Below are 144,179 nucleotides of genomic sequence, written 5' to 3' on the forward strand. Positions count from 1 at the left end.
CCTCTTTTGTGTATGGTTTTATGCTCATTGCTGTTTTCTGCTAACCTCAACCCATGCTTCTCTCAGCACCAGACCTAACTATCCAAATACCTATTTTGAATTTCCTTTTAGAAATCTGAAAGTCATTTTTTAGGGGAAGAATTAATTGCTTACTCCTGATATTTCCTTATAAGTGCATAGAGATCTAATAGTATGTGTGTGTGTGTGTGGGGGGGGCACTCTAACCTCATTCCATATTTTATGCAATCACAAACAAAATTCATTTGATTGGAAAACTGGGAGTGGTTATGTATAGGCTTGATCCAGCTTTCTTCCCGTTGGAACCAAAGTGTCATCAAGGGATATATTTTTCACTCTGCCCATGCCTAGTCCTTCACCGTGTTCTCTTTTCATTGCCACACACTAATACAAGGAGTTAAATTTAAAATTCTCACGTATCAGTAGACTAGAAAAGGTTTTTTAGACTACAATTTGCTTTAAGATCCGAGCAACCATAGAGAACAAAACAAGTGTTGCATAAAGAGTAAACACATTTTTAAATCCTGCAAACCTTAGCAGTCAACGTGATTTAACAAACATTACAGAATGACACATTCAGCCTTCAAAAGGTTAATGCCTGAGGCTATCAAATAGGCATGAATTGATTAAATGAGGATAAAGTAGGATAAATTAAAATTTCACCCTTAGCCATGATATTAAATCTTCTCAACCTCAACTATTCATCTCCCATTTCTGCAAATTACTCTCTCAAAAATAGAGAACATGTACTCCGAGTTAGCTCTAACAATAAGGGTTAGAATACTGTTCTGAAGATTTTAAAACAATAAGGATACAAAAGTATTTCAAGGGCATAACACTCCCCACAGGAGATCTAATTAGTTGCTTGTGGTCATTCTGAGCATTCTACTGAATACATCTGCCTCCTAGATGTCCAATATCTCTCCATCTGCTTTGTCAGCTGTATTCTTAAGGGCACAACATGAAATATTGAAATCAGCAAATTAAATGCTTGGGTCTTAAATAGAAAATTCAGAGAACCAAATGAAACAGATAGAAATAATGAGAAAGAGTTCTAATCAATGAGGTGTTAAAGAGAACACTAACCGTCAGATGTACAGAAATGATTATATTCAGAAAGCTACAAAACAATAACATGTTTAATATGTTCAAGGTAGAAACTTCATAAAGCACCAAAAGGTGGGAAGAATGGCTGGGCTGTAAAGTTTTATGTTTTAAAAAACAAAACACTAATGCAATGGATTTGATGACAAGAGCTCTAGTCTTACATTTTAATTCTACTAGGAGTCTAGTTCTCATCCAATGGTATATTTTGTTAGTCATACAAAAAAAAAAAAAAAAGAAAGAAAAATATTGTGCCAAATTCTGGTACAGTGTATAAAATCTCTTTTCTAATACAGTTCATGCTGCCAACAAAACACTCAGTCCAAATCAATAAGTAAATAACTCGAGGAAAATATAGTTGGAAATGAATTGAAACAGAGGTACAGTGTAGAGGAGGAAAATAAATCCTTTCACAGTGCTGAGAGATTTCTGCATTATGTTAGTTACATGCACCTGCATATAACTAACTTAAAGTTGGGCATTTGTGAATTATATATATTTCACATGTGTAAAACATTGGTAAAAATGGACATAATTTATTTTATTTAATTCTCTTTTTAAGAGTTCTTTTAAAAATAAATTGGAAGAGGCTGAATGTTTTCTTATTAAAAAATCAATCAGCAAACAAGTTTACATGTTAAGAAGTAGAGGTGAGTTCTTTATATATTGGATACTAACTCCTTATGGAGCTGTTGTTTGCAAGTATATTTTCCCATTATTTTGGTTGCCTTTTTGTTTCATTGGCAGTTTCTTTTTGCTGTGCAAAAGCTTTTTAGTTTGATATAGCCCCATTCATTCAATAATCCAATTAAAAAATGAGCAGGGTTCCTAAGTAGACAATTCTCCCAAAAAGACATACAAATGGACAAGAGACATATGAAAAGATACTCAGCTTCACGAGCTATTAGGAAAATGCAAATCGAAACTCCAGGATACACCTCACAACTGTTAGCATGGATATTATCAATAATTAAAGTAATAAAAAGTGTTTGAAAGGCTATGGAGAAAAAAAGACACCTCATCCACTGTTAGTGGGAATATAAACTGGTATTGCCACTATGGGAAACAGTATGGAGGTTTCTCAAAAAAATTAAGAATAGAGTTAGCACCCTGGGCAGGTGGTTCAGTTGGTTGCAGCATCATCACCTACACCAAAAGGTTTCTGGTTTGATTCCTGGTCAGGGCACATATCTGAGTTGCTGGTTTTATCCCCAGCTTGGGAGGCAACCAATTGATGCTGCACATCTCTCTTGCTCTCTCTCATTCTCTCTCTCTCTCTCCCTTTTTCTCTCTGATCCTTTTTTAAAACATATCCTTGGGCGAGGATTAAATAAAAAGAAGAGAGTTACCATATGACCCAAAAAATGTGAAAACATTTATTTACAAATATATATGCACCCCTATATTTTCATTGCAGCATTATTCACGCTGGCCAAGACATGAAAACATGATTGGATACTGAAGATCTGGTACATATGCACAATGCAGTTCTACTAAATCCTTAGAAAAGATGAAACACTGCCATAGCAACAACATGGATGAACCTTGAGAATATCATGCTAAGCAAAATAAGTCAGACAGAAAAAAATTAAGAACCACATGATCTCACTCATATGCAGGATATAAAACTGAAAGCAAGAAAGGAACAAACAAAGCTCATAGACACAGACAGCAGTATGGTGGTTACCAGGGGGAAGGGAGTGAGGAGGTAATAAAGGGCAAAGGGGCTCAAATATAAGGTGCTGGAAGATGATTTTACTTTAGGTGGTCAACACACAATGCAATATACAAATCATGTAACATAGAAATGTACACTTGAAGTCTACATAAGCATCTTAATCAATGTCACCTCAACAAATTCAATAATAAAAAAGAAAGTAGCAAGAACATGTGGCTTTCCAGGTGTTTTGTAGAACTTCTTAAAAAAATAAACTTTTTTTTCTAAGTATAACATTTTAATTATAATTACAAAAGATGTTAAAAACAGCTCATAAAAGCCAATTACTTCTTTAATATAGCAGATATTTGACATAATAACTCACATCAATTTTAATAACTCTCATATAAAGCATGGTGAAAAGAAATTTTGTTTCATAATTAGAAAACTTATACTAAAACTTGCTGCAAAAAATCCAACAGTTTGAGAATATGATCTATGCCCCAGTAGTATAAAATGAAGCCAGACGTCTTCAAAACTAAAACATTTTTCTTCCTGATATTTTCTCTCACTCTATCTCTTTTTATGTGTTCTGAAATTGTTGAGACTCAAATTCAAGCGATGCTGAGCTGTTCTGATTTGGCTCCTTTGGTACCTGTGTTTTTTTTGTTTTTTTTTCACCACTATTATCCTTGGATTTATCTTCTTCCTTAACATCTGCTTTTTCAACTTGTTTCCTTCTTATCTTTCTTCATACTAGTTTTCTTGCCCCTTTCTTATGATCAGCCATATTTCTATGATCTCCTTCTTCTTCTTTCTAAGAATCAGAATTCTTCATCACAGACTATTTGTCTTATGCTCAAATAGAAATTCTCTAGTCTGCATCTTCTCCTTCTTCATCTCCACTGTCTTTATGAAAAGCATCTTCTGGAATAGCTTGCATTTGGACCAGGTGCATGAGGGAACACTTGTAAATTTTCAAATAAATACCTTTTCCATATATTCCAGAGTGTTTTGTTTTGTCATGGTTGAAAGACTAACACACAGTTTTAAGCCTGGTCCAAAATCTCAAAGTAATCATTATATGGCAATTCATGGATAATCTCACAAACACACGAGACTGTAATCTCATACGTTGAACATTGAACAACAATATAAATTGTGTATCTACATTCTCAAGGCGTCAGAAATGATAAATTGAAAGATCTTATAAGTTCTACATGCTTGAGCATCAGATTGAAATAATCAAGTTTATTGCCAGATAGTGAGCCTGCCCCAAACTCTAACTAGGTTGATACATCTCCATCACTTTCAGATAATGACTCATCATCCATCTCAATTCTCATTAGAAAATTGATAGCATAGTTCTTGCCTTTCCCTGTACCATTATCCCTCAAGTCTCCTTCTAGGAATGATGCAGTTGCTACATGATCTGTTGTATAAAAAGTTACTTCAACCCCATCACCACGATGGATATCGATCTATAATAATAAAATGTAATATGCTAATTAGACCAGACATCCTTCTGGACGAAGCCACTCCGGGGGAGGGCAGTTGGGGGCAATTGGGCTGTCAGGGGAGCAGTTATGCATTGATCAAGCTGGCAGGCAGAAGTGGTCAGGGACAATCAGGCAGGCAGGCAGGTGAGCAGTTAGGAGCCAGCAGTCCCAGATTGTGAGAGGGATGTCTGAATGCCGGTTTAGGCCCGATCCTGTGGCATTCGGACATCCCTCAAGGGGTCCAAGATTGGAGAGGGTGCAGGCTGGGTAGAGGGATACCCACCCCCTCCTCCATGTACAAATTTTGTGCACTGGGCCTCTAGTTGTAGGTATAACTTCACAGTGCCAGCAATTGAGCCACCAGTTGAGAGCTGACAAACAGAGTCCATCAAACATGGAATAATGTTCTCCAACATCAAATCTCTGCATATACTTACTATACTCAGACTTGTTATCTGGTCTTATTGAATATAGCAAAGATTTTTTTCATAAATAACAAGAAGCATTTGTTGAGCATTTTGTATGTAACAACATTTTAGATAAATATTTTTAAAATGCATTTATTGTTGGAGGTATTACAGATATCTCCCATTTTTCCACCATTGATGCCCTCCACCTTAACCTCCCAACTTTTCATCACACTGTTGTCTCTATCCATGGGTTAATCATAAGGGCATATAAATTCTTGGGTTAATCTCTTCCCACCTCCCCCCTTCCCTCTGAGACTCCTCAGTCTGTTCCATGCTTTCATGTTCTGGATCTATATTGTTCATCAGTTTATTTTGTTCACTAGATGCCGTATATAAGTGAGAACATGTGATATTTGTCTTTCTCTTACTGTCTTATTTCCCTTACAATGAAACTCTCTAGGTCCTGTAATTCTGTCTCAAAGAGTAAGAGGTCTATTTTTTTTTTTTTTACAGCTGCAAAGTATTCCATGGTGTAATGTACCACAGGTTTTTTTTATCCATTCATCTACTGATAAGCACTTGAGCTATTCCCAGATCTTAGCTATTATAAATAGCACTGTTATGAACATTGGGGTACATATTTTCTTTCTGATTGCTGTTTCAGAATTTTTATATTCCTAGAAGTGGGATCACTGGATCAAATGGCAGTTCCATATTTAATTTTTTGAGGAAATGTCATACTGTTTTGCATAGTGGCTGCACCAGTCTGAATTCCCAACAGTGTACTAGGGTTCCCTTTTCTCCACATCTTTGCTATGTTTGTTGATTTGTTGATGGAAGCCACTCTGCCAAGTGTGAGGTGATATTTTATTGTCATTTTAATTTGCATATATCTGACAATTAGTGACTGAGCATTTTTTCATATGTCTCCTCACAATCTGTATGTCCCCTTTTGAAAAGTGTATATTTAGGTCCTTTGCCCATTTTTTAAAATGTTTTTATTGATTTTAGAGGGAGAGGAAGAGAGATGGAGAGAGAGATAGAAACATCAATGATGAGAGAGAATCATTGATTGCTGCCTCCTGCATGTCCCCTACTGGGGATGAAGACCACAACCTGGGCATGTGCCCTGACTGGGAATCAAACCTGGATGATTCATGGGTCAAGACTCAACCACTGAACAACACTGGGTGAGCATCTTTGCCCATTTTTTAATTGGATTTTCTCCTTTTTATTAAGTTGATGAGTTCTTTATCTATTTTGGAAATTACCCCTTATCAGATGTATCATTGGCATGTATGTTCTCCCATAAAATGGAATCCATTTTCATTTTGTTGATGGTTTCTTTTGCTGTGCAGAAGCCTTTTATTTTGATGTAGTCCCATTTGTTTATTTTTTCCTTGGTTTCTCTCCCTAGGCTATATATTGGTGAAAATTCTGCAATGTGAGATGTATGAGATTTTTCTGCTTATGGACCTGATTGTACAGTGTTTAGTACTTTGTGTGGTGAATGTAGAATTTTGATGTACTAATCACAGTGTTATTTTGTTATTTCTTTAACAGTGGCTCTATGGGGACTGTGTATTTCCATTTTTCTGTATAATTCATAACCTAGCATCAAGTTATGAGTCATGTGATTCTATGAGATGCCATAAGATGGCCCTGTCCATAATAATAATTTCAAATATCACAACTGTCTTAGTAGCCCTTTATGTTTGCCACCTCCCTGACAGCACACCATGGGCTTCAAGGCCACACCAGCTCCGGGCTCTGGCTCCTCCTCCTGCTTCCATGGCTGGGCAAGAAGAGGAACAAAACTTTTTGAAAGGATCATATGAAACTCACTTGAAAATTTATTCAATGACTTACAGCTAGATAAAGAATTGATGTATTCATATGATTAATGAAGAGCCCACACATTTTAGGGAGAGAGGAATAAGAAGGGAGAAAGTGAAATTTTATTTAATAAATAAAGATATCAAAAAGTTTTTCATACGTAAGAAAAACTGGCTTTAGTAGTAGAGGTTTTTATAAACCAATTGAGAAACACTAGAATGAATTGTAGAAACTACAAAGAAGATACATGAGTTGAAGTACATATTATATAAAATTTTGAATATATATATAGTTTAGTATAGAATTATGTTACTAAAAATGAAGTATGTATCAACACAGTATGATAATAAATTACAATCTAGATCACTAGCCAGATAACCTAAATAAGATTGGCAAATTAGGCTAAATTGTAATAGATAGATGGGAGTTTTTTATCCTAACCTGTTTTTAATAAGACATGATTGCTTCCAATAAGTTAAGTCAAAATTGATGACATTAACTAGGAAAAATAAATAATTCTAAAAACAACATAGGAAGCCTAGAGAACTATATTATATCATTTCATATTATAAATGTGCTACACTTTTTTTAATATAAGCATCTAAGAAATTCTTAATAATTAAGATTATGTATGTAGTGTCTCAGGGACATCAGAGCAATGGAGGTGTTAGAGAAACCCTTGATCTCTCTCCTCAAAGTTTCAACAATTTCAACACTAATTCGACAAAGGAGTCCTTGCTCCAAGCACAAACACAGCTGAGAGATCCGCATACTGAAACACTTACAAGTGGGAAAGTGGGAGTGAACCAGAGAGGGAGAAGGAAGAAGAGCTCTAAAAAGGCTCAGATGCAGCCCTGCAGCCTGGAGCTCACTGAGGGGTGAAGCTTGGAAAGGGAAGGAATCAGGTTGTGGGCAGCATGCCCTTCATCCCGAGCACCAAAGAGCTGTGTGAGCGTTCTGCAGGAGTGGGCAGTGTGAGCTGAGGCTGAGCCCAATGCCATGGCAGGAATGGAGCAAAGAGGTGCAGCCACGGTTGTCTGGCAATGGACATTCCAGACAGGGGTCCTCAAACTACGGCCCGCGGGCCACATGCAAATACAAATATTGTATTTGTTCCCGTTCTGTTTTTTTTACTTCAAAATAAGATATGTGCAGTGCACATAGGAATTTGTTCATAGTGTTTTTTTAAACTATAGTCCGGCCCTCCAACGGTCTGAGGGACAGTGAGCTGGTCCCCTGTTTAAAAAGTTTGAGGGCCCCTGTTCCAGACAGAAACAAAGCCACAGAGCCAGGCCACCTTCCAGTCGGTCCTTGAACTCCTCTCCCCTCATGCTCTTGTTGGGAAGCAGAGCACGTTATCTTCAAGCCCAAGAATTGGTACTGCAGGAATACTTTTTCCCTGAGTGGAAGACACACTATGCGACTATGGCAAGGTCAAGTGGAGGCACTGGAAGGACACTGCAGAAGTCTGCTGGTCGCCATCACTGGGAAGGCAAAGCAACAAAGGAGACAGATTGGGTTTCCCCAGCTCTCTCCACACAGACACATTGAGACTGCACTTATGGCGGTCATTTGGCTTCAGGGAACAACACTGAGATTGCAGAAATTTAGAACCCCATCACCCACTGAATTGCCCTGCGGGGTTGGTCCCCTGGGACCTGAGCCATTGATCACTGGTTCCCAAGGAACAAAGGTCATCTGCATCACCCAAGGGAGATATGTAAAGCCAGAAAAGTACAAGAATGCTAAAAATCTTGTGATTCTGCACTATCTACTCAAAATAATAGGAAGACTTCTTATGAATTTACGAGAAAAGAGCTACTTATACCAGTACATAAATGCCTAGACAGAGAATAAATGTATTAAATACTGTGAACAACCAAGGTATTGAGGTAACTCAGAAAGAAATGAAAATCTTCAGAAAATAAATTTAAAGACATGGAAATATGTGATTTAAATGATAGAGAATTTAAGATTGCAGTTATGGAAGAACTCAACAAAACACAATAAAACATGATAAGTAGTTTAATGAATTCAGAAACCAAATCAATGGGGGGAAAAAAGGAGTACTATGCCAAAGACATTGAAACTTAAGAAAATAAACAAATAGAAATTCTGGAGATGAAGAACTCAATAAAAGAGATTAAGAACGAACTAAGGGGCTAGAAAATAGAACTGACCAGATGAAGGAAAGGCTTATCGAAGATAAAAATCTAGGAATTATAGAGAGGAAAGAACTTGAGCAATTAAAAACAAACAAACAAAAGCAAAAAACAGCCTGGCTCAGTGGTTAAGTGTTGACTCATGAACCAAGAGGTTGCAAGTTCGATTCCAGGTCAGAACACATGCCCAGGTTGCAAGCTCGATCTCCAATGCGGGGTGCTCAGAAGGCAGCCAGTCAATGTTTCTCTCTCATTGACATTTCTATTTTTCTACCCCTCTCCCTTCCCTTCTCTCTAAATGAATAAAAACATATTTTTTTTTAAAAAAAAAGGAAACAACAAATGAACAAAAAAAACCTCTATAAGAACTATCTGGCTCTATCAGAAAGAGTAATATAAGAATAATAGGCATGCCAGCAGAAGAAGAGATGGGACACAGACCCTATTCAAAGAGTTGATGAGAACTTCCCAAATCTATGGAAAGAGCTAGATCCTCAAATTTAAGCAGCAAACAGAATACCTAGTTACCTCAATCCTAAGAGATCTTCTCTAAGGCACATTGTATTAAGACTGTAAAAAATTAATGACAAAGAATGCTCAAAACAACCAAGAATTTAAAAAGTAACTTTAAAGCAGTGATTTTCAACCTTTTCATCTCATAGCACACATAAACTAATTACTAAAATTCTGTGACAAACCAAAATATATGTTTTTTTGCCAGTCTGACAAAAAGTAAGTATAATTTTGATTTATTCATACCCGACAGGTATTATTGTGTTGGCTGCTGTCATTTTTAATTCTACAATCTAAGGGAAAAGAGGTCAGTGCCCCTGACTAAATAGTCAAGTATTGCATGCTTTAAAACATGCTTGCGGCATGCTACTGTGCCCTGGCACACTGTTTGAAAATCGATGCTATAAAGGAAAGCTCATTAGGTTATCATTGGACTTCTTAGCAGAACAAGTCAAAAGAGAGTGGAACCAAATATTACAACTGATAGGGGCAGAAATAGAATTATGGGGACCAGCTATAATTGTAAGAAATATTAATCATGCTCTGTGAACAGTGATTGTTTTGTTCTGATTAAATAAGGCACATTCTAACCTGGCTGGTTATTGCTCAAGGGACCTGGGAGCTCACCTAGAAATGCGGCCCATCCTCTCCATCTGGGAGTTGCCTAATTATCATGGAAAGATTAATAACTTTGTTGCAGAAACCAGAGCCACCAGCCCTTTGAAGACACCCAGCCCTTTGCATATCAGCAGGCCTTTACAAATCTCCAGCCTGCATTATTTATAAACTGCCCATTTGGCATATACCCTTCCCCATATTATCTTTGTCCTTTTACCCAATAGAAACAACTAGCTTATGGAAAGAGGCAGAGCAGATGGGTGACGTGCTACGCTCCTATACTGCCAGCAGTATTGGAATAAGCGCTCCTATAAGATTCAACCTTGTCTCCCCTTAATTGCCTCAAGTAGTATCAGCCCAGACCCACTGATTGTATGGCCACACAACTACTGAAAGAGAAATACAGGAGCAGAGGGAATTTCTCTCCAGAAGGCCCCCCATTGCAAGAAATACTCAAGAGAGTTATTCTACCTGTAACAAAGCACAACAATCACAAAAGTGTGAGTAAAATCAACAAACTTACAGCATAAACAGAAATAACTTACGAAAACAAAAACATAAAAGGGAGGGGGTGAAAGTCTGAATTTCCATCCTGTACTCTCCATGCTGTCTGAACAGAGAATTTAGTATATCCATTTTCATGTGTATATATGTATGTGAGTGTGTGTATGTGTGGTGTGTGTGTGTGTGTGTGTTGAGAGCTACACTTTAGAATTTGCTTGAGGGCATTAGTTTGAATAAATATTTATTAAGGGTAAACTACTTCAAGTGGTACTTGTTTGCATAAGTTGTCCTTAGATGTTAGGTGCTTAAAGTCTCCTTTGGGGATATTGCTTTGCATAAGCTGTTTGCATTTAGAGTCCCTTTAGGAGATGTTAATTGCTTTAGCTGTCATTAAATTGTGAAGATTTAGATCCTGGTAAAGTAATAACCTGGAGTGTGACTGAGAGGAACTGCTGAGGTAAATTAGAATATGTTTTAATCCTAAAGATTTGCTCTAGGATGGATAAACCAGGAAGTGAACTGTGCCACCTGACCACTAGAAGGTAAGTCCTGTGCAAGCAAACATTTTGTCTCATTATTGATTTATATCAACATAGCTACTTATGGAAGACACAATTATATAGTAGATGATTGAATGGGTTAGATGATGGATTTTTGCTTAGAAGTTTGTATCTCATGATCACTATCCATTTCTGAAATCAAAAGTTCTTAATAACGGATTTTTTTTTTTTTACTTGACATATTCTTTGTATTCTGAAGGGCATGTTACATCCACTTCTGGTGCCTCCATCTGGTGCATACTCATCTTTTCCCCCACCTCCATATACCTTGCTGTGATGTTTAATATTATGTATCAACGGGACTGGGCTATAGTACCAGATTTTGGTCAAACATCAGTCTAGATATTCTGTAAATTATTTTTTATTCTTTTAGTTATGATTAACATTTGAATCAGGAAACTTTAATAAATACAGTTTATGATCCACAATGAGGGCAGCCCTCATTCAATTATTTAAAGTCCTTAAGAGAAAAGACCATAATCTCTTTAAGAGAAGAAATTATGTCTCTGTACTGACTTTGAACTCAACACTACAACATCAACTCTTGCCAGCCTACCTTGGTAATTTCAGACTTGCCAACCTCCACAATCAATTAAGCCTATTCCTTAACAATCTTCCTCATACCCCCTGATTATTGGTTCTGTTTTACTGAAGAATCTGGACAAATACACTTACCCTAAGTGATTTTGTTGTTGGCAATAAGATTTCTCTACATAGGAAGGGTTAGCATATGAAATGTTTTGTCTCTATTAATATTATTAAAATAATCTAATTTGTATTGTAGTATTAAATTAGACAAGGCATAGGAATGTGATAAAAAATATTTCTATTTAACCAGGACAATTTTGTCTAATCTTCCTATTCCCAATTAATAAGATAGAGTATAAAAACCATGATGAAATCTTAGGCTAGATCAATGCTAGGTGATTTTATCTCTACCACCTACTTCAATAATTAAGCCATGTTTCTTCTTAATTAGTCACATAGTAATTTTGTAATACATTGGAATAAAATATAGTAAAATTTTAAAATTGTGAAATCTACATATATAAAAGACTAATATGCTAAGTGTCCCTCTGCTCATCTGACCAGTTACTATGATGTGCACTGACCATGATGGGGGGAAGATGCTCAATACAGGAGCTGCTGTGACAGAGAAATGGCAGCGCAGACCTGGCACCAACAAAGCAAAGGCTTCCCCCAAGTGGGACACAAGCCCTGCCACCACCCTGGAGCGACAGCCTGCCAAATTGCAGCCGGCACTGCCGAGACCCCCATGGCCAGCCCAGAAACAGTCACTGTGGGCACTGGGTAGAGACATCACGTAGCAATGCCTGGCTTCCTTTCCCTAGAGACCAGCCTCCTTGCACTTTTTTTTCAGCCCAGAAACAGGACTTGCTTTATAGCCAGGTGCAAACATTTTACACTGTAGCCAAATGTCTGTGAAATGTTTTCCTGTGCCTCATCTCATTTGATCCTCAGAGAAGTCCTGGAGTAGGTAGGTAGGAGACTCGGTGGAATCCTATTTTCTTTTCTTTAGCCAGAAAACGGAAATTTAGAAAGCTTAGGAACTTGACCCAACTGAAAAGAAGTAAGAAATGGTGGACCTTGAAAATGACTTCAGGTTTTCTCACTGCACAGAATATAGTCAAACACTACTGCAGTTAAATACTTTACCCTTTGTTCTCCCTGCATGATCTACAATAATAATCTGCTTCATGTTGCTGACAATTACCTGAAAGAGAAGTTGGGGTGCTTCACTGGGCTGGAAAAAGTTTAGCTACATTAGAAAGCAGGTCTAATTAAGTTTATTCTATATATATAAAAGGCTAAGTTGATTCACCCATGCTCAATACATATAAAGCCCTCACTGGCACCAATCACATGCATGTGTTTTGAACTGTCATTGTCAATTGTGAATTTGGTTGACACTTCTATTATAAAGAAAGGGCGAATAGTGATATTAAAATATTTCTTCTAATTAATTTCCTTTCAATGTGCACAAATTCATGCACTGGGCCATTAGAATTTTATATAAAAATGATAACTAGTAAATTGAATAATGCTCCTCCCCCAATGAGATCTATGTTCTAATTCCTGCAACATGTGAATATGTTATCTTACATGGAAAGTAGAATTAAGTTTGCATATAAAATTCAGCTTTCTTACCCCGTATGACCCAGATCTTAAGAGAAGGTAATTATCCCAAATTATCCCTGTGAGCTGAAAGTAATCACAGGGGTCCTTAAAAGAATAAGAGGGATGCAGAAGTGCAAGTTGGAAGAATTTAATTCACCATTGCACCTTTGAAAATGGAAGAAGTCACAAGGCAAGGAATAAAATCTATAGAAATGTAAGATAAATTTTTATTGTTTTGATTCACTAAATTTAAGGTAATTAATTACAGGAGCAATAGAAAACTAATACAATAACAATATTGTGATCTAAAAAAAATAACTATAATAAAATAAATATCTAGCATAATATGTAACTATATACTATATGCTAAGCATACTTTAATATTATTTGAGGGGCACCCTATTTTTGCATACCCAGTTTTTCCCCCATTCATCTCATAAAATTAAGTAATTTGATACATGCCTCAATTGTGAGAACCTGTTTGTTACTTCTTTTACTAGTAAACAGCATCCTATTGGTCATAACGTTACCTTTGGGGAGAGGACCTCATCTCCACCAGTTGCTTGTGGGAGTGGATTTCTTGTGATATCCTGAGAAAAAGAATTTTCTGAGACTTGCAAAGGAGAACAAGTGATTTTTATTTGCATGGAATTAATTCCCTGAGTTTCCAAGGCCCCATTTCCCTTACGCCAGTTATAGAAGTGAAGCTGTGGCCTCAGCAGAGCTAAAATCAGAGCCAGTGTCCAGAGTTTCCTTTCCATGTTGGAGCTGAGTCCAGTCCAGCATCAGGCTGGCTTAGCTTGTGTTTCCCGCTGCAGCCCATCAGTTCATTGTCTGTGGGGTCCATATGGCCATGAGCTATACAGGCGAATGCAAGAGAGCCAAGAGACAAAAGAGCCAAGCACAGCAAGAGCAGTCACTCCTTCATTTGTGGGTTTTATATTGTAAAGTTTTCATGGGCTTCCACTGGCTCCACCCATTCTGGCCAATTCAGGTGTCCCCAGGCTTGACTGATCAGCAAGTACCTTCTCTAGTCACCCTGACTTCACTGAACAAGCATCTATCTCCCCTTTGTTGGGACCTTTCCCCCAGTGATTCTTCAGGCCAGTGGTTCTCTGAAGAGTGTAAAACTACAGCTTTTTGTTGAAGCTGTCCAAATGACATGTCTATACTGTCTGGCCTCTCTTTTGCTTTTTCCTATTATTAATAACTAGAGGCCTGGTGCACAAAAATTTGTGCACTCGGGGGGAAGGGGATCCCTCAGCCCGGCCTGTGCCTACTCGCAGTCTGGGACCCCTTGGGAGATAACGACCTGCTGGCTTAGGCCTGCTCCCGGGTGGCAGAGGGCAGGCCCAATCCCTAGGTGCAGCCCCTGGTCGGGCTCAGAGCAGGGCCGATTGGAGAGTTGGGGTGCCGCCCCCTGTCATGCACAGAGCAGGGCCAATCAGGGGGTTGGAGCACTGCCCCCTGTCACTCACAGAGTAGGGCCCGTCAGGGGGTTGGGGCGCTGCCCCCTGTCACGCACAGAGTAGGGGCAATAGGGGAGTTGGGGCACCGCCCCCTGTCACACACAGAGCAGGGCCCATCAGGGGGTTGGGGTGCCTCCACTCTCACACTCAGGGCAGGGCCGATGGGGAGGTTATGGCTCTACCCCATCACACACAGAGCAGGGCCCGTGGGGGGGGGGGTTGGGGAGCTCCCCCCTATCAGGCACAGAGCAGGGCTGCTCAGGGGGTTGGGGCGCCTTCCCCTGTCACGAACAGAGCAGGGCGGATAGGGAGGTTGTGGCCCCACCCCCTATCACACACAGAGCCGCAGGGCGATCAGGGGGTTTGGGCGCTGTCCCCTGTCATGCTGATCCCAGTGCCGGGAGGCCTCATGGCTCCACTGATCCTGGTGCTAGGAGGCATATTATCCTTTTACTATATAGGATAGAGGCCTGGTGCATGGTTGGGGGCTGGCTGGTTTGCCCTGAAGGGTGTCCTGGATCAGGGTGGGGGTCCCCACTGGGGTGCCTGGCCAACCTGGGTGAGGGGATGATGGCTGTTTTCAGGCTGGGAGTGACTGAAGTTCCCAACCACTCCTTTTTTTCTTTTCTTTTTTTTTTTTTTATTCTGGGCCAGCTTTAGCTTGAGGCTTGGCTCCAGCTCTTAGGCCTCTGCTGAAAGTAGGTTTCTGGCCTTTGCATACAATGTTGCAAATCTGCTGGCTGAAGTCCCACGGTATCTGTTACAATGTTTGAAACTGCCCGCTCAGAGGCCTGCAGCCGCAGGCGGGGAACATTGGAGTCCTCTGTCACTGAGGCAAGCAAGCCTCATGTTAGTTTCAAGCTGCCTGGCTGCCGGCTGCCATCTTGGCTGACAGTTAATTTGCATATCGCCCTTATTAGCCAATGGGAAGGGTAGCGGTCGTACGCCAATTACCATGTTTCTCTTTTATTAGTCTAGACTAGTTAATTATAATGGTATCAATAGCAGTGTCTTAGAATTTACTAATGCCTGAAATATCCCAGAAGATGTAAGATTCTATTACTTTTGATAATATAATTTTCTCATATATTGCTTATTTGAGGTAGAGATTAGAAGTAGAAGATTGAGATTACATGATTTACCATATCCTAACAAACATTGTTTCACTACACCTGTACCCATCTTTAGGTTTAAGACTTCTAGTTATTCTCTCTAGCATTCTCCAATCTGAAATTAATTTTGGATTTTTTTCCTTCCTTCCTTCCTTCCTTCTTTCCTTCCTTCCTTCCTTCCTTCCTTCCTTCCTTCCTTCCTTCCTTCCTTCCTTCCTTTCTTTTTGGTTCTTCCTTTCTATCTGTCCATCCCTCCATTCATTATTTCAACTGTCTAGAGCTTTGTCAATTTTATGTTTAGTTTACTGTTGTTTTCTTTATTCATCCATTTACTTATCCATTCAACATATATTAATTGAGAATTTGTTACAATTCAGAAATATTCCAATTGTTAAAGATAGAGCAGTGCACAGAACAATCAATGTCTCCATACTCAAAAGATTAATATTTTCATAAGAGAAAGAAATACCAAACAAATAAATAAAGAATTTAGGTTACTTTAGGTAGTGATTATTACTATGAAGAAAATAAAAATGTGTAATGAATAAAAATAGATAGACTATAAACAATTTAAAAAATGATGAGCATATGAAGTAAAATATAGTTTGTCTTCTTTTTAAAAAAAATATATTTTTATTGATTTCAGAGAGGAAGGGAGAGGGAGAGAGAAAAACATAATTTATGAGAGAGAATCATTGATCAGCTGCATCCTGTATGCCCCCTACTGGGGATTTAGCCTGCATCTTGGCATGTGCCCTAAATGGGAATTGAACCATGACCTCCTGGTTCATAGGTCAATGCTCAACCATTGAGCCATACTGGCCTAACTGATTTGTCTTCTTTAAGATTTTGAATCTAGTTGTTCTCAACAAAATTTTTAATTATACTTAAAGGATTCATTTTGCTATTATCATAGAGAGTCTCCAGAATTGCCTGTCCACTCTGTTACAAAGAATCTACAAGGCAATTATACTGGGACTTGCCAATTATTCTTATAGTATTTGAATCTCTTTATCCTTAGATATTAAGCATGCATAGATAATCAATATAATTATTGACCTTCCTATTCTTAAAGAATTCTGTACTAGGCACTCTTATTTGCTCTACCTGCTACCTTTTATTCTTCCTAATTTTCCCCCAGTTTTCTTTGAGGTGTCTAGCCTGCTCTGAAATAGCCTGTATGCATCAGTGTGAACTTATATATCATGCCCTTGGAGATTGTCTTTGTTCATCTAAGAATAATTTCATTTTCATTGTACATGATTCATTCTAGAATGTAGACCTAAGGCATACAGACCACAGGCATACTTGATATTGTTCTTGAAGTAATAAGACTGCTGATTTTCAAACAAAATCCACTATTTTATTTCTTCCTTGACACAAGGCTGAACTACATTTCTAAGCTTCTCTTATAGTTGTGTTCATGGGATTAAACTTTTGCCAATGATATATAAGCAGAAAGGGAGGGTGCAATTCTAACTTCTCATATTTAAACTATTTTTATGGACTTGAATTTTTGCTTTTCTCCTCCTTGCTACATGTTGTAATTTGAGTAATAGAGTGCAGTTAGGGTAATCTTAAAGTCACCTGTTAAAGTTACTTTTATCTTTGGTCTCTGAATATAGCTTGTGGAGAAGAGAGAATTGCCAGTCTCACATGTTCGCTGTAAATTTGCTAAATAAGAAATGAAATAATGAAATAATCGCCATAGTTCAAATCCACTTTAAACCACTGGACTGCTATTGGTATTTATCCCAATGAACAGAGCATACAGCACTGATGAGGTTAATAAGATCTGACAGGAAGTGTTCCAGCAGCTTCTTGGAGGAGGGTGGGAAATTTCCCTTTAAAGAGAAATCCACTGAAAACACAATTTGTTCTTTAGGGGATATTGTTATATTTGGATGAAGGCCTAAAAGTATAGTCATTTTTCCACTTGATCTTAAATTAAGGCAATACATAGCTGACTTAAAATTAAGGCAATACATAGCTGTATCAGTTTGCCAGAACTGCCATGATAAACCAAATAGATGGCTTACATGCAGAAATGTACTTTCTCATAGTTCTGGAGGATAGATGGATGAGATGAAAGTTTTGGCAAAGTTCATCCCTTCTGAGACTTCTGTCCTTGGCTCATAGATGGCTATCATATCCCTGTTTCTTCACATGACCTTCTCTCTTTATATACCTATATCTGAATTCTCTCCTCTTATAGGACAACATTCATAATGGAAAGAACCCACCTTAATGACCACATTACAGCTAATCATATTTCTGTCTAAAGAATTTTCAGTGATATTAACTATATTGACTAATGAATCCCTTTATTTTTATGAAGTCTGTTTGAGTGTGCTGTTGTTGTTTTTTACTTAAAATAGTTATTTCCAACATTTAGAAGCATTATAACCAACTAGGGATCTAAAAGGAAGAATGGTGCCTAGGTTGTATTCTGTATCAATTAAATCATAGGGTCTGGAGTGGAGGCACATATCAGTGTTTTTAGAGTGTCAATAAGCAACTAAGTTTGGGAATTTTGTCTTGAAGGCTAATACATCTTAATCTATACAATCTCTTTAGCTAGTTTAATTTTCTTAATATGACACATTTTATGTTCAATAATCTAATATATTTTGTTCAAGTTTATTAAGAAATAATTGACAAATAACATTGAAATATAGTTAAAGTGTACAACATGATGATTTGCTATGTGTATAAAGTTTGAAAGGATTTTCCCCATTAACTTAATTAATGCATCCATCACCTCACATATTTACCTTTTAAAAATATTTTTGGTGAGAATATTCAAGTGTTACACTCTAAGCAAATTTTAATTATAAATACAGTATCATTAATAATGTTACACATTAGATTCTTAGACCATATTCATCTCTGAACTGAAAGTTTGTACCATTTTACTAACCTCTTCTTATTTCCCACACCCCTCTCAAAAATCTGGTATCTGATAGATTGGTGTAATTTACATAATAATATTAATAAATTAGAATTTTTAAACCTATAGAGAACATTTACAAGAGTAAAGAAAGTATATATTTTGATTATCAATGTTATACAGTTTTATATTTTTAAATTTTTATTTTAAAATATTTTCTAATTCTTCAATAAGACATTTTGGGAGTGTTCCAGTCTCCAATATATGGAAATATATTTTTTAAAATTGTACTGAAAGATAGTCAGTCAATTATTAAATCTTTCATTAAACATGAATATATGAGCTATGATGCCCAGTGCATGAACAGCCATCCTAGATTATGAATTAAATGCCATGTGTTAGAGAGGGCAAAACAATCAGACCAAAAGAACCTTTGTCTATGATGATTATAAAGGTGCCTTACCAGCTCTGCACTTGTTTTTTTATAAAACTGGATTCATGTCATGCATAAGCAACTTTTGATGGAAGATTCTTCATCTTGCCACCAAACAGGCTTCTGTATCACACACTTTGAAAGGACACCATTGGGCAGATGGAGAGAATATATTGAAGTCCATGGAAGTGCCAGCCCAGTTTGATGGTGGATACATTCATATAGACTCTGGTGGGAAGATGTTCCCTGGAGTTGTGCATTGCAGAAGTCCTATTGCCAAATCAAATTTTAAAACAATTAAATTATTATAATTCATTCTTACTTTATTATGCACTGACATATTGGATATTTGACAAAATTTATTAGACTCTAAGGGTCCATCAATCCTATAAAGTTTTAGTGGTTGGATTCCATGATAAAAATGTCTTTGAGCTCAATGGTTGAGTGTGTACCCATGCATCAAGAGGTCACCGGTTCTATTCTAGGTCAGGGCATATGCCCAGGTTGTGGACTTAATCCCCCATGTAGAGGGTGTGCAGGAGGCAACTGATGGATGTTTCTCTCCCATCCATGATTCGATCTCTATCTCCCTCTCCATTCCTCTCTTTAAAAAATCAATTAAAAAATTTTTTAAATGCCTTTGAAAATTTTTATGTTATGCTCTGTATTTCACTGTCATTACTGACTTGTAACTCTTATTTAGATACAATTTTCTTTTTCTCCACACCCTCACCAGCACTTGTCATTTGTGGATTTGTTGATAATAGCCATTCTGTCAGGTGTGAGATGGTATCTCACTGTCATTTTGATTTTCATCTCTTGGATAATTAGTGACTTTGAGCATGTTTTCATATGTCTCTTGGCCTTCTGTATGTCCACTTTCAAAAAGTCCTTTCAAAAGTCTATTTAAGTCCTTTGCCCATTTTTTATTAGATTGCTTATCTTCCTTTTGTTAAGACGTATGAGTTCGCTATAGATTTTGGAGATTAGGCCCTTATTGGAGATAACATTGGCAAATATCTTCTCCCATGCAGTGGGCTTTCTCATTGTTTTGTTGATGGCTTCTTTTGCTGTACAGCAGCTTTTTATTTTGATGTAGTACCATTTGTTTATTTTCTCCTCAGTTTCCATTGCCCTAGGAGCTGTATTGGTAAAGATATTGCTATGACAAATGTTGGACATTTTGCTGCCTATGGATTCTTCTAATATTTTTATGGTTTTCCATCTTAAGTTTAAGTCCTTTATCCATTTTGAGTTTATTTTTGTTTATGGTGTAAGTTGGTGGGCTAGTTTCATTTCTTTGGATGTGTCTGTCCAATTTTCCCAACACCATTTATTGAAGAGGCTGTCTTGACTCCATTGTACGCTCTTGCCCCCTTTTTCACATATTAATTGAGCATAATGGCTTGGGTCGATTTCTGAGCTCTCTGTTCTGTTCCATTGCTCTATACTAGTATATCTGTTCTTGTGCCAATTACAGGCAGTTTTGAGGACAGTGAGCCCTTGTGCACTGCTGGTGGGTATGCAGATTGGTACAGTCACTGTGGTAAACAGTATGGAATTTCCTCAAAAAATTAAAAAGAACTCCCATTTGATCCAGTGATCCCACTTGTAGGAGTATATCCCAATAAATCAGAAACACCAATTAGAAAGGATATATATACCCCTATGTTCATAGCAGCACAATTTACAATAGCTAAGATTTGGAAATAGCCTAAGTGCCCATCAGTAGATGAGTGGATTAGAAAACAGTGGTACATCTACACAATGGAATACCATGCTGCTGTAAAAAGGAAGAAGTCTTACCATTCGCAGCAGCATGGATGGACCTGGAGAGCATTATGTTAAGCGAAATAAGTCAGTCGGAGAAAGATAAATATCACATGATCTCACTCATTTGTGGAATATAATGAACAACATAAACTGATGAACAAAAATAGATCCAGAGACAGAGAAGCATCAAACAGACCGTCAAACTTCAGAGGGAAGGTAGGGGTGGGTGGGGGTAAGGGGGAGAGATCAACCAAAGGAATTATATGCACGCTTATAAGCATGACCAATGGACACGGACACTCTGGGGGTGAGGGCATGTGGGGGAAGTTGGGGGTGGCTGGAGAGAGGTCAACGGGGGGAAAAGGAGATGTATGTAATACAATCTGTAATACTTTAATCAATAAAGAATTTTTTTAAAGATGCAATTTTCTCTTCTTCAACTACAATAGGACCTAAACTAGCCATTGGTGAATCCTTCAGCACTGATATCCATCCCATTATTGATCTGCTGTTGGCAGGTTCACTTTATGAACAGGACATATCATGAGGGTTTTGTGTTATGTCCATCATAAGGAAAAGCACTAACACTTTGCACACATATTTCTTTGACAGAAACTGTTTTTCAGTATATTGATGGCATGGCTGCCAATGATAATTTGATGACTTGTTTTATGTACTCCACTGGTATGAATGTTACTGAAGTACAATCATTTTTAAACCAAAAAAAAAAAATCTAAAACTTCCTCACACCCCCATGTATATAAAATTATCCCCACATTGTTCACTGAAAATGTAGAGGTTATTCAAGTATACACTTATTTTATAATTTTTATCTGTAATTTCTGATCATGGTGATTTTAATTCCATGCAATTACTGGTTATTATAAAATTATATTTCAATAATGTGATCCTTGCCCATTTATTTTTACGCAGACACTGTTTTTAACAAAGATTAGATAGGAAAAAAATAATAGAGCGTATGAGATACCAATACTTTGCTCTTTTAGACTATAAAATAATTGTTTAGAACTTGATAGCTTGGGAAATTTTCTTCTGAATCTGTCTTTAATTTTTAAGTCACTGGTATCAGAAAAAAAGATACTCTCTTCAATTCAGTTCTGTCCTTTCAGAAAGATTTTTCTCATACCCTACAATATCTCCGCATTTTTGTGACCTCTAACATATTATTCTCTAAGGAAACTAGAGAAGCAAATCATTCCACAAAAACAATACTTTATACTAATAGGGTGCCCATTATTTCCCAAGTTTTAAATTTACCACTTTTCACTACTTACATGGATTATCTTTTAAAAAGTATGATGTGGCACGTATTTTTATTATCATCACTGAACAGATGAAGAGAATCACAGCATAAATACATGAATACAAGCCTGAGGTCATACTTTTGATTAAACTATAGTGCTGGGATTTAAACCCAGACTGTTGATCTCCAGGCCCTTCTTATAAACCACTCACCAAGAAACAAGTGCAGCATGGAAACTCAGCAAAACGATTAACAAAAAATGCATTACTTTTTAATTTATTTAAATCACTTAGTGGTTTTGTTGACTAGACAAGTAACGGTATGTTTAATAAATATATCACCACAGAGAATTAATTAATATATATCAGTGATTAGCAAAATCTGGCCCCAGGGAAAAATCTGGCCTCTTGCCTGTTTTTATAAATAAAATTTTAGTGGAACAAAGCACATTTATTAATTTAACTGTTGTCTATGGCTATGTTTGCACCACATGGGCAGAATTTAGTAGTTGTAGCTGAGACCGTATGGACTACTAAGTCTATAATATTTGCTATCTAGCTCTTTACAGAAAATGTTTGCAAACATCTGATATAGATTTATTTTATGTCATATAAGACTATACAGAAACTATTTAGCTTTATGATAAGTTATATTATAAAACTGAAGACACCTTTATAAACTACCAATAATTTTAAAATACTGAATAATCATATTTAAAGAGTGAATTATCTTTCATATCTTTCTGTAGAAAGTGACATTATGAATTTTTGTTATATTAAGAGATAAAAGAGAATGTGGTCAGAATGTAAGAAGTATATTATACAGGTAGATCCAGAAGTCTAATTTTTAAATATTATGTCAATTTCAAAATTTATTTTTATTTGTTTATAGTATGATTTTTCCAGTCAGTTGGAAGATATGCTCTATAAAAGCCAGTTTTTTGTTCTTATTTTCCACTTCTCTTATATTTACCACTATTTTAATGAATACTTAGTGCATCATAGATACTAATTAACATTTTCAATGAACAAATATATTATTTAAATGCATTGTCTTTCACTTTATATGTGGAACAAACAAAATTCAGAAAGGATTAGAAACACACTATTTACTTACTAAAAAAAAAAGAGCATAAGAGTATTCTAAATTAGTGAAATAATCAAGAAAATTAGTTTCTAGTATGATATACAATGGAAACAACATAAATAAAAATGATTCTCTGTGACAGGGCTTGTTTGAGGTAACAGATTAAATAAAGATAAATATAAGAGTAAATCATAGCTGACAGAACAACAAAATAAGATAAAGCCATTGAAGGATGAGAATTTTGTATTGAAATCCCAGAACAAAGTCATATATTCATTTGTCATATAAAATGTAAAGACTGAACTGTTAGGAGTACACAGAGTTATCTCAAATAATTAAGTTATTTTACCTTTATAAAAATAAAAATATTTTTTTCTTTAATAATAAATTGTAAAGGCAAGATAAGGAAACTTCTATAATGTCAGCCCTCACAGAACAATTATAAAAGTCTTTATCTGACTTAACTTAAATAAAAAATATGAACATGTATATGCACACTTGCATAGAGAAATAAATTAATTTAAAAATTAGAAGTTGTTTTACCTGAACTTCAGATTAACATATATATAAACTTGTTTTTAGAGAAAGTTTAGGGAAATATGGCCATATAACTGCCTCCATTTTCTACTACTTCTCATTTCTGTGATAGTCCAGACTATTTTCAAATAATTAATTTAGGAATGATTGAAAAAAACCCACAGAAACAACAAAAAACACTGAGTGTTACTTCAGCTGTAAGTTGGCCACTCATCTAAAACTTTAACTAAAAAGAGTTAAAATGTAACTATCATGCTTATGAGATACCATCAGATCCTAGCCAATTGTGAACAGGTGAGAAAATCAGATGAAACATTTCAAAGGGTGACTTTTTCTTTAAGGAAAAAGAAAAAAGAAGAGACATACATTTTTAAAAACACATATTTTATGGCTTTATTTTAAATCCATGTCACCAAAGACCAATTCCTCCACTGCACTGAATAATAGCAGCCTAAGCTTAAAAGAAAATGCAACCATTTCTTTGAGAAGCTAGTAAAAATCCCAGGATAATTACAGTTTGTTATAAATTGCTTTCTATGTGTATTAAATACTGACTTCATTTTCTGGTACTGAAACATTTCCTGTTGAACTCCTAAATCTCATCTCATAAAGGTATCAACATTCTGCATCTTATGTATGCATTTCCACCACAAATAATGTGAATTGATCCTATTTATAAGCAACATGAGCCTCTGCAATTATAAAGCCTGATTCAAACGGTAATACTTGCATATTTTTTCCTGAAGAGTTGAGAGAAACATTATAGATACAGCTTTTAAACCAGAAAAATTATTAAGATAAAATCTCAAAATTATGTAGAACTTGGTTGTATGTGTAAAATTTTCTCAGAATTTATTTAAAAACCAAGCTTCGTTCTCCTTCTAATATAATGTTAATATTTTTAGTTGCAATTTCAAAACCGTATCAACTAGTGTAAACTAATTCAGGACATAGAACATATATTTTATTAAAGTATTATCTATGTATTGCCTACTATTTTAAATTTTGAGTTTTGCTTAAAATTATAGATTTTATTTCTTTTCCTAGAAACCAAGCAAAGTCCTTCATCTCAAGTTAAAACAAACAACAAAACAAACAAACAAACATAAGCTATTTAGGGATGTTATGAAGGGGTTATTTGTAAGTAATAGATAAAATGAAATAATTTTCATTACATTTGAAATATATGATAAACAATATATACCAAAGTTCACTGATTTTGGATAAAGAAACTATTTGCATATTTGTTTTTTTATAATGGTTAATAATTTATAATATATCTTTATGTCTATTTTAATTTTTTACAAAAAATGTGACAAATATAGGGAAAAAGTAACTTGGAAGAAAATTATTATATTTAGAATTTATTTTAAAAACATATCATTCTGATTTATATAGGGTGTCCCAAAATTCACGCAAGATTTGCAATGAACAAATCTTGCGTGAATTTTGGGACACCGTATACAAAGTTTACTACAATTTCTTTGCCTTCTTAAATAACTCATCATATCTATCACAAACATTAGTATATACATTTAGGGAAAGCTCATTTTTATAATCCTTTACTTATTTTCACCAACATATGTATACATGAATTTTCATGTGTATTTTGTGCATATGTATATACTAGAGGCCCAATCCATGAAATTCATGCATGAGTAGGGTCCCTAGGCCTGGCTGGTGATCAGGGCCAATCTATGGGGCGATCGGGGTTGGGGGGGAGGGCCCGCTGGCACCCGCCTTGGCTGGCTTGTGCCACCCACTCACCGGCCCCGCCCCCTGCTCTCCCCTCTACCACAGGTTGCCTCCATCTGTGGGAGGCGACCAGCAGGACGATGGGGGCGCGGGGGCACTGGCACCCGCCTTGGCTGGCCTGGGGCCTGTGGGCTGGGGGAAGCTCCTGCATTGAGCATCTGCCCCCTGGTGGTCAGTGCGCATCATAGCGACTGGCCATTCAGTCAATTTGCACTTTAGGCTTTTATTATATAGGACTAGAGGCCTGGTGCACAAAAATTTGTGCACTCGGGGAAGTGGGGGGTCCCTCAGCCAGGCCTGTGCCCTCTCGCAGTCTGGGACCCCTCAGAGGATGACCACCTGCTGTCTTAGGCCTGCTCCCCGGGGGATTGGGCCTAATATGGCAATCAGACATCCCTCTGGCAGCCCGGCAGCCCTTGGGGGATGTCCACTTGCCAGCAGGGAACAGGCCTAAACTGCAGTCAGATATCCTTACCGCTGCTGAGGAGGCAGGAGAGGCTCCCACTACCACCGCTGTACTGGCAGCCATCAGCCTGGCTTCTGGCTGAGCAGAGCTCCTCCCATGTGAGAGGGCCCTGACCACCAGAGGGCAGCTCCTGCATTGAGCGTCTTCCCCCTGGTGGTCAGTGTGTGCCATAGTGACCAGTCATTCCCAGTCTTTCTGCTTTTAGGGTCAGTTTGCATATGACCCTTTTACTATATAGGATAGAGGCCTGGTGCACGGGTGGGGGCCAGATGGTTTGCCCTGAAAGGTGTCCTGGATCAGGGTGGGGGTCCCGCTTGGGTGCCTGGCCAGCCTGGATGAGGGGCTGAGGGCCGTTTTCAGGCTGGCGGGTGACTGAAGCTCCCAACCTCTCCTTTTTTTCTTTTTTTTCTTTAAACTGAGAGCCGGCTTTAGCTCTGAGGCTTGGCTCCAGCTCTGAGACCTTGGCTGCTGAAAGCAGGTATCTGGATTTGTTTGGCTTCTATAATTGAAACACTGTTGCAACTCCAGCTCTAAGGCGTGGCTGGCTGAAAGCAGGTTTCTGGGGATTGTTTAGCTTCTATAATTGCAACATTGTTTCTTAGAGTGCAGCTCAGAGGCTGGCAGCGGCAGGCGGGGAACCTTGGCTTCCTCCATCACTGGAGCAAGCAAGCCTCCTGTTTGCTTCAGCTGCTAGCTGCCAGCCGCCATCTTGGTTGGCAGTTAATTTGCATATTGCCCTGATCAGCCAATGGGAAGTGTGTCAGAGGTACGGTTAATTACCATGTTTTTCTATTATTAGATAGGATTACATTGCTTTGGCTTAAAATATTTGTTCTATTCTATACATTCACATCTTTATAAGGAAGACTTTCACATAGTATATTTCATATTCTTACTATGAATACATGTTTAATACTTATCAAGTAATACACAAGTCTCAGACAATATCCTAAGGGCTTTACTTCTCTACAATTTGTCAATGATTACACTCTGGCTACTTTATGAGGCATTGCCATTACATTATCCTGTTGACTTTATGCTAATTATCTCAGATATGAAAAAGGAAAGGGAAATAACTCTAGTTTCTTGTGAATCATACAAAAATGCCAAGCTTTCCCATTACATTGAATTTCTTTGGGGGTTTCAGGTTTATTTCTATGCAGTTAAGACCAAGTTGCTGCTCCCTAAACCTCTATTATAAACAAGAAGCGATTGTAGAGAGTGAACACACTTACAGACTTTGAAGTTAGACTTTCTTAAGTCAGATTCTAGGTTATGCCACTGGTTAATTTGGATATATAGTAGATAACAATTTTGAACTTCACATTCCTTATCTAGTGAACCAAATTAACATAATCCTAATATATAAAGAGCCAGGGTCTGTCACCACCTAAGTGACCAGATGGATGACTGAACACCAGACTAGGGTCCCGGCTGGAGTGGCAGGAGTCAACCCTGGGTCATGGCTGCCCACAGTGGGAGTCAGTCCTTGGTCCCTGACATCCACAGAACAGCAGTGGGAGGGAGCTGTGGGAACAGAGCCATGCTGCCATCAGACCTGCTGGGAGTCAAAGTTTTACTTACCAACTCTATAACTGGCTGAATTGCCTACTGCTGTACTCAACTTTTTCTTCTGCAATAAATGACCCCTAAATCTCAATGGCTCACTTACACAGATCTTCGTTCTACAAGTTGACTTGGGCTATGATTCTGTCTGCTCAGTGGGGTTCAACTCCAGCACCTGCATTGTGTGCAGATGCCCCTTTTTATTTGTAATATGTTTTTATTGATTTCAGAGAGGAAGGGAGAGGTAGAGAGAGATGGAAACATCAATGATGAGAGAGACTCATTGATGGGCTGCCTCCTGCATGCCCCACACAGGGAATCAAACCCACAACCAGGCATGTGCCCCTACCTGGAATCGAACTTAAACCTCCTGGTTCATAGGTCAATGCTCAACCACTGAGCCATGCCTGCCAGGCAGGTCTTCTTTGTATATATTCCTTTCAGGAATTCAGACTGAGTCCATAATTCTTGTTTTTTATTTTTGAGGACATTTTGTTTTCACATTCTTCATCAAAGTTGTAAGAGGACAAAAATAGCATCTCCTAGAGTTTCACTTTCCCAAGAGAAATACTTCCTTGAAACTCTTTGTTTTTTCTTCAGTTATATTCTATGGTTGCATTTGTTCTCATTAACAGTGAAATGACAATTTTTTCTAAGTGCTCTTCTGAAGAGGGGATGTAGTTAAACTTCCCTCCACCGTACATTCTGCATGCATTTGGGCATTGTTGCATTTGTAATCTATCTATATTAATAAAAGGGTAATAAGCTAATAAGACTGGATAGACCGGACAGCTTCTGGACATCTTTCCGGATGTCCTTCCAGAAAAAGCCATGGTGGCAGGGGCCAAAGCAGAGGCGTTTAGGGGTGATCAGGCAGGCAGGCAGAGGCAGTTAGGGGAGATCAGGCAGGCAGGCAGGCAGGCAGGCAAAGTGGTTAGGGGCAATCAGGCAGGCAGGTAGGTGAGTGGTTAGGAGCCAGTGGTCCCGAATTGTGAGAGGGATGTCTGAGGGGTCCTGGATTGGAGAGGGTGCAGGCTGGGCTGAGCCCCCCAACCCCCGTGCATGAATTTCATGGGAGGTGAAATTCTATATATATAAAAGCCTCTAGTCTCTCTATATAAAAAGCCTCTAGTCTATATATATAAAAGCCTAAGTGACTGAATGACTGAATTACTGGTCAACCAGTTGCTATGATGGGCACTGACAACCAGGGGGCAGACACTCAATGTAGGAGCTTCCCCCTGGTGGTCAGTGAACTCCCACAGTCAACCTCCTGTGCAGGTCAACCTCCATGGTCCCCCTCCCCAGCCGGCTGGTGCTCCCTCCATCCCCCAAATCCGCCCCTATTGTCAGCCAGGCCAAGGAACCCCACCCATTCACGAATTCATGCACCAGGCCTCTAGTAATAAAAATTTTTAAAAAGACCCTTAAGATAAAGAAGAGCTTTTATCTAGATTGCTCAGTTTCCAATTGAATGGGGCAGAAGGAGGGAGGGAAGTTTTATTCATAAAGAAGTTTTGAATGTCAATCCACAATATGAGGTAGCAAAAAATGTCGAATTATTATTTTTTTCTCTGACTCAACATAATTTGACATCTAATGAAAAATAAGATATTATTTTTTCCCTTTAAGTTTCCAGTTTTAAGTCTGAACTCTACCCTCCAGTGCTATATTGAGTCCAGTGGTTTTTCCTGAGCAGGACGCTAGGGTGGATTCTTTCCAGGGTCCTATTCCAGGTGGATTTGAAGAATAAAGCCACAAAAAAAAGGTGGTAAATGAAAAAGGGTGGAAATTTATTGGAAACAAGTACAAACTCCCACATAGGGAGTGGTCCCAAGGGGATGATCCACTAAGCTCTTTTTGCTAAGGTTTATAAAGGCTGCAGTTCTTTGCCCTTGATATTCCCTTCTGATTGGTCACTATATCAGCTTCAAAGCTCAAACCCCACATAGGACCCCCATTTTTCTCTTCCCTCTCAGTGGTAGAATTCTCTGTCTCCTGTGAAAATCTGTTTTCCTCTTTCTCCCCATACCTTGTGGCTTTTTCTTATCCTCTGTGAAGAATGTCTTCCTCTCCCCTTATCCTGTGGCACCTCTTTTTTTTCTTCTTCTTCTTTTCTCTCTGTGAATATATATCTTTTGGCTTAGAAAAAATGGTAAGTTCACTATATATATAATGATATCCAGCATACTTGCTTTCAAAAAAAAATCTAGCATTCCGTTTCTTTGAGTTCTTTATGTGTCCTTATCTCCCCATTGCCCTCTCCCCCCCTCCCCCCACACACACTCATGCCCTCACCCTCCCGGTGTCTGTGCCCATTGGTTAGGCTGATATGCACACATACAAGTCCTTTGGTTGATCTCTCCCCTTTACCCCCACCCTCCCTTGCCTACCCTCTGAGGTTTGACAATCTGATCGATGCTTCTCTGTCCCTGGATCTGTTTTTGTTCATCATTTTATGTTGTTCATTATATTCCACAAATGAGTGACATTATGTGTGATATTTACCTTTCTCTGACTGACTTATTTTGCTTAGCACAATGTTCTCCAGTTCCATCCATGATGTTGCAAATGGTTGGAATTCCTTCTTTTTTACCCCAATGTAGTATTCCACATCCTCGCCAGCTCCCCAGTAACTTTATTTGTATCCATAATAACAGTTAATTAAATACAAATGATTTGAAATTAATATTCCCATCCAGACCCTTCCAGTGTACCTATCTCCTTACTTGACCAACCTCCTTAAATGCTTTTAGGCACTTCAAATTTAGCATGACCATGTGAAGAAATTTTGATTTTTTTTTCCTAAGCTATTTCTCATTCAGCATTCCCCATCAGAGTAAAAGATACCACCTTACACCTAATGGCAAAAACAAGCACCTGTGAATTCTCTGTGATTGCTTATATACATTCACATCTACCTGATGCATCGTTAGAAGTACATAATGTGGAATGTGGTTATAAGCTAAACTGTTAAGCCCCCACTTCTTATACAACTGAAGTATATAAAAAGTGTTCACTTGTCTCTTCTTAACTGGCATTTCACTAACTCAAACTATATTGCCTTTAATTTTAAACCACTATATCATCTTATCCCTGTTCTTTTTTCCTATTATTTCTTCTCTTTATTGAGTAGCTAAAGGATGTATTAAAACATAAAATTGATATTGTGGCCTTCATGTTTAAATAGATTCCAACTGATCTGAAAAAAAAAAAAAAACCACGACATTTTGCAAGTTTGCAACATCTTCCTTGATCTGGACCAGCCGTGGGCAAACTACGGCCTGCGGGCCGGATCCGGTCCGTTTGAAATGAATAAAACTAAAAAAAAAAAAAAAAAAGACCGTACCCTTTTATGTAATGTTTACTTTGAATTTATATTAGTTCACACAAACACTCCATCCATGCTTTTGTTCCGGCCCTCCGGTCCAGTTTAAGAACCCACTGTGGCCCTCGAGTCAAAAAGTTTGCCCACCCTTGAGACTGTGAGCTCATGTTAAATTTATCTCGTGCTTCCCTTAGTGAGTGTGCTGAGCTCAGGTACATTGTTTTCCCAGCAGTTCCTAAAAGACGGAGTCTTTTGGCGAGTGGGCTTCCGTGCACTTGAACTTGTTTTTCCATATGCCTGTAATCTTCTGCCTTCTATTCTCTACATGGCAGATTCTTCATTTTACAAATTCCAGGTAAATATTTCCTCCATGGGGATCTTTCTCTGCCAAATCGGTTCAAAAATAAGCTTCCCATTATTATTTCTAGGAAATGGCATGCTTACTTCTTAGCACATCAAAAGCTATACATTTTTAATTTGATTTTCTTTATTGTCTACAGCTAAATATAGTGTCAACTCTATTTTAGCCAGGCCATGCCTTTCAAATTCCCAGTAGAATCACAGCACCTAACTTTATGCTTGGTGTTAAGCCATAGATTATTAACAGTTGATAGATAAAATAATAAAAACATTTTTACAATAATGTTTTATAATAATGATAGTTTAGAAACCATTTTATAGTTTCGGCCAAGGTAATTTATATTTATGAACCATTTAACAATCCTAGACAGTAAACCTGTTTAGCCATATTTTTCATAACAGAACTAGTGCTCAGAGAAATTCAGTTAATGACATCTAGGGAGAAAATGATTGAGGCATGGTATGAATTCAAAGATTTATGGTATAGTGTATGATTATAAGCTTAAATTTCAAGCAGCCACCTCTACAAAAGTCAATATTATTGAAAGAATTTTACCCTTCACCCCACTTCACATCTTTATTCTTTCTTTTTTATATTCATGGTAAATGAGAGTACCTTTATGCCTTGACACTCATTGGTATGTGAAGATTGTTATAAATATTTAAAAATGCTAAATTGGGACTTTGAAAAACATTCCATGGCAAAAACTTACTTCTTATATCAAATTACGGTTATTGCTCGATTATCCATCATGTTAGATGAAACTGAGATGGTAGTTAATCAAATGTTCTGTCTAAATTAAAGTTTATTCATGTTGCTTTAAATTGTTCTGTTAGCCAAAACCGGTTTGGCTCAGTGGATAGAGCGTCAGCCTGCGGACTGAAGGGTCCCGGGTTCGATTCCGGTCAGGGGCATGTACCTGGGTTGCGGGCACTTCCCCAGTGGGGGATGTGCAGGAGGCAGCTGATCAATGTTTCTCTCTCATCGATGTTTCTAACTCTCTATCTCTCTCCCTTCCTCTCTGTAAAAAATCAATAAAATATATTTAAAAAAAAAATTGTTCTGTTAACCATTGTTCTAAAATCTTTAATATAAAAAAAAAACCTACTTGGAAAAATGCTAATCAATTTTCTTCATACAGTACTAAAGTCTTTGCAACATACATTTATAAAACTTTTCAACATATATGAATGCACAAGAAAGGGTCCTTAAATACAGATATCTGTAGTTCTCTCTAAAAAATTATTTTTCTCTCTTTTGATATGGTTCACAATCACCAGTACATTTTAAAGTGAAGATCTGTATGTCATAAATTCTAGAAAAGTTTCTATAAAATTAGAGACATCATGAAATGGAAGGGATCTCAAGATTTTTGGTTTATCTCTATACCCAGTGAAGGATCTATTTCTGAAATAAACTTTATAAGGGACTATTCAATTTCTATTTTCATTCTTTCAGTGAATAGATATTTAAAATTAAAAGACATAAAATGGTAGCTTTCATTTAGCACTAAGTTTTGCTAGATAAACTATCAGGTAATTATAATATCTATTACATAATTAATTTTCATAATACTCTAACAAGATAAATCTGATTAACTATACTTTGCATATTAAAGAGTTGATTTCTCAAGATCTTCCTTTTTGTTTTTATTTGAAAGTTAGCATTCATGCTTTGTGTTTTTAAAAATATGCTCAGGTAAATCAAATACTCTATTAAAAGTGAATATAATAAAAGTTTCTTAGATACAAAATAATTGGATAGTGATCAATTATGTTATTAATGAATACAGACGTCTGAGCGATATTATTGATGTGTTTTCTGATTTTATTAATATAAATCTAGAGAAGTAATGAGATGATACTGGTGTTGTCTGCTATAAGATTGAAAAACTGAACATTTATATTATTTCTCACTCTTAACAGCTCATAGCAAAAACAAAAATGCAAGCACTGAAAAAATGGGAGGTATTGGCATTATGACATCACTAGATAAATTTCAGCAACTGTTGAGAATAAGTGACTAATGAAACAGGAGCAGAATGAGGAAGCCTAAACCATAGGCAAAAGGACAAGGCCAGAAAGAGAAGCGTATTACTCCTGTAGAATACCATATTAGGTCAGATGTTAGAAACTGTGGGCATATAGAAGCAGTGTGGGAAATGGAGAAGAATAAAAGATTCACTGACAACACCCACTCCCGCACACACATGCATACACACACATTCCCACATGCAATATACCATCTCCAATTCATTCATCACCCCAAAAGGGTGTGCTGATAAAAGAGAGTTAGATTCTAAAAATTAAAAAAAATATATTAGAAAAAGCTTAGTGGTCAGTGTCCCATAAGAAGAACATTCTATTAAGGCATTCCAATGTTTAACTGTGGATTCTCCACTGCTTTTGCATCTTAATGGATAAAGCCTGCAGTTGAAAAGCCTAATCACATGACTTTGGCTCCCAATCAGCTTTCTAAGTATCTTATCCCTATATATAAATGAATAAGCTATACTCACCACATATTGCATAAGCCCAAATATAAGAACATGAAAACCCAGCTAAAAATTATGACCAGTAATAAAAAAAATTAAGGGTAAATATAATTAAAAAATGACAAACAAAAAACTCTGACAGAATACTACATCAATAATATAAGAATAGAAAGCTAGGAGAACCAAGATGGCGGCATAGGTAAACACCGGAGAATGCTGCCTCGCACAACCACTTCAAAAATACAACTAAAAGACGGAATGGACACCACCCAGAACCATGGGAAAGCTGGCTGAGGGGAAATTCTTCAACTAGAAGGAAAGAGAACAGACTCAGAGGAGGCACAGTGCAGAAAATACAAAGGTGCGGAGATGCGCACAGATCGGGCTGGTGGCTGAGGGCGCGGTTGTCGTTTTCAATTGGGAGGGAGTCTCAGGCCCTGAGCTCCAGTTCTGGGCGAGTCTCTAGGGATCCAGACTCAAATGGGAGAAGCAGGACTGTCTGGCATTGGTCGGAACACAAGGGCAGCTTTCTCTCCGAGGTTTGCAGCGGTTGCTGGGACTCTGAGAGGCAGAGCCTTTGGGGACAGAACTGAGAGCAGCCATAACTGCTCCCTCCACACGCCCTGTTGATCCCCTGCGACCCGCCCCGCCCAAGCCCTGCACAGAGCCATTTGCTGGATAACCTCAGGCAAAGGCTAGATTAGTACCTCCCCAGAGGACAGAAGTTTTCCCACTGCAGACACAGCTGACTATCACAGCCAGTTGGCCTGGAGGTCAAATCCCCCCCCCCCCCAGTATTAACTACAACAATCAAGGCTTAACTACAACAAGACTGCGCACAAGGACCACTAGGGGGTGCACCAAGAAAGCATAAAAAAATGCGGAGACAAAGAAACAGGACAAAATTGTCAATGGAAGATATAGAGTTCAGAACCACACTTTTAAGGTCTCTCAAGAACTGTCTAGAAGCCGCCGATAAACTTAATGAGATCAACAAGAAATCTAATGAGACCCTCGATGTTATGATAAAGAACCAACTAGAAATTAAGCATACACTGACTGAAATAAAGAATACTATACAGACTCCCAACAGCAGACCAGAGGAGCGCAAGAATCAAGTCAAAGATTTGAAATACAAAGAAGCAAAAAACACCCAACCGAAAAAGCAAAATGAAAAAAGAATCCGAAAATATGAAGATAGTGTAAGAAGCCTCTGGGACAGCTTCAAGCGTACCAACATCAGAATTATAAGGGCGCCAGAAGATGAGAGAGAGCAAGATATTGAAAACCTATTTGAAGAAATAATGACAGAAAATTTCCCCTACCGGGTGAAAGAAATAGACTTACAACTCCAGGAAGTGCAGAGAACCCCAAACAAAAGGAATCCAAAGAGGACCACACCAAGACACATCATCATTAAAATGCCAAGAGCAAAAGACAAAGAGAGAATCTTAAAAGCAGCAAGAGAAAGAAACTCAGTTACCTACAAGGGAATACCCGTACGACTGTCAGCTGATTTCTCAACAGAAACTTTGCAGGCCAGAAGGGAGTGGCAAGAAATATTCAAAGTGATGAATGCCAAGAACCTACAACCAAGATTACTTTATCCAGCAAAGCTATCATTCAGAATTGAAGGTCAGATAAAGAGCTTCACAGATAAGGAAAAGCTAAAGGAGTTCATCACCACCAAACCAGTATTATATGAAATGTTGAAAGGTATCCTTTAAGAAGAGGAAGAAGAAGAAAAAGGTAAAGATACAAATTATGAACAACAAATATGCATCTATCGACAAGTGAATCTAAGAATCAAGTGAATAAATAATCTGATGAACAGAATGAACTGTTGATTATAATAGAATCAGGGACATAGAAAGGGAATGGACTGACTATTCCTGGGGGGGAAAGGGGTGTGGGAGATGCGGGAAGAGACTGGACAAAAATCGTGCACCTATGGATGAGGACAGTGGGTGGGGAGTGAGGGCGGAGGGCAGGGTGGGAACTGGAAGGAGGGGAGTTATGGGGGGGAAAAAAGAGGAACAAATGTAATAATCTGAACAATAAAGATTTAATAAAAAAAAAGAATAGAAATAAAAGAGAAATATTTAAGGATAGCTGTAGGCTTCTTTAATTACAAACATCAGTAGAATGATTTAAAGAAAATTATCTCAAAATGAAAAAAATAATATAAAAAAATGTGAGATAGAAACTATAAATGTAGAGGACTAATTCATAATAACAAAACATGCATGATAATAAATTATAAGATAATTTATAAAATAAGCATTAAAAGATTTACTCAGCACATATATCAGGGGGGGAAAATTCCACATTAAGATATATCATTTTGAAATTAAAAGAAAGCAAATAAAATTTCTCTCAAATCCCAAAACAATACATCCTCCCCTTGATGATAATAGCAAGAATAACTATAACAATTTATTATAAAATAATTAAAACCAGGCTGATCATTTTTCTAATGAGCTTTGCTGTGAGCTAGAAACCAATGTTCTTCTTAACAAGTTACTTTGGACATGTTCCAGTAAAATAAGAAAATAAACTTAACACAGAAATTGTCAAAACACAGAGAGTAGCTAAGAATCTGTTCAGTAGGCCAAAAGTAATCAATGAAGATGAGAGTAACAAGATGGAGTTGACTGAATCAAGATTTTGAAGACAAAGAGTAATTCTAGAGATCTGGCTAGGCCTTTGGGTAAACTCTAGGAATAACATCAACAAAAAATGGTATAAGGAAATGAATTATAGTGCACTAATTGGCTTTTAAATAAAAATATATACCTGATAGCAAAAGTGAGAGACTGAAAAATGTCTCCCCAAACATGCCACTTTGGCATGAAAATTATTTTGAGCTAAAGGCACTTGAAAAACATCAGGTATAAGAAGGGTACTTGACTTTCTTCCCTACCCCACCCCCACAGTTTTTCTTTCCTTGAAAGCAGGAGATAAAACCCCCCAAAAGAAGATGTCCTTATACCAGAGGGAAAGTAAATTCTTATCATGACAGACTAAAAGTTAAAACTGAGAGAATTCTGTGCAAACACATCTTGTTAAAATTATTCTCACCTTCCTTTAGGCTCCCCACATATTTAGTCACTTCTACACAATTGCCTTTATTTGTCCACCCTCCTGTAAAACCATTTGGTCTTACCACTTCTTTACATTTTCATCTCATTAGGAGGGCTCCTGTGCTATGTCAAATTTACATTAAATACATTTGTATGCCTTTCCCCTGTTTATTTCTCTTATATAATAAGTTAATTCGCAGGCTCATCCAAAACCTGTAAGAGTGTACAGGTAAAATTTTGCCTCCCCTACATTACTATGCAGTGTCTTTATTTTCAACTTCTGGAATAACACAATATATCTATGGCTTTCAACCTGTTGCTAAGTAAAAGATTCAGTAGAAATTATAAATCTCAGTCATTAGTGATATAAACATTGGAAATGTCCAATCTGTACAGAATTTTTATGACTTTAGTTGAGCCAAACTGATGTCAATTGCCAGGAAGCAAAATTTAATGGATTGAGAAAATGCTCTGGAGAATGACAGGTTTACAGCTTATTTTATACGTTAGATAAAATAGGAGGAGACATACAGGTGTTACATAAAACCCATTGGTGGTCCATTAGGGAGGTGGGAGAAAGCAAAGCAGGAAAATTTCTGAGCCTGGATAAAAGTAAAATGCTGAAGCACGTACTTCTTTTACATTGATGGGTATAGAATACTTAACAATTGGCATTTACAGCACTCAACAATGGTATTCCAGAAACAAGATTGTTGGGGAGCACCAGAGCCTTGATTGGAAAGTTGTAAGGAGGACATTTTGATGAAAGGGAAGTGTGCGGAAGGCCGCCTGCCCTGTTTATCGGAATTCCGACTTAGGGGAGACTTAGGGGAGTGAGGAAGGTGACGTCCCTAATTATTCCTTGACCTTTCCAAACAAGTCTGTGCATATGCAGACCCCCGGGTGTTTACTGGAATCCTTATGCTTAATTCCTGGATGCCCTAGCCTAGAGGACAATGCAAACACATGTGTCCTCCCAAGATTACTCACCCTACTGATTGTATCTAAAGATAAAAATTCCAATAAAGGCCTAACCAGGCAGGCAATAGAGACTGCCCTGGCTACTAAAGCCGAGCCCCTTAGCCCTCTCTTTCATAGTCAAACTGTGCCAGAGCAATCTGTTCATCTGTTGTTCAGGGGCTGCTGGTCAACCCTGGCAAAGATAACAATGAAGGCTTCTAGCATCTCCTGCTTTGGGGCCAAGGTTGTACTCTGAGGGATCCAGAAAAAGGGTAGTACTCAGACATTCCAAGGATATGGTATCTTAGATGTAAAAACACAATAGACAGGCTTACTTAAGGTAAAGATGGATCTTTGTCAAGAAAGCTACAGGCCTGGGATGTGACTATCTGCCATCACTTCCTAATAGCTAGGAATGGTGATGTTCAGACCATCTTATGTTTTTACTTTCAGTTGCTGAGTTTGTAGGGCCTGCCATGCAAGACTCCCCTGAGCTTGTGAGATTTAGTATGTGGCCCCTTTTTTGTCCACAGTATATTCAAAATTTTAATTATTGAAATATTTCACATAAAGCATGTTTCCAAATAGAAAGAAAGTCAGAAGCTATGGACTTATATTTCTATATATAAAAAATAGAAGGCAGGAACTTATTGTACTTCATTTTAGATGAAATTTGCTTTTTCCAATTTTTCATTTTTTCCCATTAATATTATGCTTAGTTTTAGAGTATACATAAAACAGTTAAAAATGAATTCTTGCCTTGTCAGTGAGGCTCAGTGGTTGAGCATTGACCCATGAACCATGAGGTCACAGTTCGATTCCTGGTTAGGGCACATGCCTAGGTTGTGGGCTCAGTCCCCAGTAGGGGCGTGCAGGAGCCAGGTGGTCAATGATTCTCTCTCATTACTGATGTGCTTAATCTCTCTCTTCCTCTCCCTTTCTCTGTGAAATCAATAAAAATATGTTTTTAAAAATGAATTATTTTCATACACAGTGTTTTATAGGGCTGTTCTGAAATTATTACAAAGTCAGTGACTTAAAACAACAGAAATGAATTCTTTCATAGTTTATTCTTTCAGAGGAAGGAGTCCAAAATCATGGTGTTGGCAAGCCCACACCCTCCAATGGCTCTAGGGGAGAATTATTCCTTACCTTTTCCAGCTTCTGGTAGATCTAGAAGTCCCTTGTCCTGGGACTGCATGCACGGGTAGGGGTCCTGTGGCATGCCCCAGACTCTGACAGGAGGGAGCTTTTCATATACATTTTACTATTTTTCTTTCATCTCTGACATTTCTATTATAGAGAAAGGGCAAATAGCAATATTAAAATATTTATCCTAATTAATTCCCTTTTAATGTGCATGAATTTCGTGCATTGGGCTACTAGTCTATAATAATAAAAGCATAATATGCTAATTAAACTGGACAGCCGAACGACCTTCTGAATGTCATTCCTGGAGTCCTTCTGGATGAAGCCACAGCGGCGGTTAGGGTCCATCAGGCAGGCAGGTGTGTGGTTAGGCCGCAGGGGTAGGCAAACTTTTTGACTCGAGGGCCACAATGGGTTCTTAAACTGGACCGGAGGGCCGGAACAAAAGCATGGATGGAGTGTTTGTGTGAACTAATATAAATTCAAAGTAAACATCATTACATAAAAGGGTACGGTTTTTTTTTTTTTTTTTTAGTTTTATTCATTTCAAACGGGCCGGATCCGGCCCGCGGGCCGTAGTTTGCCCACGGCTGGGTTAGGGGCTATCAGGCAGGCAGGCAGGCAAGCAGTTAGGGGTGATGAAGCAGGCAGGCAGAGTGGTTAGGGGCAACTAGACGGGCAGGCAGGCAAGTGGTTAGGAGCCAGCGGTCCCGGATTGCGAGACGGATGTCTGACTGCCAGTTCAGGCCCTATCCCACAGGGATCCCTGTGGAATCAGACCTAAACTGGCAGTCGGACATCCACATCCCCCAAGGAGTTCTGGATTGTGAGAGCATGCAGGCTGAGCTGAGGGACCCCCACCCCATACACGAATTTCATGCACTGAGCCTCTAGTTGTTAGAATAAAATGCTCCTTGAAAAATGGGACACATCATATTACTTAGAGGAAAAAAACTAATTCTTAAGTTTAATTTTTTAAAGTATACTGATATATGCATTGATTGGCTATAGCTTGAGTAATGTGGGGGAAAATGTTACTCTTGTACAGAAATAGACACATAATACAAAATTTAAAGCTGAGATATAGAACTGCAATTATGATTATAAAAATAATATATGAGCCATTGCAAAAATTCAATTGTATATTAAGTGAAAACTTTTAATAAATGGTGAATGTATAATAGAGTGCCTGATACATGTAACAAAAATCAGTTGTCCTAAATATAATCACACATTTATTAATGGTAAATTCAACTATAAATTCTTAAACCTTTATCTTTGGAACATATGGATAAAAATCTACTGAAATTCTGTGGGAAAAGTAAAAAGAAATTTTGGAATTTTCTATTGCAGCTGGTGAGTACACAAATATAAAAAATAGTACATGACTATACTTAACTACTAACTTTTATTTAATTAAAATACTATTGGCCTTGATGCTCAAAATACTCAATATTTTGGGAAGTACTTAAATCTTCATGCAGACCAATCTAAATAAATTTTAATATAGACCAGCATTAAGAAAAATAAATTAAAAAGCCCACAGGCTAAATCTGGCCAAACCTGTGACAAGGAGAAAATTCTGTGATGTCCTAATTTAAATTACAGCAGTGAGAGGTGGAAGGAAGAGACTAGAAGTGATTAATCAGTTAACAACCGCAGGGCAAAACTCACAAAGACTGCTTATATTCCTGAGTGTTTATTGAAACTTTGAATTCACTTGCAAGGTGACTATTTCCACATTATCTAACAGAGAGCAGCAGCAGTCACTGCATCTCAGGAGCCTCTGCTTCAGCTTTTCAGGCGGTTGTCCACACCGAAGGATCAAACAGCAAACACTTCTTCTTTAAGGACTGTGCACTTATTTCAGAACGGCCCCTGCTTCACCTTATTTCACCCACCTCATCTGTAACCAATGTAAACTCATTCAAAACAACTTACATCTGTCTTCCCCCTACTTGCTGTATAAGGGAGCCCGCCAACTCCAGCACAGCGGACACGCTCCTCTTCTCCACCTAGCGCTGCTGCTGTGGTTAGACTTCATGCCTCGGCACCTAGTCCGTTATGACAGGATCAACGCTTCCTTTTGAAAGGCCTTTGGCTGTATAAGTTTTTTGTTTTGTTTTACACCTGCTTTGTAAATAAAGTTTTATTGGAACACCAGTACACTCCTTGGTTTATCTGTTGTCTGTGGTTGTTTTCCCAATACCACAGCAGAACTAATTGTAACACAGAGCCCACAAAGCCTACATTACTTAGTACCAGGCCTTTACAGAAAATGTGTGCCAACACTTGCTATTGTTCAGCATGTGCAATAAAGCTTGCTGAGATAATTAAAATCTTCTGTATGTGCCCTCCAATAAGACTGCTAGTAGTCACATGAGGCGGCTGTTGAGTATTTGAATTGTGGTTAATGTGAGTGAGAAACTGAATTGTTAGTTTACTTATTTTAATTTTAATTTAAGTAGCAACATGCGGCTAGTCGCTATATTACCAGACAGTGCAACTATACATGGTGCTCCTGTTGTAGAATGTCATATCATTTTAGTTGAGAAATTTAATACATTGTGGAGGTTTTTTTTCTTTCTTTCTTTCAAGGATCCGGGTTATAAATACACGTGTTGCACCATTCACAAGTGACTATTTCATGCTAAAAAGATAAAATTGAATAAAAAGTTATTGAATGTAATAATTAACACAGTGTTACAGACCTTTAAAGTGTCACAGAAATATTAACGCTTTTCTGGTATGTTATATACACCCCACCATTGACTATTATAAGGAGGATGGTGATTTAAAAAAATACTGAAGACATTTTTTGGACAATTGAAAGAAATAACATTGTCCCAATCATCTTGTAAAAATTCATGGTTTAGTTTACTGAAAAGATGGAGTCAAAATTAGCTTTTTATTTTTTTACATGAACCTATCTAAATTGTTTGAACATTTCTTAGTAATTACCCACAAACATATGTACAAAATATATAATTCAATTTGTTCCTTCTTAGTGAAATGGTTTCTTTAGGAAACTCATTTGGTGACTGTCATATGCAGATATTCATTTACAGAAACAAAAGTAATGCTCTGAACTATATCCATACAAATTGTGGAATAAATATTGAATTTTACAAAATGTTCTCTGACTTGCTACTTTGTGAAAATGAACTAACATTTGTTCAATTCACTTCTCTCAATGAATATTGATAGTGTGAATGGAGAGGTTCAAGTGGAAGTTATTGAACTACAATAAAATATGACACAGAAAACTAAATATGATAATGCTGGTATATTAGAACTCGATAAATACAGTGGGACATGTTACCATAGATATAAAAACCATTGTGAAAAGATTATATCCATTGTTGGAAGCACTTACAATGGTGAACAGCTGTATTCTACTATAAAACTGAATATAATTATTTTTCCATGTTAAAAGATTCAAAGCTGACTTCTTATTGCATACCACAACCCAAAGTATAAGAATGACATTGATAGTTCTTGGTATAGAAAAAAGGGTGACAAATAGCTAGAGCCTAATAAAAGGAGTAATATATTTGAAAAATAGTATATGCCATCTTTAAATGTGTCTATTTTATATATCAAGTGTAAAATCCAATACTCAGTATAATATAGATTATAATCGTATTGTTTATTTTATATTATATAAATAAAATAATGTTTTTGTATATAATAGTACATATATCAAATAATGTACTATTACAATAAAATAAAATTTTAGTTTTATTTCTGGTAGTCAATTTTTCTATTTCTGTTCTGGTTCACTTACAGATTGGGGGCAAAAGTATGTTTATAGTTGTTCAAATGGAAAAATAATGCAATAATTAATAAATAATAATATAAGAATAAACTCCTATTTTGCATACTCACAACCATAACCTTTTCTGCCCTACTCTGTATTTCTGTTTACTACATTGCTTTTGTAGGCATTTGAGTTTCCAACTCTTACAATTAACAAAACAAAGATGACTTCAATATGCTTACAGAAAGAATGTAAATTATTAAACATAAATATATATATATATATACATATATATATATATATATATATATCTACAATTGATAGTAAGAGATTTCAGAATGAAGAGCTATGTTGAAAAGTGTAGAAATGCAAATATACTCATCTTACAACAAATAATGGGCATGGTGTAATATCTGGATTGTTAGAACAATAAACAAAAGTGCAATAATATTATTTATAATTATAAAAAACAGAAAATAAAATTATTATTGAATTAAAAGAGGTGAGTTTAGTTGGCATAAAATGTGGTAAGTCTTTATAACTAAAGTAATAAAGTGAGAGATTTTAAAAAGTGGAATAAATATATTCTTTAAAAATATGGAAAAAAATAAAACCTTAAAAATAAATAAATTCCCCAAAGGAGTTTGATTGGACTTATGAGGAACATGTCAGGGATTATTGCTGCTCATTATAGTCATTTTTGACTGGATTTGATTGTTTAATACAGCAGAGCATTACTTTTTTAAAACTACTTAGAATATATTTAAAAATTTGAAAAACAAAAGATACCAAAATAACAAAAAACACACCCTGGAATCTGATAAATTTGAAATACTTTCTCTTCTTGAGAAGAATCAAAAAGGGGTCTCAAGAAGTGAATGCAGACTTCTTTTCTCGTCTAATAGACTCTTACCTTTATTTTTAATAATTATACATATAATTTTAAATCCTATATAATAAAAGGCTAATATGCAAATAGACTGAACAGTGGAACAACCAATCACTATGACATGCACGGACCACCAAGGGGTGTGCGTGGAACATGGAGGGCATTGACCCCGGTGGGATGGTGGAGCAGGTAAGCGGGGGCACCAGACCAAGGCAAGGCGCCAGTTGCTGTCATTGGAGCAAGCCTCTGGTGGATACTACCCGGTGATTGCACCTGCTGCTAGCTCTGGCCCCACTTGCACCTTCAGCAAGTGCCAGAGTGCCGGTTCCCTCTCTGTGGCTTGCACCTGCTGCAGGCACCCGGCACTGGCCCAGCTTGCACCCGCTGCTGGAGCTGGCCCCAATTGCTCCACGCTGTCAGGAGGTGCTTGCGGGGCTGGTGCCATCAGTGCATGGGAGTGGTGGCAGTGGGTGTGGGCTGCCATCAGAGATGGGATGGGGGGCAATGGTGGGTGATGCCGGGCGCGGGCATGGAGGATGAGCTGAGACCCACGCCTGTGCCCACTGCTGTCTCACGGTCCACAGTTCCTTTCAAGGTGCACAAATTCGTGCACTGGGCCCATAGTATACATAGTAAAATAATAAAATATCTACTGAAGAACTGCTCATCAATCATTCAATACTCCAAACTCATAAAACTAACATTTTAATGGAGGACACAATTAAAAAGCAATTACATTAAATTTGATAACATGTTTGAGAAAGTGTACTAGTTTGGACTTACCTAGCAATAATGTCTCGCCTGACATAAGTCAGATCAGAGAATGTTTACTAGGGAAAGCTATATTTTACATTAAATGACTTAGCAGAGAATTCCTTAATGAGGTGTCACTGTCTATGACAGAACACTGTATTTGGAAGGTGTTCGGTAGTTCTAGAAATATAAATCTACCTATAACCCTTTTGTAAGGTACTTGATAACCAAGAATTCATCTGTTTGTCAATTGCATTAAAAAGTTAGAAAAAGTACTTTGTTCTTGTCCATTGGCATTAATTTGCAGACTCAATACCACATCAACTCCTACTTAAGTTATTACAAATAAGAACAGTCTCCTGTTGCCAGAAAACAACCTTCAAAATCAGAAAATTAACATTGATAAACTTTTACCATCTAACCCTCAGACTATATTAAAATTTTGCCAATAGAGTAATCTACTTATTTTTTACAGTAAAAAAATCTAGTTCAGAATCAACATAGTATTTCCTTCACACTGGGAGGTATATCCATTCCTTGTACATTTTCCATTCTTTTTATTTTTTAATTTTTTAAATACATTTTTTATTGATTAAGATATTACATGTGTGTCCTTATCCCCCGTTACCCCCTATCTGCCCCCTGCTCATGCCCTCACCGACCCCTGTTGTCCGTGTCCATTGGTTAGGCCTATATGCTTGCATATAAGTCCTTTGGTTGATCTTTCCCACTTACCCCCACCCTCCCCTACCTTCCCTCCAAGGCCCGACAGTCCAATCAATGCCTCTCCATCTCTGGATGAGTCCTTGTTCATCAGTTTATGTTGTTCATTATATTCCACAAATGAGTGAGATCATGTGGTATTTATCCGCTCTCCAGTTCCATCCATGCTGTGGCAAATGGTAAGAGTTCCTTTTTCTTCTTCCTCTTCTTAAAGAATACCTTTCAGCATTTCATATAATGCTGGTTTGGTGGTAATGAACTCCTTTAGCTTTTCCTTATCTGTGACCTTCTATTCTGAATGATAGCTTTGCTGGATAAAGTAATCTTGGTTGTAGGTTCTTGCTAGTCATCACTTAGAAAATTTCTTGCCACTCTCTTCTGGCCAGCATGGTTTCTGTTGAGAAATCAGCTGAAAGTCGTATGGGTACTCCCTTGTAGGTAACTGACTTTCTTTCTCTTGCTGCTTTTAAGATTCTCTCTTTGTCTTTTGCTCTTGGCATTTTAATTATGATGTGTCTTGGTGTGGTCCTCTTTGGGTTCCTTTTGTTTGGGGTTCTCTGTGCTTCCTGGACTTGTAAGTCTATTTCTTTGACCAGGTAGGGGAAGTTTCCTGTCACTATTTCTTCAAATAGGTTTTCAATATCTTGCCCTCTCTCTTCTTCTGGCGCCCCTATAATTCTGATGTTGGTAAGCTTGAAGTTGTCCCAGAGGCTCCTTACACTATCTTCATATTTTTTGGAATCTCTTTTCTTTTTTGGTTGGGTATTTTTTGTTTCTTTGTATTTCAAATCTTTGACTTGATTCTTGGGATCCTCTTGTCTGCTGTTGGATCTCTGTATATTATTCTTTATTTCAGTCAGTGTATGCTTAATTTCTAGTTGGTCCTTTTTCATATCCTCAAGGGTATCACTAGATTTCTTGAGGGTCTCACTAAATTTATCGGCGATTTCCATAAAATTCTTGAAAAACCTTATAAACATGGCCTTGAACTCTATATCCAGTCATTTGCTTTCCTCCATTTCTGTCATTTGTGACCTGTTTCTTTGTCTCTGCATTTTTTATTCTTCCCTGTGTTGGTAGAGTGGTTTTGTGTGCTAGGTGTCCTGTAGGGCCCAGTGGCTCAGCCTCCCCCGTTACCTGAGGTGGACACTCTTGGTGCACCCCCTTGTGGGCTTTGTGCACAGTCTTGTTGTAGTTATGCCTTGATTGTTGTAGGATCACTGGGAGGAATTGACCTCCACGCCAATTGGCAGTGAGAATCAGCTGTGTCTGCAGTGGAAGAACTTCTGTGCTGAAGACACCCTTCTGGGGCAAGACTTGCTTCAGTGGGGCTTTGGTGCTCACTGAGTCTGCCCCCTGGGTGTGTCCCTTATGGATCTGAGGAGTTGTAATCCAGATGGTCCCCCTCTGATCACTGGGTACACTGGCTCTTGGAGGTTACCCAGCAGGAGCTATCAAGAGAACTGCAGATTCCCCTTCCGTTTTTGGAGTTTGGAGGTGCCCTGATGAGGCCCAGCTGTGAAGCAATGCAAGCTGCTGTGGGGCCTTGGGCCTTCTCTTGGAAATTCTGGGTCTGCGGCCCAGCTGCAGTTTGTTAGGTAATTTTCAGGTTGCAAAGGGCCAGGGCATTCATATGCAAAAGCCTCTGCTGCAGCCTGGGTGGGGCGGGGTTTCAGGGAATCAAAGGGTGGAGCAAGGAACTATTGAGGATTCTCAGCCCTACCCTAAGGGGCCGCATGCGTCTCAGTGTCCTGATAATTTAATTGCTGCAAGCACCTCTGAGGGAAAGCCGCCCTCGAGTTCCCAGTTCTGCCCACTGCCAGACAGTCCAGTTTCTCCCCGTATGAGTCCTGGGTCCCCAGAGACTTCCCGGAACTGGAGTTCAGAGCAGTTGGGAGCTTGTGACTCCCTCCCGATTCAAAAAGACAGCTGCATCCTCAGGTACCAGCCCCTTTCTGCGCACTCTCGAGCCTCCGTACCTTTGCACTTTACTTCCGCAGCTCCTGACCCTCAATGTGCTTTTCTCTTTCCTTCTAGCTGTAGAATTTCCACTCCGCCAGCCTTCCTGTAAGTTCTATATGATGTCCGTTTTGTCTTTTTATTGTGTTTTGAAGTTGTTGGAGGCAGCAATTTCGGTGTTTCCCTATGCCGCCATCTTAGTTTCTCCACACTTTCCATTTTTAAGAATAAGCTCAATATATTTATTCACTTATTGATATCTCATAATAAATGGAATGCATGGTTTTATATTTTATTTAATGCATTAGTGTCTGTAATACCGTTATTCATTTTTATGTTAACATTATTTCTAACTGGGACAGCAGAAGAAGCTCTTGCAAGTTGGCTTCTGTGTTCTTTTGACCACTTTGTTTTTTAGTACACCAAGATGTTTTTGATTCATATTGTAGATTCTTTTTAAAAAATGTTTTATTGAATTTATTGGGGTGACATCCTATATAATAAGAGAGGGATATGCTAATTAGCCATTACGCCCTGAGGCGTAATGACCAAGCAAATCGCGGATCAGCAGGAGGGTAGGCCAGCGAGGTACAAGCGAGCTGCGGAGAGCTATATGTGAGGGCAGGGCAGCAAGCTATGAGGGGGGGATGGGGAAGGAGGGCCGGGGTAGCTACAGGACGGGGCAGGGCAGCAAGCAAGCAGTAGGCAGAGAGCTACAGGAGAGGGCAGGGCAACAAGCTATGGGGGGTCGGAGAGGGAACTACAGGAGGGTGGCAGCGACCTACTGGCACACGGATTCGTGAACAGGGCTACTAGTTGGTTAATATAATTATATCGAATTTAGGTGTACAATTCTATAATACATCATCTGTGTATTGTACTGAGGGTTTACTAGCCTAAATCAAGTCTACTTCCATCATCATCATTAACCCTCCTTTACCCTCTTTTAGCTCCCCCACCCTCTTTCCCTCTGATAATCACTAAGATACTTTGCTTTTTTAGAGGAAAATGATATTTAGGATTGAAGAACTGTGTTTTCATTACTCATTGCAAATCTATCATGGTGATTGAGGTATCACTAATTATAGGCCTTCTCATGAAGAGATCTCAGAACTATACATATAGACATATATTTACATCATTAAGTCTATGTTTATGAACCTACCTCCTACCTTTCTATTATCTACCCAACTACATATTTGAAAGCCATGTACTCATCCTAATGTATCCCATTTAATGACAAAGTATCCATTCTGTTTTTCTCCCATTTTGTATTTATAACTGTTCTCTCTACTTCTGAGCAGTAGGCTTTTGTCATCTCTAATATATTTACTTATTTGATTAATCCCCTGCATTTACCCAATCCTTTGTCTCTGCTGCTGCTGTCCCTTGTGCTGGTATCCTCTACCCTCTGCTTGAGCAATGACTTCCATTCTGGGCAGCTTTCCTACCTTACATGAACACCCTCTTCACCTATTAGATAATTTTAGATTTCAGTCTTTTTAATGCATATAGATAATCTTTGTGCATCCTAATTATTACTACAGACTTCAATTTTTTCAAAGCTATTTGATTTTCTATTTAAGTTAACACTAACATACATAGAAATATTTTGTTGACTATATACCATGATTGATTAATATGTTATAGAAATCATTGTCCATGTAACTCAGAATAGTGATATGTTTCAAGATTATATCCCCCGAAGTAGGCATATTATATAACCTTTTTTTCCCCATGCTAAGATAGCCTTTTCCCATTGAAGAGAATAGTAAGATGTTGTAATATAATACCCAATAAGACTTAGATGTGTATTTCAAAAATTAATATGATTACTTGTTTTTTAATCAGTGAACACATATATTAAATGCTATTAATATTATAGATAATTTGGTCTTAAAATGTATCCTTAAATTGTCTTCATGCATATGAACAAATATATGATGCTGTTTTAGTGGCTGTGAGTAGTATGTCTGTGCAATTAAAATTAGAGCAGATAAGAGAATTACTAAGATTCTGATTTTTTGAAGGAGTAGGTTCTGTGAGATGATAACTGCATGTAGAAATCCACTGAACAGGAAATGAGCATAACATTTTGGGAAAGAGCATATATTTTTTTATCCGAGCATCCTGATATAAAATCGCAGTCTCCTCTTACTAGGTGTAACGTGTTTTAGAAAAAAAATTACTTGGCCAATTTATGTTTCAATCCTCCACCTGCAAAATGATGATTAAAGCATATCTGCTTCACTGAGTTATAATAAAATTAAATGTGTTATGGGGTATACAAAAGCTTGACATATAGTATACACCATGTAACAATAATTGCAATATAAAACTATTTTTCTCATAGCTGATATTAATATTGCCTTCTCAAGGAATCTAAAATATAGTCCTTTATTAAAGTGTCACCTTTCACTGGAGATCTCTGTATATGCCTACAAATATTTGGAAACAAAATTATTCATTCCCAAACAGTTTACTTATCTATGCTAGGACATATGAATATTATCTAATTTGATTTTTCTGTTCTATGTCGCCTGACTTTTTAAATTAATTTCCCTGCAGCTAATTTAAATAAGGAAATTGTTAAGTGACAAGTATTTTAGTTAGTTTAGTAAAAGAAACACATAACTGTGGATAACTGGGGAGAACAGCTTGTATTTGCCAGCAAATGAGCCAGAAGGCACATTTAACAATTTTTTCAATTCCTTTGCATTTGACAAGAATACCCACTGATTCCTACCTTTCCAAAGGAGAGATTGTTCACTTTTATTCACTCTTTCCCACAGCCACACCTGAGCAACAACTACATTCTCTTCTTCCTGCTCTGCTTGAGTTCCTCATCAATATCTATTTTTGCTCTTTTCTGTTGTGGAGGACAGATGTCCTTGATTTCAGTGGACTAGTGCAGATTTTCAGTATCAAAGGCCACTCTACCACCTATCATTTCCACAGACAATTCAAAGTAATTTTTCATCCCTCTTCCTTGTGGACCATCATTAATGAAACTTGCATTTTTAATGTTAGAGTCCTGCTGACCACCACATCTGAAACTGCAAGAATGACAGTCCATGCAAAACTCTATCCTACTGTGCTTTTGCTCACGGTCTTGTGAAACTGGGAACTAGTACAGAACATCATGAAGTTTTAGCAATTCATTTTGAATTAAAGCTTTGTTGTATTGGCACCAGAAAAAAAAAAAAAGAGAGAGAGAGAAAAAAGCAGCTAGGGAGACTTGTTAGTTTACAAAGTTGGATAATATAAAAATGCTAAAAAAATAATAAATATGAAAGCGGAAAACATATTTTGTGAAAAATGCTGTAAACCCTGGGTAAGAGAACATGATAAAAGCTTTTATGCACTACGTTTGGTTAAGCTCCAATGTTTCTATGTGTTGGGCTCAACCTACATTTTTCAGGCTATTATTTGTAAGACAATTTTAATAACCAATTAGTTAATTCAGTACATTGGCAGATCTGTTGTACCTGGTCTATCCAGAAGAAATCGTGATCAGAATTAAAGTGATCTGTGCTCTCTTAAAGACTTTTCAAAACCCCTTGGGAAAAAAAAAAGGTTTGATTCTCTTAGATAAATATATGTATACCTGTTATATCAACCAACAAAGTACTCATCTATGAGTTCATCTGTTTTGCAGATTTAGATTACTAATTTCTTTTTTCTGTATCTTTTCTTAAAAGTGTTTATAGTTACATTTTATTTTCAATTGCTTGACTATAATCGTATTGTTTCTGAGGAAGAAATAGAAAAATGTATGTGCTAATTTCTTATTCTTAATGCGTGTGCTCATATCTTTATCTTTTTACAGTTGTTAATGATACAATAAAATTATCCATTTAGTAGGGAAACATCAAAGAAGCATTCAGAAGTAAATTATTATTTAAAAGGTTTTTGTTTTTTTGTTTTATATTTTCTCTTTTACATATATAAAGTGAGTGAGAAATGTATAGGATATTATTTGAGATAAGTCTTATTGTTTGTCAATATGGGAATATGGGAATGTTTTAACACAGCAGTGGATAATATACTGTAAAAACATTATTTGGACTTTAGTTTTTTTAAAAACTTACTTAAAATGGCTTATGTTCTCTCCTAAGTGTGTGCATATGTATGTGTATACATATGTGTATATGTATGGATGTATATGTATGTGTGTATAGATGTATGTATCACATATGTATGTAGCAGTATCTTTTATGATTCTGTGACAGAAAGCAAATATTATAAGAAAAATAATTATAGAGTTTCTCAGGTCAAGTGCATGTTTCTTTGTATTTTATGGAAAATATCTTCAACTAGAATGATTTCTACTAAAAGTGTCATCTTACAATAAAACAACTACAAGCAATCCAAGAAAAGGTTCTCTGTTTATATCATGCACACATGATTTCAATGACAGAATATATGCATTATTAGGAGATGGAACTGGGAATATACCAGGTGGAAGAATGGCAGATTAAATCAGGACAGACTTATCCAGTTGATATTTTGCAATTAGAATTACTAATGATGTTTAATATTAGGATTGCATCTTAAAAATAATATTCCCTTGTCAATACTATGAAATTCCAAAAGTATATACATGAGGGAAAGTAGCAGATGAGACTCTTTTGTATGAAAAATAAGTGTTTTTGTTATTTGTGTTGTAGGAAATAAAGAAGAAATGTTCCAATCAACCAACTTCCAAAAAGTCAGACCAAGATCATCAGTGAAAGTAAAGTAGCTGTGTCTCAAAAAACAAATACCTCTTAATAAATTACTTCTCAAAAGGAACATGGCTTATTTGGCACTGGAGAATAGCGGTATTACACACAAATACTACCATCTGTGTATGTTTCAAAGTATATCAAAATAGATTTGTTTTTGTGTGTGTTCTGCAGTGTCCATTATTTTGGGCAGTTTGCCTCATGTCACCATGTAGCCCAGAGTTAGTTGTTAAGTTACAGAGAGTATGCTTAGATTTTGGAATTCTGAACATCACCCTTTATACAGCTGAACATATTCCCTGATCGCTCTGTGTCCTTGCATATCTTAACAAATACAGATGCTAATTTGCGGTAGACATAGGTAAGTGTAATAGTAGTTAGGAAATTGATAGTTGTTTGTTTGCTGCAATGCAGTACACTTATTTTTTTAGCCATCATCTATTTTTATTCAAGCTGGGGCTTGAATAAACATTTCAACACTTTTAAATATTGAATAGTCTGTACTGCTCAGGAGAGTCCTTGATTAATAGTAAATAATTGAGTTCAGTCAACAGATTCTATTTCCTCCTATGACAGTTTAATTTGTAGAGTTTAAGACAAAAGCATTTCAAAGTTGTGCTTATATCCAAATTTTAAAGAATTCTCAGTAATGACTATTCTCCCTAATGTGATTGTATTATTTCATAGTCATGACTTATTGCTAATAGCATTTTGTAAAAACTCAGGACAAATTTCTAGAACAATATATAAACATAAATTAACTATTATATAAAGGTCCTTTATATTTTGTGACTTGTTTTTCATATCTTTCATCATTTATTTCCTGGGATTTAACAATATATTATTTAAACTAGAATTGTATGTAGTAAGTCAAAACATAAGCCATCTAAAACAAGCCAGCTTTTAGGTGTCCTCTTCATCATGATCCCATTATTTTAGTAGCCAAGAAGTTCCTAAGGTCTACATTGCCAATAGTGTGGACAAATGAGCTCCATGTATACTAAAATTATCACAAGGCGTTAATTTTCATTTCAGCTATTAATAATATTTGTTTTCCATGCAACACAATTACTAACAAATTCTAGGCAATGTGCCAGGTTTAGGGACTCAGATATGAAACACATAGGCCCTGTCCCCAAAATGCAAAATATGTTGTGTGGATTTTGAGTTTCTAATCCTCTTACAATAACACCTCTAAGTATTTTATTTGGCAAAATTCCTCTTAGAAAGTGGGTCATTTATTTAATCAAGAAAATGATATAGGTCTTCACAGCATTGCCTTGAATTACCACAGAGCTAGGTTTTACTTTTGAGAATGGATAATAACATTGTTTTTCTTTAAAATAAGGAATGAAAATTTATTTTGAGAATTTTTTTAGCTAAAATGTTCACAGTATCGATTTAAACTTTTATAAGATTATGAAAGAAAATTTTTTCAAGCATCTGTTAATTGCACATGATCCATTAAAATATGCTAAAGAAACATTGAGATAATCTGCAAACATGCTTAATTATTAACTATACATATAATTTATATTGTTATTTTTCTACAAAGTATAACAATATCAATTAATACTTGTATGAATAAATAAATTATTTCGTAAGGTAGATCTGTTTTGAATTGTGTTTCTGCTACTTAATAGTGACCTTGAGAATCTAATTTACCTCTTTTAAGATAAATTTTCTTTTGTTATCTGTGACTAAAAGATTATAATTGGCCATATATAAAAATTCTATTTAAAAACAGAAACTTTTCTGTTCATAAAATAATGCATGTAAGATACTTACAAAGAGCAATAATTTATGGATATGTATTATATATGTTGAAGACATACACACATATACTTACTTTTTTTGTATTATAAAAACGATTTAGAGCAATCCTTAAAACAAATACTGACCAAAAAATAAAATTACTAGATTGGAGATTCACTTCTGCATTTGGTGAGTTTTTATATTACTAACCTTCCAACAGATAGCAAATAAAAGTCTAGAAAATATTTTTAAATTATTTGCTGTAATTGAAGATTGAAAAAAATGCAGAAAATAAATGAGAAGGCAAATAAAAATATTAAACAGAGAAATAGTAATGGGTGATATTTGTGTCCATGAAGGTTCATTTTCTCCATGAGGACACTTCTCACTCCACAAAACATGAGGCTGGTAAAACACAATAGAAAGTTCCAATTTAATTAGCTTTAGGAGTCAGAGGACAGGGTCCAGGACTGTCAGAGTGGCTGGAGAGTGAGGCAAAGCCTTTTCTCTGTCACAAAGACAAAATCCCATGAAGTGGAAAAACTCAAACACATGCGACTAAACTCCATCCAAAAGCTTAGCTAATCACTGAACTGTACATTTGTGGGGAAGACATCCACAGGCCCAGTGAAACATATTTGGTAACATTAAACACACATCGAGGAAAACTTCCCCAACCTAAAAATGGCCCTACCCCACAAAAAAATCTACAGCTAGCATCCTATTGATGCTTAAGGCTGAAATATTGAACAGTTTCTTCTTAAGATGAGGAACAAAAGAAGATTATTTACTCTTACCACATAGGTTGAACAGGAAGAGAAATAAAGTCATACAGACAGAAAATGGAAAATGAGCCAGCCTATATAACAAAATCTATAAATTAATTGCTATAACTAATAAGTGAATTGAGCAAACAGCAGGATACTAAGTCTATGTCACCATAAATAATTGAAAAATGTAGATTCAGGAAGATGGCGGCGGTATAGGCAGACGAGTCCCAGGTCGTGTCCCTGAGCAAATGGAGTGAGCAGCTGAAACTAGTAACATCCACCCCGAATTGGCGAAATTCCTCAGCTGGCGAGACGGTTTACAGCCGGGAAGAGCAGAACTCCCCTGGAAAGAGGACTGAGCCTAAAGGGGGCAGCCTGAAGAGCTGATCAGACCATGCAGTCCCGGTAAGAGAAGAAGCTTACAGAAACCAAGCCTTCCCCGTTTCCGCGGCCGGCGTTTGTTTGTTTTCACTGAACCCTGTTCATGGGACATTTCGGATACAGACACTCACCTGTGCTGAAGAGAGGGAGAGTGTGCGGAGGAGTGGAATCTGGGGAGAGACTGAGGAGAGAAGGGGGGGCCGGGAGAGGTGGCAGCGAATTGAGTGCTGAGACACCCCTGAGCCCACGTCTGAGGCAGCCATTCTCTCCGGAGAGTGAGACTCCTCCCCCCCAGCCCCCAGGCAAGGAGCACAGCCACACCCAGATTCCACCCTGTAGGAGATCAAGGATTAAAATAACCTGATCAGTCCCTGGGAGTTAACAGGGTCTGGCCTATAGAGGGATTTTCAATCCCAGCAACAACACAGCACTGGTAACTCTTACGCAGCCAGCTCTGGGCAGTGAACTTCCACTGGACAGAGAGGCCCTGTAGCCTCAGAGGCCAACCCCAGAACACTGCCACCCAGAGGCTGACCCACAAACTGACTCTTTGCTAAACACAAAATAAGGCAGTCTGGGAAACAAATGCGGCTTGCTTTAAAATAAGGACTGTGGTTTACAACACAGAGGAACAGTGTATCACAGGGAAACTCAACACTCTCCTGAATACCGGGCAGGTCTAAGGCGAGCCACACTGAAGAATAGAAGAACCGAAGGACCTTCACTACTGCAATATTTTTTTTTTTTCTTTTTTCACCTTTTAACTAAGAAGAAACCAATTTTTTTTCTTTTTTTTTTTTTCTTTTTTTTTTTTCTTTTCCTCTTCTACTTTTTTTTTTTCTCTTTTTTCCATCACCTGATTTTACCCTTTTAATTACTACCTTCTTATTTTTAACCAGTATTATTACTGCTACCATTTTACCATTTTTTTAAAGTGCCATTTTATTTTCTCTTTATTTTATTTTGGGATTAGTGTTCTCCATTCTATTTTCATCGTTATATATTGGTTGTTTTTCTAGTTTGCATTTATCTCCAGGGAGCTGTTGCTGGAATTTGTTGGGATTAATGGCTGTTCTATAGGAGCATTCTCCTCATATAAAAAGTCTCTTCCCCTCTTCCACTTCATTCTCTCTTTTCGCTCTTTTTTTTTCTTTTCCTTTCTTTTCTCGCTTTTACTTTCCCCCTCCTTTTCCCACTTTCATTTTTGCACTCCTTTTTTGGTCCCTAATTTTCTTTTCTTTTTTCTCTTTTCTCTTTTTCTCTTCCTTCTTCCTTATCCCCTAATTCTCTTAATTCAGGTGGTCACCTTTATTTGGGGTTATTAATATCGTGAATATATTTGTGTATAGTGCCTGGTACGTGGTGCCTTGTTGTGTTGTATTTTGTGCCTTTAAATCAACACAGCAGATCCAAGCAACAGCAACCTCCTGAGCACCACACCCTCTGCTGAGGAACAGCAGCTGTACGTGAAACCTCGCCCCACCAGCCAGAAGAGCCACCACAGCTGTGAACAGCACCCACCAGAGGAGTTGCTGCCAACTGAAGAGCAGCTGCTACCGCAACCGCCCGAAGAGGAACCGCAGACCAAGGAGTCACTGCCACCAAGGGAGCAGCCACTGAACGACTCAACGTCTAGATATGTCAGTGAGATCAAACATGGGTAGACAAAGAAACCCCCAAAGGAAAGAGAAGGAGGACTCTCCAGAAAAGCAGCTAAGTAATACAGAGGCATGCAACATGACAGAAAAAGAATTCAGAATAAGGGTCCTAGAGTGCATAAACTGGATGGAGGAAAAAATCGACAACCTCAGCAAGAAGCAAGAAGAAACAGATGAAAAAATCGATAACATATGGAAGAAGCTAGAAGAAACAGATGAAAAAATCGATAACATATGGAAGAAGCTAGAAGAAACAGATGAAAAAATCAACAACTTAAGTAAGACCCAAGAAGATATGAAGAGCGATATAGCTGCAATGAAAAACTCCATTGAAAGTATCAACAGTAGACTAGGAGAAGCGGAGGACCGAATTAGTGATTTAGAAGACAAGGAAGCAAAACACACCCAAAATGTACTGCAATTGGAGAAAAAAATGAAAAGACAGGAGGAGAGCCTAAGGGAGCTTTGGGACAACATGAAACGAAACAACATACGAATAATAGGGGTACCAGAACAACAGAAGGATGAACAAGGATTAGAAAACCTATTAGAAGAAATAATATCAGAAAACTTCCCTGAGGTGGGGAAGAAAAAAGTCACACAAGCCCAGAGAGTCCCAAACAAGGTGAACCCAAAAAGACCCACACCAAGACACATCATAATTACCATGGCAAATGTTCAGGACAAAGAGAGAATCTTACAGGCTGCAAGAGAGAGAAGGAAAGTTACATACAAGGGATCTCCCATTAGATTGTCAAATGATTTCTCAACAGAAACACATCAGGCCAGAAAAGAATGGACGGAAATTTACAAAGTGATGCAAAGCAAAGGACTGAATCCAAGAATACTCTATCCAGCAAGGCTATCATTCAAACTTGAAGGGGAAATAAGAAGCTTCACAGACAAAAAAAGGCTAAGGGAGTTTATCACCACCAAGCCAGCAATGCAAGGAATGCTAAAGGGACTGGTATAAAAATAAGAAATAAAAAGCTCAGAAAGAAAACAGCCACACAAAAACAGAAATGCCTACAAACAACTACCTTTCAATAATAACTTTAAACGTAAACGGACTAAATGCTCCAAACAAAAGACATCGAGTGGCTGAATGGATAAAAAAACATGACCCATACATCTTCTGTCTACAAGAAACCCACCTCATTAGAAGGGACTCACACAGACTGAAAGTGAAAGGATGGAAAAATATCTTTCAGGCAAATGGAAAGGAAAAGAAAGCTGGGGTAGCAATACTTATATCGGACAAAATAGACCTCAAAGTGAAGGCCATAACAAGAGATAAGGAAGGCCACTTCATAATACTAAAGGGATCAATACAACAAGAAGATATAATCCTGGTAAACATATATGCACCCAATGCAGGAGCACCCAAATTCATAAAAAAACTCCTGGAAGATATCAAAGGAGACATCGACAACAATACAATCATAGTAGGGGACTTTAATACACCACTGACAGCACTGGATAAGTCCTCTAGACAAATAATCAGCAAAGATACAGCAATCCTAAATGACTCACTAGATCAGATGGACTTAATAGACATCTTCAGAACACTTCACCCGAAAGCCAGGGAATATACATTCTACTCAAATGCTCATAGGACATATTCAAAAATAGAACATATATTGGGTCACAAGCAAAGTATCCCCAAATTCAAGAAGATTGAAATCATAAAAGCGTCTTCGCAGACCACGATGGCATAATATTAGAAATAAACTACAATAAAAACAACCCAAAATACTCAAACACCTGGAAGCTGAATAGCATGCTATTAAATATTGATTGGGTTACCAATGAAATCAAAGAAGAAATTCGAAACATCCTGGAAACTAATGACAATGAAAACACAACAATCCAAAACCTATGGGACACAATGAAAGCAGTCCTGAGAGGGAAGTTTATAGCTCTACAGGCCTATCTCAAAAAACAAGAAAAAATGGTAGTAAATCATCTAACTCTACAACTCAAAGAATTAGAAAGAGAGCAACAAGAAAACCCCAGAGTGAGCAGAAGGAAGGAGATAATAAAGATTAGAGCAGAAATAAATGACATAGAGACCAAAAAACAATACAGAAAATCAATGAAACCAAGAGCTGGTTCTTTGAAAGGATAAACAAGATTGACAAACCTCTAGCCAGACTCACCAAGAAGCAAAGAGAGAGGACCCAAATAAACAAAATCAGAAACGATAGAGGCGAAATAACAACAGACCCCACAGAAATACAAATGATTGTTAAAAATACTATGGACAGCTCTACTCCAACAAACTAGACAACCTGGAGGAAATGGACAAATTCCTAGAAAAATACAACATTCCAAAACTCAATCAGGAAGAATCTAAAAATCTCAACAGGCCAATAACTATGGAAGAAATTGAAGCAGTCATCAAAAGCTTCCAGCAAACAAAAGCCCAGGACCAGATGGCTTCACAGGGAGTTTTACCAAACATTCAAGGAAGAACTAAAACCTATCCTCCACAGACTACCACAAAAAATTCGAGAGGAAGGAACACTTCCAAGCTCATTCTAAGAAGCCAGCATCACCCTAATACCAAAACCAGGTAAAGACAACACAGTGAAAGAGAATTACAGGCCAATATCCCTCATGAACATAGATGCCAAAATCCTCAACAAAATCTTAGCAAATCGGATCCAGCAGTACATCAGAAAGATCATACACCATGACCAAGTAGGATTTATCCCAGGGATGCAAGGATGGTACAATATCCGCAAATCAATAAACGTGATACATCACATAAACAAATTGAAAGAAAAAAACCACATGGTCATATCAATTGATGCAGAAAAAGCATTTGACAAAATTCAACACCCATTTTTGATAAAAGCTCTCAGCAAGGTGGGAGTAGAAGGATCATACCTCAACATAATAAAAGCCATATATGACAGGCCCACAGCCAACATCATACTCAATGGACAAAAACTAACACCATTTCCCCTAAGAACAGGAACAAGACAGGGATGCCCCCTCTCACCACTCCTGTTCAACATAGTACTGGAAGTGTTAGCCATTGCAATTCGGCAAGAAGAAGAAATAAAAGGCATCCAAATTGGAAAAGAGGAAGTAAAACTGTCCTTATTTGCAGACGACATGATATTATACATACAAAACCCTAGAGACTCCATCAAAAAGCTACTGGACTTAATACATGAATTTGGCAATGTAGCAGGATACAAAATTAACCCCAAGAAATCCGAGGCATTTCTATACACCAATAGTGAACTTTCAGAAAGAGAGATTATAAAAACAATCCCGTTTACCATTGCACCAAAAAAATTAAGCTACCTAGGAATAAACTTAACTAAAGAGGTAAAAGACCTCTACTCAGAAAACTACAGGACGTTGAAAAAAGATATAGAGGAAGACATAAACAGATGGAAGAACATACCGTGTTCATGGATTGGTAGAATCAACATCATTAAAATGTCCATACTACCCAAAGCAATCTATAAATTCAACGCACTTCCCATTAAAATACCAACGGCATACTTCAGAGATCTAGAACGAACTCTCCAAAAATTCATCTGGAATAAAAAAAGACCTCGAATAGCTGCAGCAATCCTGAAAAAGACCAAAGTAGGTGGGATCTCAATACCAGATATCAAGATGTATTACAAAGCCACTGTTCTCAAAACTGCCTGGTACTGGCACAAGAATAGGCATATAGATCAATGGAATAGAATAGAGAGCCCAGAAATCGGCCCGAACCAATATGCTCAATTAATATTTGACAAAGGAGGCAAGAACATACAATGGAGCCAAGATAGTCTCTTCAATAAATGGTGCTGGGAAAATTGGACAGATATATGCAAGAAAATGAAACTAGACCACCAACTTACACCATACACAAAAATAAACTCAAAATGGATAAAGGACTTAAATGTACGACAGGAAACTATAAAAATTCTAGAAGAATCCAAAGGCAACAAAATCTCAGACATATGCCGAAGCAATTTCTTCACTGATACAGCTCCTAGGGCACTTGAAACTAAAGAGAAAATGAACAAATGGGACTACATCAAAATAAAAAGCTTCTGCACAGCAAAAGAAACCATCAACAAAACAACGAGAAAACCCACTGTGTGGGAAAACATATTTGCCAATGTCATATCCGATAAGGGCCTAATCTCCAAAATTTATAGGGAACTCATACAACTTAACAAAAGGAAGATAAACAATCCAATCAAAAATGGGCAAAGGATCTAAATAGACACCTTTCAAAAGAGGACATTCAGAAAGCCAAGAGACATATGAAAACATGCTCAAAGTCACTAATCATCCGAGAGATGCAAATCAAAACAACAATGAGGTACCATCTCACACCTGTCAGACTGGCTATCATCAACAAATCAACAAACGACAAGTGCTGGAGAGGATGTGGAGAAAAAGGAACACTTGTGCACTGCTGGTGGGAATGCAGACTGGTGCAGCCACTATGGAAGACAGTATGGAGTTTCCTTAAAAAACTGAAAATGGAACTCCCATTTGACCCTGTGATCCCACTTCTAGGAATATATCCCAAGAAACCAGAAACACCAATCAGAAAGGATATATGCACCCCTATGTTCATAGCAGCACAATTCACCATAGCTAAGATCTGGAAACAGCCTAAGTGCCCATCAGTAGATGAATGGATTAGAAAACTGTGGTACATCTACACGATGGAATACTATGCTGCTCTAAAAAGGAAGGAACTCTTACCATTTGCAACGTCATGGATGGAACTGGAGAGCATTATGCTAAGTGAAATAAGCCAGTCAATGAAGGAAAAATACCACATGATCTCACTCATTCATGGATAATAGAGACCATTATAAACTTTTGAACAATAATAGATACAGAGGCAGAGCTCCCTCAAGCAGATTGTCAAACTGCAGCAGGAAGGCCGGGGAGGGTTGCGGGGCAGGAGGTAGGGGGGTAAGAGATCAACTAAAGGACTTGTATGCATGCATAGAAGCATAACCAGTGGACATAAGACATGGGGGGATAGGGGAGGCTAGGGGACTGTCTAGGGCGGGGGGATAAAATGGACACATATGTAATACCCTTTGTAAAAAAAAAAAAAAAAAAAAAAGAAAAATGTAATCATTACAATCTATGTATAGCAGCATTTAAAAACATAATAAATGTATTAGAATTTAACAAAGATTATACATGACTTTTTTTCCTGTAAACACTATAATACTGCTATGAGAAATCGATGACAACTAAAGTAAATAAAATCATATACCATGTTCATGAAGTAAGAGCTTTTACCAGCTGGTCTAGTGCCTCGTCCTCCCCTCTGTCCACCACTGGAATCCTCAGGAAAGGCAGGTGTTTCCAGCTGTATAGTGTCCAGCCTCTGATTCAGAACCACTCATGCACCTCCTCCCTCCCCATGGCTGGTTCCAAGACCCACTTCTGTCTAATTTTTTATTCAGCGCACCCACAATCATAATCCAGAGACTTCTTTTTTTAATTTTATTTTTTTACTGGAAACTGACATGCTGACGCTATGATAAAAAAGTAACTTGTAGAATAATAGTAAAATAATTTTTAAAATAACTAGCATGCTTGAGGGCTTGATAATACTATTTTATTTAAAAAATACATATTTTTATTGAATTCAAAGAGGAAGGGAGAGGAAGAGAGAAATAGAAACCTCAATGATGAGAAAGAATCATTGATCGGCTGCCTCTTATATGCCCCACACATGCTGCAACCTGAGCATGCGTCCTGACCGGGAATTGAATCATGACCTCCTGGTTTATAAGTCAACCCTCAATCACTGAGCCAGCCAAGCCGGCTAGGCTATAATACTAGATTTTTGATGTATAAGTATAAAAATTTTAAAAATATAGAGGTCCAGATATACAATCACATTTATTTTAGTCAATTAGTTTTTGACAAATTAATGGAATGAAGAAAGTCCTTTTGAAATTTTTATTATTTATTTATTTATTGGGGTAACATTGGTTAATATAATTCTATAGATTTCATGTGTGAAATTCTATAATACATCTTCTATAGACTGTATTGTGTGTTCAGCACTCCAAGTTATATCTTCTTTCATTACCATTTTCCCCCTATACACTCTTATTCCTTACCCACCTGTCTTTCCCTCTAGTATCACCATATTGTTGTTTGTGTCTATAAGTCTTTTTGTTGTTGTTTTGTTTTGTTTTGCTTAATCCCTTCACCTTTTCCCCCCAACCCTGCAACCTCCCTCCCCTCTGACAGTTGTCAGTCTATTTCTATTTTGTTTTTTAGTTTCTTTTGGTCATTAGATTCCACATATACATGAAATAATATGGTACTTGTATTTCTCTGCATTATGGTAAGTGAAATAAGTTAGTCAGAGAAAGACAAGAAAGTCCTTTAAAAGCTAATTGAATATTCATGTAGAAAAAAAGAGGTCAATATCTACCACCAGTATTTATTAGCAATAATTTGAGTTGTATCAGTGATGTAAATGTAAAAGCAAAACCTATAGCATTTTTAAAAGAAAAAAAAACTGATAAATGAAAAGAGAATGTCCTTAAGCACATGATAAACATAAAACAGTGAAATATAAAAGCTAGAAAAGGCAAACTACTTTTCCTAAGAGTAGCATCAATAAGATGGCAGAATAAAGGTCAGTGATCATTTTCCAAAGGAAACTCTAATTTGAAAAACACCCACAAGCCAAAATTTCTTACTGGGAACTTAAGGATACAGGTAAGAGGTTTTGACAAACTGGTGGAACTCTAGATAAAGGAAAGAAGGTTTGAGGAGGCAGGTCTAGAGCACCAATAGCAGGCATACCAACCACACAAACCTAGATTCAGCCCTATTCCCCTGTGGTGTCATCTCCAGGTTTGTGCTTCCATTATCCTGCCACCAGTCTTTCAGCTCTGGACCTGACAGGGACCACATCTACCTGAGTCACTGGTAACAAGATAAATTCTGGACTTAACTATGAACCCAGAATCAGTCACATTTGTCTGGGAATCCAGTAGGATCCATACCTGCCAAAGTCCCCAATAGCTGACTAGTACCTGGACCTAGAACTGTACCAGTCCACCTCCCTACAGTCCTTCCTGTCTGCTCATCTGGAGGCAATGCTATCCTCAAACAGACACAGCAGGAACCATACCTCCAATGTCTGATCCACTGACCATGCATCCAACTGTGGTCCTAGAGGAAGCTCTGGTGCTCCAATGACCTCATCAAAAGTTCCTCCAGCTTTCCCATGGACCTGGCTCCAGTCCCACCCAACAGCAGACCTGGCTCCAGTCATGCCATCGGCATCCCAACAGTGTGCTCTCAGATACTGGCAGTGGCCTCCCCTGGACACTACTAGTCAACCAGCCCAGAGATGAGAGTTTTTATGTGTTGAAATAAGTCTATAGAATGTTCTTTCAAATTAGCATACACTAACCCAAGCTTACAATGATCATGAAGAATCAGGAAACATGACATCAGCAAAGGAACTTAGTAAAGCTCCACTAATTTACCCTAAGAAAATAGAAATCTATGAACTTCTTGAAAAAGAAGTCCAAGTAATTATTTTACAGAGTTTAAGAGCTACAAGAAAGCACAGATAGACAACTAAACAAAATTGGGAAAATAACACAAGAACAAAATAAAGTATTTCTTCCATAAACAATTAAAAACCATAAACCAGGGGTCCTGAAACTTTTTAAACAGGGGGCCAGTTCACTGTCCCTCAGACCATTGGAGGGCCGGACTATAGTTTAAATAAAAACTATGAACAAATTCCTATGCACACTGCACATATCTTATTTTGAAGTAAAAAAAACAAAACGGGAACAAATACAATATTTGTATTTGCATGTGGCCCATGGGCCATAGTTTGAGGACCCCTGCCATAAACCATAAAGGGGAACCAAAAGGATACCCTGAAGCTAAAGAATATAGTGACTAAATGGAAAAACTCTATAAAGAATTTCAACAGCTGAATTAATCAAGCAGAAGAAAGTATCAGCAAACTTGAAAACAAGTAAATTGAAATTTACTAGTCAGAGAGAAAAATGAAAAAGAAAAAAAATGAAAATAAAAAAAGGAAACTTACAGAACTTAAGTTGTAGCATCAAGTGAACTGACACACATATTATGAAGTCCCAGAAAGAGGAGAGAGATAGAAATATTATTTAATGAAATAATGTTGAAAAATTTCCAGTTCTTAAGAGGGAAATGTATATCAAAATTAGTAAATCCAAATAGCCTCCAAGTGGGTTAGATATAAAGAGGTCCACACTGAAACACATAATTTAATTAACCAGTTCTTCAAGTTGAAATGAAAAGACACAAAACAACAATGCAAAAGATTATGAAAGTAACATCTCACTTCTAAAGTTAAATATAAAGAAAAACACAGTATTGCAATATTGTGATGGTATTGCATAAATCAATTTTTATATGGTCTAAAAATAACAATAATTATAACCATAGAACATTTTAATAGGGACACAATGTAAAAAATGTAAAATCTGACATCAATTACATGAAGTGTCTGAGTAGAATCAGGTGTAAAGTTTCCTTATGCAATTGAAGTTAGGTTGTTGTCCATTTAAAACACACTGTTACAGCTACAAAATTTGATGTGACTCCTAGCTGGTTTTGCTGAATCATTAAAGCATTAGCCCATGGACTCAAGGGCTGAGGGTTCAATTCTGGTCAACAACCCATGGAATGTCATACCTGAACTCTGCTTCTACAGAGGTCCTGTCAAGATTGAAAAGGAAGAGCAGGCCACTGCTGAAAAGGCTGTGACCAAGGAAGAATTTCAGGAAGAATGGACTTCCCCAGCTCCCAAGGTCACTGCTGCTCAGCCCGAGATCACAGCCTGGTGTAAAGGTGTGCAGGTGCCCTCTGTGCCAACTCAGCAGTTCCCTACTGAAGGCCCACCACTGAAAACTGGTCCGCAGCCCCCACTGCTCAGGTCTCTGTATGGGTAGCAACAACCACTGAGTGGTCTTATGTTGTTTTTCCACAACAGACTCTTAACAGAATGGAAATAATGTTGATGGAAAATAAAGTTTCTAAAAAGAAAGAAAAAAGAAACAGCTAATGAATACATAACTAGAACAACAAATCTGTCTCTCTCTCTCTCTCTCTCTCTCTCTCTCTCTCTCTCTCTCTCTGTCTTTCATCTTTCAAATCAATAAATTAAAATAATTAAAAAAATAAAAAACTAGAAAAATAATAAGTCAGACATAGTACTTGATGAATACATAAGATAAATTTAGTTATAGATGTTGCTAAAAGATAGACTAATATATGATTATATGAAAAATGTTGACATTTATTGGTGAGATGTAAAGGAAAAATAGGACTTTCTCTGTGTACATATTAAACCAAATTTCTCCACTAGTACGTTAAATATATTAAATTCTTAATATAGTATACTACAGAATTTAAATCTATAGTTTGAATTCCAATAGCACAAGAGTCCATCAATTTGAGTGGCAAAAGTCTAGAGTTTGCCCAGTCTCCTCCTCATCCATTATGCTCTGTAGGAAAAAGCCAGGGAGGGAAGCATTCTCTGATTCTCACTATGAGCAGCTCTGCTTTTACAGTGGTGCAGAATCTCGATGTTCATTGCTCATGGCATCCTTCTTTGTTGTTGCTGGTCCTGATGCACATGGGCTGTCATCTTTGCAGACACCAAGCACCTTTTTACCACTTTTCCCATTACAGTGACCTGTGTCATTAAGATTTACCTCTAAATACCTGAAGTTAACTGCCCTCTCTCTCTTTCTCTCTCAGTGTGTTAATTCCAAGACTCTTTTCCCTATTTTAGCCCATAGTACAAAACACATTTTTCTACAACTCTGCTTTATTAACGGTGGGTTATGAGACGTTAACATGTGTAGATCAAATTTTGTGAATCATGATTAGAAAAATGTATTGGGCATGGAAAGTGATCAAATGGAAAAGAATATAGTACATCAGAGTGAGTAAGAGTAAGATCACTTTATGCAGTTTTTTCCTGTTAAATGATCCTCTCCAAAGAGTTCCTATGGCATATGCAAATCATGGAATAATAACTCATATTATTATAATAATATTATTGTTAATAATATTATTAATAACCACTCAAATTAACATATCGTAATCATTACAAATGTATGAATTAGGACTTTTTATTGAGCCCATTTTGCCCTCTGAGGACACAGAAAATAACACATTGTAAATAACTTGTCTCAAGTCACAGTTCTAGTTGGTGATAGATCTGGGACTCATATCTGTCCCAAACCAAACAATGTTCCTAGGCTCTGCCAACAACCTCACTGCCCCAGGACTCTAGGTGACAGTGAAAAAATTTGACATGTGTGCAGTGACAGAAAACTAGTCTTCCCTGAATACCAGGAAGGTTGTTGCCCTGCCACAAATCAGCCATAGTGTCATTTCTGACCTATACAATTTCTAGAATATAAATAACATAGATAAGGAGTTGACTTAATTATATACCAAAACCCTGTAACATGTTAATGATATCTTTAAATTGTGGAATTTGCTTTTTAAAAAGTTTTTTCGTAATTTTTAACTTTCCTAAGATTAATATTTGAAAAGAAGTAGAACATAAATGAAGGAATCACAGTACTCAAAGGTCTATTGTTTTTTCCTAGTCAGAAGCTGATCACATTTTAACAAAGGAAATTGATTTTTACTTAATTATAAGAAGGGAAAACTGGATTGAACCTGCAAGCACAGTAGCAATCATTTGCTTGGCAAAGATCCCTTCTAGCCATGATAGGCCAGTTTCCATTACACAATGTAAAAATCACGCAAAAGAAAACAAAACAAAAATACTTACTCTGTAGTTCTGTATAGCTTTCAGATCTAGACAGATCCTAGAATGATGCTGATTGACACCAGAGATTCAGACAGCTTTATCACTGCAAGTCATCATCATGTCAGAAATAGTCTAACACTAGAGTGACTCCACAAATGACAAATGACAAACTTTCTACTTAGGTAGTGACATGGGAAATATGTAGTGAATAATTTGAGAAACACTTATTCGGACCGCCTGTGTATCAGGTATTCTTTTAAGTGAAGAAGAATTTTGCTTAATTTGCTACTGTAAATGATCCATAGACAAGTTTACTGTTGTTCCAGACTAAACTATCTATAATAATAATCGCATAATATCCTAATTAGACCGGATGTCCTCTGTAGGACCTGCCAGACGAAGCTGGGGCTGCAAGGGAAGCCCAGGACCCTGGTGCCTGCTGGTGGCCCGAGGGAAGCCCAGGTCCTGGGTGACAGAGTGAAGCTGATGCCGGTAGCCAGGGGAAGGAAGGCATACTCTTGTATGAATTTTGTGCATCGGGCCTCTAGTAATTTAAATAATTAGGCACTCTACAAAAGTGTGAATAATATTTTAGCAGAAATCATAATTATATAACGTTCAAATAATTTAAGTATAAATAATAGGGCAAAGGAAATAAAATAGAAACATCATAATAGTAGGAATTACAAATAAGAGTGAGAAAATATCAGAGAGAGATTGTAAGATTAAGAAATTCAAATAAAGCAGTGTAAGGAGGGACAGTAGAAAGTATACCATTTGCATTCTGCTTATGCCTATTCATTCACTATTTCTTATTCTAACCAATTGTGTGATAACTGCTATTACTTCATTGAAGAATATGCCATTAATTTCTTATTATATTTAAAAATATAGACGCATAAAAACTGCTGTTATTAGTAATAATAGCACACATTTACCTTGTACATATTAGGCAATGTTAAGCCACTTCACAAACATTTGTATTTATAATTAATAATAGCCCTGAGGTTATTCTTTTGAAGTTCAGGATAAAAATGTGTGTGTGCTATAAATGTGTATTATATTCAAAGAAAAAAAGTGCCTATATATAATCAATAAATTGTATTTCATATATAATGTATTATGTATAGTATGTATCACTGAAATATATTAACTTTTTATTTAAGTGTAAAAACAAAAATATATTTTTCTAAAATAAGGACAGCATTAAATACATTGTTTTAGCCCTTCTCAACCTTGAAATGTTACATACTTAACAGTTTTTATTATACAAAATCATAAAAGCATTATTAGAAACTAGCATCCTGATGCACGAAATTCATGCAAGAGTAGGCTTTCCTTCCCCCGGCTGCTGGCACTGGCTTCCCTCTGGCACTGGGTCCTGGGCTTCCCTCTGGCTGTCAGCAGGCACCCAGGACCCGGGCTTCAACTCACAGCCTCGGCTTCGTCCAGAAGGTCGTCTGGAAGGATGTCTGGACTAATTAGCATATTACCCTTTTATTATTATAGATGTTATTTTTATAAATAACTGTTTCAAGCAAGATAAATACTTGTATAATAGTAATCTTGTTTTAACACTTATGTAATCTATAGTAATAAAAGGGTAATATGCTAATTAGACTGGGAGACCTTCCAGGAGACCTTCTGGATGTTCTTCTGGACAAATCTATGGTGGTGGGGCTGAGGTAGAGGCAGTTAGAGGCCAAGAGGGGAGAGAAGTTGTGGGTGATCAGCTGGTGGGGGGCGGGACCATTGGGGGTAAGCATACCAGCAATGGGGCCAGTTGAGGGCAAGCAGGCCATCAGTGGGGGTCAGTTGGAGGTGATCAGGACAGCAGAGGGGGGCAGTTTAGAGTGAGCAGGCCAGCAGGGAGACAGGTGGGGGCAAGCAGGCCAGTGGGAAGGGAAAGTGGGGGCGAGCAGGCCAGTAGGGGGGCAGTTAGAGGTGATCAGGCTGGCTGGGGGGGCATTTGGGGGTGAGCAGGCCGTCAGGCAGAGTGGTTAGGGGCAATCAGGCAGGCAGGCAGGCAGGTGAGCTGTTAGGAGCCAGCAGTCCCAGATTGCAAGAGGGATGTCCGACTTCCAGTTTAGGCCCGATCCCTGTAAACTGGCAGTAGGACATCCTTCAAGGGGTCCCAGATAGGAGAGGGTGCAGGCTGGGCTGAGAAACATCCCCTCCCCCAGGCACGAATTTCGTGCACCGAGCTATTAGTCCTAATTATAAGAGATGAAATATTTTAAATTAAATAAAAAAATAAGCAAAACCTTAAGGATAGCTTTTACAAGCATTTAAAAAGAACAGAGTGACTTATCAGAATGTGGAATAAAAGTTTTCTACCATTTCCTCCCAAAGAACACAGGTTTAGCCAATCACCACCCATGAGATACCTCTGTGAAAGTCCAGTGGAGAATTCTAGCACACAATTGCAGCAAAAAGTTCAAGATTGAACACATTTAAAAGAGTAAGGGGAACAGTTTCCCTCTACCTGGGTTACCTTTATCATAAAATCACACAGAGAACTTGGCCCTGATTTCTCCTGCAGGGAAAAGTGAGAGTGCATCTGGCTCCTCCATCTGAGCAGGATGCTGTCAAAGATACCCACCTCTTTCTCACCCCAATCAGGAGACTGAGTGTGTTGCACAAGTGGGGTATGGAGAGGGGCTGGAAGAACAGCAGACAGGGCTCTCAGAGAGCATTACTAGTAAACTCAGGCAGATCCTAACTGGGTTGCAGACTCTGTCGGTAGGCCTATCTATCAAGAGCTGCTGGAGGCATGCTGCCCATGGACCCCACCAATGGGCCAATAGGTATTCTCAATGCTCCTCTCACCCAAACCACGGCCCCCTCTCCCAACTTCATTGCTGGCTTCCTGAGGACACTGTCCACAGCAGTGGGAGCAGGCTTTGTAGACAGCAAGTGAACACTGGCAGAACACCCATCCAAATCTGCCCAACTCTGTGGAACTAGAAGAAATCACATAAAAGTATGCATCCAACACTCCCTAGAGAAAAGGGAAGCTGTCAGCTCTCAGCTTGGCTTTGCAGTATGGAGAGAATGCATGCACTCTTAAGAACATCCCACAAGAGGAAACAACAAGTGTGCAGCATTGTAGCCATAAAAAAAGGTCTGAGAAAATATCAGAAACCCTAACAGGGCTGATGAAAGGTGTTAATCTCAAAATCCAGTCAATAAAGACTAGAAGAGGTGACTAACTGGTTCTTCCAATGTGATATGGATATGACCCCAAAAGCACAGACAACAAAATAAAAAATAAACAAGTGGAACTACCTCAGATTGAAAAGATTCTTCACAGCAAAAGAAAAAAAACAAAATAAAGAAGCAAACTCCATGGAGAAACTAAGATGGCGGCATAGGTAAACACCGAAATTGCTGCCTCCCACAACGACTTCAAAAATACAACGAAAAGACAAAACGGACATCATCCAGAACTACAGGAAGGCTGGCTGAGTGGAAATTCTACAACTAGAAGGAAAAAAAAGCACACTGAGAGCCAGAGGAGCTGCGGAAGTAAAGTGCAGAGGTACGGAGGCTCTCGCTCGAGCAGAAAGGGGCTGGCACCTGAGGACGCGGCTGTCTTTTTGAATCTTTAGGGAGTCACAAGCTCCCGACTGCTCTGAACTCTGGTTCTGGGAAGTCTCTGGGGATCCAGGACTCATACAGGGAGAAACTGGACCTCTGGCAGCAGGCAGAACTCTGAACTTGAGAGCGGCTTTCCCTCAGAGGTGCTTGCAGCAATTATCGGGAACTGAGACGCGCGGCCCCTTAGGGCACAGCTGATGATCTGCCATAGCTGCTTGCTCTGCCCTTTGATTCCCTAGACCCCGCCCCACCCAGACTACTGCAGAGGCTATTGCATATGAATGCCCTGGCCCTTTGCAACCTGAAAATTACCTAATTAATTGCAGCTGTGCCAGACAGACCCAGAACATCCAAGAGAAGGCCCAAGGCCCCACAGCAGCTTGCATTGCTTCACAGCTGGGCCTCATCAGGGCACCTCCAAACTCCAAAAACGGAAGGGGAATCTGCAGTTACTCTCCTGCCGGGTAACCTCAGGCAGAGGCTAAATTAGCACCTCCTTAGATCCAAGAGCCAGTGTACCCAGTTGTCAGAGGAGGACCATCCAGATTACAACTCCTCAGATCCATAAGGGACACACTCAGGGGGCAGACTCAGTGAGCACAAAAACCCACTGAAGCAAGTCTTGCCCCAGAAGGGTGTCTTCAGCACAAAAGTTCTCCCACTGCAGACACAGCCGATTCTCACTGCCAATTGGCGTGGAGGTCAATTCCTCCCAGTGATCCTACAACAATCAAGGCATAACTACAACAAGACTGTGCACAAAGCCCACAAGGGGGTGCACCAAGAGTGTCCACCTCAGGTAACGGGGGAGGCTGAGCTACTGGGCCCTACAGGACACCTAGCACACAAAACCACTCTACCAACACGGAAGCATAAAAAATGCGGAGACAAAGAAACAGGTCACAAATGACAGAAATGGAGGATAGCAAATGACTGGATATAGAGTTCAAAACCACATTTATAAAGTTTTTCAAGAATTTTATGGAAACCACCAATAAATTTAGTGAGACCCTGGAGGATATGAAAAAAGACCAACTAGAAATTAAGCATACACTGACTGAAATAAAGAATAATATACAGAGATCCAACAGCAGACAAGAGGATCCCAAGAATCAAGTCAAAGATTTGAAATACAAAGAAACAAAAAATACCCAACCAAAAAAGAAAAGAGATTCCAAAAATATGAAGATAGTGTAAGGAGCCTCTGGGACAACTTCAAGCGTACCAACATCAGAATTATAGGGGCGCCAGAAGAAGAGAGAGAGCAAGATATTGAAAACCTATTTGAAGAAATAATGACAGAAAACTTCCCCTACCTGGTGAAAGAAATAGACTTACAAGTCCAGAAAGCGCAGAGAACCCCAAACAAAAGGAACCCAAAGAGGACCACACCAAGACACATCATAATTAAAATGCCAAGAGCAAAAGACAAAGAGAGAATCTTAAAAGCAGCAAGAGAAAGACAGTCAGTTACCTACAAGGGAGTACCCATACGACTGTCAGCTGATTTCTCAACAGAAACCATGCTAGCCAGAAGAGAGTGGCAAGAAATTTTCAAAGTGATGACTAGCAAGAACCTGCAACCAAGATTACTTTATCCAGCAAAGCTATCATTCAGAATAGAAGGTCAGATAAAGAGCTTCACAGACAAGAAAAAGCTAAAGGAGTCCATCACCACCAAACCAGCGTTATATGAAATGCTGAAAGGTATTCTTTAAGAAGAGGAAGAAGAAAAAGGAACTCTTACCATTTGCCACAGCATGGATGGAACTGGAGAGCGGATAAATACCACATGATCTCAATCATTTGTGGAATATAATGAACAACATAAACTGATGAACAAGGACTGATCCAGAGACAGAGAGGCATTGATTGGACTGTCGGGCCTTGGAGGGAAGGTAGGGGAGGGTGGGAGTAAGTGGGAAAGATCAACCAAAGGACTTAAATGCAAGCATATAGGCCTAACCAATGGACAGGGACAACAGGGTGGTGAGGGCATGGGTGGGGGGGGGGGTAGGGGGTAACGTGGGGAAAAAAAAAAGAATCAAACTGAGAAAGGTAGAAAATATTTGCAAATCATCCTATGTAATAAGAGAGGCATATGCTAATTAGCCCTGATATGCTAATTAGTCATGACCAGTATGCAAATTGACCATCACTCCAACACACAAGATGGCCGCCCCCATGTGGTCAAAGATGGCTGCTTCCATGTGGCCACAAGATGGCTGGCAGGGGAGGTCAGTTGGGGGCAACCAGGCCTGCAGGAGAGTGCAGTTGGGGGCAACAGGGCCTAGAAGGGAGGGCAGTAAGGGGTGACAGGGCCAGCAGTGGAGGGCAGTTGGGGCAATTGGCTCAGCAGGGAAACTGTTTGGGGGTGACTGGGCCTGCAAGGGAGGGAAGTTAGGGGTGACTGGGCCAGCAGGGGAGGGCAGTTAGGGGCGACCGGGCCAGCAGTGGGAAGGCAGTTGGGGTGATTGGGCTGGCAGGGAAACAGTTAGGCGTCAATCAGGCTGGCAGGCATAAGCTGTTAGGGGCAATCAGGTAGGCAGGCAGGTGAGCGGTTGGGAGCTAGCAGTCCCAGGGATTGGGCCTAAATGGGAAGTCGGACATCCCTTGAGGGGTCCCAGATTGGAGAGGGTGAAGGCTGGGCTGAGGGACACCCCTCCCCCAGTGCACGAATTTTGTGCACTGGGCCTCTAGTCCTATATAATAAATGGGTGATATGCTAATTGACCATCACTCCAACACACAAGATGGCCACTCCCATGTGGACACAAGATGGCCTGCAAGAGAGGGCAGTTAGGGGCGACCAGGCCAGCAGGGGAGGGAAGTTGGCAATTGGGCCAGCAGGGGAGCAGTTAGGCATCGATCAGGCTGGCAGGGGAGTGGTTCGGGGGTGATCAGGCTGGCAGGCAGAAGCAGTTAGGGACAATCAGGCAGGTAGGCAGGTGAGTGGTTGGGAGCCAGCAGTTTTGGATTGTGAGAGGTATGTCTGACTGCCCATTTAGGGCAGTCGGACATCCCTCAAAGGGTCCCAGATTGGAGAGGGTGCAGGTTGGGCTGAGGGACACACTCCCCACCTGTGCACGAATATCATGCACCAGGCCTTTAGTATATCAGATAAGAGATAACACCCAAGTACATAGGAAACTCACACAACTCAATAGAAAAGAAAAACAAATAATCCAATTAAGGTATGGGAGGAGATCTGAGTAGACATTTTTCCAAAGAACACCTACATACAAATGGCCAAAATGTATATGCAAAGATGGTCAACATCACTAGTCATCAGGGAAATACAACTCAAAACCATAAGGAGATAGCACCTCACATCTGATAAAATGAGTATTATCAGAAAGCAACAGATACAAAGTGTTGGTGAGGATGTGGAGAAAGGGAACCCTGTGCACTGTTGGTGGGGATGTAAACTGATAAATCCACTAAGGAAAACAGTATGGAGTTTTCTCAATAAATTAAAAAAAGAACTACCATATGGTCTAGCAATGTCACTTCTAAACATACATCTGAAGATATGAAACCAATATCTCAAAGAGGTATCTGCAGAGCAGTGTTCATTGCAGCGTTATTTATGATAGTCAAAACATGAAAAACCTAATTGTCCATCTATGAATGAATGAGTTGATTAATAAATATTGTATATATCTGTATGTATATATGTATAATTCAGTCATGAAAAAAGAAGAAACCCTGCCATTTGTGCAATAGTGGTAAAGCTTGAGAGCATTATGCTAAGTGAATAAGACAGAAAAAGACAAATACTGTGTGATCTCACTTTCATGTGGAATATAGAAAAGCAAAACTCATGTGAACAGATAGTAGAATGGTAGTTATCAGCTGCTAAAGGACAGGGAAACTGGGAAGATACTGCCAAAGTGTACATATTTTAAGTTAAAAGATGAATATGTTCTGGAGATCTAGTGTACAGAATGGTGACTATAATTGAAAATACTGCATTATATATTTGACAGTTGCTAAGAGAGTGGACCTTATAAGGTCTCCATACACACATGCAAAAGTAAGTAATCATCGGGGTGATAGAGGTGCTCTGCAGATATCTCTTTGAGATATGGATTTCATATCTTCAGATGTATGTTTAGAAGTGGAATTGCTATCACCTCTATCACCCCAATGATTACTTACTTTTGTATGTGTGTAATTTTATATGGTAATCATTTCACATTATATTTGTGTATCAAACCATCATATTGTACACCTTAGACCTATGCAATATTATATATAAACTACATCACATTAAAGCTGGAAAGGAGAACTTAAAATAGAAACAATGTGAATAGATGAATAAAACTTGAAGAAAAAAATAGAGAGAAATTATTAGTACCATATTTTCTCTCTGCCAAAAACAGTGAATATGTAAAGAAATGTTTAGTACCTATGTACTATTAATTTGTTAAGAACAGGTCAGGTATTAGAATTGATCAATTGATCAAATGTAGACATTGAAATCTTAACCACTGTAAGCTACAAGTCTAAGTCCCTGAGGAAATTTAAATAACCTGTTTCAGAAATATTTTTCTATCGAAAAAGAAACCTCTTTATTTAAAGAAAGTGTCGAAATTTTTGTAATTAATTATTTTATTTGTATAAAATGATACTACTTTTAAAATTATAACATGGTAAAAGTGCTCTAATTCCACCTTTATTTAAAAATGTAATGATCTGTTGTCTTATCTGATATTCAGTATTTACAAATACATACTAAGAACCAGCAACACTTCAATTTGACAGTTCTACTCATATAAAATAGTTTTTGTCATAACCTTCTAAATAACCATCTAGAATCACCACAGCAGAAATGTAAACAGCATAGAGAAACACAAACCAAGTCACAAACCGACACCACACTGAATAACACTAACTCAAACATATTATTTTTATTCATTTGTTAAACATTTGCTAAATTTTACCAGGATCCAAGTTTGTAGATATACAGGTGGCCAGGTGGCCTTACTTCTGCTTATTGTTTTAGATCATTTTGCTATTAAAATGTTAAATTAATGCTTTGATTTTGAAAAATATCTTAGCCATTGAGAGGAGAGTGAAAATAATAGATACCCTAATTTTTAAGAGTATATTTTTCAAGTTATATAGCATGTATTACCTGTCATAAATTTGTGAGGGGTGTGAGTAAATGCAGTCTGGATTCCACATTATTCATATAATAAGTGTCTCTGAGTGAAGGTCCTGGGTATCTACATTTGAATCAAACACCCCAAGAGGTTATTAACAAACATTGCTTTGAGCACTGTTTTGACCATTGTTTGAGAACCAATGTTTTGTTCAAAGTAGTACTCAAATGTACATATATGTTACTAAAATAAGAGAGGAAGTAAAAAGAAAATCGCCCCAATTAAATTTCAAATAAAATGATAACTCAGTATTCTTTGTTATTTAGAATGAATAGAACTAAGGTTAATCAGTTTTATGTTTTGATATTTTTGTATTTCTATTTTATTTTTGTGTGGTTACAGGTAAAACTTAAGAGGTTGGCAAAGTCATGTCATCTACTCCAAGAAGGCAGTGAATGATTCTACAGAATTTTTTTTTAAAATCACTTAAAATATATTGTATTTGCTTTCATTACTAAAGAATTCTATGATTTTTTTTCAAATGTTTAGGTTGTGTTGTGCTTATAATATTGAGGGGTATTGATTTTAGGAGTGTCTGAGTATTTTGGTCAGGCTACTCTGAAATGTGTTAGTGTAATTTGCCCTTCAAATAAGTTTTCCATATGTGTCTTTTCTGCTTTTGTCAGTAAATGCTATCTTCATATTTAAATACATGTTCTCTTTTCCTGGGCTCACTGCTAGACTATTTTTCTCCCCTCCTAGTGTACTCCAGTATGTTGTTATGACTAAATTTTAGCTTATGGGATGCCAGTCAAGTGGATGTTCCACTTCATGAGTTAACTCATTAAAGATTTTCATGCACACACTCTCATGCTCTTGTTCTTGTTTAGCTCTCTGTTTGCAATCAATATCCAGGGTAACCTTGCAATCCAAGCCTATGGCTCTCTATGACTGTGGAGAAAAGCAACCCGCTGTCATAAGCATCCATAAAATACTGGTAAATGAGCAAGAAATGCACTTCTATTTTTCTTGAGACATTATATAATTAAGATTATGCTTATTGTGTCTAGTTTACTTCTATACACACAAACATTATTAGAAGTTCATGCACCATATAACATTTTATTTTCAATAGCCTGTATTAAAACATATTTCCTAATGTTTACAGTTTACACAGTATTTTTCATGACGAAATTGAGGTTAATGAAACTGTAATATGGAGCTTTTTTTTTTTTTTTATCCACAGGGATATAGAAATCCGGAAGAAGCACCAGCCCAAAATATACAGTAAAAACAAGCTGAATGAATTGCGAGTCTGCAGCTTTTCTGAACATATCAGGTTTCTGAGGTGGTAGGGCAAGCACTTGACACAAAAAACTAAGAAGATACTGGTGGTGCCCACTGGGAGAAATGAAACTAGAGCCCTCATTTAACCAGGGCAGATTTTCCTAGACACCAGAGAAAAGAGTTCAGGTTGGGTGGCTGGTGAATAAGAAGAGACAATGTTCACTGGAAAAGAAAATGCTGCTCTCGGAGCCTGAAAATATAGGGGGAGTACATATCATCACGTAGCTTTTCTCTAAAGCCCCGCCAGGCACTCACAGAAAGTCTGGTAGAGCCCCAGAGTAATCTTCCTCATGGCACGTAAACTGCAAGAGGAGAAAAGAAGCTACTGTGATAGGGGCAATGACATTCCACTGAAACGTCTTTCCCATATGTCCCCTATGGAACAAAGGCTGTCTGGTCAAAGTCGACAAAAACTGTAACCCATAGGGTACTGGTGGGCAAAGAATCTACGTAGACACTCTTCAAACAGGACATACAGATGGCCAACAGACTATGAAAGGATCCTCTTAGTCACTAATCATCAGAGCAATGCAAATGGAAAACACAAGGAACCCCTGGCCCAGTAGCTCAGTTGGGTGGAGCTTTGTCCAGTACCTCAAAAGACGGTGGGTTTGATTTCTGGTCAGGACACATACCTCGGTTGCTGGTTCAATCCCTGATCAGGGTGCATAGAGGAGGCAACCAATTGACATTTATCTCTCTTCTCTCTCTCTCTCTCTCTCTCTCTCTCTCTCTCTCTCTCTCTCTCTCTCTTTCTCTCCCCACCCTTCCCTCTCTCTAAAGAAATCTATAAACTGTTCAACATTACAGTCATTACAGAAATGCAAATCAAAACCACAGTGAGATACCACTTTACTCCCATCATGATAGCTGCGATACATTTAAGAAATAAAAAATAAAACTAGAAATAACAAATGTTAACAAGGATATAAAGAAATTGGAACTGCAGTAGATTAAAATTTGAAACTGGAACTAGCGGGTTAGGTCAATTGTACAGCGCCTTTGGTAAACAGTCTACTGTTCTTCAATAAGTCAAACATAGACTTGCCATGTGAACCTGAAATTTTACTCTTAGATATATACCCAAAATAATTAAAAACATATTTTTACTCAAAAGTTCATAATCTAACTTCAGTTTATGAGTGTCCACCACACAACTCTGTTGAGACATAATGACAACTTTGAATATTGCCAGAGAAATTTTAAAAAATATGTGCCCTCTTATGACTCATCTAGAAAATTGCCGGAAGCCAATTCCAGCATGTCATAACTTCAAGAGTTTCATCAAAAGGTTGATGGAACTTGGGGACTCAACAAGGGCTGAGTCACATATGTTGTCACTTGTTGGGAATGGCTAAAGGCATTTCTCCAAACCTGAAAAGGGATGATTGTTTGCTGCCAGACAGTTCAGGGCATCTTAATCTACATGTTATTGCCTCCTACTGGCCAAACACTTGAACAGCCAAAAGCTAATTTTTCCAATCTGACAATGCTTCTGTATACAAAACCCTGACCCTCTGAAGTGTATATCTCTGTCTCGGCTCAGGACAATTTGTGTTAATAAAAAGCATGGGGTCCTGAGACTAGGAGATCTTAGTTCCTTTTAGCTAAACTCCTCTGACCCCCAAATGCCTTTCAAAATTATGCTTCGTCTCTGAACTTTTTAAGTTACACATAGCCTTTCTCCAGATTGCTGAACCCTTCTTAATGCTGGAACAAGAACCCTGGAAGAAAATATACGGCAAAACAGCACAGTTCTTTATTTCAATTTTCTTCCATTCCCATGATTTCTCCTTGTGTCTGCCTCTCCATGTCTTGCATGAGCCCCATGATTAGCTTTGGAAATCATCCTGAGTTTGCAAATGACAAAGCAAGTCCCCACACGTGGTCCATGAGGTGAATCACAGAACTGAGGACCAGAGGGTCACCCCTTGAACCATTGTGCTTGCTGGAGTCCCACTGATGGCATTGATGATGTGAAGAGAATTTGGTAAGATGCTCCTCTTTTCCTTCAAGGGATAAATCTGCTCATGCATGATTTCAGAAAGCTCTTTGGCCATTTCTCTGTAGTTGGCCTTCATTTCTTCCTGATACTATAAGTGTCCTTCTTTAATCAGATGTTCATTTACCACTAAGGCTTGATCACAAGCTTCCACAAATTGCCTGAAAACTCCTTTATGCAGCTTCACTTTTTTGGTCAGGATATCTTTTTGTGTTTGTCGGCTAATAAAGCTGGGGCATATGCTAGTGGACCAGCACTGACCTGAACACTCGTGTTGCCCTGGAGCTTCAGCTGCGGTTTGATTATGTCCATTTAGCCCAGGAGCACAGCTGGGGAAGCCCAGACACCTTCTTACGCATCATGTCAAAGGGGTTCACTCAGTTCCATGTGGTGTCGGTACATGATGAGTATTCAAAAGTTCATAGCAGCATTATTCATAATAGCAAAAAAAGTGGTAATAAGCCAGGCCAGTATGGCTCAGTGGTTGAACGTCGACCAATGAACCAGAAACCATGGTTCAATTCCCAGTCAAAGCACATGACCAGGTGGTGGGCTTAATCTCTAGAAGGGGGTGTGCAGGAGGCAGCTGATCAATGATTCTCTCTCATTAATGATGTTTCTATCTCTCTCTCCTTCTTTCTTCCTCTCTGAAATCAATAAAATATATTAAAAAATAAAAAGTAATTAAGAACTGATACATGCTATTATACACATAAACTTAGACCATTATGCGAAGTGAAAGAAGATAGCCACAACGACCACACGCTGTATTAAGTTTAGTTATAGGATATATTTTATTTATACAGATTATTGAAATAAAAATAAAATTTGCAAAATTTTATTTGTACAACATATCCAGACACTGGCAAATTTATAGAGACAGAAAGTAGATTAGTGTGATTGCTAACATGTATGGGACTTTGAGGGGGAGTGATAAAATTTCCGGAATTAGTTAATTATGATGGTTACATAAAAAATCTTGTAAATATGTTAAAAAACACTGAATTGTATACTTTAAAAGAGTAAATTTTATGCTATATAAATTGTATACCAATAGCAATAAAAAAAGGGCATTGATATGTTAAATGAAAAAAAGGATGAACAAAGAAACATTGTATACAACACAGAACAAAATAAAGCTGGAATTGCTGTATGGATATCAGACAAAGTAGACTCAGAAGAAAGAATATTGTTAGGCATAGAATAAAAATTACAAAAATGATAAATGGGTCTATTATCCACTAATACATAGCATATGTATTATTGTATTCTAATATGTATTCTAATATGTATTCCCTCCCAAAGAATTTCTAATATGTAAAGCAAGAAATTACAGAAATGAAAGGAAAAATAAACAATGCACAAATATATTTCAACTAGTGACCCAGTGCACGGATTCATATACATTGAAAGGAAATTAATTAGAAAGCGGTCAGTGGGGTGGGACTGTGTCAAGACAGACTGGACAGGCCCTGGAGCCAACCTCCCTCAGTTGGCTCCCCGGCTGGCTGAACCTGGGGTGTCACAATGGCTCAAAGGGCATCTGTGGAGTGAGCGGGGGTCCCTCCAGCAGGTAGGGTCCCTTGGCCTGGCCTGCAGGGATTGGGCCAAAACTGGCTCTCTGACATCCCCCAAGGGGTCCTGGAGTATAAGAGGGCACTCTGCAAAGTTGCTATCATATAGAGTGTGGAACGCAAATGCAAGTGTGCAGTAACCAGATTTGGGGCTGACAGTGCCCCAGCAACAATATAACCCATGGCCAAGGATGGAATCGCATAGCCCTGCAAGGAATCAGGCTCCTTCCTCTCTGGTTTCAGGGTGCATCACCAAAGAACCACTGCTGCCAAGTCACTGCAGGTGTGCAGCTCCTGTGTTGAGCGTCTGCCCTCTGGTGGTCAGTGTGTGTCATTGGTACCAATGGGTGGACACAGCATATTAGAAATATATATATATATGATATAGATATAGATACATATACAGATACAGATGTAGATGTAGATAGATAGATAGATAGATAGATAGATAGATAGATAGATAGATAGATAGATACTTGACATTATTCTCCAAGTAATTAATGAAACAAGTAGGCAGAACATCAATAATATATGGATTTCACAAAATGTAATATTAACCAACTTGGCCTAACTGCCTTTATACTAAACTTTACCCAACAGCAGAATACACATTTCAATGTTCAAGGAATATTCAACAATATAGCCCATAGTTGGGCCCATAAAAGATAACTTCAAAAATTTAAGGTTGCAAAGACCATAAAAAATTATAAAATATATTTATATTGCCAAAACTGGTTTGACTCAGTGGATGGAGCGTCAGCCTGTCGACTGAAAGGTCCCAGATTCGATTCTGGTTGAGGGCATGTGCCTGGGTTGCGGGCACATCCCCAGTGGGAGATGTGCAGGAGGCAGCTGGTCGATGTTTCTCTCTCATCGATGTTTCTGGCTCTCTATCTCTCTCCCTTCCTCTCTGTAAAAAATCAATAAAATATATTAAAAAAATAAAATAAATAATATATCTATAAATATCTGTAAAATCCTCAAATATTTCAATTTTATAAAACAAGATACTTCTAAATAACAACTGTGTTAAAAAAAAAAGAAATCTCTGAGGATATTAAAATATATTTTGAATTGAATGACGTTGAAACACAGAATATAATATTTGTCAGATGCACCTAAAATAGTGCTTAGTAGACTATTTATAACATCAAGTTATTATAGTGGTGAAGAAGAAAGAGCTTACTTATATCAGAAATGTAAATTTACACCTTACCAATCAAAAGAAAAAAGAACAAATTAAAGCAAGCAGAGAAAAGAAAATAAATTTAGCAGCACAAGGCAGTGAAACTGGAAATAGAAAAACAATAGAGAATATCAGTGAAAACAAATGTTGTTTCTTTTATAAAAAGTTAATAAAAATGATACAGCTCCTGGCTACTGAACAAGACTCCAGATCCCAAAGTCATTAAAATTATAACAAGAGAATACTATAAACAAGTATGTACATATAAAGTCAACAATTTAGATGAAATGGACCAATTTCTGAATAGACAAGAGCTACCAACATTCAATCAAGATAAACCTATTATGCCAAGAACATGCATCTGGGAAAAGATAGTTTCTTCAATAAATGGTGTTGGAAAAACTGGATATAAACATTCAGAAGAATTAAATTGGATCCTTATTCACAATATATACAAAATTAAACTCAATAGGGTTTAAAGACTTAGACATAGACCTGGAACTATAAACGACTAAAGAAAACGATAAGTATAAAACCTTTTGACATTAGTCTAGGTAACGATTTTTTAGGTGTGACCTCAAGACATAAGTAACAATAACAAAACTTGACAAATAAGTTTGCATCAAAGTATAAAGTTTCTGCACGGCCAAAGAAACAATTAACAGAGGAAAGATACAACTTACAGAATGGGAGGAAAGTATTTAACTATATATTTAATAAGGGGTTAATATTCGAAATATGCAAAGAACTCAAGAAACCCAACAGCAATAAAATAAATAGCCTGATATAAAAATGGGCAATGGATTTTAAAAGACATTTATCAAAATAAGACATACAAATGGCCAACAAGTGCATGAAAAGTGCTCTACATAATTAATCATCAAGGAAATGCAAATCAAAATCATAATGAAATATCACTTCAGGCCTGGAAGAATGGATATTATAAAAAAGGCAGCAGATAACAAGTGCTGGTGAGAAGAATGTGGGGAAAAGGGAACCTTTGAACACTGGTGGTTGCAATACATTGGTGCACCCACTATGGAACAGTATGGAGGTTCCTCAAAAAATGAACAATAGAACTACTCTATGGCCAAGCAATCCCACTTCTAGATCTGTATCAGAACAAAACAAAACACTAATTTGAAAAAAATATATGCATTCTTATATTAATTGCAGCATTATTTAAAATAGCTAAGATATGGAAACAACCTAAATATCCACCCATGAATGAATAAAGTGTGGTGTATATAGCCCTAGCCAGTTTGGCTAGGTAGAAAGTCGGCCTGTGGACCAAAGTGTCCCAGGTTCAATTCAATTCTTGCCAAGGGCACATACCTTGCTTGCAGGATCCTCTCTGGCCCAGGCCCTGGTCAGGACTTGTGCAGGAGGCAATCATTGGATGTGTTTCTCTCACATCGATATTTCTCTCTGTCTTTCTCTCTCTCCTCTAATATTCCTAAAAATCAATGGAAAAATATACTCAGGTGAGGATTAAAAACAACAACAAAGAAACAAACAAACAAAAAAGCATAGTATATATCCTTATAATAAAGAAGTAATATGCAAATTGACCACCATTCCCTTGCACATGATGGCTAACCCCTCACCCTAGCAGGCTTGGTTCAGTGGATAGAGTGTCAGCCTGCAGACTGAAGGGTCCCAGGTTTGATTCCAAACAAGGGCACATGCCTGGGTTGAGGCTCGATCCACAGTGGGGTGTGCAGAAGGCAGCTGATCAGTGATTCTCTCTCATCATTGATGTTTCTACCTCTCTCTCCTTCTCTCTTCCTCTCTAAAATCAATAAAGAAATACATTTTTTAAAAAATATGGCCGCCCCCATGTCGTCATAAGATGGCTGCGCCCATGTCATCACAAGATGCCACCACAAGATGGCCAGCAGGGGGGGCAGTTGTGGGCAATCAGGCCAGCAGGAAAGGGCAGTTGGAGGCAATTGGGCCTGCAGGCGGGGGCAGTTAGGGCTGACCAGGCTGGCAGGGGAGGGCAGTTGGGGGCAATCAGCAGGCAGGGGGGGCAGTTGGAGGTGACCAGGCAGGCAGGGGAGGGAAGTTGAAGGAGATTGGGGCAGGAGGGGAGGAGTCAGGCTTCAATCAGGATGGCAGAGGCGTAGTGAGGTGGCGATTAGGCTGGAAGGCAGAAGTGGTTAGGGGCAATCCGGCAGGCAGGCAGCAGACATCTTATCCCTAAACTGTCTGTCAGACATCCCCCAAGGGGTCCCAGATTGGAGAGGGTGCAGGCTGGGGGGAGGGACACCCCCTCAGTGCATGAATTTTATGCACCAGGCCTCTAGAAAATTATATATATACACAATGAAGTATTATTCAACCATAAAAGATGATAAAATCTTTCCATCCGTGAAGATATTATGCTAACTAAAATAAAGCATAGAAACAAAGTTAAATATCATATGACCTTTTTATATATGGAATCTAAAAAAAAAAATAACAAAAAAAAAATGGACAAAAACAAAACAAAAGACATACAAGCTCATAGATAAAGAGAACAGATTGGTGGTTGCCAGGGAGAAGCAGAGTTGAGGTTGAAGAAATAGGTAAACATTATTTATTTAGTTTCAATAAATTGATAAAAGTTTAAAAATAAACATGGGAGATCATAAAAGTAACAATAAAAGAAGAATGAGTCATTTAGATAAAGATAAGTGTCACCTTGTTCTCTGAGAGTAAAGAAATATATTTCTTATAACATATATATTCTCAAAGGAAGATGGAAAATCATTAATAATTAGTATCTGATGGCTTTATTTAATGTACAGAAACAAAATATACTGAGAGGTGATAGGAACACAAACTTTGAAATAATTTTTAATATTTTAGAATTTCCAAATATGTTGGAAAAACTTAACAGTAAAATAGTTTTCAAAAGCAGTAATGTTTTATTTGAAAATATGATGAGCTTATTATTTTTAAATAGACCACCTCAGGAAGTTCCATAAAATTTTATAGCAATGGCCTACAGCTCAAAAACTAATACAGAAAAGATATAACATGGAATGTAATGTGCTTATTTTAGTAAAGAATTACTTAGAAAATATATCTTTGTATAGCACCTTGATTTATATAGAAAGCAATTTAAGAAAAATATTTTTAGAGCTAGTCCTTGAAAAAAGAAAATTGCTCAATTGTATGCACAATTATATTGTACTAGAGGCCCAGTGCATGGATTCAGCCTGGCCTGTGGACATCCCCTGAGGGGTCCCAGATTGTGAGAAGCCCCAGGCCAGGATGAGGGACCCCACTGGTGCACAATCAGGGCTGGGGAGGGACTGCTGGAGGTCTCCGGGGTGTGACCGGCCCATGTTGCCCAGTCCCAATCAGGGCCAATTAGGGCCAATCTGTCAGGAAGGGATGGCAGAAGGTTGGCTGGCCGGGAGGGACCGCAGAAGGGATCCAGGGCGTGTCTGGTTTGTCTCACCCAGCCCTGATCACCTGAACCCCAGCAGCAAGCTAACCTGCTAGTCAGAGTGTCTGCCACCTGGTGGTCAATGCATCATAGCTACCGGTCAAACAGTCACTTAGGCTTTTATATATATAGACTAGAGGCCCGTTGCACAAAGATTCGCGCAATAGGCCTTCCTTCCCCTGGCTACCGGCACTGGTTTTCCTCCAGCAGCCATGACCCAGGCCTTTGGTCTGGCTGCAGTGAGGCTTGGCTTCTCCGCTGTGGCCTCAGAGAGGCTTAGCTTCTCCCCTCCGGCTGCAGCGAGGCTTGGCTTCTCCACCAAGCCTCTTCAGTCTTCAGTCTTTAGTCTATAGTCTTCAGTCTTCACTCCATGTGTGTGTATGCAAATTAACCACCATCTTTGTTAGGTTAATTTGCATAGTTGCTCTGATTGGCTGGTGGGCATAGCAGAGTGACACCAATTTGCATGTTTCTCTTTTATTAGTGTAGATAAGAAATTATATTGTGTAAGTAATACTTTTTAAGATTGGAAGGAAGCAGTGTGAGTTTTGAATGATACATTTGTTGGGGAGAGAGGAATTAACTAGTTAACTAACACATTATCATTCATGTAGCATTTTAGTGACATTAAATAAAATAGATGCTATAGTAAATTAATTTTTATAGTGCTGGTGTTTGTAGTAAAATTGATGTCAATAGTGAATTAAATGAAATCAAAGTTCTGTTTTATGACTAATCTTATATTTACTAATCTTAAAGTAAACAAGAAAAATAGTATATAAAGTGTGACCTCTGCATCATAATACTGAGAAATTTCTTCAACTCATTCATAGTTGAAGAAATGAGTGCATAAGTGGACTGTTTATGTTTCTGAGCACATACTTAGAAAGCATTTTGTTTTTATTGAATTTAAAATGAAATAAGAAAGCTCTGTCTTACCTACTTTGTTCAAGCTTATACTTTGCCTGATGATACTGGTGATGGATTATTAACACTACCCTCACAAATATGACACATTCTAGTCTTAGCTTAGCAACATGTGTAATGTGGGTTAATTAAGATATTACTGGACTATGCCATCAACACGACAACCACAGCTTTTAGTTATTTTATTTATTCAAAATACCAGCAATGTAGTGTCACCTAACTGATTCAGAATTTTTTTCTTGCAGTTGTGCTAAATCATCTTTCTCTTTCAAAAGCATTACCTTGTTAGCTAGTGGCTAAAATGGCCCCTGTGTTCATATTTCACATTCAATTCCGTGGCTTTCTTGGAGAATTCGTTTCTTTGACTTCAGTTATGATTGGGCAAAGGACTATAGATTCAGAACTCAGCGGCTTACGTTAATAACTTTTCAAAGACCTGATAGGTATTGCAATACAGCACTCAATTTTTGTAATAAAATTTATAGAATGCAATGGACATCATTTTCATACTACCTAGTATTGAAAGCTACAGGTGGAGACCAATATGGTTTTACATATCACTTTGAGATCTCTATAATAGTGTAAAATGTGCTATCTAATCAATATTGCACACTTATGTCAACTCTTGGATATCCATCTCAACTGTGGACAGTCCATATACCAAATAAAACACAAATTTTGGTCTACTTTTATTTGGAACAGGTATATATTTATGATACAACAACCTCAACTAGAAATGTTTAGATATATGCCCAGAAATGATGTGAAATTTTTAAACAAATCTGAAGAAATTTATTCTTCAAGGTCTTTTAGGTAAAAGAAAAACAAAACCAACAACAACAAAAGATAACTTTATCCCAAATATTAACTCATTCTGGTTAATTCTAACATAGGCTAACAATGTTTGATGTGTTGTTAAGAAAAGAAAGTCCAATAAAATTATTAATATCAGAGTTGAATAACTTTTAAAATTCCTTCTTATTACACTGAAATAATAAATAAACCTCAAACCTCAGTGGCTTAAAACAACACAGACATATATATCTTGCTTCTTCTCCCTGTCCACTGTGGTTTGCCTAGGAGTTTACCTCCTATTTTGCTTCCCCAAGTAAACAATAAAACCCTATTACTTATAATAATTATAACCAGTTGAACAATATATTTTTCCCAATCTTCCCAATGAACTTCCCATCATCTTACAACTTTTCTTTGTTTTCTTCTTCCAGGCTATAACCATTTCCTTAGAATACATACAGGTTGTGAATAAAATGAAATGGACCTTTTTACCACTCATCTGCCATTAATTTCCTGCCAGTGGAGAGTGGTCATTTATAAAGCCACAGTTTTCTAAATAATCAGCACTATTCTCCCTGGAGTTGCCAAAAGCAGCCTTTGAATTCAAAGACCATCTAGCAAAATCTTGCTTAGCTGTGAAAATAAGCCCGAGGATGCTCCACCAAGCATATAGCCAACTAGCTAAATCATTTACTATAATCCACAACAAAGAAGCTTTTAAATAGAAAAGCAACTGAGTTGGAAACTTTTCCTTATGAGCAATAGCAGCAGCAAGGCAAGGGCCAATAAATGAAAGAAGTAGGCACACTGGTTCATGGAACCAAAGTGGTGGGGCATTGTGATATGTAACAATGTAGCACCAGTGCTCATTTTCAAAGGTATATTTTGGAATATTGCCTGAAAATACTATTATTATCCAAAAGATACTTATGTGCTACTTCACTAGCAGTAAGAATTATTGACATCATTGAAAATGACAGCACAAATAGTAACTTAACACAGAAATACCTAAGCATGACGCTTTCTCTCTTGAGTGTGTGTGCTGTGAAATTGATACAAAACTGATTTTCATAGCTGACAGATTATTTTAAAGAAAGAACGCTACATTTCCATTTTCAGCAAATGTACCATATGAAAATCATGATACATCCAGAAGTACAAATAATGACTAACATGCAGTTGGTAAAATAAATTCTATTGTAATAAATAAATACAAATTAAACAAACACACAATCCTATATAATAAAGAGGTAATATGCAAATTGACTATTACACCCTCGCACAAGATGGCCACCCCCATATGGTCACAAGATGGCCTGCAGGGGAGGGCAGTTGTGGGCAATCAGGCCAGCAGGGGAGGGCAGTTATGCATCGATCAGGCTAGCAGGGGAGTGGTTAGGGGGTGATCAGGCTGGCAGGCAATAGCGGTTAGGGGAAATCAGGCAGGCAGGCAGGTGAGCAGTTGGGAGCCAGCAGTCCTGGATTGTGAGAGGGATGTCTGACTGCCCGGCAGTCCCCCGAGGGGTCCCAGATTGGAGAGGGTGCAGGTTGGGCTGAGGGCCTCTCCCAGTGCACAAAAAATGTCATGCCCTGGGCTTCTAGTAAAAAAAAAGTTTTCAGTTACTTTTGTTACCATGATAGTGGTGTTATTTGTGAGTAGAGAAAAAACAGAAAATATGACTTATTTTATTGTGAAAAAAATAAAACACAAAAGATAATTAAAAGAGATACATTCACATTGGAAAGGCAATATAAAACAGTGACTAAGGGGCAGATTTCACATCAGAAAGACCATGTTTAAAGTTACAGGTTTTCTACTAACTAGGGAATAATTCATGTAAGTGACTCCACTTCTCCAAGCCTCAGCGTCTTCATCTGCTATGTGGGGTATTACTATATGGTTCATTATGGCTGAGTATTTAGTAAAATACTATAAATACAAAGCCAGCACTTGCTTGAAGAAAAGGCAGTGATATTTGTAATAGTACAGTATGACAGGATGGCCACTTAATTAGGGGTCTGTAAACCTTGGTTTATCCCAATTAGAACATGAACTTACCTTTTTCGCTTAACTTTAAATACTTCATTTTCTTTCTCTATAAACTGAGAGATGAGAATAGGTAGATAAGAATATTTATTCATTCATTCATACACTTACACTGAGCACTTCCAGTGAGCTAATCACAGGGCATAATAAATACAAAGATGAATAAGGTAAAACATTAACATCCAGATATTAACTGTCCACTGAGGGAGTCAGAGAAGGAAGCAGCAGTACCATGCAGCAGAATAACCATCTTCACAGAGTACAGATGGCACACAGAGAAGCGATGAACTAAAACTGCCAGAAAAAGTCAGAACTGGCTTAACTTGTGAATGCTACGTGTAGTGTACGTTAAGAAGTATGTATTTCTAATGTAGTTGTAGGAGAGAAAAGTTAAATTGATTTCCAGAAGGAAGAACAAATGCAAAGTCAGGGATGAGTGAATGACACTGTTGAATTAGCAGGGCAATAGTGAGCTCAGTGCCACAACTGCTGAAGTGAGCAAGTCCAATCTGGTCTGGGGGTCTTCTCTGAGGAGGCAATGTGGAAAGCTTTACCACTACTTCTAGATATGAGTTTCACATTAAGATTTGGGAAACTATTCATGAAGAACTGTGTGAAATGGTTGGATATGTAATAAAATCAGCTAACTCTTGGGGGACAAAAAGGAAGGAATTACAGAGGGTGGCCATGTTTTCTCATCCTGTCAATATTTTGAAAGGACTCTGGTTTTGCTCAAATATTGAGTCAGTAAAGTAAAACAGATGCTTGTTAAATGTTTGGAAGAGAAATTGCAGTCAGAAGGTTGGGCACAGTGTAAGGAGGCGAAATTACCCCTGGATCCATGGAGCATTGAGCAGCATCATATTTCCAGGTCACACGGCATAATCCAGAAGAGGGGCTATAAGAAAGAGAGAGGCTGATTTTGCAAGTACTGACATGATTACTGGTAACTGGGACAAGACTGTGAACATCAGGAAAAATGATAAATCAGAGCTCTGCTTTTCAAAATTCTTAACTCTAAAATTTCTTTAAATCCACTGATTTTTATCTCTTCTTCAAACAGGCAATCTAACAGTGAAATTAAAATAATTTGTTATATGAAAAAAGATATATTTAAGATAAGAGGTAGGAAAGGTATTTATATTATTAAGTTTCCCATTCTATCATAAATTTATAAGGGTTGACCTTGTAAGTCTGTTCTAAATAAACTCTTGTTTAAAAATCCAACTTTTCAGGTTTTTTTATTCATTTCATCAGCCTCAAATCAAAATCAAGACATAGATTCTCCCCTTCACCTGAGATCCCAATTACTACTTATTCTCTCCTTCGAAGTGAGCATGATTGTGATGCTTAGCAATCTCAGTAATTAACATGCAGGAAGGAAGGTGAATTATTCTTAGATGTTCCTTCAAAAGGATGAAAATTTGTAATATATGTCTCATAATATTCTGAGAATTTTAAAACATCAGAACTATTTTTTCAAAGCCTAGAGACAGGAAAGTTGTGGTTTGGAAACTCAAAAGGAAGGTCTCTTTGAAGCATGTGATGGTTAGTGTAGGCATCATGCTGAACTAAACAAATTATTGGAAAACTATAATTTCCCACATGTTAAAACCACATGCCTTCGAATGCAATCACATACTAGATGTCAGGTAAGCAAAGTTCAACATAAAACAATATTTTTTTACTTTTTAAATTCTCTAATGTTGTACTAACAATGCTCCCAACACAATCATTGTCCTCTCAATGTGCAGAACTTAAAATGTAATACTACCATCAATGTATTTTTGTCTCGGTCCCTTCTATTCAATCAATTAGGTTTTACCTATCATGTGTTATTCCATGTAACTTTTCTTTCTTTAAATTCTAAGTAATATATTTTACTTATAAAAAATATTTCACTTTTGGGAATGTCATGTGCTTAGCAAACTCTCAGGAAAGATATTTGTGTCATAGAATGCCTTCCCAGAATTAGTCGATTATGCCTGCTATAGAATAATATTTTAGGGATGTGTCAGAATATTCTACTAACAATATTAAGAGGAAGTTGGCAGCCAGGAGAGGGACAAAAGTAAACAAACACACATCCACGCACACAGGTATATTTAAAAAAACATGAACCATTTTTCTATAGCACTTTAGTATAATAGTCCAATCTCCAATTCAATATGAAGTTATTTGCAGTTTCAGTTTTTAATTTTTTTAATCGTTAAACTTGAGTCAAATTACATGCCTACCCGCACCTCTCAGAGCATCATTTGCCATCATCTCTGCCATCTTTTCAGGTGTCATGCACAATCCTGCCTGTGCTCTTAGGTAAGTCCAATCCTCTCTGTGTGCATAGACTCCATTTTGTCACCTATTTGAGGACATCAAGACATGACACATAGCACCAACAATTTTTAATCCCTTCTTTAATCTATTTTACCTTTTTTATCTATCTACATGAAAACACTGTCTCTGATTTTGAAGAACCAGTGGACAAATAACAAACCAGAAATTTCTATTAACACTCACATCCTCCTCAGCTTCTGCCCTATCTCCCTATTGTCAGTCAAAGCAATAATCCACAAAATTATTATTTTCTTCTTACTTTCTTCAATTTTTTCTTACCCTCTCTTTACCTCTTGACAGCAGTTTTCATAAAACTAAATCTAATTGTCAAATATCAGTACATACTTAATTTTAATTGCACAAACATGTCTACATAAGTAAAACTAGATTAACTAATTTGTCAATTTTTAAACATACAAATTTGGAAAACGTGCTTTACTATATAACATAATTTTAGTTTTAACAGATACCCCCTCACCCAAATTAGTCTGTTATATCTAGGTCTTATTGTATCTACACTAATAAAAGACAAACATGCAAATTGACTGTACCTTCGCTACACCTTAAGCCATGCCCACCAATCAGAGCGACTATATGCAAATTAACCCAACCAAGATGGCAGCCGGCAGCCATGGAGCTGGAACAAGCAGGAGGCTTGGTTGCCCAGTAATGGAGGAAGCCAAGCTTCCCGCCTGCTGCTGCCAGATCTGAGCTCCACTCAAGGCAACAAAGTTTCAATTATAGAAGATAAATAAACCCTAGATACCTGCTTTCAGCAGGACATGGCCACGGAGCTGGAGCGAGCAGGAGGCTTGGGTTGCCCCTTGCGATGGAGGAAGACAAGCTTCCCGCCCGCCCTGGCCAGCTCTGAGCTCCACTCAAGGCTACAAAGTTTCAATTATAGAAGGTAAATAAATACCAGAATAAAAAAAAGAAAAGAAAAAAAGGAGAGGCTGGGAACTTCCATCACCGGTGGGGCTTGGACAGCCTGAAAATGGCCCTCAGCCCCTCACCCAGATTGGTCAGGCACCCCAGTGGGGACCCCCCAACCTAAAGGGGGTATGGCCAGCCTGAAAACAGCCATCAGCCCCTTACCCAGGCTTGCCAAACCTCCATGGGGTGAGGGTCCCCACTGGATGGGGCTTGACCAGCCTGCAAACAGCCATCATCCCCTCACCCAGGCTGGCCATGCACCCCAGTGGGGAACCCCTCCATGACGGGAGCTTGACCAGCCTGCAAACAGCCATCAGCCCCTCACCCAGGCTGGCCATGCACCCCAGTGAGGACCCCCACCCTATTAGTATAGAGATGCATAACCCATGGAGACAATGGAGACAGACAATAATGTGATGAAGCCCTAGGGGTTGGGGGGGTTGAGTGTAGGGTGGAGGTAGCAAAAGGGGGGAGATGGGTAACACCTATAACAGAGTCAACAATAAAAGATCTTTTAAGAATATCTTTAATGACTTAATAACAAGTGATGTTTTTCCTGTATTTCAAAGTCTTGATGACCATTATATAAAGTCCTCCAACACTTAAACAAAAACAGTGTTAATGGTTTTTCACAGTTGAACAATTTTTATTGCAAATCATCATAAAAATATTTATTAATAGTTTTTAATGGTAAGAATTTTAGTTTAAAACTTTTAAAATTATAATATATTTATGAAAAATTTTCTGGTCTCCATTTAATGAAGATAAGAAATTCAAGAGTGGTATAACTTCATAGTTCACTCTGAATATTAATTTTTATATGAAATCATTAAAGTAAATTATTCATAATTGAGACAGAAATAGGATTTACCAAAATTAGGTTTAAAAATTATATCAAGTCATATTTTTATTAAAAATGATTGTTTAAAATTCAATGCATGCAATGCTTCTGTCTAAAAAGTATTCATTTATAAAATACTAGAGGCCCTGTGCACGAAATTTGTGCACTTGGAGTGGGTCCCTCATCCTGGCCTGCACAATCAATCACCCCGCAGATGAAGGTCCCGCCCAACCACTGCAGCGCTGCTGCCGGGTTGCCTGGGCCTCCCTCTGCGGGGCAATCATGGGACAATGGCTGGGCCGCTGACCAATCACATAACACCACCTTGGCTGGCCTGGCATCAGTGGGTGTCATAGCATGGTTGTCTGGATGGTCTTTCCGCTATTTTGGCTGTTTTGTCAATTTACATATTATGCTTTTATTATTATAGATAGCATTCTTCAATTTTTATTATTGAATTATTTTGACATCTGCGAAAAGCATTCTAGGTCACAATCACAAATTTCTGTTTCTTTATTTTTTGTTTAATTTTAACTATGGAGGTATGGGATAATTTGAATTGTCAAAATATGAGAAGCGTTCTGTATCATATACTAAAGTCTTAATTTGTTTAAGAAATGAATAAATTGATGCCATTGTATACTCTGCTGCCTGATATATTTTACATTTTTAAATCCTCACCTGAAGATATGCTTATTGGTTTTAGAGACAGGGGAAAAGAAAGAAATAGAGTGAGAGAGAGAAAGAAATATCCATGTGAAAGAGAAACATTCATCTATTGCCTTCTCTATGTGCTTGACCAGGGACTGAATCAGCAACTGAAATATGTTCCCTGGCTAGGAATCGAACCTGCAACGTTTGGGTGTATGGAATGATGCTCCAACGAACTAAGCCACCCTGCCAGGGCTGTAGGATTTTTTAAAAAAAATATATTTTATTGATTTTTTTACAGAGAGGAAGGGAGAGGGATACCAAGTTAGAAACATCGATGAGAGAGAAACTTCAATCAGCTGCCTCCTGCACACTCCCTACTGGGATGTGCCCGCAACCAAGGTACATGCCTTTGACCAGAATCAAACTTGGGACCCTTGAGTCTGCAGGCTGACGCTCTATCTACTGAGCCAAACCGGTTAGGGCAGGGCTGTAGGATTTTTTGTACCTCATATTGATCATAATTTTTTAACTCTAGTTCTAAATTGTAATATCCTCACTCCTCTCTAGTGTCAGTACACATAATCTATATATTCACTCTAGGAATTCTGAACTGACTTATCCAGAAGAAAACAAAATGTGATCTCCTATACCACTTATATAGTGCCTTTTCCCTACTTGAATCTTGGGTTTTATTTTTTATTCCTCTAGTGCAGTGGTTCTCAACCTGTGGGTCGCGACCTCTTTGGGGGTCAAATGACCCTTTCACAGGGGTCACCTAAGACCGTCGGAAAACACATATATAATTACATATTGTCTTTGTGATTAATCACTATGTTTTAATTATGTTCAATTTGTAACAATGAAATTGGGGGTCACCACAACATGAGGAACAGTATTAAAGGGTCGCAGCATTAGGAAGGTTGAGAACCACTGCTCTGGTGTGATGTGTGAGCACAAGGTCTGGCTCAAAGAAGATGCTCATATGAAATGTATAATTAACAAATTAATGAAAATCAGTAAAAACATTGCCCTATTTATACAAGCGTTGATTATTGGCAAATGACTTGTAACAAGATCATATCATTGTATTTATATAAAACTAGAGACCCGATGCATGAATTTGTGCATGGGTGGGGTCCCTAGACCTGGCCTGTGATTAGGGCAGATCGGGGCCATCTCGCCCAACCCCATTCGGGGCCAGGCTGATAGGGGCCTGCCAGCAGGGGGAAGGAATGGGGGCAGGGACCGTGGGAGGTAGGCTGGCTGAGGGATGTTGGCTTTGGGAGCGCACTGACCACCAGGGGCAGCTCCTGCATTGAGCATCTGTGCATGTCATAGCGACTGGTCGACTGGTTGTTCCAGTCATTTGGTCAGTCACTTAGGCTTTTATATATAGAGAGATGTATAATTTAACTTGGGAAGTATTTGCATCATTTTTTAAAAATATATTTTATTGGTTTTTTACAGAGAGGAAGAGAGAGGGATAGAGAGTTAGAAACATTGATGAGAGAGAAATATCGACCAGCTGCCTCCTGAACACTCCCTACTGGGGATGTGCCCACAACCAAGGTACATGCCCTTGACCAGAATCAAACCCGGGACCCTTGAGTCTGCAGGCTGACACTCTATCCACTGAGCCAAACTGGTTAGGGCAGTATTTGCATCTTGAACCGAATATATGATATTGCACTTCAAAATCTGTTGTTTTTTTTGTCCAAACTAAGGTAGTTTTTGAGATTTTTGAAATTGCATATGTAGGTGATTTGTGCAAAACTCATTCTCTTTTATTGATTGGAATTTACTTAAATCAAAGCAAAATATTTAAGGAAGTAAATAGGCTTTTTAAAAGACATATTTCAAATCCTTCCTCATGCAGCCAATAGAAACAGGTAGAGAGGGTGACTTTTTTGGGAGAGGAATAGTTGTTTTTAGGGCATAGGATATTAATTCATGTTAGAAATAATTTTAGTTAGTAAATCTCCATATGCTAGCACAGAAAAAAAGGCTGGATGAAAGCAAGAGAGTGGTTATCAAAATAAATTAAAAAAAAAGAAAATTACAAGATAGTGACCATAGTCTAATTTACATTTTTTATGTAAATAAAAACATAAAACTTACAGATACAGGTGATTAAAATGCTCTGTATTCTAGTTTTCCAATTAAGTAACAAAGGAATTTGTTATGGAGTTTTTGTTTGAATGTTGATGGAGTGTGTCTGTGGGGTGTGTGTGTCTGTAATGGGTGATGGCCAAGCTTGTATTGGAGGGAGGAAAATGTGCGTTTTTAACCACAGTTCTGTATTAATCAAAGGCTTCCTCTGTAATGCTTTATTTCATTGAATTCAACCATATGACAAGGAAATAGGAAAATACATTTGACAAATAAATAGGATAAGTACATTTCTTCTACAACACTAAGATTTTAGGTGTCTATAAAAAAAAGTTAGTATTAGAGAATGTATACATTGGTTTCCCAATGACAAAAGAAATCTTAAGAGTTAACTGTAAGTGCACTGTCAAATCAGAAGACAGCCTAGGGAAGATTTCAGCCATCTCCGTACATCTGCCCTGAGTAACATGAAGGGCAGCAAGTTCTCTGAAACAGTGATGTATTTCCTTAGTCCTCTATGTCTTTGTACATCATGAATGATTACTTATATAAATAACTTTTTTTGCCATTACTGGTTTGGCTCAGTGGATAGAGTGTTGGCCTGCAGACTGAAGGGTCCCAGTTTCGATTCCGGTCAAGGGCATGTACCTTGGTTGCAGGCACATCCCCAGTAGGGAGTGTGCAGGAGGCGGCTGATTGATGTTTCTCTCTCATTGATGTTTCTAACTCTCTATCTCTCTCCCTTTCTCTCTGTAAAAAATCAATAAAAGATATATTAAAAAAAATAACTTTTTTTCTTTTTTGGATTTAATCAGGACTGTGGCTCTTTAGTTCCCATTTTTATTAACTAAGTTCAGGTACCCAAACTAGCATAACGAATTTCCCTTTAGAGAGCATCAAGTTCCACCTCTCATTTACTGGAGCAAACTTCTGGCTGCAGCACACAACAAATGCAAAGCAAATGAGTAAATAGATACAGAAATAAAACGGCCACAACCAAGCAAAGCATAGCCTCTTGCCCCCAATTTCATGGAAAAAGATCCCTGATTTCATTTGGTAGCTTGCTTGTAACGCTACAGTGCTGCTGCCCACGGCCAGCTGCTGTGTAATTGCTCTCTGCCTTTTGCTGAGGATGCCACAGAAAGATGGTGCATGCTAGTTGATATTTGCTGGTTTAGACTTTGCTCAACTGTGCACCTGTAATGGAGCACTTCTATTAAGGGGAGCAATATATTTTCAATGAGTCCTTTGTGCTTTCTAACTGAATTCCCAGCACACTATAAAATATGTAACATAACCGGATATTACGTATTTTAAAAGAAATGCATTGATACTCTATTATCCAGAAGATATTTTTGTACTGAACATTTCAATATTATATCTCAGTTGAAAGCACTTAGAAACATTAATCAATCTGGCTTACTGATAAAAAGGATGTGGCAAGTTGTTATGGTGAATTAGTGATGAAGTCTGAGGAACTTTAAAGAGATAGTTGCAAAATGATATCGAAAGGTTCTGAGATTTATTTCCCCCAACTCACCACCAGGCTGCCTTTGAAATTACCAATAATTTTCAGAATGAGGATTTATCACCATATTGTAGGCAAGAATGATGCTAGGAAATCAACTGATTATTTTCTTACAGAAGGGTGTGGCTAATACAATTTCAAAATAAGAGCCAATTGACAATCTCTTTTTTTTTTTTCCTATTTAATTTGTTTTCCCTTTTATTGAATGTATTTGGGTGACACTATTTAACAAAATATACAGCTTTCAGGTGCACAATTCCACAACACATCACCTGTACACTGTATTGTATGTGCACCAACCCCAGTCAGGTCTCCTTCTATCATCATTGACCCCGTCTATATCTTTTAAAAGCAGCAGCAAGCCAGGAATGAGAGGGCAGTGCCTTGTGATCTCAATAAAACCTCTTATTTTAGCACAATGGAAAAGAATGAATATGAGCTTTTGAAATGGGTGTAGCTAATGTGCTACTACATTCCATTGCCCCTTCTTACCACAGTATTTAGGATTGCCAGATTTAGTAAATAAAAATACAATATGCCCAATAATTTCAGTTTCAGATAAGCAGCAATTAATACTTATATGTACTTTTTATTAAAATTTCATATCCCAAGTTTAACTTAAAGCTCTGTAGTTTATCTGTCAACTTTATGTAGAGTCAGCCCTTGAAGGCTTCCTCTAAAGCAGTGATGGCGAACCTTTTGAGCCTGTCGTGTCAGCATTTTGAAAAACCCTAACTTAACTCTGGTGCCGTGTCACATATAGAAATTTTTTGATATTTGCAACCATAGTAAAACAAAGACTTATATTTTTGGTATTTATTTTATATATTTAATGCCATTTAACAAAGAAAAATCAACCAAAAAAAATGAGTTCACGTGTCACCTCTGACATGCGTGTCATAGGTTCGCCATCACTGCAAAGCAACAATTTTCAGCCAGTGTGCTGCAGGGATTGTTAAAACACGCAGCACCTCACTATTTAGTCAGGAGCACTGGCCTCTTTTCTTTTAGATTGTCAAATAGAGAAATGACAACAGCCAATACAACAATAGCTGTCCAGTGCAAATTAATCAAATTATAACTTGCTTTTTGTCAGATCAGCAAAAATACATTTTTCCGTGTGCCACAGAATTTTAGTAATTAGTTTATGTGTGCCATGAGATGAAAAAGGTTAAAAATCACTGATCTACATTAATACTTGGTTCAGTTTTTTTGTAGAAAACCATGACTGGGTTCTTTTGAAAAACTTTTGGCTTCCCTCTCAAACACCTTAGTTATGCAAAGAACTATTTAGCAAAAGAGCAAGCAATCATAATTTCAAAAGCAAGGTTTGTGTAGATATTACAGTGTTCTTCTTTAAGGCAGACATGCAGCCTCTCATCCATGCATATGACAGTACATGAGTGACAGCTCATAGTTTAAGGGCTAAAATGACTTTGCAAATCTTGGCTCTGTCATTTAGTAACTATATGACTTTGGGCAGGTAGCTGCACTCTTTCTGTTTCCTCATCTTGAAAACGGGGCTAATAAGAGTATCTACCTCATAGGGCTGGTTTTAGGTTTCAGTGTAATAATCTATGTAGTGTGCAACACTAAAAACAGTATCTGCCAATAGCAAGTGCTCAGTAAACACTGACTCATATAATAATCGCCTAGTAATATTGATAAAGTATGTTAACGCCATCAGTTACCATGAGAAGACAAAATCACATTGGGGTTCTCCACCCCTGGATATGAAACTATTCTAAGAGCTTTTCCATGACATCATTGCAGTTTGTTTGCTCTGAAATGCTTCTCAGATATACTCTAGCCAAATGCCTCTTTTATTCAAGGAAGTTAACTGGATAAAAAAGGGAAGCTGTAGTAGTGTAGGGCACAGAACCTAAACCCAGGATGTCTAATTGTCAGTATTCAGTGAAGTGACACTTTTAAAAGGTGAATTATGGGATCTTGGGTTTCTGATTCAGTGATTAAGTAGGAGCTGATTTTCTGCAAATGTGCCCACATGATGCTTGTGCCATTGTTCTGTGAAGGACATTTTGCATAGCAACGAGCTGAGAGGGCATCAGGACTTCAGGGAATGCAGGACGTTATAAGTGAAAACAATTTTATAATAACTTACCAGAATACGTTTAAAATGGATATATTTCATATTAAAAAAGAGAATTACTTGGTCTTCATATATAATGAATCAAAAACTCTTGTTTAAATATCTTACATGATAAAATATTAGGTAAAAGTAAAACCCAAAAGGTATCACCCTTTATTCTTTCATTTATCCCCATTACCTAATGCACTTTATTTTCAGAAAAGCAAATTAAATATTAATGAAAACAACAACAACAACAAAACTTACCTTACACTCTTCTCATAGTCTGTCTCCCTTTTTCCATTCATTCTTTCCCACTGATATATCAAATGGAATTATTTCCATTGTGTAGGAAATGTCTTGATAAAATAATTATAATTAAGGCTTATTTTAGATTAGGGTGTCAGGGTAGCTCTCTCTGAAAAAAAGTGATATTTGAGCTAAAGGATATATAAAGGTTTTTAATTTTTAAAATGAGGTAGAAATGGGTAAAGGAAGAGATATTCATTTCATTTACTGTCATCATTTCCTTACAAATTTTGATGGATAATTATTTCAAGTTTATTTTATTTCCCTTTAAAGTCCTTCATAGGTAGCAGTAGCTTGTTGTGTGTCCTCTAATGAAGAATGCTTTGAAATCTGATGATAAGAGGTGATGTCACATCACACTCTCTTTGTGGTAAAGATATATCTGTATTTTCTTTCACACTACGGCTGATTTACAGGAATTATTTTAGCCCCTGATCTCTTGCAAATCATTAGTTGTTATAATCCAGGAAGGGCTGTTAGTTATTTGTCCAATTAATGATGCCCAAGACAGTTCCTCAACATTTTTTCTATTTCAGAAGCATATGAACTATTTACACTTTGCTATGTGATTCCTATTATTTTTGAGGGGAAATAATTACATATTTAATCATATTAGATGAGATGACATTTAAAATGTCAATTGGTACAATTTCTAGCATGTTTTTAAACCTTGCTATATCTTTCATCTCTCAGATTTTACTCAAACAGGTTTTTCTTGCCCACCTCTAACTCTCTATTACTTACCTGAAAGAATGGGCACTCCCTCTTTCTTACTCAGGTGTGCTCTGCTCATTCTGTAAGCTTGTTAAAGCTGTACTCAACAAATTTACTCTAGTTGATGAGGAAACAAACCATTCCAGCCCTGTGGAAATTGTTCCCACTGTTCCCTTTATGCAGTTCTTTCCCTGGCCTCAATAGTTTCTTCACACATATGTGTTAGTAGTACATATGTGTTAATAGTACATATGTGTTAATAGTATTTAGGGGAAGACTTCTGGCAACTGTAACCTTATCTCTGTACAACTTTCTCTCTCCTGGCACTTTACCTTGAGAATTTTAGCTCCCTTAGTTTCCTCAAAACAATGAACTCTGTCTCAGTTCACTAGTCTTTTTTTACTTTGTCTGTCCTACCAAACTCCCACCCCCATTTCTCAGCTTGATAACCCTTCAAGTAGAAAGATAGGACTGTTGTGGGACTCATTTACTGCCTTTCTTTCAGGTATCATTGTCCTTCACTGCTTGTTGTTCAAGTCTCAAAACCATTTTCTCATGTATATATCTAATTTGTTGTTTGTTTAGGCGGGCAGTCTAAACCTGATTCCTATTAATAAGAGTTCCTCCTGGGAGTCAATGACTACACGTTTGTTCCCTTTAAGGATTTTTTTTGAATTCTTTAACTTCCTAGGGCAAGAATCTAAGAAATTAAATAGAACAATTTTTGTAAAGCAAAACAGAAGGTTCAACTGTCTTGTGGGTCTGAGAAGGCAAAAATAAAACAAAGCAATAAACGGCTGTAGTTCAGTACTCATCAGTGAAAAAGGGGTCTTAGTAAATGGTCCATATTCTAAGGTGGAAACCCCTAAAGGGTTATACCCCAGAAGCAGAAGCAAACCCAAGGCAGTAAAAGGTCTTATTAAAAATGTACCCCTGAGTAGGTCAGCTCATCTGATTGCTTTTTTATTTGTCCCACTCTATCTGTTTTTCAGAGCAAAGGGTGAATCCTCTCTAGAAGATGCCATCATCCAGAGCCCCTGTAATGTTTCTTAAATAATATATAAAATCCAATAACATATTACCAAGTACACTAGGAAGAGGCCCAAGAAAATATTATGAAAAGTTCTACATGTACACACAAGAACAATGAAATTATGGAGTTATTTGTGTTTATACACATAGGTTATAAACTAATTATGATTGATATATTCAAGAAAATTGATGCTAAAATAAGTAATTTAAGCAGGAAATTGGAATAAAAATAAAACAAAAATTATACAAACCCCAAAATTAAAGACTCAATGGACTAATTCAACAACATATTGAACAGAGGAGAAAGAGCATGAGTGAACTAGAAAATATTAAACACCTGAATAAAAAACACAAAGTAAAGCATAAGAGAACTTGGTCTAACAAAATTAAAAGGCCTAAGAAACAAGTAGCTTACATTTTAGAAATTAAAAGATTTAGAGATTAGCCAAAGGACTTTCATGCATATATGCATAACCCATGGGCACAGACAATAGTGCAGTGAAGGCCTGGGGTTGGGGTGAGGCCAGGGTAAAGGGAGTAAATGGGGGGAAAAGGGGACATCTGAAACTCTTTCAACAATAAATATACATTTAAAAAAGAGTAGATGGGGCAAAAGCAATCAAAAGGGGTACTATATCTGCCCACTTAGTAATCTGTGCTTTTCTGTAACTGAGTAGGTATACAATATGCATTTATTTTTGTCATATGTTTATATACTGCCTACTGAAATTAGTTATATAAAGTTCAAAGTTTAAGAAGAAGGATGGCGTGAATCCTTAGGTTAGAAGTATATTTTGAAAACTGAGCCAGATAAAGAAAAATAAATTCACATCCAGAATATGATGTGAATATGATGGTTGTGTGGGATAGTTATTTTACAGCTATACTGAGAATTCTTTACCTTTAGGGACCTCAAGATGGGTTCCTATGAATCCTTTCAAATATTTGAACTTGTGAAGTTCTTGTAATAGTTAAAAAATAAAACATTAAAAGTTAAGAGAAAAATAATTGTTAAACCCACCAATAAAAATGAAAGATAATAACCAATCCCTTGTCAGAAATAGTATACATTAGAAGATGAATGCTGTTTTTAATATTATGAAAAACATTTCTCTCAGAATTTTATAGAGCAAATTTTTAAAATATACTTTTATTGACTTCAGAGAGGAAGAGAGAGGGAGAGAGAGATAGAAACATAGATGATGAGAGAGAATTATTGATCGACTGCCTCCTGCACGTCCCCAACTGGGGATCAAGCCTGTGTCCTGATTGGGAATTTAACTGTGACCTCCTGGATCATAGGTCGAGGCTCAACCACTGAGACACACCATCCAGGACAAATTGTTTTTAAAGTACTGAGTAAAATGAAGACACTTTTAAATACAAAGAGACAAAGTAATTTTCTCCATGATTATGTTAATAAATATTTGACAATTTTCAGAAAGAAGAGTAAACCCAGGAAAATGTCATCAGTTAATAAAGGAGAAAAAGAGGGCGAGCACACACTGTATTACATACACCAATAAACCAAACTATTAATTATAAAAAGTGAATATCTTTACTTTGGAATATCAAGCAATATTGAGGTGAAGACAGTATACAACACTAAAGTTGTTCACTGTTAGAAAGCAGTTAGAAATATTAAATAACTGCCCTAACTGGTTTGGCTCAGTGGATGGAGCGTCGGCTGGTGGACTGAAGGGTCCCAGGTTTGATTCCGGTCAAGGGCATGTATCTTGGTTGCAGGTATATCCCCAGTAGGAGGTGTGCAGGAGGCAGCTGATCAATGTTTCTCTCTCTCTATCCCTCTCCCTTCCTCTCTGTAAAAAATCAATAAAATCTATTAAAAAATATTAAATAACTAATATATTTTAAAATATAGGTAAACATATTTGTTTAAAATGTAGTGCAATTAATAATTTTACTATATGTCTAATTTGTGAAATACAGGTCCCATTTTTTTCTAAAACTAGATCAATCTCTCGATGAACTGATCAAGCTCTGAGGGGTCCGGGCCTTGTGGGAGCCTCCACGTCTCACAAGACAGGCTTGCCCCCACTACAGTAGCCCATAGACTGCACGACAGGCATTCGGGGCAAATTTCTATTCTTTTTGCTTAGTTGTATCTTCTGAAATTTCCAATAAACTTGTGCTAAAGTAATGAGAATAACAATAATATAAATTAATAAAAATAATACAGTAAAACAAATAAAAATATTATGAATTAAAAAAAAAAAAGTACAGACAGAAACTGAAGCCCTGAGATTTCTCCCTGGTTTCACTGGGGCTGCTGGGAGACTGGACTCCATTATCCCCCTGCTTCCCACTCCTAAAGCTACCGTGAGCCCTGGGGCATGGAGCCGGAGGACGTGGGTCCAGACCCAGACAGCTGAGGCGCCATGACTGCACTGTCCAGCCACGAGGTGGATGAAGTTTGCCCTCGTCGCTTCAGCTGTGTAGTCTGGGCCGCTGACCACGGGGGAATTGAAAACCCAAGGTCCCTGGGCAAGCGGTGCGTGATGGGACAGACATGGAAGCACAAGTGAGATGTTTACTACCACTGGCCAAGGCGAATGGCTGGTGCGCCCGCAGTGCCCGCAGTGCCCGCAGTGCCCGCAGTGCCTTCAAGCTGCTGCAACGCAATGAGGAATTCCAAGCTGACAGGAGCTAGGTGCTGCGCCAGGAGATCGGGAGTCCGCGGGAGTCCGCAGAAGTCCAGCCAGGTGGGGGCTTTGCATCTTCAAACTATGGCTCCGCTACCGGTGTGTTACAGACATCACCCAGCTGCCCACTGCCAAGGCGATCACCCAGCAGTTTGAGGGCTGCCCCGCGGACCTGGTAGTGTGAGATGGGACCTGGTGGTAGGAGATGGGGCTCCCGATGTCACTGACCTCCGTGATGTGGATGAGCATGTGTAGGCCCAGCTTCTCCTATCCGCTCTGAACATCGCTGCATACGTCTTGAAGCCAGGGGGCTGCTTCATAGCCAAGATCTCCCTAGGCCGGGATGTGACGCTGATCTATAGCTGCTTGTCTTCTCCAGCGCTTGCTATGCCAAGCTTGGGGCACCAGCATCGATGCCTCAGCTGCCTGTCAGGGTTATGACCCCCGAAGGCTTCCTCCCGGACCTGACGAAACCCCTGCTGGACCACTCTGCTGATCCAGAGCTCAACCGATTAGATGGTCCCACCCATATCATTGTGCCATTTGTGACCTGTGGGGACCTGAGCTTCTATGATTTGGACCGCAGTTACCCGTTGGACCTGGAGGACGGCTCAGAGCAAAAGTACACTCTACCCAAGCAGCCCCCATCTCACAGCCCCACCGGGAAGCCTGCATATTAAACAAGAGGGGGCAGCTGGCCAAGGAGATCCATCCCCAAGACTATCCCATCAGCACAATGGACGCATTGCCCCAGCCCCTGGCTGCCCCACAGTGCCACGCCCTGATGGCCTCCGAGGTGGAAGACAGGGACATGAATTGTTCACCTTAACACATGAAGCTGGCAGTCAGTGACAACGCGGAAGCTGTTTGCTGTCAGGCGAACCAGAACTTCCATGAGTTCATTGCATTAATGAACTTGTTTTTCAAATATCTCATCAATGGGTCCTGAATACAAGCTTCAAGTGGAACCTACAATGACCACCATGAACACAGCCAGGAAAGAAACATTATGGAATGTTCGTTTGAACCACAGAAGGCGTTCTGGACTGAGATCTTGTCTCCTCTCTGAATCTTCCCCAGGAGTATACCTGAATTTGATGGAGGAAAATATTATATCTTTATTTTCACTAATATAATTGAAATTTAGCTTTATTCCCAAATATGAATTCTAACAGTAAATCATGAACATAAAAGCAGTACCTGTCACTTTCCCACCAAACCAAATCAAATTCAGTTCATTTTTATAGTAGGGTTGTTAGGGAAGGGGTGGGAGTAATCAGAAAATATTACTCATGGTCATCACTAATTGACATCACGGGACATCTTATAATTTGAGTCACTAATAAAAAAGACCATATAAACTACAAAAAGAAAAAAAAGAAAAAATTAAGTACACCAAAAGGAATAAATATATGAATATTTTAAAATAACAAGATGACATTATGAAATGTTATATTCATATATGAAATATTATAGCATTTGTATACTTAAACTACCTTTTTCCAGAAGTAAATGAATCATTGCTATTGTCTTAAAAAGTGATATTTTGAAAACTATGAATAACCATTAACATTGTCACAATGATAATTTATGCATTCAGAAACACATGTTTAAATACCTTGCACCTTTTCTATTTGATTGTTTTACTCTTATCGATTAGTAGGAGTTCTTTTTATTAACAGATAAGAGTTAATAAATGAATTCAGCAATGTAGCAGGGTACAAAATTAACATCCAGAAATCTATGGCTTTTTATACACCAACAATGAACTCACAGAAAGAGAAACTAGAAAAAACAATCTCATTTATCATTGAACCAAAAAAATTAAGATACCTAGGAATAAACTTAACTAAGGAGGTAAAATACCTGTACTCAGAAAACTACAGGACATTGAAAAAAGAGATAAAGGAAGACATAAACAAACGGAAGAACATAGACTGTTCATGGATTGGTAGAATCAACATCATTAAAATGTCCATACTACCCAAAGCAATTTATAGATTCAATGCAATCCCCATTAAACTACCAACGGCATATTTTACAGATCTAGAATAAACTCTCCAAAAATGCATCTGGAATAAAAAAAGATCCCGAATAGCCACAGCAATCTGAGAAATAGGAACCCTCATGCACTGCTGGTGGGAATGCAAACTGGTGCAGCCACTGTGGAGAACAGTATGGAGTTTCCTCAAAGTTAAAAATGGAACTCCCATTTGACCCAGTAATCCCACTTCTAGGAATATATCCCAAGAAACCAGAAACACCAGTTAGAAAGGGTATAGGCACCCCTATGTTCATAGCAGCACAATTTATAATAGCTAAGATTTGGAAGCAGCCTAAGTACCCATCAGCAGATGAGTGGATTAAAAAATGGTGGTACATCTACACAATGAAATATTATGCTGCTATGAAAAAGAAGGAACTTTTACCATTTGCAACAGCATGTATCGAACTGGAGAGCATTATGCTAAACAAAATAAGCCAGTCAGAGAAAGATAAATGTCACATGATCTCACTCATATGTGGGATATAATGATCAACAGAAACTGATGAACAAAAATAGATCCAGGGACAAGGTAGCACTGAACAGACATTCCAACCTCAGAATGAAGGCAGGGGAGGGGTTAGAGAGCAACCAAAGGACTTGTATGCATACATATTAGCATAAGCAATGGATGCAAACACTGGGGAGGTGGGAGCTTGCCCTTGGGGGTGGGAGTGGCAGGAGGGGGGAGTCAATGGGGGATAAAGGAGACATATATAATACTTTAAACAAACAACAAAAGGAGGTATATGTGTTGTTGATATATTATTATGCATTTGCATATTTACATATTTAAAAATAATTTTGATAGATCTAGTTGTTAATTTTATGGTAAAGTTAATCATCATTTTCAATGTGGTTAACATTTTTTTTAAGTTAAAGAAAATATTTTTGCCTAAGATCATAAAAACTTTGATCCAGCATACCTATGGAAAGCCTTATAAATTATGAGCATTAAGTATTTTTCATAGTTTAGAGATACAATTTACCTGGAATCAATGTTAATCTATGTTGTGAGTTAATGGTTAAAATTATTTTGTTTTTAATAGATATTTCCTTGATCTAGCACAAATCTTTGGGAAAAAAAATGAAACATCCATTTTCCACCTTATGGTTCTGCAAAATTGGTCACAAATCTAGTAATCTTTGATATTATAGGAGATTTTCTGTACTATAGTCTATTTGTCTCTACTGCCAATACATAATTATTTTAGCTTGATAACAATTTTCTTGCTATATGGTTGAATAAATCCTCTCAACTTGGTTCTTTCTCTTCCATATAAATTTAGAATTCTCTTGTTATTTTCCAGTAAAAACCAGATTTGGACTATAACAACATTGAATCTATAGATAAATTTTGGAAGAATTAACCTATCCAGAATATTGAACTTTCTATTTCATTAAGATGTTATATCCATTTGCTAATTTATTTCTCACTATTCTGAAAAATATTTTATATTTGTCTGTGAACAGTTCTTTTTGATCTTTAATAGGACAATTTCCTCAGTATTTTGTTGCTATTTTAAGTGATATTTTTATGAATTCAATTTCCTAATTATTTAATGTACTATGTAGAAGCTCAACATTTAAGTATCAATATTACATACTCATTAACTTTCATTGTGTATATGCACATTCATCAGATGTTCTTTGCACAAAATTATGCCATGACAAAAACATTATTGAGACCAATAAGAATAGTTATTCAGGAATCATTATTCAGACAGAAATCCAAGTAATATTTCTGTTAGGAGACAAAGACATTGGATATTTATAATAAGAGGGACAATTATATCAAGAAAAGGAAGGTATTTTTAATGGAACAGATATATAACATAGTGATGTTAATTCTCAACAACACTTTTAATTTTCAGTCCATCAGCCATGTGTTTGATAGTCTCAATATCTGATATCTTGTTATCTTTGCAAACAATTCTTTGGGAAACAAGATTGCTTAGGCTATTTTGCCCTATTTTTAACATTCCAAGGTTTGAGGTATAACATGCAAGGCAGATCCTTGGCCTGGAAGTTCTGGTGTTTGTTTTTGTGAGGGGGATGTTTGTAATTAGAAATTCAATATTTTAATATTATCAGTGTTCATAGTTCATATCTGAGAAAATAGTATTTTCTTAGATTTTATTTACATTTTCAATTAGTTTTAGATAATCATATAAACAATTAATTTTAGCTAAACATAATAACATTCTCTTATAAATTTGTTAATTTGAAAAGAACTTATTTTTATAAGTGAGTATAATATTTTGTCTACTGTGTCATTAGTTTATCATAATGTAATATATATTTTATTTATCTGATATTTATTATTGCTTATTAAGTCAAACACAGAAAATCTGAGTTAATATTTCTTATTTTGGTGGTAAATTTGCCTATTTCGTCTCTTAGTTTTGTTAACTAATTATTGCTTTATATGTTGAGAGGAGATTTCAGTAGTTATATATAATTTTAGAATTTTAGAATTATTTATAGTGAACTCAAAATTTAACATTATGAGAAATTCTACTTACCATTTTTAGTAATTTTTCATGTCTTTAAGTTTAATTTATCTGATTTATCTGGTATTAGTATACTTATGCAATATATTTTTAAAAATTTTTGTTTGCCTGTTATCTTTTACCCCTTTCTATTTCAACTTTTTTTTTAGAATTTAAACATGTCTTCAGTAAACAATATATATATATATGTGTCTGTATATATATATATATATATATATATATATATATATATTTCTGATTCTATTCAGCATAATATTTTTCTATTTGTTGAAATATTTAATCCATTTATAATTGTTATTGTTGTTTATATATTTATGCTTATCTGTCATGCTACCATTTGTTATATATTGCTCCTTTTTTCTATTTTTATATAGTCTCAGTTGTATGAATTGAATAAGTATATTTCTCTCTTTAATTGGTTTGTTTGTTTTAAATATTTCACTTTCTATTATTTACCATAGAGATTTCAACTTGATTTGACATTTCAGAGTTAACATAAATTGTTTTATTGCTTCCTAGAAATGCAAATAACTTAGTCTTTATATTAGCATGTCAATCTATATGTTATCATTGTTGTATATTTTAATTTGATATATATTTTAGACTCCCCAAATACATTGAAATTATTATTTTATACAGTTAGCTTTTATTCACTATTTTTTAACCCAGACATTTAGACTTTTTATTGCTCTTCTTTTTTCCTACATATTTATACTTTCACTTGGTATCTTTTTTTGTCTATAAAGACACTTCTTTTAAAAATATTTATTGTTGAAAATATTTCATATGTCCCCCTTCTACCCCATTGACCTCTTTTAGCCCTCTCTGCCCCCCATCCCCCACCCCCAGGCCTTCACCACCCTATTGTCTGTATTCATGGGTTATGCATATATGCATATGAAAGACAACATTTTTAAAATTTTTATTTCCTTTAGTCTTTGTTGCTCTGGACAAATACTTTATAGTATTTTATTTTTTTTTATTTCCTAAAAATATATTAATTTCATCTTTGACATTTTATTAGATTTAAGGTATAGAATTTTAGGTTGAAAGCACTTTCAAACTACCATTCCTTTATTTTTTTACTTTCATTGTCATGATGAGACAGTTAGAGATAACATGTCTTCTCTTTGGCTGTTATTAAGGTTTTCTTTTTGTTACATTGGTTCTCAAATATAACTAGAGGTAGTTTTCTTTGTATTTATGCAGTTAATATTTTTTAAAAACTGACAAATTATGACTCTAATTTCTTACATCTGTTCCTACCTCATTTTCTCTTTCTTTCTTAAAGTACAAAAATATTTGTATAATGTTTTCCATTATTTTTCATTGTATCTTTCTGTTTTTATTTTTTTTCTCTATGGTTTAGTCTGAATATATTCTTTTTTACCTATATTCTAATTTACAATTAAATCCAATTCTGCTTAGATAATCTTCCCCTATCCCAATTTTTAAGTTCTAAATTTTAGCTATTGCATTACTCAGTTCTATAAATTTAAAATATACTCTCTACCAGAAGTCACTCTTTTATAAGTCTCTTGGTCATTCACTGTGATTTTTAAAAAAGTATGTGCCTAACTACAACCTTAAATCAATCATTAAGTTAAAAAACTATTACATATCTCAAAAACACTACCAAGAAGATAAAAAGGTAAGTCAAAAGCAAGAAAAATACTTTTCTCCAAAAATTAATACCAAATTATATATACAAAATGAAAAAGTAAATTGTAGATAAATGTTTAAGGAAGGGGACAAGGTCGGTCTAGAAGGACTCAAAATGAGGACGAAGGGAACATCTGTAATACTTTCAACAATAAAGGTAAACTTAAAAAAAAAAAAAAAAGGACATCCTGCAATATGTGACAATATGGATGAACTTTGAAGACATTATGCTGAGTGAAGTAAGCCAGTCACAGAAAGATATATATACTGCATGATTCAACTTATGTCAGGTGCCTAAAATTATCAAACTTATAGAAGCAGAGAGCAGAGCAGTGACTGCCAAGGGCAGAGGGCAGAGGAAAGAGAGAGTTGATAAACAACGTATATAAAGTTATGCAACATTAATTAAGTTCTAAAGATCTGCTGCACAGCATTATGTTTATGGTCGATAGTATTATATTATACACTTAAAATCTTTAAAAGGGGTAAATCTCAAATTAAGCTTTTCCCACAATAACATGAAAATGTTAAAGAAAAAAAGAAAATAACTATATAAGCCACAGTAGAATAAACATGTAAGAGATGATAAAATTTATTACTACTTGCATAAATTTAAATTAAAGCTAAGGACACCATTCTCTAGTAATTAGAATGACAAAAGTTAGACATTAACTATATCGGTAAATTTTGGAGAAAGAATTCTCTTACACTGGTCACAGGCGTATAAACTGTTACAATCATTTCAGAAACAATTTCATATTTTATGGAAAATTTATAGATGCTCATATTCAATAATCCATAGTTTAAGTATAGATTTTAGAGAGGTTTTACCATTTCTGCCCATGAAATTGCACAGAATATATTTATTTTAGCAGTGCTTCTTTAAAAAAAATGTGGAAATAATGTAAATGACCATTCAATCAAAAGGAATAAGTAATTATGCTATGTTCTGGGGTACCTCAGTTCCTCTCATATCAATTTCTAGCAACAGAATACGGAGTAGAATATAGATCCATCTAATTCTAGTGGAACACACCATCCTTTCTTTAAAAATATTTTCCACACTTCTACACAATTTTGTAAACGAGTCCAAAGCAAGAGGCTATCATGAGAAGTGACTATTCCTCTTTCCCTATCTGTCTGCACATCACTCTAAACAGGAAAATATATTACAGTTGCAACTCTTCACTCAAATGCTTATCTTCTATTCAGCTCTGGACACCCACTGACCCACTAAGGGTAGTCAGCCTCCCTTATGTTTCTCTTGTAAAGGCTGTTTTAATATGATGTTTTCATCTGCCAGCTTTTTTTTTTTTTTTTCCAAAAATCTTACCAGATAAGACATATGACCATCATACAGCCTGAGAGCAATGACACGTATTAGTCACATTTTAAGTCTGTGGTAGGTTAGAGGGATCAGAGAAAACCATGTGATGGAGTTTACTCTCTCTCCCCTTCATTCTCCTTCTTCACTTTCCTAGTAATTCTCATGGACTGTATTCATCTTTCCTTTTTCCTATGCATTGGTTCATTTTATTGGTCAACAGTATTGTATTGTATTGTACTGTACACTTATTGTATTATATAGATGAAGCTAAGGAATGAGGAGGAGTAACAGCAGAAGGTTTAATTTTTACCTTCATTTTTACCTTATAACCTTTCTTTTGATATCACAGACACTTACCTGACCAGAAGTTTAAAAATGAGAGAGAGAGAGAGAGAGAGAGAGAGAGAGAGAGAGAGAGAGAGAGATTAAGAAGGGAATGGAGGTTAGTGTGTTCACAGTAAACAGTTTAATTTTGACATGGCATGAAAGCAAGTTTCTTCTTGAACCCAGACATTCTTCTGAATACTGCCAACTACTATGCCAATTGTCAGAGCACTCACTACTCTATCTTGTCTACTCCCCCAAGTGTGGGAGCACAGTCTAATTCTTGGAGTACTTACTCCTAAATCCTGCTCATAAAGCCAATTGTGAGAGCAAGCTTCTCTTTGATCCCTGCTCACTGTATTTAGTGTTGGAAGCACAGGTCCTTCATCCTGCTGACTGCACCAACTGTTGGGTCCAAGCCCTTCTGCCAAGGGTGGACCTTCTTGAACATCGAGTGGTAAATGGAGAAGCCATGAGAAGTTGTGGGTATATAAGAGAATCTTTATTGTAGAAGCCAGTGGCCATGTAGCCATTGCTAACAAGGAGCCATTAGACAAAGCTGTTCTCCAAAGTAAAGTTCTATACAGTAGGTAGCCGCACACTGGCTAGTTAACAATATGTCTTTTCCATACAGTAGTAGCCTCTGTCCCCACAGCCATTATCTGAGCAGCCGTGCACTGCCTCTAGACCACAGCCCCTCATAGTAGCCGCATCTGCACTCACTCACTTTAGTAGCCTCAGTAACATACTTTAATACTACTTTAATACTAGGCTTCTGCTAGAAAATAGTGACATCAATCTTTTGGGTTATAGATGCCTGCACAGTGTCTGCATCCTTGCACCTGTGTACAGTCCTTGGGCACTCTTATTTAGATTCCTATGCTCAGAGTGGCCTTGGACATCCAGGTACTTTGAACAAGGCTTCAATATTCCAAGTGGCTTACTCTGGCCTAGTTCCCTCACATGGCCAAGGAGTATGAGATGGAAGAAAGTAGAATAAGAATAATTCAGAAAAAATGTATTCTAATTGCATCTGCTTCTCTGATCTCAGAGTGCGTGTGTATGTTTCTCTTCCGAGTCACTTGTATAATCACCGCTCATTAAGTTTTGATGAAATTTTGCTGGATTCAATCTTTTTTGAAACACCTTTTGGAAATAGAGGTCCTCCCTTTCTTCTAACATGTTATATCTTCCAAAGAGATATTCCCCAAAAGAAAAAAAAAATGTATATGAAATAATTTATTTGGAAAGAAGATTGTGGTGAAATGGGGTGTTTTGACTACTGGCCCTATTTCATCTTATGAATTAAACACTCCAGCAAGGATGTGCTTGTAAGGCATATATAAAGTATCTGCTGAACAGCCTTTCCCCCCATCTGGGTCACTTCCTGATGCTGAATGCTGTGTTGAAACACCAAAGCAACACAAAATGCAGAAATCCATCTGGACTACACATAAGTTATACTGATTTGACACCACAAATTATTGTTTTTAGATATAATTCTCCATTTTTCATTTTTTCCTGGGGGTTTATAGTCAGTGAATAGTATAATTTTGATTAAAAATGATGTAGGAAATACTTCAGAATACTGGTTCTTATATTAATGTCTCAGATGACCAGCTATATTGACACAAGTTGCTTAAACCTTTCATACTCCAGGATTATTAATGCTAAAATTAAATTTTTGACTTGACTATTGTATATTTACTACAAAATTAACTATACCTTTTCTTATTTTATCTAATGTGGTTTCATGCTCAATTTTTACATTCATTTTAGATATTGAGATTATAAAAATATGGTAATTTTCTATATATTAATTTAATTTTAAGTTAAAAATTTAATGGCTTACACGCAAACATTTATCTTAAATAGGAAAACATTCCTCATACAATTCATACATTTTTATTTTTATAGAATAGTATCTGATAATTATTTCATTATTCTCTTCATTGTATTCCATGATTTCCAAACTTTCAAGAAGTGAAATGCTATTTTCTTTTTAAAGATCCAAATATAGGCATAAAAGTATTATGAAGACAATTTTTTAATCTTAATATGTTGTACTATGAATTTGACAATCTCTTAAGCAATTTACATGGAATTAAACAGAGAAAACTCTAGTAGTATGATGATTAAAATGTGATGTTCTATAGCAGTAGAGAAATTTTTATTGTCTAAGTGATTTGGACACAGACCTCTGGTTTAATAGTTTTGAATTTCTTCATTACAAAATTATATGGCATCTCTATAATTTTTCTTTTTGGCACAGAGGACAGGTGTTCTACAGATGGCGAGACAGTTGTGGTTTTATGGGATCTGCTCTCCCAAGCACATTAGTGTTTGTCATTCACAGGGGTCCTCTTTCTAGAGATGACAAATGCCTTCAAGCACATTTATTGTCCAAAAAAAAAAAAGAACTTAGATTATGAGAAAAAGAAAAGACATGTTTAACTTTTAGTGTGTAAAGGAGAGGAGTGAAGTGAGTTTTCTGGCACAGTCTAGATACTGATTATATAAGAAAGTGGTTTCTTGATCACATATAATTTATGGAAAAGAGACTATGGTTGCAACATATACTAGTTTTAAGCCAGGATAAAACTATACCCAACCCAACCCAACCCAACAAAAAGGAAGAAGGCATGGACATCAACAGATAAAAGAGGTATATGATGACAGTAACAGAAATAAGATGTTTGTAAAAATAATGAGAAATATTGAAATGAAATCTGCAGTTCCATTTATCTGCTCACAAGACTACTTTGCAGAGCAAGCTTTGCCATCTCAGTGAGTGAGGTCAATAGCACAGTTAACAAAATCCCGTGGGCATTAGTAGTATATGTAGAATAATTACTACAAAGCACTCCTCAGTGGTAAAGTTGCTTGGCTATGACAGATGAATCCAGGGAGTTGATTAGTTCTTTTTGTGTCCATCACCCCTGATCCTCTTTAGTTAATTGAAACTTTGATTAAACCCAGCTGATGTGGTAAGAGTAGCAGCATAACAATGTTTTGCTAACAGTTTTAATTTAGATTTCATATTTTGTATCACATTATGAATATAACAATTGTGTTTGGGAAACAATTTTAAATATTAGATACCAATGCAATTTTTTTGAAATGTGGTTATTAGTACCCCAAAACTCTGGTTATTACACAGGAAAATTATGCAGTAGAAAACCTGACTTTTAGATAATCTATTTTTTTAATATATTTTTTTATTGATTAAGATATTACATATGTGTCCTTGTCCCCACGTTACCCTCTACCCCCCCCTCATGCCCTCACCCCCCCATTGTCCGTGTCCATTGGTTAGGCCTATATGCTTGCATGTAAGTCCTTTGGTTGATCTTTCCCCCTTACCCCCACCCTCCCCTACCTTCCCTCCAAGGCCCGACAGTCCAATCAATGCCTCTCAGTCTCTGGATCAGTCCTTGTTCATCAGTTTATGTTGTTCACTATATTCCACAAATGAGTGAGATCATGTGGTATTTATCCGCTCTCCAGTTCCATCCATGCTGTGGCAAATGGTAAGAGTTCCTTTTTTTTCTTCCTCTTCTTAAAGAATACCTTTCAGCATTTCATATAATGCTGGTTTGGTGGTGATGAACTCCTTTAGCTTTTTCTTATCTGTGAAGCACTTTATCTGACCTTCTATTCTGAATGATAGCTTTGCTGGATAAAGTAATCTTGGTTGCAGGTTCTTGCTATTCATCACTTTGAATATGTCTTGCCACTCTCTTATGGCCTGCATGGTTTCTGTTGAGAAATCAGCTGACAGTCGTATGGGTACTCCCTTGTAGGTAACTGACTGTCTTTCTCTTGCTGCTTTTAAGATTCTCTCTTTGTCTTTTGCTCTTGGCATTTTAATTATGATGTGTCTTGGTGTGGTCCTCTTTGGATTCCTTTTGTTTGGGGTTCTCTGCGCTTCCTGGACTTGTAAGTCTATTTCTTTGACCAGGTAGGGGAAGTTTTCTGTCATTATTTCTTCAAATAGGTTTTCAATATCTTGCCCTCTCTCTTCTTCTGGCGCCCCTATAATTCTGATGTTGGTACGCATGAAGTCGTCCCAGAGGCTCCTTACACTATCTTCATATTTTTGGAATCTCTTTTCTTTTTTCTTTTTTGGTTGGGTATTTTTTGTTTCTTTGTATTTCAAATCTTTGACTTGATTCTTGGGATCCTCTTGTCTGCTGTTGGATCTCTGTAAATTATTCTTTATTTCAGTCAGTGTATGCTTAATTTCTAGTTGGTCCTTTTTCATGTCCTCCAGGGTCTCACTATACTTATTGAGGGACTCACTAAATTTATCGGCAGTTTCCATAAAATTCTTGAAAAACCTTATAAATGTGGACTTGAACTCTATATCCAGTCGTTTGCTTTCCTCCATTTCTGCCATTTGTGACCTGTTTCTTTGTCTCCGCATTTTGGCTGCTTCCCTGTGTTGATAGAGTGGCTTTGTGTGCTAGGTGTCCTGTAGGGCCCAGTGGCTCAGCCTCCCCCGTTACCTGAGGTGGACACTCTTGGTGCACCCCCTTGTGGGCTTTGTGCACAGTCTTGTTGTAGTTATGCCTTGATTGTTGTAGGATCACTGGGAGGAGTTGACCTCCAGGCCAATTGGCAGTGAGAATCAGCTGTGTCTGCAGTGGGAGAACTTCTGTGCTGGAGACACCCTTCTGGGGCAAGACTTGCTTCAGTGGGGTTTTGGTGCTCACTGACTCTGCACCCTGAGTGTGTCCCTTATGGATCTGAGGAGTTGTGATCTGGATGGTCCCCCTCTGACCACTGGGTACAGTGGCTCTTGGATCTAAGGAGGTGCTAATTTAGCCTCTGCCTGAGGTTACCCAGCAGGAGCTACGAAGAGAACTGCAGATTCCCCTTCCTTTTTTGGAGTTTGGAGGTGCCCTGATGAGGCTCAGCTGTGAAGCAATGAAAGCCGCTGTGGGGCCTTGGGCCTTCTCTTGGAAGTTCTGGGTCTGTCTGGCCCAGCTGCAGTTAGGTAATTATCAGGTTGCAAAGGGCCAAGGCATTCATATGCAAAAGCCTCTGCTGCAGCCTGGGTGGGGCGGGGTCTCAAGGAATCAAATGGTGGAGCAAGCAGCTATGGTAGATTCTTAGCCCTGCCCTAAGGAGTCGCGAATCTCAGTGTCTCAGTGTCCCGGTAACGGCTACAAGCACCTCTGAGGGAAAGCTGCCCTCAAGTTCGCCCGCTGCCAGACAGTCCAGTTTCTCCCCGTATGAGTCCTGGGTCCCCAGAGACTTCCCGGAACTGGTGTTCAAAGCTGTCGGGAGCTTGTGACTCCCTCCGGATTCAAAAAGACAGCCGCTTCCTCAGGTGCCAGCCCCTTTCTGCGCGCGCGAGCCCCCGTACCTCTGCACTTTACTTCCGCAGCTCCTCTGGCTCTCAGTGTGCTTTTCTTTCCTTCTAGTTGTAGAATTTACGCTCAGCCAGCCTTCCTGTAGTTCTGGATGATGTCCGTTTTGTGTTCCTAGAAGATTTTTCAATTGTTGTGGGAGGCAGCAATTTCCCAGTGTTTATTTATGCCACCATCTTAGTTTCTCTAGATAATCTATTTTTTAGCAAGAGAAAGAACTAATACTTTTTATTTAACATTTAAAAATGCAACTTTGTTTTCCTGATAAAATCTTTTATCTTAAAAATATTAGAAAACTAGTGAATTTATGTTTTGTAGAAGAAATGTAAATGTTATTCATATTAGTGGTAAAAATAATCAGTACCATATCTAAATATCCACTAAAAAAATCAAGCAAAACAGATGAACAAAAACAAAAAGAAGGATCAAAATTCTGTTTCTTCACAAAAATACTCAGTCTTTATTCTTTCTGAATAGTAAGCAGTCATTAAGTATTTATTTTGGTCACTGAAGAGATATCTAGAGCATAATTACAATCTAATTAAAAAAGGAAAATAAAATCTCACTAATAAGAAAAACTGTAATTTTTTGGCAGTCTCTTAAATATAATCAGCATAAAAATCTGATGCCATGAGATTATTAAAGAAAATCAACAGTGAAGGAAACAATCATTGTCAAATTCAACTCAGTTTTTTCCTTATAATTTTTAAATCCTAAGAGACACATAGGATTAAAAATTTCAGTTTGGCAATTATAAGTTAAAAAACATAAAAGTAAATATATTTGTATGTAAAGAATAAAATAATATTTAGGTAAATTAATAGTCTAAATTAAGCAATAAAAAGGATTTGCTATGGATATATTTAATGTGGGCGGGAGCACAGGTATAAAAGCTATAGTCTGTCATGTAATCTAAACATACATTATGAAAATAAATAAAAATGTAATTCTCAACATATGATTTAAATAAATAATTAGCATCCTAATCATATTTATAATCAAAGATCGTATAACTAATTGTCATTTTAGCGCAAGCATCCATTTTCTTATGTTTGGTCCTCTCTTCAATTGTTCAGTATGTAATATTATGCAATCACCTACCCCAATCTCCTGTGTCTGGGCCTCTATTTATTGTTCAACATCTAATATCAAAGAAATAATCTCTGACTTCAATCTCCAGGTTTTCCTTTCAATTTTAGTGATAGAAAGCAGCTTGTTGGTATGATACTGTTTACGTAATTAAAGACCGTGCATCTAATCAGAGTTAACCTGGAAAAGACATAGTTTTTATCCATCTGCAGGTTAACCTCTCTGAATGTTAATCAGCATGTGAAAGCATGGAACACCAGTCCTAATCCAAAGTAGGTGATCCATAAGCATTATTTATTGGAATGTCTGTTTAATTTGAAATTTTATTTATAGGAAATTATATCATAGGTCACACAATTTTGAAAACCAGTCTACATGTACTTAATTGAACATTTCAAGTTTAATTACTAATCCTTCAAACATTAAAAAATAATTATGTTAACATATGACAGCTAGGATTGATGGCTAAAACATAGCAGGTATTTATTATAAGAATAATACAAGGTAACCAGCAGGATCAACCAAATATAAAATTATGTATTAAAATAGTGCTAAAATAAGGAGAAAAATAATTTTAAAGCCTGGATTTGCTAGAAGATTAAATAGCAAGTCAAAAACTATATTTCCCTGAAATCTAGCTTTAACTTTTTTAGCTATTTTTAAATGCTCAAAATAAATCTAATGCACAGAACATTATTTTGAAGTTTTAAATGTAGTTAAAATTATTCTTTTTTAAATTAAATTTATTGGGGTGACATTACTCAACATGAACATATAGATTTCAGGTGTGGTTTTCTACGTTACAAGATTTGCATATTGCACTGTGCGTCCACCACCCAAAGTCAAATCTTCTTTCACCATATATTAGGATCCCCTTGCCATCCCAGCCCCTTCCCTCGGGCAACCACCACACTGCTGTTTGTGTTCACTAGTTTCCGTTTTATATCCCACATATGAGTGAAATCATATGGTTCTTAACATTTTCTGACTTATTTCACTTAGCATAATGTTCTCAAGGTCCATCCATATTGATGCAAATGGCACTATTTCATCCTTTCTTATGGCTGAATAGTATTTCATTGTGTATATGTACCACATCTCTCTCCAGTCCTCTATCACAGGAGACTTTGGTTGTTTCCATGTCTTGACCACTGTGAATAATACTGCATTAAACATATGGATCCATATAGCTTTGAGAATACATGATTTTAAAGTTTTGGGTATATACGCAGGAGAGGGATTTCTGGTAGTATGGTAGCTCTATTCTCAATTATTTTTAGTAATTACCAGATTGCTTTCCGTAGTAGTCGTACCAGTCTTTATTCCCACCAGCAGTGGATGAAGGTTCCCTTTTTCTATAATCTCTCCAACACTTGTCATTGCATGATTTGTTGATAATGGCCATTCTAACAGGTGCGAGGTGGTATCTCATTGTAGTTTTAATTGGCATTTCCCTAATTGCCAGTGAGGTTGAACATCTTTTCACATATTTATTGGCTGTTCATGTGTCTTCTTGGGAGAGGTGTATTTTCAGGTCCTCTGCCCACTTTTTGATTGGGTTGTTTGTTTCTTTAGTGTTGAGTTTTATGAGTTCTTTATATATTTTGGAAATTAAAACTTTGTTGGAGCTACTGTTTGCAAATATCATCTGGCATTTGTTGGCTGCCTCAGTTACTTTTTCTATGCAGAAGCTCTTTTGTTTGATATAGTCCTACTCATTTATTTTTGTCTATTCACCTTGCCTTTGGGGTCAAATTCATAGAATGTTTTCTATGACCAAGGTCCATAAGTTTGGTATATATATTTTCTTCTAGTTACTTATTGTTTTGGGTCTTAGGTTTATTATTCATTTTGAATTAATTTTTGTACATGGAGACAAACTGTAATCCAGTTTCATTCATTTGTATGTGGCTTTCCATTGTCCTAGCACCATTTATTGAAGAGAGTGTCTTTACTACATTTTGTGTTTTTGGCTCCTTTGTCAAAAATTATCTGTGATGGGGTTTTATAGCTGGGCTCCATTCTGTTCCATTGATCAGTGTGTCTGTTTCTCTGCCAATAATATGCTGATTTTATTATTGTAGCTCTGTAATATAATTTGAAGTCAGGTAGTGTGATAACTCCAGCTTTGTTCTTTTTTCTCAGGATTACTTTGGCTATTTGGGCTCTTTTATGGTTCCATACAAATCTAATGATTTCTCATTCTATTTCTTTTTAAAAAATTACATTGTGATTTTGATGGGGATTGCATTAAATCTGTATATTGCTTTAGATAATATGGCCCTTGTAACTATGTTGATTCTTTCAATCCACGAACACAGAATATTTTTCCATTATGTCTTGTCTTTTTCAATGCTTTAATAATGCTTTCTAATTTTCAGTATGTAGATATTTCATGTTCTTTTGGTTGCAATTGTAAAAGGATTTTTTTTCTAAAGTTTTATTGTTTGTATACAGGGAGGTAATGAACTTTCACATGTTGAGTTTGTATCCTGCAACTTTACTGTATTTGTTTATTATTGTTTCTAATAGTTTTTGGTGGAGTCTTTAGGGTTTTTTATGTACAGAATCTGGTCATCTGCAAAAAGTGATAGTTTTTCTTCTTTCTTTCCTCTTTGAATAGGTTTATTACTTTCTCTTGCTTTATTGCTCTGACTATGAGTCCTCAAATCCAGTAAGTAAACAGAACACCTCATTCCAAAGAGGCCTTCTCCAAGGCCCTTGATATTAAAACTGTCAAAAATTAATGACAAAAAAAAAATTCTCAAAGCAACCAAGGAAAAGAAGGTGACCTACCAAGGAAAACCCATCAGAATTTCATCTGACATTTCAACAGAATCTCTATAAGCCAGAAGAAAGTGGAACCAAATATTCAAACATTGAAAGAGACAAATTACCAGCCACAAGTAATATATCCAGCAAAATTACCCTTTAAATATGGATGAGATATAAAGATATTCCCAGACATAAAGAAGCTAAGGGATTTTATCACCAGAAAACCTCCATTGCAGGAAATATTCAAGGGAGTTATTCTACGTGAAACAAAGAACATAAGATCAAAAGACTACAAGTAAGATCACCAAACACCTTGCAGTATTAACAGGGATAATTAGTGATAACTAAAACATAAAAGACGAGGGGCTTAAATGTCAGAACTGGCAAAGGAGGATGAAGATTAGATGCACTCAAAAGAAAAAAAGAATGCTATGGTATATATGCAAGTTTCTTTTTTATAAACCTAATGGTAACTATGCAAAAAATCCCCAAACCAGGACACAGTTTTAAAAAAAGAGGAAAGGAGTATGGAATACCATCAAACAAAAACAATAGACATAAACACAATGGAAAAGAACCAATGGAGGCACAGAGCTAGCAGAAAACAAAAGATAAAATGGCTACAGGAAATACTCATATATCAATAATTACCCTAAGTGTAAATGGTCTGAATTCACCTAGAAGAGGCACAAAGTAGCAGAGTATATCAAAAAACACAATCCAACCATATGCTGCCTACAAGCAATACATCTAAGCTGCAAAGACAAAGATAGATCAAAGTAAAAAGGTGGAAAACTATCCTCTAAGCAAATAACATCCACGAAAAGCAGGTATAACTACACTTATAACTCATAAAATAGATTTTAAAATAAGAAGAGACAAAGATGGATAGTTTATAATGATAGAGGGAAGTGTCCATCAAGAAAACACTCCCTAATGTATATGCACCGAACCAAGGAGCACCAAAATATGTAAAATAGCTACTCACAGAATGAAAGGGAGAAACATCAAAACACAATCATAGTTGGGGATCTTAATATACTCCATCAACAGCTCTAGGCAGATCAACCAGCCAATAAAGCAATCAATAAAGATATATCAGCCTTAAATTAAATACTAGACCAAATGGACATAATTGACATTTACAGAACTTTCATCCCAAAACATCAGATTAAACATTCTTCTCCAGTGTATATGGATAGACCACATGTTGGATTACAAAACTAGCATCAACAAATTCTAGCAGATTGAAATTATACCAAGCATATTCTTCAACAAGGATGCCTTGCAATTAGAAATCAACTGCAAAAAGGAAGTAAAGAAACCTGAAAATACATAGAGATTAAAGTACCTATTACTAAAAATGAATGCACCAAAGATAAAATTAAAGATGAGATAAAAGATACATAGAGATAAATGAGAATGACAATAATTATCCTTTAATAAGTAAAAATTATTTTAGATTTAGAAACTTAAAAAACAAAATCAAATATGGTCATAAATCTTGATAGTTAATATACAAAAAACACTGAAATTCAGATAAGTTAAGCTACTCTGCCAGAATATCTTAGGAATCTTTTCTTTGTTCAGAGCTATTTCTAATATTAGCAATATGAGTGTATTTTTTTAAAATTTTCTGAATAAAATAAACAAAGAGTGATCAAGTAATCCTTATTTCATTTAATAATGGCCTCAAAGCAGAAGAGTAATGAAAGTGGCAACTCAGATATTCCAAAGAGCAATAAAGTGCCCCTCTTAAGTGAAAAGGTGAGTACAGTATAACAAGATATATTGAGAGAGAGCCAGACCACATTCACATAATTTTATTACAATACTAGAGGCCCCGTGCATGAAATTCGTGCAGGGGTCAGGGGGGTCCCCTCAGCACAGCCTGAACCATCTCTAATCTGGGACCCCTTGAGGGATGTCCGATTGCCAATCAGACATCCCTCTCACAATCCTGGACCACTGTCTCCTAATTGCTCGCCTGACTGCCTGCCTGGTTTCTCCTAACTGCCCTCCCCCCCCCCCCCGGACTGGTCACACCCAACTCCTCCCCCCCTGCTGGCCTGGTCGCCTACAACTTCCCCCCTTGCTGACCTGGACACCCCTCACACCCACCCTGTCAGCCTGGTCGCCCCACACAGCCTGCTGTTCAGTCATTTGGTTGTCCCTCACTAACCCTCCTGCTGACCTTGTCATAGGCAGCCATATTTTGAGGATATGAGGGTTAATTTGCATATTACCTCTTTATTATTATATAGGATATTGCTCTAATTGTATTTTATTATTATTATTGCTACTTTCGTATTATGCCTAATTTATAAATCAAAAGTTATCATAAGTATGTATGTGCTGCTGTTGGAAAAGGGGTTCTTGAGTGTCATGGAGGAAAGCATTCTGGGAGACTAACATGAGGGTTGAGGCTTGGTAGTATTTACGTGAATGGTAACAGGAGGCTGTCCCTGGGTTCCCAATGCCTCATCCCCATTTGTCCCTGGTTAAAAAAAAAAAAAAAATCCAATCTTGTTTTCATCAATGCCAAAACAAAAGCCAGTGTCCAAAGATTCTATGCCATTGGTTTTAAAGCTTAGTTTAGTCCAGCATTTATCACCATCCCTCTACCTTAGCTTGTTTTCCCTGTTGAGCCTTGGATGAGGTCCCCAGTGTGTTTGGTTGTTGGTTTGGGGCTGCTAGTCCCACATGGTTGCTATAAAAGTATGAAACATGTTGAGTGCAGCCACAGAGTGAACATGTGTTATTGGGAAGGAGGGAGGGAGGAAGAGAGAGAGAGAGAGAGAGAGAGAGAGAGAGAGAGAGAGAGAGAGAGAGAGAGAAGAAGAAGAAGAAGAAGAAGAAGAAGAAGAAGAAGAGAAGAAGAAGAAGAAGGAGGAGGAGAGGAGGAGGAGGAGGAGGAGGAGGAGGAGGAGGAGGAGAAGGAGAAGGAGGAGGAGAAGGAGAAGGAGAAGGAGGAGGAGAAGGAGAAGGAGAAGGAGGAGGAGAAGGAGAAGGAGAAGGAGAAGGAGAAGGAGAAGGAGAAGGAGAAGGAGAAGGAGAAGGAGAAGGAGAAGGAGAAGGAGAAGGAGAAGGAGAAGGAGAAGGAGAAGGAGAAGGAGAAGGAGAAGGAGAAGGAGGAGAAGAAAGAGAGAGCTCTTTGTTTCTTTGTTTCCTTGTTTCCTGGAATTATATTATCTCAGGCTTTAGAAGGGCCAGGGGCTCTTTCAATATCATCAATCAACTATCCAAGCTTTCCTTAGCGTCTGATGGGTCTACCCCCTAAGAAATCTATTTCCTAGATCTTCTGATGTTGTGTCTCTTATCCAATCCCCTCCCTTTTCCAGACTGGTAGGCTCCTATGGTCACCATCTTTGCTCCTCTAGCACATGTGCTTACCTTTCCCTTTATTGTTCTATCCCTTCCCCCTGTTACCTGGGGTAAAGACTGCTGGTTTTCTGGGGAATGTGTGAAGCTGTAGCTTCCTGGTTAAACAGGCTTATACTTCCTAGTTGATTATACTTAACAATGTTTGTTTCCCTTTACTTCCTTCATTTATTAATATCTAGCTACCTGTGCTAACATATGTGTAAGCTAGAAAATAGAATATATAGGGTTTAGTACTACCCAAGGCTTCAGGCATCCACTGGGAGTTTGAAACATATCTCCCACAGATAAGAGGGGTAATATATTTTATTCTTTTAATTACAGAATAAAACTGCCTATGCATCAATGCCTGGTAAATTAAAGAATTTGTGATTGGATGTATTATCATCATGACCCTAAATTTTTGTACCTGAATAGGTCAAAAAAGAAGCAGAAAATATCAACACTTTCAGCAATAGAGCTTGAGAATGTGAGGTTTCAGAACTATTAATTTCTTGAAAAGAAATTCCCTTTATCAATAGAGAAGTGGAAAAAAACATTCTTTGACTGTGTAGACGAAAGGGGCCACCTGCTAACCTGACTAGCTCAAGGAAGGCCTGCATGGTGGTCTTGCAAACTCAGAGATCTAAAGGAACAGGATGTAACAAAGGATGGTCTGAAATTAAAGTTTAACTAAAAGCAGTTAAGGTGGGTAGTTACATCCTAGGCAGGTATCTTCACTGACAAGGTCAACCTTTACCTTAACTGAGCCTAACTGTCTTTTTGCATCTATAATAACATACCCTTGAAATGTCTGGGTAATTTGTAACTTCCCTTTTTCTGGACCCCTTGGGGCACAACTTAATGTGCCTGGACTCCAGGACAGATGCCACAAATTCCTTCATTGTTATGTTAATTGTTCCTGCACCCACCTAAGTATGTGTCTATCATTTTACCCTTTATCCAATCCCAGGGGTTTCCCTGCTTTGCTTTCTCCCGCCTCTCTAGTACATCACCAATGGATTTCATGTAACCCACATATGTCCCTTTTCTTTGATTGCAATGTATAAATACAGATGTAACCTGCCATTCTCTGGAGCATTATCTCAGTTCACTGAGGTTCTGCTTCCTGTCATATGTCAACAGTTTGGCTCAAATAAACTCACAAAAGTTCTTCACAGTTTTCAATGTTTTTTTTTTACATTAACAACTAGTTTCTGTAATTTGGTTTTCTCAGACCTTAACTAAAGATTTACTACACAATCTAGAGAAGAAAACCTTCTGTCAAGGTCCTAAAGTTACCACAGTAAAACTGCTTTTTCATTTAAACATATTTTAGAGAAATTGTTTGGAAAGAAATTTGAAAATAATTTATTTAAAAAATGTAACTTCGTAGAGCAGGACCTTGGAATCTAATACATAGGCTGCTCATGTAAAGGGAGCTGTTATTCATTAAGTCAAGACAAATTCCAAATTCTGTTTCTTGATTATTTCTCTTTAATTAAATCATTTTGCACTTGTATTAATCTTTTGCATTTAAATGTCTTCATACATATAATCAAAGCTAATGAAATAGGAATTTTAGGGGACTATAGGCAGGCTTAGGGAATTTTTAGAATTTGTGTCCAAACACAGGGCTATAGACTGGGAGAAGGTAAATTTCCATAACACAAGGAAGCCAGGAGAAGTTACATTTCCATAGGACAAGGAAATGGCAACAGGTACATTTCCATAACAGGAGGAATCCAGGCAGAGTTACATCTCCATAACCCAAGAGAGAGGCCACAGCCACATCCACATAAGATAAGGGAAATGGGAGCAGCCAAGAGGTCTAAATTTACAAAATAAAGAAGGAGGAAGAAAGCCCAGAAGGAATAGGAGGACAATGAGGGAGGAGGGCCTCAGGAGTTACTATAGAAACTAATTGGAAAAGGAATATTGACCAATCAGAGGGGATATCAAGATGGAACTGCAGCCTTTATATGCTGTAGAGAAAGGGGATTCAGTGGAACTCTTCCCACTCTTCCCCCTCCCTACATAGGAGTCAGTTCTGTGGAACTCTTTCCCTCTCCCCATGTGGGAGTCTGTACTTGTTCTTCAATAAATCTCTACCTTTGCTATACCACCTTCTGTCCGTGGATTCATTCTTCGACTCCAGCAGACAAAGAATCCAGGTTCCAGTCCAGAAATTCCGTTTCACTAATATAATTGTAACAACAACTTGTTACACAAAGAAAAAAAAAAGTTTGTACCTCTACTAAGTCAATGTGGGAAATAAATCTAAAAAGGTACAGTATATTTGTCGTTCTAAAGAAATTTATGGTTATTTTCAGTTATCTCCAAATGTAGTTAACACTTCAGAAAGTTTCCCCAAATGTCCAATTTATCTAGACAATATGGCTGAGGAACTAAACTGAATTCTGAGAAAAACTTATGCTTTTTACTTGTAAAAAGCTTTAACCTTGCCAATAACAGTACAAAAAAATGTCATTTTTCATCTAGCTACAGCCAGCTTCTTATGGATCTCCACAGAACTGTTCCAATTCTCTTTGTCATGGAACTGAGAAAATTGAAACTATTCATCAATCCTAAAGAGTAGCATGCTAGGATTTTAGACTTTCAATGACTTTGTTTTGACCTTGTTTTTCTTGGTGAGCCAACAAAGGTGAAATACACTTATCTGGTAAAAAGTTAAAGGTCACTCAGATTTTTTAAAAAAGTATGAACTTCTATTGATTGATCATCCTTATATAAGTCATGTGAAATTGCAAATCTAATGATCAATGATTACTTTTAGTTGCATGAGATAGTTTGAAAAACAATGTTTGTGGGAAAAATGATAATGCAGATGAGTTATGCAAATATGTTCTTTGGCTAATAGTGTCAGCAAAAAAATAAAGTAAAAAAAAGATAATGTTATATATTTAACTTTCTAATTGCTGATCCTTTTATTCTTTTGTGTACTTAATCAATTATATTGTTGTATTCTGAAAAATGAATTATAGGTATAAATACGTTTGACTGAATTCATTAATACTACTGGAAACTAATCTTCTGAAAATGGGTAAAATTACTCATCCTTATGAAACTCGGAAATCAAACTGAAAGGCGTAGTTTTCCTCTGGGCAGGATGCAAAGGTAATTTCTTTCCCCCATCCTTGTCCAGTTGAATTGGAAGAAGGAAGCCATGGATAAAAGGTGGTATATGGAAAGGTGGAAATATTTTGAAAACAAGCACAGACTCCCATGTGGGAAGGGGGTTTCAAAGGGGTATCCCACTAAGTCCCTCTTTTTAAGGTTTATACAGGTTGCAGTTCTTTGTGTCCTGATATCCCCTCTGATTGGTCACTATAGCAGCTTCAGAGCTTGAACCCCACATGGGGTCCCCTTCTTTTTCTCCCCCTCCTCTGGTAGAATTCTCTTTCTTCTGTGAAAACCTGTTTTCCTCGTTCTCCTTTTGTTTTTTCCACTCTCTGTGACTTTCCCCTATTTTCTGTGAATGGGTGTCTTCCTCTCCCCTTATTCTATGACTTTCCTTTTCTCTCTCTGTGAATGTATGCTTTTTTTGGCAGCTCCCAACCCCCTAGCTTCCCAGTCCTCCACCATAGACCCTCTTTATTTCTAAAACTCCCTAAACTTGACCATTTTTCCCCTAAAAACTCCTTTAACTTATTTATAGAATCAACTTGTGCTTCAGAATTTACCCAATATTGTTATAGGCAGTTAGACAGACATGGGAAAAACAAGGATGGTGTGCCAGGTACATAAATTCACCAGGGCAGAAAGCCCCAGATGCCTGCAAGAGGCAAAATTGGGAAAGCAAGAACCTTGCCCCCAGGGTAACCTTCCCTCCGTAGCATATTGCTGGTCATGTGGTTTGTACTCCCTGACTTTTCATATCATTAGTCATGTTTAGACACCTCTGACCTTTCCTCCCTAAAGATAACATCTAGGCCTCAGTTGTATTTCAGTTCCGGGCCCAGAAAAGCAGCAAAACTAGACAAGTGATGCCATGACTGCTTCAGGACCAGCTGTGTTGACTAATGACCCCCTCTCCTGGTGATGACCAATCAGTGAAGATCACAACTCTGAAAAAGCACACCTAGAAAGCTGATGAATATTTTATGGAGACCCACCCCTGAGACCTCCCCTAAGATTTCCACCTGCAAGAGAGAGATAAATACACTCTCCTGCTGGTCTCTTCTCCCTTCTTCCCTCTAAGGGGCCCCATGAGAGTTGCAACCAAGCAGGTAATAGACAGTGGCAGCTTTTCCCAGGCTAGTCCCTGAATCTGTCTCCAAGGCCCCCTTTCTCTGTCTTCTCAGTAAGCCAAACCAGCCCAGCCAAGGCTCTGCTGCTACTTCTCCAATGATCTTCCTATTTCACTGTCCTACACTTTGTCTCTTGGTTGAAATATTCTCTTCAAGAAGACAAGAACTGAGATCTCATCATCTCCCTGGTAACAACATCATCATCTTTTGGCATAGTGATCTGTCTGAACTCCACATCTTAAAATCTAAGAACCTTAAAACCAATCTTCCTTTCTTTCTTTCCTTCTTTCTTTCTTTCTTTCTTTCTTTCTTTCTTTCTTTCTTTCTTTCTTTCTTTCTTTCTTTCTTTCTTTCTTCTCCTTCTTTCTCCCTCCTCCTCCCTCCCTCCCTCCCTCCCTTTCCTTCCTTCCTTCCTTCCTTCCTTCCTTCCTTCCTTCCTTCCTTCCTTCCTTCCTTCCTTCCTTCCTTCCTTCCTGTGTATTTTTATTGATTTCAGAGAGGAAGAGAGAGGGAGAGATAGAAACATAAATGATGAGAATCATTGAATAGCTACCTTCTGCATGATCCCTATAGGGGATAGAGCCTGCAACCTGGGCATGTACCCTGACTGGGAATAGAATCATGACCTCCTGGTTTATAGTTTGATGCTCTACCACTGCACCGTGCCAGCCAGGCAGAACCAATCTTTCTATGACTAATTAGTGTGTGCTTTGGCAGCAAAAAAAATAACACCTGATTTTTATTGACAAATATTGGGGCAGTAAAATTATTAAAGATAATAAGCATACCAAATCAGTGACTTAACACACTATATTTGTTATATGGAAATGTTGACTAAACAAGTAGGTTTTATTTTCTTTTATTGAGAGAATACTGACCAAACATTTGAAGAGTAACAGAAAATTTGCCTAATGTTCTGTCACCTTGCATAAATATTCTTTAACTTTGAAATAACTTTCTCAGCACAAAGTTATGAAAGTTTTTTAATAGCTGGTTAATGTCCTTTCTCCACATATATTTACAGTTATTTTCCCCTGTTGTTTCTTTGTTTCTGTTTTTTACTTTAGAAACTTAAAAAAAAAAAAAAAAAAAAAAAAACCCACACAACCATTCAGTGTATATGAAATAAAAAGCCCTTGGCATTTTAAAGTGTTATGATTATACATTGTTGAAAATTCAGGTCTATATTTCTGTTGTATATAAATTTTAACCTACCAAACCTGACCCTTAGATACAACAAAGCTAAGAGAATATAAAAGAAGTGCATTCTATCCACACTAGAAATTATGTCACTTTTCATGAAACATAGTCACTAATAATGCATTTTGAAGGCTTAATTTGGAATATTATATGTTCTGAATAGGACTTGTTTTATTCCCCATGGTATTGATAGATGCATTAAACATGATAAGGGATAGATGGTTGTATGGAATTATGGAAAGAAATAGGTAGGTAGGTAGGTAGATAGGTAAGTAGATAGATGAAGAATTTATAATACTCTTATCTAACTTAAGTAACTCCCTACCATCTCTCTAATCTATATGAGACTCTAAGAGGAAGCAAAAATCAATATCAATATGTCAGTTAGGTTTTATTTGAGTTAGTGGGGGGAAGTTTATTTTTAATTTGTTTTTAAAATAATATTTTAAACAATATTTTAATAGTTTTAAAATAAGTTACTTTTAAAAGTTTATTTGTTGATTTTCTTTACAGATGTCTTTGATGAAAATGAATCATTTCATTACAAATCAAACTTTCCATATTAATAGTGAACAGGCAGGTAACAGATTTGAATTTCTATTTTTCATTTCCTCTCGAGTAAAACATGTTGAAAGTCTAAGTATAAAAAGGATATGACTGAATTAAACTATTCAATAAGATATAATAAACCATTCCCTATGGAATGTTCCCATCACTTTATTCAAGGGATTTCTCTGAAATACAAATCTTTGTTTTAGTTTCAATGACACAAGCTGATAAGCTTCATGGATTTTTCAGCTCATATTTTGCATTTTCCCCTTTAAATTGGTACATTTCAAGTATTTAAAGATTGTATCTGTAATTTCTGACTATGAATCAAAAACTGTATTTTTCAGTCTTACAATAAAAACTTCAATAAGTGAGAGAAACTTTGATATGTTTTTATTTTGGCATAAGGTTAAATACAAAGATAATCTGTATTTCCTAAATATGTACAAATAGAAATTTTATTTTTACTTTAATTCATAAATCATCACATATTTTATTTAACATATATATTTAACATATATATTATTCCCACATGTTAGTGTATGAGAAAAAAGTAATATTTGTAAGCATTTATAAATATACTAGTGGCCCGGTGCACAAAATTTGTGCACAGGGTGAGGGGGGGGTTCCCTCAGCCCATCCTGCACCCTCTCCAATCAGGGACCACTGGCTCCTAACCACTCACCTGCCTGCCTGCCTGATTGCCCCTAGCTGCCTCTGCCTGCCTGCCTAATCACCCCTAACTGCCCTCCCCTGCTGGCCTGACTGCCCCTAACTGCCTCTGCCTCAGCCCCCACCACCATGGCTTTATCCGGAAGGAAGTTGGACTTCTGGAAGATGGCTGGTCGACCCGGTCTAATTAGCATATTACCCTTTTATTAGTATAGATGTATTCATATGCTTAAAATAAAGTTATTGAAACTACAAGATATCACATTTGCTAAAATAGAAAAGAGAATACCTAGGTAATAAAAAACAAAACATAAATTTTATAAATTAGTGTTGTTAACCTTACAGAAGACAATTTGAACAGAATCTACAAACATATCTATAGATTACTTAGTATTATTGTAATGGAGGTATTGTAACGGATAATATATTGTTCAAGTTGTTAAGTATGCTAATACAATCTTACAAATTAATAAATTACAAAACGTATAGGTCTATAAAATATGGTTTTTTAAATTTATATTAAATTGTATATATTTGGGGTGACATTGGTTAAAAATAGTATAGGTTTCAGATGTGCAATTCTATAATACATCATATGTATATTGTATTATGTGTTCACCACCCCAAGTCAAGTCTCTTTCCATCACCATTTATCCTCCCTTTACTTTCTTCTGTCTCCCCCAAATAATCCTTTCCCATGAGTTTTAAATCAGGAACATGAAGTATGAGTCCTCTAGTCCCCTGAATTCTACTCCCTCACTTCTAAGCTTTAAAACTTACAAGTGTCATTCAGATGTGTCACTCTAAGGAACACATCTCTCACACATCTGCCTTCTTCTCCTCATCTTTTGCTTTCTCTTCCTTGCAAATTATCAGATATTTTACCGGGAACTCAGAGAATCTAAAAAGGAGGGTAGAGCAATCTCAGGGCCAGCTGATGCTGCTCTGCTGGTTTGTCAATGGGCTACTGAGGCACTTGGGGGTTGCAGAGAAGGAGGCAGATACTACTGGGTCCAACTCTACCTGCTTCATTTACCTGGAATGAGTGGTTCTATATTGTAATGGAGGTATTGTATTCGATAAAACATTTTCAGACACCAAAATATGGTCTTTTACCATCTACAACAGGCACAAGATTTTACTGTCAGGAAGATTGAAATGTCATTATTCTGTGTCTGTCGCCTTTTTAAGTTGTTGTACTTGGAAAAAAAAATAAAGCTTCACATCTCTTTAAAAGACACATGAAAATATAAAGTCTACATAAGAAAAGATAGAATTGGCAATGTAGTTAAGATGAATTTAGTTTAAAAGAGCACTATATTTGCATGCCATAATTTTCCAATATTCACAATACATCTGATATAACAAATATTATCTGTTTAAAGTAAATTGACTACTGAGTTGGAATGCTATTCTGAAAGTCCTTTCAGGGTTAGGGAACAATTTCAAGGGAGGCAAGAGAACAGTAACAATAGAAAGAATAAGGTCTGGAGCCAGTAAGGTACCTGGCTTGTTTTGGGAAACAGTGTGTGACTCCAGGGAAGGTAGGCTAAGGAGTATGATGTTTATTTTGTTTGCAATGAATAAGGAAATAATGGAGGTTTTAAAGCAGAAGAATGAATGAAAAGAACACTATGACAGGATAGTATACGGTATATTAGTGAAAGAGAAAAGAACACTGCATTGGTTCAGAGATGCGATGAAAGTTTTTATTACCTGGAGTACTGTTACAGGGACTTGAGGCAAATAGATAGGTGTTACACATATGATATAAAGAACTGAATTAAGTATGTGGAAAATTCAAATAATCAAAATCAGTTACCTATTATTTTACATAGTCTAAAATATATGTATTTATTTTAAAATTTTATTATATTTTTTGTAGTGATTAAATATTAACCTCTTAGCATTAGGGTAGAAAATGAATAAAAATTTTAAAAAGTCATGTTTTGCTTAAATGTTATACATACATAACTGTTTTATATATTATAAATAAGTATATACTGTATGCAGATATGCAGATATAACATGTGTATTACATATATGTGTGTATGTGTACTACACACACACATGAACACTGTAGATAGGTTAGAAAAATTGCAAAAATTTAAAAGAACAGAATCATCTCCTAATTTTTGAAAATTTGTATTTGTATTTAACTGGTTTGCTTTTCTTAATTAGGAAATAAAACATTATTTTTTCCACTATGGAGTTTCTTACTATATATTTATATATACACACATACACAGACAAATATACATTTACTATATACACACACACACACACACACACATATATACACACACACACACACACACACATATATATATATATATATATATATATATATATACACACACACATATATGTATATATAATGGTTTGTGTTATATATTATATAGTTTTATTTTCTATTTTAAGAGATCCAATTAGGCTTACTTGGAAAAACTGAAGGAAATGAATATTTAAATTAGGGATGTTTGCAAAAAAGAAAGGTAATGGAAAGTAACAAAAAATAACTGAATAAATACCATCATATCTGCATACTACGTATAAAATTTCAAAAATTATATCTTTTTACTTAAAATTAAGGGAAACTGACCCACTTTCAATAACAAACATCAAAGTATATGCAATTAAGATATTACTGGCTATTTTTATTTTATATCACTATATGAAGTTATATTGATTGATATTAATAAAAGTAGATAACAGCCAGTAATTTAAAAAAATCAAATAAATCATGGTCATTTCTATTTCTTTATGTTCCATCAAAACCACTAAATGATAACAATGTTTGATAAAGTTTCAATCTTCATTGTATAAAAGGTAATGAACAGTAATTGAGAGCATTAATAATGTGTATGCATATTTTGGGTTCAAGTGACCACTTATACTATAGCCAGTTGATAAAATCTTAAAACATTTCCATAAGAGTTTTGGTAAACAGCCACTTCCTCAAGTTCTCTGAGTGGCCCCTCACTACTTTCTCACCTTCATCCACCTTCTGGAAAGGATCTTAGTGAGAAAGATAAAACATGGACTCTAGTTCAGGGTTCCATGTTCCTCATGGCTTGAAAGAATCATTTATTGAAAGAGTGAAGGAATAGCAAGCAGATAAGACCTGAGGTGGGAACAAATGCACCATCTTTGAAGAAGGGAAAGGCCTCTATCACTGAAGCTTAGATCGGAGGAGACTGGTCTGGCTCACTCAGTAGCTCTTTAAGACATGGTGAAGAGTTTATATTTTTGCCTATGTTAAATAAAAAGGTACAGGGATGTGTAAAGGAAAAGAACAAGGTAAGTTTAATGTTTAAAACATTATAAAACTGCTTTGTAAAGAATGGAGTGCACTTTCTCATTATAAATTATTCACTAGACTGCAATATAACTCCTATAATTTTGCAACTATTTGACATTGATTGCATAGTTTACTTCCATCTAAAATAGTAAGCTGTCCCAATAATCAGTTGTCAGGGAATGACTAAGGATGCTGATGATTGTAGGTCCAGTTTTGGCAGCAAAAGTTATTAGATTAAATTGGGACTTTGACTTAGAAAAAGAATTATGTATGCTAATCATGGTAAAGTAGTACCATCCCTCACTGGAATCCTGTCCACTGATCATAGTTGATGATTTTTTTTTTTTAGTTTTATTGCTTAAAGTATTACAAAGGGTATTACATATGTCTCCTTTTTTCCCCCACCCTTGACAATCCCCTGGCCTCCCCTGGTGATTTTTTTTTTTTTTTTAATGGAGAGTAAAGAGGTTTCTCTTACTTTTTATATTCTTTATTGCCAATATGGGTTTTAAACCCAGATGGCTACACAGATTAAGTGAGTTATATCAAAAAAAGTGAAGTGTGTTCAATGTAATATAATGAGTAATGACTGGACAAATTGTCTATTAGTGAGCATGAAGTAATATTCAAGTATATTTTCAACACATAATAAGGGACAAAGAAAATAAAATTTTGTGCAGTTTCAGTTTGTAACAGTGTGTATCATAGAGGATGGTGATTAAAATGTTTCTCCCCTGGATTCTTAAATGAAACTGGACAATGCTTTTGGAAATGTCTGCAAAGGAAGGTTTCCGCTCCTTATGGTAAGCAAGTGATGATTCCCACAAAATCATTGGTACCAGTAAAGAGACGGCATATGTACAATTCCACAGATTTTTATGGCAAGATAGAACTGTTAAGATGATTGAGTTTAAACATTTTAGTTTTCAGGCAGAGAGAATGAAGATTTATGTTTTGGTATTCTCTATAATATACTTTTCATTAAATTGTCATAAGAATCAGAACATCTGAAGAAGCAGAGGATACTTCCATTAACTTCTCCCAGTAAGTATAAATGGAAGAAATGAGTTTTCAAATAAAATATAAAATAACATTGTGTAATTGCATTCACGGGAAAAATCTATTATGTAATGTGGATTATGTAATTTTATGTGGATAAAATTTGCAAGAACTAGTGTATAAGTAACTAAATACATACTTATGTGAATATGTCAATAACCTTAAATTTTATCCATCGATAATCTAAAAGTTGATCATTACTCATTGAGCATGAATATCTATGTTCTATTAAAAGATATTAAGCATTTGCAACAGGTAATATGAAACATTTAAGAGAGTAAGATCAAGAAATCCTTACCAGTTACAATGCCAATAAAAAACTACCATGTTCATTCCAGAATACCTATTTCCTACATTGTGATGAGAATTCAGCAAGTTAAAATGCATTCAAAATTTAAAACAATGCTATTTATAATAATATTTGATAATTTGAAAAAATCCAATGTATCATCAAACTATATTAGAATACCTATAATATTTGGTATTTGTCATTTGACAACAATATCTCAATTAAAAGTCTTAAGAACCTTTTTATCTTCATCTCCTATAACCTTATATTAGAATCTCCTTCTCTCCCCATACAAGGTGCAATATACAGATCTTGTAACATAGCAATCCACACATGAAACCTATATGTTCATGTTGACCAGTGTCACCCCAATCAATTTAATAAATTAAAAGAGTGAAAAAATAACTTTTTTAATACATAGAAAATCAGTTATTATTTTTATTTCTAGGTGAGAAAAGGGAAGTTTAAATCAGGTAGTTTAAGTACATAATGACCCTGAAGTCAGAACTCCACTTCTGCCTTCACTAACCTGTGCTGCAATTTAAGATCAACATACATTGCTTCAGGTGAATCCTGTTATACGGTCCTGGTCCATTACTCATATTTATCAAGATTTTTATGCTTTCTCTTTAACTTTATCAAAATTCTCATTATGCTTTTTTATTAGGAATAAAAGTAATAGAAGAACAATTCCTTAGGCATTTTTCAGCATTTGGGAGATTTTATGCTGAATAAGCTAATTTTTTAAACTGGATTCTCTAATGTAAAAATAAAATATCTTCCGAAAATGTCTAGGGATGAATTTGCTCATCTATGAATAGCATATCCTCCTGGTCATCTTTTTAATTGACCTAAAATTAAAGTGCAGACTTTGTTTATAATGATCTTACCTAGAACAGACATATTCTATAAAGAAAAAAAGGAAACACTCAATATCTGCAGACAGATATAAAAGTGTGATATCTTTTGAATAAAGAGAGTTATTTTGTTTTCTATTGTTTCTGCCATGCATTATTCTTCATAGAACAAGTATTGCTAACATTTATATTTTACATTAAAATATTGAATTAGAATTGCAGAAACATCAAATCCATAAGTAGTGAAATTTCTATTAGCTATTAACTTGATCAAATTTCTCCCACTGGTTGGGTCTAATTCTTCTGTAAATAGGGAGTTAGAACTGTAGGCAAATAGCAAGTTTAGGCACTTCTAGTCACAGGTAGTACAAAGATCAATATTCATCAGAATAATATTTTATCAAGTTCTTAGATAGCCTTGTAAAAGCGATGCAGGTTTTTATCACAGTGAAGTTACATAGACTTTAAAATATGCAGCTCTCTTCCCAAACACCTTATATAGTAAGGACATTTCAGGAAAGAAACACCAAGGTCAAATTTTGAGACAAGCTTATATAGCAATGAGCACTGCACAAGGCACATGGCATAGTCACTCATACTTTTCAGTGCCCATTAAAAGTCAAATTCAGACAGGCAGCTCTGTGATATTACGCCAAAGTTAAAATATTCTTTTCATAGATGAATTAGAGCCTGCTTATTGTATAAGTTATTTAATCAATACTAGAATTTGGTAGAGCAAGAAGAAATATTTTCCAATTAGCAATATAACATACAATATAAGAGAGCTAAAATGTTAAATTTTTCAATATAAAATAACATCATTATATATTAAATTATAATGAACATGCATTGTATGAAATATAGTTGGTTTTTTTAAAATATATTTTTGTTGTCGTAACCGGTTTGGCTCAGTGGATGGAGCGTCGGCCTGAGGACTGAAAGGTCCCAGGTTCGATTCCGGTCAAGGGCATGTACCTTGGTTGCGGGCACATACCCAGTAGGGGAGTGTGCAGGAGGCAGCTGATCGATGTTTCTCTCTCATCAATGTTTATAACTCTCTATCCCTCTCCCTTCCTCTCTGTAAAAAAAACAAAACAAAACAAAACAAAACAATTAATAAAATATAAAAAATAAAGTAAAATATATTTTTATTGATTTCAGAGAGGAAGAGAGAGGGAGAGAGAGATAGAAAACATCAATGATGAGAGAGAATCTTCCATCAGTTGCGTCCTGCATGTCCCCAAACAGGGATCAAGCCTGTAACCTGGGCAAGTGCTCTGACCAGAACTGAACTACAATCTTCTGGTTCATAGGTCAATGCTCAACCACTGAGCCACACCAGCCAGCTGTATGTTGTTGGTTTTTTCGTTTGTTTGTTTGTTTGATAATACTGTCTTGACCCGGTTTTGAAGCCCTGGCTAGTGGGACGTCAGTTCCCCTTCTTAAACAACTAATTATGTCCACATCTCAACTTCTCTGATCAGGCCCTCACACTCCAGGGCTAATATGCACACCCCTTAATCAGAACTAGGGCCAGGTACCAGCACATGGGGATAGGCCCTATGTCTCAGAGCCTAGGAAATTATTTCACACAGCCAATCCGTACCCTGATTGTGATACATAAGCTGCTCCCTACAGTTCTAGTTTGCTATTACCTTTTCCCTGGGTGCAGCACCTTATGTGACCTTACCTGGAAGCTTTATCCCTTTTTGGAGCTTTAAGTAACACAAATGTCTGCCTTTATGTTTCTAAATATCATTGGGTATGTCCTGCTATCAAACAAATCTTTATAACTTATAAAACATTGTGATATAGTATAATTAGTTCTGGACAAGTCCACAGAATACATAAATTCTAATGAACGCTATAAGTCATTCCCTGACTAGATGAAGCATTGTAGATATAATCCCTAAATTGAAATTATTCTCATTGAGGCCACATTTAATGAGGCCAAGGTAGTATTTCTCTTATCACCTTCACTACAACTGTCAGGTGGAAATCATCTTGACCTAATACACAGAGTGGCGATTCTGGAAATTAGTATATATAAGTACAAATGCACACATACATAAATTTTTTGAAAAGAATATATAAATTTTAATAGATTATTAAATAAATTCATAGTTTCCCAAATTTAGATATTAATGAAATAAAATAATCTTAAATCTAACACTTTATGAAGTGAAGAATACAAGAATGATTAAATCACAAATATTCAAAATAATCTAAATATACTATAGAGTTAATGTGTAATATTAAATGCAAAAGTATTATTAATTTATAATTCTTTCCTTTACGGAACCTTGTAAAAATCTTTAGTTGGGTATGGCCAGATATTATAATTGTCCTAATTATATAACCCTTGAACTTTTCCATGTTCTGATATTATTCTTTTAGGGTTTTCTTATTTGTAACTCATTTGGGGTATTTTCTGATTTTCAGGTGTCAACATCATTTTACAAATACTCATTTGCTTTTACACATTTATTTTAAAACCACCAAAAATTCCTTATCAAGTGTTTATTTTATTTTTTCTTCCTTGTAAAATAATCAGAAAATGGCTTCCAGTAATCCATTCCTGTGAGGGGGTAGCTTCTTTTCTTCTTCATAGAGATAGATGCCATTGTTCCCTAACGCCCAGCAATTTATGTATCTGTGCTCAGGACTACTGTCTCTATGTTCTGCCTATAGAAGAACTGATGTATTGCTCTGCACTTGCCATAAATAATAATAATTTACACATTTACTATAAACTGAAAAAGTAATCATTAATATAAATATTAAGACAATGACACTCCCTTTACAAATTTGTACTATAATGCCTTTATAAATAAGTGCCAGCATTAGCAATTCTCATAGTTTACTACTTTGCTTTTAACATTAACAACAGAGATTATTTTGCTCTAATTCTAAATGATCTTAACTCAGAGTTACTTTGTTTATCCACAAGTATGCTCACCTTGACAGTGTTTCCCTAGCCAGGTGAATAATAGCTTCTGATTCATGATTTCAGAGGACCCAAGGACTACCTAAGTAATTTAATTTAATAAGAGAACAATACATTAAGCAGGTTCCTTCGGTTAAGTGAGAACTAGAAATAAATACTTTATGTGTTTCAAATAGCATTGAGCTGATAATATTGTTAAAAATTATCCCAGGCCTCTATTATCTTGATGAGTTCAACAGATGCAAGTACATATTTTCTTAGGATGAAGTCTCATGAATTTTAGGCCTCACAAAGTACCTGTAGACAAAACTCTAGGGAAAATGAATCTCTCTTTTTCACACACATACTAGTATACACACCCTGTAACAGTGATGGCGAACCTTTTGAGCTCAGCATGTCAGCATTTTGAAAAACCCTAACTTAACTCTTGGTGCCGTGTCACATATAGAAATTTTTTGATAATTGCAACCATAGTAAAACAAAGATTTATATTTTTGATATTTATTTTATATATTTAAATTCCATTTAACAAAGAAAAATCAACCAAAAAAATGAGTTCGCGTGTCACCTCTGCCATGCGTGTCATAGGTTTGCCATCACTGCCCTATAACATACAAACACAACATACAAAATAAAGTACACATTAAATAAAGTAACTGAAATGTAAAATCCAATGTATTAGTTTAATCACAAATGGACATTTTAAGAGAAAATAGTAAATCAGAAGTTAAATCTACAAAAATTATCCAGAATGCATTAGAGAGATTTAAAAAAATGAAAAATGTGAATCAGCTTAAGCAACATAGAGGATAATATGAAAAATAGGAGTTGAACAAGAACAAGAAAAACTTATTAAGTCACAGATATTACTGGAACATATATGAGGCAAGAGTTTTTCAGAAGTGATCAAATAATCTATATATTCACAAAGCCCAGTGAGTCAAAGTCATATTTATAAAAATAAGTCCAGCCCTGTGAGTGTGACTCAGTTGGTTGAGCACTATCCCATGCACGGAGAGGCTGCTAGTTTGAATCCCAGTCAGGTCACATGTCCAGGTTGAGGACTCAATTCTCAGTAGGAGGCATGCAGGGGGCAGCTGATGTATGTTTCTTTCTCTCTCTCTCTCTCTCTCTCTCTCTCTCTCTCTCTCTCTCTCTCTCTTTCTCTCTCTCCAATAAAAACATTTTAAATAATAAAAATAAAAATAAATCCAAACTTAGACACATCAAAGGTATGATTCAAAATGATTAAAAAAATTATGTATACTGTTATGCTATGTAAAGATGTGAAACATAAAATGATACCCATATAACAAAGCAAATAGATAAAACTAAATTTAAGTGAAAAGTTAACATTTATTTGATTATCAAATGGAACTATAAACAGCTTGCATCTTCTGTTTTTACATTCCAGCTATCATTTTAATTTTTTTTTGCAATAAGGTAATATGTTTTAAATAACAAACATAACAAGAAAGAAATTTACATCTATTGAATACCAGTTTTACCTTGGCTTTTTAAAAATAACAATCTTATCTATTTTCATTATATCTTTTCTTAAAAGGCGGAGACTAAAATCTAGAGAAGTAAATATTTTTCCTAGACTACAAACTAATAAAGAGCAAAATCCAGGTGGCAACTCGCATTTCTTTTTTAATTTCTAATTTACAGTGCATATCTTGATCCTTTGGAAAGTGTACTTATCCAAATTTAACTTTTTAAATATGAATTCATGAGAAAACCAGAATAGAAATTGAAAAACCTAAAAATATAAAAATAATATGAGGGACTCAGTACCTTCACTGTATTCCTGATGGAGAATGAGAAAATGCCTTTAAATAGGTTATAGTTTTCTATATTATTTTATTAGCCCCATTTTATAAATTGGTAGGGTTCTAATTTTTTCTCAGGTTTTGATTTATTTAAATATTTTGCCGAAACTGGTTTGGCTCAGTGGATAGAGTGTCAGCCTGCGAACTGAAGGGTCCCAGGTTCGATCCCGGTCAAGGGCATGTACCTGGGTTGCGGGCACATCCCCAGTAGGGGGTGTGCGGGAGGCAGCTGATTGATGTTTCTAGCTCTCTATCTCTCTCCCTTCCTCTCTGTGAAAAATCAATAAAATATTTGGGGGAAAAAAAGAAAAGAAAAAAATATTTTGTAAAATCCATGGGGTTTCTATATGATTTATTCAAATTCCATGTGTGGTTACTTAGCAGTAGTAGAAGCAAAAACATCTAAAAAACAAGCTTCACACACCTTTTAGCTGTATAAAATAGTCCTTTTATCAGCTTTATTGTTTAATTACAATTTTCTATATCTAGTTTTATATTCATATTTAAACATGCTATTTCTACCAATGTAATTATTTTCTAAATTTAACTAAACAGATGCTATTTTAGATGTGATTGAAACTTTATTGTATTTAAGAATAGGCAGCATTCATTGCTTTCACCTTGGCTTCTTGCTGTGTCTCATAAACAATTTGAGTTGGGTTGAGTTTTGTTGGTTTTGTTTTGTTTATTTTTGTGTTTGTTTTATTAATGAAAGGAAGTTGCACTAGTTCCATATGCTCCACAATAATAGCTTTTGTCCAAGTATTCAGGTGACAACAAGGATGCATTACTTCACAAAGCATTTCAGTGCCTACTGAATAGACCCATCTTCCCTTTAGCTTTTCATAGTTTATTATAGAATTTATCTTTTCTTCCTATTTTTATCTTCCTTTTTAAAAATGTTATAGCCTAGCAAACCTAGAAACACTAATTTATGATGTCTTTACAACTGATACTTCCTTACTACTTAATATTATCTGTAGCACACTGAGAAAACTATTGGGGGAGAAGGCTGCTAGGAAGAATTTGAGGTTCAAGCATATGGGGGCAAATAGCATCATCCTTTTGTAAACCTTTAGTTTTGTCTGGATATAAGATGGATGTCACAATGTTGGTCTTCCAGAGAACATGCTGAGATTTTTGATTCACTTCCCTGGTTCTTGTCTATTAATAAAAATTTTTGACAGTATCCTGCTGAGTAGCAAAATTCAGTGACAACTTCCAGAGAGGTGTTGCCAACAAAGACTTTTTAGTGCATGTAGTTTTCATCTGGTGCAATTTAGTACACAACTTTTGTCTTCTTTAGGTTGTCTATCAATCCACAGCACTAAACTGACTGTAAAAACAGTCACCATATTAGGTACATCTTTTTGGGTATGATTCTGGGAGGGGGCGGATCTATATCCTATAACAATTTTTATAAAGATTATGCTAAAGTCTTACATTGAAGCTATGAGGAGAATTAGTTTCTGGAGGTAAAAAGCATATCAAATACCAATTATTGGATTTTTGCTTTTTCTGTTCTATGCTATATCATGGAGAAAACACAGGCATTTTTTTTTTTTTCTGTTCAGTTACCATTGGGATTGTAAGGACATCATCATTGTCATTATTATTTTTTTTAAATCCTCACCAAAAAATGTCTTTAATGATTCATAATTTATTGAACTTTTTAAAAACCTTTTTTTTTCTTTCAGTTTTATTTAGATATAATTGTTATACAACATTGTTTAAGGGGAACAATGCTATGGAGAATATTAATGCTTTTCCTATTTGTTTTTATTTCTATGGAAGCAAGTTATTGGAAATTTGTGAGCAAAGAAAAATGGAGAATTTACCTTTATGTTTCAAAGAATAATGACCATCTGCTTAAACTGAGGATTTATTAATGGAAAATTGGGGGGGGGGGGTGTTGCACAAACAAAAAACAAAACAAAAAGGGAAGGACAGAAAAGACAAAAATTGAATGAAGAATTTTTAAGAGCCAGAAACAGTGTGTTTAAGCTTTTATATATGAATCATTTTATAAAAGTGTATAATAACCTTGAGTTAAGTGCCATTATTATCACCATTTTACATAGCAGAAACTGAGGCACAGCAAGATTAAGTAACTTGTTGAAAGCCACCCAGTTAACAGGAGACAATACTGGTATTTGAATGTCATCAGTGTTCTCTGGAGTATGGTCAAATGATGCTGTTTCTCCTATTCCTCTCAGAACAAAAGAACTGATATAACCCCAGATACAGTTTCTGCTAAATGGAAATGAATTATTTCACTAATGATGTTGTCTAACAGTTTATTTCAAGCTAATATCAAGAGAGGTTTTATATAATTACTAGAGGCCTAGTGCATGAAATTCATGCATGGAAGGAGGTCCCTCAGTCAGGCCTACACCCTCTTGCAATACGGGACCCCTCGGGGGATGTCTGACTGCGGGAATCGGGCCTAAACCAACAGTTGGACATCCTCCTCACAATCTGAGACACTGCATGCACCAGTGACCATACTTTTCATACAGGTGAAAGACATCTTGCTGTTGTATGGGCTGCTACATATTTTTTGCC

The 144,179-nt window shown here is 36.9% G+C and overlaps 2 pseudogenes; one reads left to right on the forward strand and one right to left on the reverse strand.

Annotated features, from left to right (window-relative positions):
* Positions 1-3,623: 3,623 nt before the first annotated feature.
* Positions 3,624-63,415, reverse strand: LOC118650457 (annotated as a pseudogene).
* Positions 63,416-104,024: 40,609 nt separating this feature from the next.
* Positions 104,025-104,997, forward strand: LOC118649774 (annotated as a pseudogene).
* The last annotated feature ends 39,182 nt before the right edge of the window (positions 104,998-144,179 follow it).

Source organism: Myotis myotis, unplaced genomic scaffold (genome assembly GCF_014108235.1).
Source record: "Myotis myotis isolate mMyoMyo1 unplaced genomic scaffold, mMyoMyo1.p scaffold_m19_p_3, whole genome shotgun sequence".
In the NCBI taxonomy this organism is placed as follows: domain Eukaryota; kingdom Metazoa; phylum Chordata; class Mammalia; order Chiroptera; family Vespertilionidae; genus Myotis; species Myotis myotis.